Source organism: Sceloporus occidentalis, unplaced genomic scaffold, assembly GCF_023333645.1.
Source record: "Sceloporus occidentalis isolate IW3139 unplaced genomic scaffold, rSceOcc1.0.p SCAF_4, whole genome shotgun sequence".
Taxonomy (NCBI): Eukaryota; Metazoa; Chordata; class Lepidosauria; order Squamata; family Phrynosomatidae; genus Sceloporus; species Sceloporus occidentalis.
In genome coordinates, this window is record NW_028316984.1 from 52,185,474 (window position 1) to 52,297,549 (window position 112,076).

At 39.1% G+C, this 112,076-nt stretch overlaps 1 protein-coding gene across 1 annotated transcript; it reads right to left on the reverse strand.

The window, feature by feature from the left end:
• Positions 1–5,608: 5,608 nt before the first annotated feature.
• On the reverse strand, positions 5,609–73,058 carry EPC2 (enhancer of polycomb 2). The gene is made up of 14 exons (XM_089520058.1): positions 72,663–73,058; positions 39,467–39,626; positions 36,406–36,551; positions 31,075–31,281; positions 28,043–28,191; positions 27,596–27,728; positions 25,642–25,833; positions 24,604–24,693; positions 22,674–22,819; positions 22,229–22,572; positions 10,614–10,750; positions 8,900–9,056; positions 8,072–8,405; positions 5,609–6,859 (listed from the first exon to the last, which is right to left on the reverse strand). Exons 1-14 carry the CDS (start codon positions 72,813–72,815, stop codon positions 6,787–6,789), a joined length of 2,421 nt encoding a protein of 806 aa, XP_089376184.1. The 5' UTR covers positions 72,816–73,058; the 3' UTR covers positions 5,609–6,786.
• Positions 73,059–112,076: the final 39,018 nt, after the last annotated feature.

Sequence of the window (112,076 nt, forward strand, 5' to 3'; positions counted from 1 at the left end):
CATAGTTTTTTATGGCCATGTTCTAGAAGTGTTTATTCCTGATGTTTTGCCTGCATCTGTGGCTGGCATCTTCAGATGCAGGCGAAATGTCAGGAATAAACTCTTCTAGAACATGGCCACATAGCCCGAAAAACCCACAAAAAAACCTATGGATGCTAGCCAAGAAAGCCTTTGACTTCACAGCCCTGTCACAGTTGGAAGGGGCTACCAGATAGCAGCAGTACCCCACCAGTGGTTGCACTGGGCAGAGGGCAAGGGCACACTGACTGGCGGGGGGGGGGGGCGGCTCTTGGGACAAACACTGACTTGCCACCCCACCAGGTGTTCACCCCCTCTGAGGTGCCACCAGGTGTTGGGCACACCCCTTGCCCTCCTCTGGCGATGCCCCTGCAAGTAAGCTTACCATTAGGCAGGGAGGTGTAAGCAAGGGATGAGAATTCTAGGACCTTCCAGATTGTGTTGGACTGTAACTCCCAGCATTTGCTGTGCTAGCTAGATGTGCTGGGAGTTGCACACTAAGAACTTCTGGAAAGCATCCTGATTCTCACTCTGGGGAATAGTAGAGCATAGGGAACAATCAAAACATTCATAGCATAGATCGCTACAGATATCATTTCTAATACTCAACAGTGCCTTGGTTCCTGCTATGCTTTCAAGCTGCTTAAAATGGGGAGCTGATGAAGTCCGTTACTCATAGGAGGCACCTGATATTATACAATTAAATATATAAACTTTTTTTAAAAAACCCTCATTTGAAGGGCTGGTTGCCCTCCTGATTTTCTGTAGACTCTGCAGTCACTTTCATTTTAGCAAATTATAACACTTTGAGATCTCTTTAACTGCCATGGTTCCATCCATAGGAGTTGGTAGTTTGATGAGTCACTAGAGCCCCTTAACACAATTCTAAATACATCACAACACTAAAAATCCCAAGATTTTGTACAATGGAGCCATGACAATCATAATGCTGCAATTGAGAAAGAAACCTGCATTACTTTAATTGTATTTTGCAAAATATTAATGGATGTTTCCTGAAAAAGTTGACCAAGATATTTCAGCCTATCATAACTTGCAGCAGTATCACTTGTTCCAGTCTAAGCCTGTAATATTTCTGAGAAAACTAGCAGTTTACTGTCATGCATCTTATAGTCATCTATCTTTCAAATTCAGGATACTGAGGTGATGATTCTCTGGCAATTCCCATTCATGTCACTATCTCATAACAAGTGTGTTACTGTACTTGTATATTTGCCCTTGCCTTGTTTTAAACTTAATCATTGAGTGTTTCTAGTCTGGTCCATTGTAAGTAAGTGACTGCTTAGAACTTATGTGCTATAGAGACAGGGCTGGAAAACCTGCAGCTCCACGCATTTCTCTCTTCTGCTATATACAAAGACGCAATGTGGTGAATGTTTCCTGCAATAAAGTTAAGTTGAAATCTTCATATAATACTTAAATAAAGTGCCTTCCATGTAGGCAGTTTGTTACATGTGAAGTGGCCCTCATTTTGCAAATCGTAGTGGTGTTTGACCAAACTAAATTCTTCTTCCATACAGAACATGATTACCACCAAAGCAAAGCTAGGAAGTTGAAAGGCAGTTTGCAGATTGTGTGTATATATATACTGTATATATAAAATTGATTTAGGCAAGCAAGTGAGACGTGCATGCTCAAATCCAAAGGCAAACAGCCAGCCATTACAATTTGCCCTAGCTGCACTTCCCTTAGTAATTTCTAACAATTGAAGAACATGACATTATATACTGATTCTGCTAGAGGGACTGACTTCCCTTTAATAAAATTATGGGATCCTAGAACTGGTTCTTATAGGCTTTATAATGCATCTGCTGATTAATTCTGAAAATATTTGAAAGCATCCTTGATGTATTCTACCCCTTTACACCATGATCATACTCTGACTATACTGGGAGGTTTCTTCTCTTACACTAGCCCCGGAAGCCTTTGTCACTACAGTATATTCTTGGCATTAAGTGAACACAGACAGCTGCTTTATGCTAAATCAATTGGCATATCTAGCTCAGAATTTTGTATAACGGCGGCCCTCCATGTTTCAACCCAGAGCCTTTTTCAGCCCCACCACTGAGCAATGGCCCTGCCCAGGCATAAACAAGTGGCTGCCAAAGAAACCCGCTGGGTGACCTTGGGCAAGTCACACACTCTCAGCCTCAAAGCATGGCAATGGCAAACTCCCTCTGGAGAAACCTGCCAAGCAAAGCCCCATGATAGGCTTGCCTTGGGGGCGTTCGAAGTCAGAAATGACTTGAAGGCACACAACAACAACACAGATATATAAAATAAATACAAAACTTGTGTATGGTTACAACAAGCATTTCCCATCTGGACTGAAATGCAGTCCGTTTTGGACTGTAATGCTCCAGTGCCCAAAGTGGGACTTAATTCTCGGACTAGGACTTAGTTCTTTTGAGGTGTCTACCTCTAGGAAAGGTAAACAGTATTCTTTGGGACAGTAAGTCTTCCCTATACAGCAACTAAAAGATTTTCCAGATGTAAAAGTACAGAGACTTCTTGAGAAATTCAGTATTTTCTGCCTAAGGGGCTTCATGAAGGACAGAGACACCCTGGATCTCAAGAGGAGTTACTTTACTGCTGCTAATGGAGTTCAAATTTTTCACCCACAGGGCTGAAAAAGGGGAGTGCACTCTGCCTGCAATGAGGCCCCTCAAAACCAAATGAACTAAACCAGAAATGTCTGATACAAAATGTAGGCTGTCTCTCCAATGCCATCACTTTCCTTCTTCTGTATTGTTTTTAAAACATCCTTAGCCTCATGAACAAGCCAGTAGGGCTTCAAAAACCTGCATGAAGTGTTTTGTGCATTTTGGTTAGCCATCACTCTTTTTTGCTTTTCTTTCCTCTCTTGATACATCTTAGCAGTGCCCTGTCCTTAGCAGTAACTGCCAAAACAGGATGATAAAGCAATAGAAAAGTTGCTTTTCATTGCTGAAAATTTACCAGATACTTACTTAGGGGAATAGTTTTGTGAAGGGCTCAAATGACCCCTACTTGAATTATAAATGTACTGTACAGTGGAACCTCGCCATACGCGGGGGATCCGTTCCGGATCCCACCGCGTATGGCGATTTCCGCCTATGCTCGAGCCCCATTGTAAACAATGGGGCTCGTGCACGGCGGCGCGGAGGTGCGCGGGGCGCAACGGGCGTGCGCGCTCATTCAACTGAATGGGATGCACCGCCCTTTCCGCCCCGCGCGCGCGCTGCGGCTTAAGTGCATATGCTCAAGGCCGCGTATGGCGTGCCCGCCTATGGCGAGGTTCCACTGTATATACTCAACTATAATTCAACCTCATGTAGGAGGTTTTGGGGCCAAAATTATGGATTTTGATATTTGACCCATAGATAAGCCGAGGGTAAAACTTAAGGATATGTAATGAAGGATGTAAAGGTTGAAGCAAAGGAAAACAATGCCTAGGAGCTTACAAAATTCCAGCAGGCATAACTATTGGTGCATACACTAAAGGCTGGATGGATGAGAGAGAAGAAGGGGGTTAATGCTTCCAGGGCAAATTAAACTTGCCTTTCACCAGGGGATGGTTGTGTGTGTGTGTGTGTGCGCGCGCGCGTGTCTGTGTGTGTGTGAGAGAGAGAGCACTAAAGTACAGTACTTAGATTAACCCCTGGGTAAGACAACTCAGGTTTTTTGGGTCAATTTTTCAAGCTAAATTTCTAGACTTATACATGAGTGTATACCGTATATAACAAAAGAAGCACATTTCCCTAAATTCTGATGAAGTGCAGTTTATCATTATAATACTAGAGGACAAGAACCTTACATTGACCTGACTAAAAGTTATCTGTTGTGAGGAAATACATGCATATTCCTTCCCGCTGTTCTTTTAAGGCGAGTTGGACCCATGTACGCTACGATTTGATTCTCACAAGTTCAAATCTGCTTGTGAGTCCCAACTGAAGCATATCTGCAGAATTAGTGAAACTCATGCTAGTGCTGTTTTTACAAATTCCCAGATCAGTGAATGTACTCTGAGATTAGCAATTAAATTTAGCCCTCTTCTCTTGCATGGATTAGATTTAGGAGAAGGATCTTGTAGGCTCCACATGCACTTTGGTTTGTGGTCTTGTGCTTCAAGCCATTTTCAATTTATGGCAACCTGAAGGCAAACCTATCATGGGAAGTTCTTGGCAAGATTTGTTCAGGGAGGAGGTTGATTTTGCTTGCATTTGAGGTTGAGAAAATGTGACCTGCCTTAGGTCATCCAGTGGGTTTTCATGGCTGAGTGGCGATTTGAATCCTGGTCTCCAGAATCATAGTCCAGTGCTCAAACCATTCACCATGCTGAGTCTCACTTTGTTTACATGGAGCTACATAACTGATGGAAAGAAACATGATCGGCTGTTTGAATGTCATTTGAGAATACGTGAAAGGGACGACCAGCTCACCCTAAGGTCATTATTTTCTTTGTCAGACTTCCCAGTAAAAACCATCACACAATACTACATACCTCTTATAAGCTTTCAGTATACTTTAGCCAAATCCACATTTCTACAAACAAATCTTACAGATAAATTCTTAAGAATTCAGGAGTACCAAGTGCTACTGGCTTAAACATATATATGCAAACCATGTAGGAGCCAGCACATGTGATGAAAATGGTTGTCAGATGAACAGATTTTAATCCTTTTGTTCTCTTAAATTCTCTTAAAACATCCAGGAGGTAACAACATCCATTAACTCTCAAGAGGGAGAATGTCCACTGGCTCTCTCCTACTTCTTAACCTTTAGGGAATTCTGATAGCCAAGATGCAAAGAGGCTCAATACATTTCACTTTAGAAGAAGAAGAAGATTCTTTATAGAACTGAGAGAAGTATATCAATAACATGGTATACACACACAATTTATACCTTTTGAAAAAGAAGTACAACATAAAAACCTGTAGTATAACAAAATTAAATTAAGTGTAAAGAAGCCAAATCCAGATGTTATTTGCTATTTTATAGTATGTACAGATTCACTTCAAAATATAAATTCAAAGAGATAGGTAGAATAGGTGAATTTTGTTGATTTCTTTCCCACTTTGATAATCAAGTTGTAAAATGTCCATTCAGATGATTTTTGCAAAAGCAGGTAAAGCGTAAATTACAGCTATGAGGTAGGGATTACTTGTGCAATATGCAGTAATGCACATCAAGTACAAATGAAGGAAATCTCCCTTTTTAGATTTTTAAGCCCCAATGCAGACACTGACACATGCAACAATGTATGGCCTGCAGAGTTCTGCACACAATCTGCAAGGTCAGCTCTTACAGCATTGCTTGTTTGGTAGTATCTATGAGGTACTAGTCCAATGTTGGAAATCACACATGCAGCCCCACATGCTGGATTCAGAGATCCAGTCCATGCAGCTACTTTTGCGCATGCATCCCCCAATTTCGCAGGTCATGTGCCTGGCACAAGCTTCTATGTTTTCACCATTTTTGCTGGATGATGGTGAAAGTATACATGCTGCACAGAAGATATCTCAATTTGATGACCGTCCAGCTTCCAAATTGTTCTCCATGTTGTGAAATAAATACGTATGCAAAGTGCCCATGTTTTGATATGTATTTTTATTTCCCTGCAGTTTTCACTTATCAAGAACAAGTAACAGGGAAAGTTGTCTGAACTAGTGCATAAACAAACATTCTGAAACACCACTACACGTATCTAATTTACAAGAACCGTATAAAAAAAGTCACTAAAACACTACACTACGAAAGTGTCCAACGCTTACAGTCAGACTTTTTCCAACCCGTTACTTGCCTTGTAGCCACAGGAAAACTCTCCAAAATTGAAAGACAATCTGCCACAACCCTCCCCCCACCCCCATCACCTGGGATGGCTCGATATCTAGACATCCAATAATTATTGCAATGATATATAATGCAATACATACCTGGTAAAATATCATTTATGTGGTGTGTTACGGTTAAAAGCCGGTTAAATTATGCAGACTTCAGATAAAATATAATCAGTTGAAAATTTTCTTCATATCTGCACAGTTTAATATGTGCTAGATGCATAATTTTACTAGTCAGGTTTTCTGTGTAATTATTTTTTATAAACTGGTATTATAAATAGAAATATACATTCAAAATATATGGAAAAGTGGGTTACTACATTAAATTTGCATGTATCGATCCATCCCTTTCCCCTGCACAGTAATAGAAAATACTATTTTGCCTTGAACTTCATATTTGACAGTGAAATGCCACTAAAGTATTTACCAAAAAGTCCATCTAAAATTGTGAAACAAAATGAACCAAGTGAAAACTTTACATTTCCTTTAGAAAAAAATTACAAGAATTTTTCCTAGCTATGAATCTTTAACTTTTTTAGACACAAAGTTGGATTTATTTTTACAAGATACAAAATGTAAACATGGCAAAATAAATAATTAAAACAAGTGATGCAGGATCCCATTTCATGCTCATGATCCCATTAAAGAATTATTTTTAAATCCATTCAGTTGCGAATTCAAGTGCAAAAGCATGATGATGAATATCTACTATTCAAGTAACAGAAATAATATTGATGATACAAATAAACTATTTTACAAGGTAGTGATTTTCCCAATTTTACAAAATGTACATTATATATCGACTTAATATACGATATGATAGTCCATTTAGGTCCATTTTAATTCCCTGTGATCCACAGAGTGTTGTTTTGCATTCAGCTGGAATATAAATGACTACACCATCAGCACAGGTTGAGCCACTGCTGTTAGGTTATGTCACCTCCATTGCTACTGTTGTCTCTGCTATTCCGTTCAAACCCAATCTTTCTGGTTCGTGGTTCTCTCTGGAGAAAAAAAATAGAAAAGAAAAGAGTTATTAGCAGGCAAACTAATAATGCAATATTTAATTTCTGAAATAGTTGGTATTAGGTTATCAGTGTTTTTTCCAGATCTGTGATTCAAATGCATAGTAAAATTTCACAAATGCTGTAAGCTTCTGGAAAGCATGGTACACTTGTGCCCTTCTCTGTTAAAATGAAAAAGAAATGTGATATTTCAATATTCTTCAGTGTTTTATTCCTCCAAATGAGGAGGAACTCTGCTCTATTTTTTAACCTATTGTAATTATAGTTTAAATATGCTTCAAGGGTTTTTAGCTGTCTTCATTATGATTTTAATAATGTTGATATTTAATTGTTTTAACTTTTGTATATTAATGTTTAACTGGATCTTTTTAAATTTATTGTTGGCCATTTTGAATCTCGTTTTGGCAAGACAGCAGGATATAAATCAGATAACTAAATAAATAACAATCTCTTCACCAAATTATTTTCCAAATTTTCCTCTCAAATAACATTTTGAAAAAAAACGTGTCTCATTCTGTAGACAACTGCAGCTCTATTCAGTCAGTTTGTAAGCATAAACAGTAAATATGGGGAGGGGGTAGGAGAGACACACTAGCTCTCATCTGTCAATTCCATCACCCTTTCCACCTGGAGAGCAATTGGTATGAAACCAATGGAAACTCTCCACATGAGTTGAAATTTCCACATGAGGTTTTCCAGGAATAGCCTCGATGGACAGGAGGGTTTCTGCATTTCAGTTCTTCAAGTGTAAGAAAGTTAAGGAACTGAGAAGAAGGGGCAGGACTAGTACTCCCCCTTCTTGTGTGGTTACTATGCACACATAAAGAATGAATAAATGAGGTGTTTGTTTAACTTAAAATTAGGGTTAAGGGTAAATAGTTCTTCCCTGAGAACAAAGAAATGAAAAGAGAATTCAGGTTCTGACTAGAAACGGGAATCAAGAATAATTTTTTATCAAAGGAGAAAATTAGAAGTCATTATGGAAAATTGTTGGATTTCAAGTTTTCAGTAGTGGCTGAATGAGTTTCCCAGACCCTCACTGCCTTTATAGCTCACTGCATCTCCTAATTAGTAGCAAAACTAGTAATTAGGATTACTAGAATGAGTCAAGGTACACTCTTTACCTGAAAGGAAGAAGACATACAAGAGAACACATTAAAAACCCTCTTCCATTTTCAGTTATGTACACACCTTGCTATGCTGCTGATTGCGCTGCTAGGAGTCACCTTTGGCACTCTGTCCATACTGGCAGCAACTGTGGCAAGTTTTAAGGCGGTTGGCGATGGTGCTGAAGTCCTTGTATTGATATGTACATTGACTGGAGAAACAACACTGACATTGTTGAGGTGCACTGCGTTGGTGAGACAAGAATTGTTCATAGGAAGCGTCTGAGGACTGTTTGTGCACAATGCTGGGATTAAGTGGTTTGTGGTGGTGTGGCCAACTGTCCTTACAAGCTGTACAGCTGAGATCCCTGGGCTAGATGATAGAGCCATATTTGTGGAGTACAAAGTTTTTGATGTTGCTGTTCAAAACAAACAAACAAAAAACAAACACATTTGGTAAGATTTTAAAAAAAATAGGTAACACATTTCATAAAATCTAATTCAGCATTCAGTCTGATAAGACTTTATCAAGACATAGTGGCAGACATGGGTGATAACCCAACATATATAGAATGCAGCAAGCTGGGAAAGACACGTAGGCCACTGTGGAAATGACCCAGGACTAAATGTCAGGTCTCTTAAACTAAGAAGGTCTATCAAGCCATTTTACATCCATCAAAAGGCTTACAAAAATTATGGAGAATAGATAATAAAGAGGATCAAAACACTTCTCCAGATTATGGCTTAAACAAAACACCAAGCAAGAGCATGGTCTTGTCCTGCAATTTGTTTACCCAATTTACTTTTAAACAAGTAGAGCCTCATTTATTTTGATAGTTTTGTTCCCTACTAAGCATTTTTCCATGTTGTTTTTAATTCAAAATTAGGGAAAAAAGTATTTAAAAATCTGTACCTGTAGGCTGAACAACACCATTGATATTGTGGCTTGTGCTCTGTTCCTTCGTCACCTCACTTCGACTGGGAGCAGGTGCACTCACCACTGCAGATGCAGCAAAATGGGCGCTGGCCGAGTCAAGCGTTTTCGACATACAGTCAGAGGTGCTTGAGCCCTATGAAATTTACACAAGAGTTACTCCAATTAGAGACTATTAACAAGATTCTAATAAATGACCTCGGTGCCTCTGAGGATATAAACAGGAATAAAACATGAAACACAACTAGATCTTACAACGCCACTTACAACGTGCTCCGTGCGTGCTAGGGTTAGGAAGGGGCATGGTAGAGTTAGGAAGAGTTGCCCCTTCCTAACTGGCCCTGGCCCCAACACGCGCGGAGCGCGTCGTAAATGGCGGCACCCATCCACATGGGCGCTGCTATTTTGACGTCTTGGACGTGTCGCGGCGGAAGTGACGCCGCGAGGGCGCGCTTCGCCCCTCACGGCGCCACTTCCGCGTTTTGAAAAGGAGTGCCTCGCGGTCTGGCCGCTGGGGCTTCCCTCCGCAGCGAATGGCGGCGGCAGCAGACCGCCTGCTTGAGGGCGGTCTGTAACACACCTTAGTTTGTAAGTAACAACACCAAGGAACTTTCAGCAAACCCAGAGACATTTACAGCAACAACAAAGAACATGCCAAATAATTTTAACCTATAATATTAACAGCAATGCAAACGCCAATAAAATATATTGCTTCATATAATTACAAGATTCAACTAATTTTGAACTAGCACTGCCTCAAAATATGTGTCTGGAAATTCTATATAAAAATGTATTTTTATACTAATTAATCATTTATATTAATTTCACTAATTATATTTTATACTAATTAATCATTAATTGTATAATTAATTGTATAATTTTATAATTAATAACCACCCCACATTTTCAGGTATTAGGCACAAAGCCCCACCCCAAAAGTGAAAAAACAGTAAATATAAATAAAAATCACAAATGCGATATGGTTTTTTTTTTATCTGAGAGAACACTTCTTTAGGAATCTCTTAGTCCTCTAGCATGACTCTATGGTCAATTTCTGGTAGAAAGACATAACAGATTCTTAGAGAGAGCATATTAATTAAATCTGTGAATCATCCAATCTATGAAAGGGAAACCAGCAAATGTTGGGTGAGGGAGGCAACTGTAGTTTCCTTTACTGTTAGAAAGGGATTATTTCGACTGCTAGACAGCAGAATGACCACAAACATTACTTGAGTAGTCTTTAAATCTACTATAAAGTCTTGGAAAGTCACCATTAATATGATTGAAATATTCAATGTAAATTGTTTCTGGAAAGATAAATAATGTTTTGTCTAAACAGGCATAGTAAAAATGATCGCATGTAAGATGAAAACTGCATGAAATGCACAACCGTTTGATTCACACTACTACTTAATGCGTTCATGCATCATGAACCAAGAAATCTGTGACAGGGAACAGACATCAATAGCTATAATTCTTTCAGTTCCTATAATCACATTAATTGCTATTATCTATATCTATATTGGTAACTGTCCGGCTCATACATTATGTTTCTCCACGTATGCCAAACACTAGCCATGTGGGGGAAAACTGCACATTACATGAATCAACCTTTTCTAATGTCTGGTTTACAATCCACACACACACACACACACACACACACACACACCTGTTTCCCAGAAGAAAATATTACCTGTGCTTTTGGATGCGTCTGTTGGGAAGAATGCTGAGACTGCTGTTTCTGTTGGAACTGAGCAAGTTGCTGTCTTTGCATTTGCACTAACTGCTGTTGATGTGTTTGAAACTGTTCTTCTGTGATACCCCCTGTTACTGTAAAAAAGGAAGAGACTGTACTTAATTTCACCTTAAAAATCCAACACAGTGTAATTCATTACAACTGTACAAGAACCATCAAAGTAATGCAAAGTCCTATACAGACAAGTTTGGCAATATACAGAAACCTCACGAAAGGATTACCTTTGATATAAAACTGTGCCATTTACCTGAATTGTTGTTGATTAACTGTTCCAGAAGACAACAAACCAAACAGTTGATTTATAGTGCTTCTGCTTAGGTGTTACTGAGGTTAAAAGATGGATTACGGAAAACTATTTCGAACTGCACTGACAAGACATTTTACTTAGTTGTCTTCAAATTCATCTGAATGGCAGACCTTTCACACACCCAGTTAATACTTGAAACTTAAGGTGCACTTCAAGAATTTCTCAATCACCATTCAATAATTTCTGTAATACTTTAAAGATCAATGAATGTCCTGATAAATTCTTGCTCTTACTTTGGCAATCTAACACCATGCCTCTCTCTAATTTGAAAAGCTGGTACATCCTGCTACAAGTGGAAATGAAGACATTTGCTACAGCTGTTAGGCTTGCAAGTAACCAAAACAATGGCTTGTGAAAATTACAGATCCCTGTGTGAAAAAGGAGAACTGGATGCTTCATATATCATATTAAAAGGAAACTTGACAGTGATTCCAAAAGGCATTATCTTTCTGGGGAAACATGTAACCACTATATGAATTCATTTAAGATTTCCGTAAGTGATTAAAATATACTGTTATCACATGTACTGAACGTACATCTCTTACTTTGCCATGCACATGTTAAATACCGGAATGTACATACTTCTCCAGTGAAGAAACAGTTGCAGTATAGGATAGCTTGATTTAAACCATAATTCAGAGCAGCACATCTACAAGCTACAATGACTGAGAAAAACTTTGGGCTAGTATGTCCCCCTTTGCCCTCGCAATTTTCTGTAAATGATTTCTTCAATATTTAGTTTGCTTTTACATATTTTATTTTGTTATTACATTTAAACCAGAATTTAAATTTAAAATAAACTCTCAGCAGTCTCTTTTTAAAAGTTAACTTCATGCCACAGATTGTTCAAGATGGCTTGTCTAAAGGAAAGTCTCTAGATAGTGTCATTCTCCTGTCCCAGTTATGTGATATTATTATTATTATTATTATTATTATTAACCTTTATTTACACAGCGCTGTACATGCAATCTTTTTAATTGGACGGTTCCCTGCCCTCAGACTTACAATCTAGAAAGACACGACACAAAAGGAGAAGGGAGTGGTGGTGGGGAAGGGGCCTAACACAATGAAGACAGTTTAAATAGCACAGCTGAACCACAGCCTTATATTGCATGGAAACCAGCAATATACGATAACAGTCGCATGAGAAAATACTGTCAAAATGTTTGTGGTCAAGTGTACTATCATTTAGTTGCTCATACTAAATTCAATCCAACACAATCATTTCATGGCTAAATTAACAGCAAATTTAAACCTTAGGTTCATTTGTGAATGACATAATGACATATTTTTATGAACCTTATCTTTATAATTTTATATCATACAAAAAAATTTTTGTGATGACTTTTAAAGGGAACTATTTCAGAAATCACCATTTTGAAAGGAATGTCACATACCTCAAATGAATTAAGAGAAGTCCCAGTCAGTAAAGCAAAAAGAGGTTCTTAATAATAGGTATGTGCATTCATCATATGTAACAATAGTACATTTTTACAACTTACAGAAATTGTAAATTAGTACAACTTAATAAAGAACTTTGACTGGAATTCACTAATTTCATCTACTCTTCATTCTATCGTGGCCCTTCTAATGAAGTGGCTCTAATACCATGTTCAACAAGAAAACAGCCCTCAGAGATGAGGAAAAAAGAGCAACTTTAAATTTTTAAAAGTGGTTATTGGAAGTTTAAATTAGGTGACATCAAAAGGGGATGTACCGTAAACAAGATAGAAAAGTAGACCATTTCTCAATCACTTTGGCCTTATTAGGGTGTTTACCTATACTTGGAACTTAAGAAATACTTTAAATTCTTCAATGCAGGCTTCACACTGTCAACAACTAGCATGACTACTGGGTGTACACTTACAAATAAAGAAAATATTACATATCTCTAAGAGATAAAAACTAGTGCTCTAGGAATACAGGAAGCTGGTTATCTTAAGTTTTTCTAATTTAAAGTGATACTTTATAAAATTAATATTTGTCCAATATGTGGTGAAAGGACAACATTCACAGGCATGGATAACCTAAGACAAATTTTGTGAATGGCTCAAAAGGAAGAGATACGACTAATGTACATTTGATCATGTATCATGCTGTGATGGGCTTGTGAGAGAGAGACTTAATGTTTTCATATTAAGGTAACAGATTGTTTAATGACCACTGGCCCAAACAGGAGTGAAAAAGATCAGCTCCTTTTTGGGCCCAGTTTGAGAGGCCTGGAAACAGCTTCAACAAGGCTTCCGCATGTCTTGGAGCCATGCATCATCTAATGGCCATGCCCCCAAGACACACGGAAGCTGGCTTTTTAGGCCCATCTGATCAGGCCCTCAGTTAGATGAAATTATGCCACTGTTAAAGGAAGTAATTAAGATGACAAGAAATGGGCTGATACTGGCAGAGAACAAGTGTGAACGAACGATCAAGTAAGTTAGTGAAGGCATGTGTAAGTGTTATGAAAGTATGTGGAAGTATTACGAAAGTACAGTGCAACCTCGCCATACATGGGGGATCCGTTCCGGATCCCGCCGCGTATGGCGATTTCCGCCTATGCTCGAGCCCCATTGTAAACAATGGGGCTCGTGCACGGCAGCGCGAAGTGCAACGGGCGCGCACGCGGCGCAACAAGCACACGTGCCCATTCAACTGAATGGGACGCGCCGCCCCTTCCGCCCCGTGTGCCGCAGCTTGAGCGCGTATGCTTAAGGCCGCGTATGGCACGCCCGCCTATGGCGAGGTTCCACTGTATAAGGAAATTATCGATAGTATGGAATGAGTGAGTTTGAAGAACATATGGATGAAGGATGATGAAGAAATGAAGGGTAAGGAAAGGATATGTATTTGAGTAGATATGTAAAGTGGAGAGAAAGAAAGAAAGTTGAAATATGAATAGAAGGATAAGTAGAAGAGGGAATTAAATAATGTATTTGGAAATAACAAGCTTGAACATTGATGGTATGCCATATGGGTATGTAAAATGTTTTGTAGTTGTGTATTTACATTCAATAACACTTTCTTTAAAAAAAGAATACAAAATTGATTTTATGTTAGTGAACCTTTTCATAATAAATGTTAAAACTGGACTTGCAACTTCATTTCTATACACAAAGGATTTTGAATTTGAATTGTCATTCTCACTTACCAAAGACATATATATGGCTGTCCTTGGTTTCCACTGCCTATATGCATCTGAGGAAGTAGACTGAAGTCTACAAAAGCTCATGCTGCCAACTTCTTTATTTCAGTTAGTGTCAAAGGTGCTATAAGACCTCTCTACAATACTTTACATAATACAATCTTTCAGACTTCAATCCAACACACATTTACAGTACATGGGAACAAGGTCCACTGAAAAAAGGGCAGATTTATATATTTACAGTGCACCTGTGTTATATGCAGGCGTGCCTTATGCAGCTGCCAGCATATGCTGGAAGCCCCACTGGAAAAAACCCTGGTGCGCCCTGGCAGAAGTAATGCAGCACGCACCCACGGGAACAAGCCCCATTACTTCCTATGGGGCTCAAGCATACACGTTTTTTCTCTTACACGGGGGGAGGGGGGTCCGGAACGGATAACCCCGTAAGGGAAAGGCGCACTGTATTTCATATCCTGCTTTTCTCCCATATCAGGAGTGGCCCAAGTGGTCCACACAATAAACTAAAACAATACAGTGAAAACAGTATGATTTACAAAAATCATGATTCATCATGATCCATTTAAAATATTAGGGTTTTTTTACTAGGCATGCATTGCTTTATCAGAAACATGATGTCACAATTCATGAAGACTATTTCTGACAAGTTAAATGTTCGTTACAATATTAAGCTTACTAACTGAAAGGGAGGGGTATCCTACAGGCCACATACAGCCCTCCCTCCAGGCTTTTTGAGCTCCCAGGATTTTTTCCCCTCTAAAAAACTAACATTGCATTTTGCTGACAAAATTCAGCATCAAATAACTAAATGCACTGTAGCCAGTGGCTCCTGATACTGGCTATGTATTGACTATCATATTGACCATCATACCTGCAGTCACATGGGACAGTCAGTATCATATTTTAAAAAATCAATGATGCAGTCAATACAATCGGTTTTAAACACATATAAGGGTTATTACATTTACATATAAATTGGATAATAACTAGGGGCTATTTTCTGTTAATAGTGAAATCAATCTCTCTCTCTTAAAGTATCAATTAATCACATGGGGATTTTAATCATTAAAAATTAAAATCAAATATAAATGAAAGCATAGTACAGATTAAATATGTCTTATCTGGAAATCCAACATACGCAAAATCATCCATATGGGTGGCTGAGACAGTGACACCTTTGCTTTCTGATGGTTCAGTGTACAAAAACTTTGTTTTATGCACCAAATCATTAAAAAATATTGTGTATAAAATTACTTTCAGACCATGTGTATAAGGTATATACGAAACATAAATATATCTCATGTTTAGACTTTGGTCTCATCTCCAGGGCATGTTGTTATGTATATGCAAATATTACAAAATTTGACTCCCTCCCCCAAATCCAACACACTTCTGGTCCCAAGCATTTCGGATGAATGAAATGAAATATTTATTTATATCTCGCCTCTTCCATTTTGGGGATTGAGGCGACTAACAACATGGTTTATATAATGTAAGGCAATAATAACAGCAAAAAATCCCAAATCTCCAACCCTAAACCTCCCTCCCAAGAATATAAAATTTAAAATGATAAAAACAGTTAAATATATAACAGTACATCAAAATATTACACAAAGGATGAGGCAGACTCAACCTGTATACTTTTATCTTTTTAAAAAATTATAAAAAATTAAAGTATTTTTTATTACAAAAATTTGCTGCACTACCCTCACACCACACCTCTAGAGTACATAACTGTCAAGTGCTTGCTCTATATGAAAAATAGCCTATCCTGCACTACTTCTTCCATATATTAACAAGAAAAACTAGGAAGGCACTCCAGTGGCAGAATGCTGGCCATTTCACAGTATTTTTTCTGACTTTTTTTTCTATACTGTTTCACCAAGCAAAATATGACAACAGAGAAATGCCCTTCACAAACCTAGGGACATTTTGGCCTCTAACAGAACATTTTACTTGTTGCAGAATATAGGGAACAAGGTAGATCAAGATTTTTACAATTGTACAAAGTTATCAAGTTCCTTGATGACATATATTCTACATATCCACAGATTCTTTATCCATAGATTCAACCATCCGTTGCTTGACAATGTATATTTGTTGTTGTTGTGCCTTCCAGTTGTTTCTGACTTATGGCGACCCCAAGGCTACCCTAGCACAGAGGCTTCTTGGCAAGTTTCTTCAGAGGGGGTTTGCCATTGCCAGCCTCTGAGGCTGAGAGTGTGTGACTAGTCCAAGATCACCCAGTGGGTATACATGGCTGAGCCAGGATTCAAACCCTGGTCTCCAGAGTTGTAGTCCAATGCGCTCTCTCTCTACACACACACACACACTCCAAACAGAAAACATTGATTTTTCCATATTATGTAAGGGACACCATTTCACTATGCCATTGTATTTAAGAGAGTTGGGCATCCACGAATTTTGATATCCATGGAAGTCCTGGAACCAAACCCCAGTTGATACCAAGGGCCCACTGTATAGTCGGCCTTCCTAACTCACAGGAGATCCATTCCGGACCCCCCCTCCCAGTGCATGAGTTTGGAGACTCGCAGATAATCAGGCCCCATTGAAATGAATGGGGCATGCTCAATGGTGGGCCGCTCCTCTGCAGATTGTCAAGTTCGCCCATTTCAAGTCCTCAGACTTGGAGGAGCAACTGTATATGAATCTCTTCAAAACTACGATGAGAAATTATACCAGGAGTACTATTATAGTTTTTGTATCTAATTTGATGTTTCTGTCCAGAAAGTATATTTAATGATATTATGTCTATTGTATATGATAAAATTGTACAAGTTATAAATATATTATGACTATGCATTATTTACAACTGTTATGAAGAATTGCAATATCCATAGCCATACCATTTTGCAAAACAGCTGAATTTTGAGTTGCTTGGAAGCTGTGCTTCTTTCTAAAGCTAGAGCAGTGCTTCTCAGACTATCTTGATCTAGAGGACCAGCAATTATTTTTTCTCATTGTGCCAGGAATCAGAACTAAATGTGTGCCCACTGGGTATGATTATTTATTTATTTCCTGAAAACTTGCCAGGGACTTGCAATCAATAGTTTGGGGACTGGCACCAATCCAGGGACCACCATTTTGAATAGCACTATGCTAAACCTCGTCAATTTTTTAAAATAAGGACAAATAGCACTAGGGAAATTTTTCTTCTCCATGCCACATGAAGATTTGGGGGGGGGGGAATTAAGCAAAGTACAGAAGCAGTCTACTTGCTCAAATGCAATTGGCGTATATTCTGACTGTGTGAAAGGTCTGTAGATTGCTTCATCAATACGTCTTCAACATCTAAAGGATATCCAAAGAACTGGTGCAGTCTAGCAAGACTTATATCCTCACACTCTGCCTTCAAATCTCATAACCAAGAACTCACTGGATGACCTTAGTAAATTATAGGTTCTCAGCTTCAGTGCCACTCTGTAATATGAGGACAATCCTGGCTTAATTTATACTATTGTTGTGGGAAATGCTGCAAAAATGCAGGTAAAACACTTAACTTACAAAAAGCTGGACTCGGGTTCAATCATACTTAGACTCAGTGAAATCAATGGGACCTTAGATGACACTAAAATCATATTCACTTCAATCAATATTTGACTGCATCTTCATTCAAGCAAATGTAATCATCATTATTAATGTCTACAGAATGATTTATATTGCTGATGTAAAACTTGTTTTTCTAAATACAGTAAAAGCTATGCTTAAAATTATTTCTAAAGCATTGTTTGGCAGTGTTCTGCTCTCAAAGTGGTACAAATATTACATGTCTTCTAAACACTATGAAATTATTGCAGCATAAGAGCATAGTTATTTGAATGTGATCACTGACCTGGTAATGACAAATACTCAAGAGTGCTACTCTGTTTTCAGCAGCCTTGAGGGGAAGCTTTGACTGGAATATATCAGAGTCCTAAACAAATCATGAGATACCAAGGCATGTCTTTATCACTCCTCTTTAAGCAGAACTAGAGGGTCTGATCCTACTGACATAATAACATTCAAGCCACTTTTGTTTTAAAATGTCTTAAAAACAGACAGGAAGCGATTTGTAAAAGCTGAGATCTTCAAAATCAAACAGATCAAAAAGCAGTATGCATCCAAAGTCATTGAGCTAACTTTATAAACAGCCTCTCTGGTATCTCCACTACACCTACTTAAGCTTTATGATAAAAGTGGAGGAAGCCAAGGAGTCTGAATTATCAACTCCTGAAGAGACAGCCAGTGATATGACAGCTCTAGTTATTTTTTAAATGTAACATTTACTTGTTTTTTAGTATTTTAAATTGTAGAAGCCAGCGTGGCATAATGATTTGAGTGATGGACAAGGACTCTGGGAGACCAAGGTTCAAATGCCCATGTGGCTATGCAAACTCATTGGGTGATCTCGGGCAAATCACACACTCTCAGCCTCAGAGGAAGGCAATGCCAACCCCTCTGAACACATGTTGCAAAGAAAGCTCCATGACAGGTTTATCTTAGGGTTGCCATAAGTCAGAAATGACTTGAAGGCACACAGCAGCAGCATTTTACATTGTAAACCACCCTGGGGGCTATGACAGAATATCAGTATATAATAAATCCAGCACAGCTGAGAAAATTCAATGACAGTGTTCATGCTCTGAATACTAGACTTCCCTAACAATAACTACACAAAGTACTCCAGATGGAAAAATTATGCAAAAAAATATATGCAGTTGCTCAATTTGCATCATTAATAAAGATCACAAATTCCTCTCTTTTGACAACTAATTTGGATTGTTTGGGGGTAGATTTTTGAAACAAATATTGCACATGCATATTTCTGACTATAGCTTTACCCATAGCAACTTCTACTTTAAGCAAGTCAATATTTTTTACTGTCTTTGACCTTTATTGTAAATGCAATCCATCTATATGGCAACTGCAATACTATGGTAAAGTTACCCAATCCACTGCATACTAATAATTTCCCAATAATTGCCGCATTGAGTGATTTAACAGAGCAGGTTCTGAAAGGTGATTCTACAGTTTGTTTGAACTATATATCATTGTACATACATTATTCATAATGCTAATGAAAAAAACTCCATCTCAGTCATACATAAAGGAATTACATTATCATAGCATACTAAATATTTTATTAAAATCCAACAATCAAAACTGTGGTACTAGAAAGAAATGAAAACATTATTTAAAAAAGAAAAAAATACACATGTCCACAGAAGATATCTCTTCAATGTTTCCTACAGAAAAACAGGATATAAGGGGAGGATATAATGGGGAAAAGAATCCAATTAAACTATTTTCTCTTTTAGAGTTAGTGCTTTTTAATACAGGGTTTAGTTACATAAAATGTACAGTATGAAAGTTTTCTGTAAGAAATCCATCTACAATGTTGTGTACATCAATGTTTTAAATTTGCGACAGTCCCAAATAGCTGGCAAGTCCTTAAAATAATGATAGTATGAAACTGTTTATTGCTAACTGGCTCCTTGCTTTCATCTACTACAAATTCGGTAGTGAACAAATTCTTTAAAAAAAAATTTTTTTTAATCAATTTTCAGCTTTATTTTTCTGATAGCAAGACGCCAGTGCTTGGATGGCATATGATACAGAAGTCTGCAGCTCTAGAATTTGGTATATTGTCATAATTATGGTTCTAAAAAATTAAAAGTGAAATCTCATGCAAGTCTTCTTAAATGTATGTTACACTACATTTGACTTGCTCCCTAGTACAGAGCAACCTAAGGATCTGTAGGAACCCCCCTACTGCAACCCAGATCGATCTGGCCCCATATCATCAGCATAAGGGAAACTGCACGTATGCTCGAGCGCCATTAAAGTCAATGAGGCTGGTGGGTGCAGCGGCGCAACAACACACGCAGCAGGGTGCGGCACCGCTTCTTCCGGCGCGGCTTCCAGCGTAAGGCGCGCCTGTGTATGACATGGGTACACTGTATTTACATCCACCCATGGATAAGTCAATTTGTTTTTTTGGGGGGTCAATTTTTGACTAAAATTTATCATAGAATCATACAGTTGGAAGAGACCACAAGCGCCATCTAATCCAACCCCCTGCCATGCAGGAAATCACAATCAAAGCACCCCCGACAGATGGCCATCCAGCCTCTGTTTAAAAACTTCCAAGGAGGGAGACTCCACCACTCTCCGAGGGAGTTTGTTCCACTGTCAAACAGCCCTTACTGTAAGGAAGTTCTTCCTAATGTTGAGGTGGAATCTCTTTTCCTGGAGCTTGCATCCATTGTTCTGGGTCCTGTTCTCTGGAGCAGCAGAAAACAAGCTTGCTCCCTCCTCAATATGACATCCTTTCAAATATTTAAACATTAAATATTTAAACATTTAAAATATTTCTAGACTTATACATGAGTATATACTGTACAGTACGTAACTGCCATGTCTGCAGTGCTTGAGCAGAGGGAGCTACTCATCATTTGGTAGATGATTTTTTTTCCAGTGTTGAATGTCAAGGGATGTGTGCAGTTCACTGAAGTCTAGGAAATGACAAAAAGAGCCCCAGAAATAGCCTAGCCCTGCTGTACATACTACCTGTAAGTAAATATCACTTAACTCAGTTAATTCTGAACAGACATACATAGGACCACTTACTTTTGAGGGTGCAAATCAATACACACTTAATTGCAAGTAAGTTCCATTCATTAATATTAGCTTTTACTTCTGAATTCTTTTCTGTATGCTACTTTGGCAAGTTTCTATCCTAACAGGCAGTCTAAATATATTTAAATAAACAAGCACTGGTTTCTAAATTTCATAAATATGTGTGAAAAACTACAATAGCACTTACAGTTGATAAGCTAAGGCGGGATACAAACCACCATATAGTACGTATTGTATACGTACTAGGGTTTGGAAGGGGCGGTGCTTCCGCACCCCCCTAACCCTAGTAAGTATACAATACGTACAAGATGGCGACGCCCCTTCCACATGGGCGCCGCCATCTTTACGTACTGGACGCATAGCGTCCAGACGTGTCGCAGCGCTAATGACGTCACGAATGCGCCCTTGGCGCTTCGCGACGTCATCAGTGCGCCGCGGAAAGAAGCTCCAAAATGGAGCTTCTTTTTTGCTCCGCACGGGAGCCGCGCGGTTTGGCTGCTGCAGCTCCCGCGCGGAGCAAATGGCGCCGGCGGGGGAACGCCGCAAAGCGGCGGTTTGTATCCCGCCTAAGTTACCAATGATGAATTTTATGTTGTTAAAACAGATATGGGAAAATAGAGTAAGTACTACATTCAACTTCATTTCCCCCAAATCTTCTGTTTCTTTTCAGAAAGAACAGGGAAACAGTCTATCACATGTGGCTGCAAATTTTCCAGAAACTTTGTATGTTTAGTACAGCAGAGGAGTAGCAGTGTTCTAAACAAGTGCTTTGTAATCTTCCTGATGTGGGATATTGGGAGGCTCCCTCCCCCCAATGTGTCAGGGACTAGCACAATATTTGTGCCCATTGACTATAACTCTGTCTTTCTTCCCTGGAAATCTGCCACAGACTGGCAGTCAATGGCTTACAGATCAGCACCATGGCTTACTACTTTGCATAGAACTAGTATACCTAGTGACCTAAATGTTAATGATTTAGATGGAATTCTTGCTTGCCACAGAAGAGCAGCTATTACAAGTTGCAACATTCTTGCTGTTACAAAAAGAAAATGAGTGGGTCCTCCTAGTTTCTCCCAATACCTTCTCTGGCCCAACCTGGATTGCAAATGTTTAGCAGTCAGTTTAGCTGTGGTCTGTGAATTTTATTACCAATAAAGTGCTCAAAGGACATCAACTTGGGTGTGCAATGCTTTCTCCATCATCATAAAATAATTTTTATTCACTTCATTTCTGAATCTGTGTTACCAATTATTAGCGTATGATCTGCTGTTAAAAAATGTGTAACACAATAAAATAAGCATACAAAAATACATACTGCACTGTTTTGTTTTGCAATAACTCCACCACTAATACCCACCTGAACATCATTTTCACTGATAGAATCTTCAGGCAAGTCCCAAATATAACACAACAAATATGCATTTGAGTTTAACACTGCAAATCCTTGCCTACCTGATATGCCATTCTTGCTGGTGTTCAATAAAGCTACAGATGATGCAGAAACTCTTTTATTATTCACAGCCTGCCCTGGTTTCCTTGAGGTACATTCTTCACTATCACTGTCCTGTACGTTTAGTAGCCTTGGTTGGAAACACTGAAGTCGGCATGATCTGATATTGCTTAGTATTTCAGAAAGGGAAAGTCTGTTTTCACAAGGTTTACTGGAAGCATTGGTCCGTGAAAAATTAGAAGAAAAGTCTACGTTTTGGGAAGAGCTTGAACAACTGCTTAGCATATCTGGGTCAATCTGCTTCAGGACAGGATCGTGTTCTGTGGCTATGCGGTCCATCAACACCCTGTTTTTAATGAAAGAAAAGGAGAACATGGAAATATTAATATTATACGTGACCCTAACTCCCACAAAAAGAGGCCAACAAAATTATGAAAGTTATTTTACCTTCCACCCCTGCCAACTCGTCTTCTTGCAAACCCTATACATCTTCTTGGAACAGTAAGTGTTGTAAGGCAATGCCTATACCTTAGCTTATCCAATTCTGCCAGTTCTGAATTCTCATGAGAATTATTAGTTTGGTCCAAACGAGCCTGCAGAAAATAAGAAAATCTTACTGTTCTCAGTAACTGAGAGGGGAAATAAAAATAATCATTACATAGAACTATTAGGAACTACTGTATAAAATGAAGGACATGAAATTGAGATGGATCCAGATTTAAGAACATGCACCTGTATCAAGTGGATTTCCCCAAGACATTTCCTGAAAATGATACACAGAGGGTCACAGGACTTTGCTGAATAGGGTGGGCTTCAATACGGGAAGGGGGAAAACTGTCCAAAAATAGAGAAAGGCACCTCCTGTGTGTGGAGCTGTTTCATCCACAGATACCAGATTCTGGATTGCAGAATTTATCTTGGTTGCAAAAAGCATACCAATATTCTGTTGCTCGTGTTGTTGCTGTGTGCCTTCAAATCATGTCTAACCTATGGTGACCCTAAGGCAACTCTATCAGAGGGTTTTCTTGACAAGTTTCTTCAGAGTAGTTTTGCCATTGCCATCCTGCAGCTGAGAGAGTGTGACTTGTCCCTGTGGGGTTACGTGGCTAAGTTGGAATTTGGATCCTGGTTTCGAGTCACAATCCAACGCTCAAACTACTACCTATGCTGGCTCCCAATTTAGAAATCAATATCTAAAAGATGGCTGCTTATCCTCATGTCCCATTATAAGAAAATATTAACAGAGAATTAGGAAAGGACACTGGAGACCAGATATTGGGAAATGTATAGCTCTTTATCTACTACTGGACTGCAGCTCCTATACTTCTTCACCCTTGGCTATGATGCCTAAAGCTGATGGGAGCTACAACCCAGCAATATGAGGATGGCTGAAAATTCCCCATGAGGCCCAGGCACAAAGAACAATCTGCATTGTTGGAGACCTGGACTTAACAATCTTGTAGAAAAACCAGCTGATCTGGTAAATGAAAATTCAAAAACATGATGACAAGGTAAAATAAGTCAAATTTTAGCTTCATTGTATACCACTTCTTTTCCAATACAAGCACCTTTTGCAACTGTAACCCTCAAATACAAACAAACGATGTTATTTCCAGGAGATACTGGCTGTACACACTTATTGGGGAAATCATTTTCAAAATATAACAATCTTAACAAAAAATAATATAAAGTGATAGGTGGAACAGCTTTTAAAGAGAACTTATAAATACATAAAAGTATGAGAAGCAAATAAAAACTTTGCTACCTTCTTTAAATACTACAGGAAAAAACATGATCAGCTCTGCTGGGTCCAAACAATCCATGTTATAATTCAAGGAGGTTACTCCCATATGCCAAGGTGAGTAAATCTAATGTATTCTGGCAGTATTAGGAACATATTTTAGGGTTTTTGTTTGTTTGTTTGATGGTTTGAAGTTAAGCCACTTCAAATTGTTCACAGTAATTTCACTCACAACTGGCCTCATACAAACTGACTGTTCTCAGTGCCCAACAAAACAGTAGTCAGATCTTGAGACAGGAAAACAGCAGGTGCAGCCATTCATTTCTTAAGAGACCTGAACCAAACTTAGGCATACCATGAACCTACAATCTGATTAGGGCCAACTGAGCAATTATAGAACTTTACCACTTTAGTGTTTTCCCCTCTAGTATATCAAATATTGGATGTGGAACTGTGATTACCCAGTTGAGTAGCTGCAGTTGAGACAGTGCTTTACAGAAGTTAAAAAATAAAAAAGGCAGAGAAGAGAGGCGAAAATTTAAGACAGAACAGATTCAAAATTGTTCTTTTGGCCAATTATTTGTCCTCTAAATTTGAATAAACAAACACTTATGAAATAAAAATAAAAATTCTTACAGCATAATACTGGCATCCTGCTCTTCTTCTAAATGCACATGCTCCATCAGGATCATTTTCTTCTTCTGGTTCTGACACTGGTGAGGGTACCTAGCAGCCAAGTTAAGTTTGATTTTTTAAAAAAACTATTATGATAACTTATTACAGTTAATGACCCACACCCCCATAGGTTTTAGTACTACAATATATTGTCTATCTGACTGAAATACCTTCTGTTAGCCAACATCCAAGAAACAGTGAATTGCACAAACCTCATCTAAACCCTTTGACGGCTAATCAAACCAAGTCATCATTAATATATAATATCATTTTTCAGAATAAAAGATTTATTGTATATACTCATGTATAAATATAGAAATTTTAGTTTTAAAAATTTATCTAAAAAGCATGAGTTGACTTATCCATGGGTCAATATAAGTACAGTTGCCCCTCCTTTCTCACAGACTTGAGGTATGGGATCTTGAATATTCACAGAGAGGTGACCTCCATTATTTTCAGTGGGGTGCGCCTCCATGGGCATGTGCCCCATTCAAGCCTATGGGGCTTGAATATAGCCGAGTCTCCATCCAGAACGGATCCCCCGCAAAAACTGAGGGCTGACTGTACTGTACTTTAACTTTTACTTAAAAAGGATCCATCCCCTGGTGAAAGGCAAGAGCATAATCTCTACTCTCTCATCCATCCAGCCTTTCAGGTGAACACAAGCAGTTATGCCCACTGGAATTTTGTAAATCCTTTGGCATCATTTTCCTCTGCTTTGTCCTTTATATCCTTTGTTACATGTTTTTAGGTTTTACCCTTGACTTATCCACAGGTCACATCAGGATCCGTAATTTTGACTCCTAAACCTGTACTCAACTTATACATGAGGTCAACTTTATAGTCAAGTATATACAGTAATATTTAAAATTTCAGTTTTTAAAATAATAAATTTTCCCCTTCAATGCCCCCACCATACTAAGCAAGATTTTTTCCTATTACATGTAGAGAGAAAGCTGTACCAACAATTGAGAATTTGGCTTCTGAACTAAAATTTACCTGTGGAAATTCATCTTCATCTGAACTGTGGAAGTCATATTGTTTGATATCAGTTTTACTGATTGCAGGCAAAGGCTCAGTAGTGGGCTGCTGAGGACTTATTACACTTTCTGTTTTTGGCTTCTTTGGATACTTTTTCTTCTGACGGACAACATCAGTTCCTTCCTCTTTTGTAGATGAATGGTGAGCATGCTGTTTTTGAACAAATCCCCACAAAGTTTGTTAGCAATAACCTTTATTTTTCTTTAGCTAAATATCTTAGCTTTCTTCTACACAGAACAGCTCTTTCACTGTGGTTCAGCTGTTTCTAAATAGACTGTTAAATTACATTTAGATAGTATACCTCTGTACAAATGTCACTTACAAACATGTATATTTACACATACATGTTGTGTATGCTTTTTTTGTACAGTGAGCTAACTTATTAAAATACCTAAAATTGTATCTAGTACACTTTCATTAAAGTGTCTTCCAAACTTTTTATACCTCCAGTTTCATAATTTTAATCGTAACATATGCTAATGTTTAATTATTAGGGGAACTGCAGATTTTTCTAAGAAAAGACATAATTTTATCCATGAAATCCATGAAGCAATTAATATGAATTTAGGATTTGGTGATGCTAGAACACAAAACAAGCAGGACTGAAACACTATAATGGTAGGTGCCTACCATGTAATAACCACTAGATGTCATTAAAGTAAAATAAAGTAAAATACAAAGGAGAAACATTCTGGGTAAATGTATCTTTCTTAATTTGAAATATTTTAAAATATTTGGTTCTTTTTGTTTTTAACGATTTTTACTGTACATCTGAGATAATTATAGCTTCTACCATTCAGAGGCTAGATTACATGATGATTTATTTACCAATATTATGTTAATCATAAAATTTCTAGTTTACCTGGCTTATAAATGAAATCAGGTAAAATAACTGCCAAAAATTAATTTACCAATGCCTCGGAAAGCAACTAAAAGAAACACATCAAAGAGGTTTAAAAGCAAAGCAATTATTATATTCCTGGTTGGTTAGGGCTGTATCCAATGTAATATTAATACAAGAGGTAATACTGTTCTGTTATTGATTGCACAAGTACTAGAGCAATGATGGTGGACCTTTTTGGGTCCGAGTGCCCCAACTAAAAGTTTTTCTGGCACCAGGTGTTATCCGGTGCCCCGGGCAGGACTTCCAAAGTCGGACCTCTCCCCTCATGCCTTTTCTGGCCTCTGGCTGCCTCTGGAAAGGCAGCCAGAGGCCAGGAAAGCTCTGGGAAGAGGAGGAACAGGTGCATGTCTATTGCTCCTCTCCACCAGAGGCCAGGCCAAATGGTGTTGCATGCCATCTGTGGCATGCATGCCATAGGTTTGCCATCATGGCACTAGAGGAACAAGCACAAGTGGTCCCAAATGGTCTGCAAATGATACAGCAGCTTTTTCTAAATAGCTGCATAATCCAAGAAGTACACCAATCTTTGTAATTTCTTAGACCAACAACTTTTGAAGTGCGCTGATCAACAGCTATTGATGTCCAAAGGGCTAACAATAAAGACAAAAACATAACTAGCTACATAGAATTCTATGATTCTATGTGTATATATCTAACTTTATTTTTATTTTTGCTTTCTTTTATCAAAATAAAATTAATACTGCAGGCCTAAAAAGTGTCTCACACTGTCCACTCTAGAGAACAAATAACATATCTTGGCTAACTAACAGAAAAACATAGCCATTTTAGTCTGGAAAATCAGTATGCCAAAGGATCTTGTGTCATCTTTGAAACTAACTGAAAGAAAGAAGCTGTAGCATGAACTTTCCTCGACTTAAGCATATTTCCTCTGATGTCCAAGTCTAAAAACGTGCATGCTACCACCTTCTTTCTTTCACTTATTCTTGAAGGTGCTACAAGATTCCTTTGCATACTAAATTGAGAACAATCTATATTAAAGCCATTTACCTTAACTTTACATTCTTGAACTTTGTGGTGGTTTCCATTATGAAGAGTTGCTGGAGTGGTGTTCACCTCCTTCTCTGTTGTATTCAGCTTGACTTCATTAAGGATTTCACCTCCATAGTCACCCAAATGATATCTTAAAAAAAAATCAGTTGAAATTGATATAGCACTTTAAATGTGTGAAGCACTTTAAAATATTATTTTATTTATCTGTTCTGGCCACCATTATGTCTATTTTACCAATAGAGAAATGAGAATAAAAGACAATGACTTGATTAAGGCCACCCAACCAATCTACTGTTGATAAATGATAGATATGTGATGCACAGTACTATGCCAAAGGCACTACTTTTGCTAATAAAATCATCACATTCAGGTAAAACATCTTAATGTCTAGCATATACACTGGCATTCTTCAAAGAGAATAGTTAACCTAATTAAAAGTTTTACCTTTTTTCCACAACTTCCAATGTCAAATGCAGCAACTCTCGTTTTGTTTTCTCTCGTCTCTTAATCATCTCCAAAATAGTTATGGCTCTACTGAACTCTCTTCTTAGTTTCAGCATTTTCTCATAAGAGGCTTCATCATTTTTCCGATTCTGTTAGAAACAAATATTTGAGCATATGATTGATTAAATAACAGTGCTCTTATGGAGACACCATAAGTATTTAAGAAGTTCAAGCAAGTTCCGTTTTTGTAATGGAGTTTTCCTGCTCCTTCCCCCCTAAAGCAGCCCCTTGTACAGCTGAAAATCCACTGAAAAGTGAGTGGAACCTCCAGAATACAAGAAGATGTGGAAAGTGAGTCTGTAGCTGGGGGAGGAATTGTATGAGAGGAAATGTCATTCTGCTTATGCACAACACTTCTGGATCCAATATTAAGTGAACAAACTATTTTCATTAGCAGTCTGGTGAATTAAATCAGTATATAAAAATAAAGATTCAAGGCCACTGTAAGCCACCTTGAATCCCATGAGGGGAGAATGGAAGATGTACAAAATAGTTTTCAAAAAATACAGAATTTAGTTTTCAAACAGATTACATTCATTTGAATATATCAAGGTGCATACATCTTTGTAAGTTGGATGAATTTCAACTTTTCATAGTTGTCTTGTTTGTCATAGGTACTAATACACTTAAACTAAGAAAATAGCGTGGAAGGATGTAGATCTGTTATTTTTAAGGTCCCAAAGGGCCCATTGTTTCTTTTGATGCAAAAACTAACAGAGCATTTATATATGTAGAGAATACAAACGTAAATGTGTATAAATTATATATGTATTATCTTAAGGTAATCTTGGCTCCAAAAATTCTTAGCACATTAAATCCATCAAAATGTAGCAACAAACAAAATATTGAAACATTTTCAAAACTATGTACTGGATCCAATGTTACCTTCCACTAACCTCCCAAACTATTGATCTTTCCTATTCCTCTGCCACCTATTCCATCCAAAAGTACAGGGGACTGCAATGAAGAGAGGGAAGCACCCAAAATCAGGAGGCGCCTTAAAGCTCCCACTGCAGCCCACTTTGACACTGCTCACAATTTTGAAGAGGATCTGAATGGGTTTCTTAGGCAGGGCTGAGTGAAGCAAGCCAAAAGAGAAAGAACGAAGATCCATTGCACAAGTGGCAATGGGCTCTCTATGAAATGCATTATTTTTGCCTTGGCATATTTATAGCACATCTTTCAACACAAAAAGTACACTAAAATAATTTTAAAACAGAAGTAAAACTATTTGTGGCAGAATTAAAAACAGCAAAAATATAACAAGCAGAATAAAATTATGAAGAGGAAAATAAATTCAGCACGATACAATAACATCAACTCAAATGCTCGAGTGTATTTTTTACCTTGCAATTGAAACTTAAAATCATAGGTGCCAGATGGATCTGTTTGAAAGGTTATTACCGAAAAGGACAGCACCACAGACAAGACTCAGGCGCAGTACAGACCAGCAAGGAAATGCTGGCCCATTGTGCTGTGCAGAGTTTGGCAACCAGACCACATGGCACAGCTGCGCAGTAAAAAGGAGCCGCCTGGAGCGGCTCCTTTTTTGAGACGTCATAAGAGCTGCGTCACAGCCCTTATGACGCTGCATCCTTTTAGAGACATGTGGGCACTGAGATGCCCACACGTCATCAATACGTGCCTCGTGGGAGCAGTGCCACTCAAAAATGGCGCCGCCCACATGTACTAAGGCTTGGGAGCGTGCGTTTTGTGCGCGCTCTCGAGCCCTAGAATCGCCGCTGCCACGCCACAAAGCACCTGTATGTATTGGGCCTCAGTCATCACCCAACTTATATCCAAAGATAGAATTAAAGGCATCAGATGCTGATCTCAAATCTCATAAAGATTCATAATAGAGAAGGATTCCCTTCAGGCATCCCAGCGTTAATCCAGATTGGGCTTTAGTGCCGATATCAGCATCATAAATTGTACCAGAAGCAAACTGAGAGCTGGCAGGGATGTTTCCACATGAGTGGCTAATTCCAATCAATAATCAATTATTCTTTAAAGGGAGGCAAATAATAAATTACAACAATCTAATCTAGATGTTATCAGGGCATTAGTCACTATGGACAAGCAATTTATTTTCCAGTTGGCTGAAGGTGAAGTACCAATCTGAGCAGCTTTGATGTGCTTTGTGATACAGATGTTACTTGCATATCCAGTGTTAAGGCTTTATACAACAAGGTTGTATTTAACAAACTAAGAATGTGATCCTTAAAAATCCAGTCCCATTTAGAATAGGTTAGATATCACTTCCAACATTAGCAAAAGTTATTTCTCCACAAAGCCTTAGTATGTGAAGGCTCATCCAGCCCATTTATAGAATCTGGACATCTCTTCAAGACTTCTCAATGATCAAGAAGGATACCACAACAGAAAATATTTAAAGTCACTTAAAGGTTCAAGGAAAACAGAAGAGATGGATTTTCCTAACCTTCCCTATGCACAGATCATCTGATAGTAATCATACAGTTTTAGTTAAAAAACAAGGCCTGAAGCCAGACTGAAAGTGAGCACAGGTAATCAGAAGAGTGCTTAAAGCTGAACATCCACCTTCCACTTAAAATTTATTCAAGAGGTTTCAACAGGCCTATTGTTACCATAATCATCCAGGTCTAAAGAATGCCAAATATCCATTATTCAAAATAAACAAGTAGCAAAGACTGAGTTGAAGAACATGATGGACATTACATTTTAAATAGTAAAACCTAGATTACATCCCAGTTTGGACACATGCTACATTCTTGAGGATTGTAGCATTCCAAAAATTAAAGTATACAATCATACTCCTATAATCTTTTACTGGAATTTTCATTTCTAATTTTGCTGGGATTATGAGTTAGGTAAACCAATGTCCTACTGGGAGACACACACACATGGTACTAATCTAACACTTTAATTAAGACTAAGAACCAACTAGCATTTGGAAGATTACAGAATGGAAACTACAGAATTGAGACGCTTACCTTTCTTGTCTGCATTTTCTCTGTTCGCCTCCGAAAAGCCACATATGGATCATTGTTGGTGGAGCCATCTCTTTTTTCCTGTTTGATTTGGGGGATGAGAGAAGGTCCTCTGCAGTTTTTCCGTTTTCTTACCCAGTAGTCATAGACAGCCTTAATAAGATAATCATCCTCATTGAGCAGCAATTTAGCTTCCTGAAGTGTTACCAGCTGGAAAAATAAAAAGTAATAATAATGGATTTCTGTAAGAGTAACAGGAAAGATTTTGATTATTGACCTTCACAATAATTCAAGATTAGAATTTTGCAGGAAAAGTGTGAATATGGTTATTTTTAAAAGCACAGTGTGTTAGAACTTTTAAAATTATATAATTAACACTGTGAAGTGTGAAGAAAGCAATGGGGTCTGTACTAAACAAAGTGAAAGATAGCAGCTACAAAAATGGCTTCTTAAACAAAGGTATAAATCTGAATTTTATAATACTTCTCTTGGGAAAAATAATTTTTCACTATATATCTGCATCTTTTGCTTCCTCTGTATTTTAACATTAAATACAGTATTTTTCCACAAGAGATTCAACAGTGGAAAGTGGGGAGGTGGAGGGTTTTCCTGATGGCTGAAGCAAAGGCAGTGGTGGAGGCAAAGGCAAGGAAAGAAGGGTAAGTATGGTAGAGATGATCATGAGACAAGGATTGCTGGCACAGAGCCACCTAGTTCTCTGATGCTTGGCATCTGGAACTGTCTCAAAGGGAACAACCTTCCCCTCTGTTCATTGTCACTGTCTCTCTGCACAAACAGAAGAGAGAAAGTCATGTACCATATTGTTATGAGAGCTGCATGCTCTGGAGGATTCTGGCCTATGTAAATTTTCAGCCCACGTGTCTTTGGAAACTATTTTTAAAAAAGAGATGATTACACTTCCATGCACAAAATCTTTGAAGAACAATGTGGCTCTGCAGAATATAGAGCATGGCTATTCCTGATTAACATGAGGTGTCCGGTTACTACATACTTTCTAAAGTGTATGTGTAGATTTATGTATGTATGTATGTATGTATGTATGTGCATATGCTTACCCTTTTTTAATGAACATTCTCTCCCTTTCCAGCACTGCAATAAAGAGCTAGTAAATTATGGCTGCTAGGTATTTTGGTTAAAAGGACCTTACATTCCTGTTCAATTACCCATTCAGAAAAAATAAAGTTAATCCAAAGTCGAAGGCTTTCATGGCCGGCATCCATAGTTTTTTGTGGGTTTTTCGGGCTATGTGGCCACATTCTCTGAAGATGCCAGCCACAGATGCTGGCGAAATGTCAGGAAGAAACTTTTCTGGAACATGGCCACATAGCCCAAAAAAACTACAAAAAACTAAAGTAAATCTATTTGTTTTTCAACAAAGAGGAAAAACAAACTGGAAAATGTCAATTCATCATTAATACAGGTGTATTATTTCACTGAGAGCTGCAGATTTTAGGACAGATAAGTTTCTTTCCTTGCTACACAATGGCTATGGCATTAATGGTTGGACTTTGGAGAGTTTGAGCCATATAACCAAAGCTCTGCAGATAAAGGAATACTTTACTTACTTAACATGGACAACCAGAACAGCTAGAGAACAAAGTTGTAGGAAGTCATAATTTGCAGAAGTTTTTTTTCTCATAGCCAAATTGAACACATCATTTATTGGCCTGAAGTGACTAAAATGAATCATTCTTGACTCCAATACTTATAAAATGAGCTCATTACATCCAACTTTGTTATTGTTGTTAACTGCCCTTCAGTCGACCCCAACGCATGGTGACCCGGTGGATGAGACATCTCCAAGCTTCCCTATCTTCCATATCCAATTTACCTTACTGAATTTAATGGAAGGTAACTTTAGTTAAACTTTGGTGACTAACTTAAAAAACAACAACCATAGCATGATGCCTCAAAATCACATTCAAAGTATTCATAAAAGTTAATTTATCTAGTCCAGTGATTCTGAAACTCTAGCTTCCAGGTGTGTCTGACTTCAGAATCCCAGAATATTGGACATGATGATTGAGGCTTCTGGGAGCTGAAGTCCAAAACATCTGGAGTACCAGAGTTTTGGAATCACTGATCTACTCTAACATGGAATTCTGAAGCAGTGTAAATATACTCAATGATATTCTCATTCCTTCTTCCTCAATAGGTTCTAACGGTTGGACTTTGTAATCTTAAATTGAAAGCCAATGTTGTGCTAGTGGATGTGATGAAACCTTCTTTCCCTCTCCAATATATCATTTGGTGATGCCTGCCAAGTAGTTTTACAGCCCTATGGAGGAGGTTTTCAGGTTAAATTGGTAACCATAGCAGGAGGGCAGTTGCATTGATAGAAACAGTTCTATCACCAAATGTCCACTACTGTATTTTGATATGAAGTGTTTCTAGAAATACACCTAGTGGATAAAGTAAAATCTTTTCACCTATTCTGTCTACTTTTACTACCATTTTCCTCTTCCTCTTCCCAAAGCATCATGAGATTGTAGACCATGCACTCTGGAAAGTTTCACTTATGTAAGAGAAGTGAAGAAGTGAAGAAAAAAAATGAGGTGGCATAATTAATTTAGAAATAATTTTAAAATGAGGCGGCTTCTTAAATTTGGACTATCAGATTCATTAGTTTCAGATAGACAAGGCCACATCAACAATCCTTAATCTTGTATTTCTGTTTTCAGATTCTCAAAAGGTAGGACTGGATATCTAACAGACACCAGCTAAATCAGCACTTCTTTGATGTGGAGGGGCCAGTCTTTTTTTTCTTCTTACAATCTGCAATGTTTGTGCCCACTGACTACAACTGTTTCTTCTTCTCCTGAAACTTGTTGCAAACCAGCAGCTAACAGTTTACAGATCAACACTGGTCAACGGACCATTACTTTTGAGTAGTAATGAGCTAGACAACATATGCTTTCATGATCATTTTTTGGATAGTTCATTTTGTATGCTAGAGTAAATGTATAGTAAGTTTTGAAGGTTTTTAATGCTTACTGTTGTTTTATGCAATTCATTTGAGATCTGTTGTACTTCATAACAAATAACTTTTCTTTCATATGAAAACTTTAGAACATTGATTATTTAGATGAATTTCCTTTTCAGTTTATAATAATATATCATTTATACCTACAAAGTAACAATGCTACAATGCATACTTTCTACCATTATAACTTTCTGTATCTGAACTGGATTTCAAATGTTTATTCTGACTTGCATCCTAATAGGTGCCTATACATACTCTGATAAAAAAGGGCAAATGGCTTCCCATGCCTGACACCGTAACACTGTATCTGTACCTGTTGTCAACAATCAGAACAAAACTGAGTCAAAATGAACCAATAAATTCAGCACACATATATCAGTCACTCTACACTTTTCTTTTTCCTTGGTCTTCTTTTCCCTTCATCTTATTTTCTTTACATATAATAATATTAACCAGGAATACCAGCTTTTCTAATTATTTGTTGACTGTCTAAACTTTAGACTACGTGCTGTCTTACTTATGCTGGAGGGAACTTGCTGTCTTTCAGGAAAAAAGCGATCCCAGAAATTTTTAACAGTTTATAACAAGAGTTTCTATAAGTTTATATTTTGACAACCAAGTGGGAAAAATGGCAAAATGAAGAAATGTTCCCAGAGAATATTAAGTTTCTTTCAGTTATTTGATAGCTCTAAAATAAATAATTTCTACAAACTGTTAAGATACCATAAGAGTAATTAGGACTCCAAAAAACTAAGAAAATTTCTTTATTAAGTATGTTAACTAGCTATTTCCTTGTTGTGTGCCTTCAAGTAAGTTCTGACTTACAGCGACCTTAAGGCTGGGTTTTCTTGGCATGATTTGTTCGGAGGGGGCTTACCTTTTTCTTCTTCTAAGGCTGAGAGAGTATGACTTGCCCAGGATCACCCACCGGGTTTCCATGTCTGAGCAGGGAATCAATCCTTGGTCTCCAGAGTCATAATCTATCTATTCCCTATTTTATTATATAAATTTCTAGAACTATGTAAATATAGTGTAATTCCTAAAATTATAGATGAAATAGTAATCCAGCCTTGACGTTAGTTCAGTGAGGTGCAGATGGTTACATGATAGCAAAATTATAATTCTGCTGTGTTTCTTAAATTCTGGGACAAGGAACTGAGTAATTTCTAAGATCATAAAGGAAGTTAAGAAAATGTGTAATGCTTTTTTGACAAACGTACATTATTAAATTATAAATAATTCCTTGTTTTTAAAACTAGAATATGTATTCAGGATACATGGCTTTAGATCAAAGGGCAGAGAAGCCAAGCCAATATGACAAAAAGCATGCTATGGTTTTTTGTGTGGCAACATTAGCAAACATGTTAAAATAATTTATCTTCTAACTTGCTAGATTTTGCATTTGTCCAGAACTCAAGCAGTCCTGCAAATCATGTAGATACTGCCCTTAAAGTTCACAGTGGTTGATTTCACTGGAACATAGATATACCTTTTAGGTGACTCATAAACCTGTAAGAAACCTGAAAGGGGAGCAAGAGAGACAAGCAAGTCCATTTACCTAGACTTATGATTTAGCATTTGCCCAGTTGTGAAAAGTCTTGCTGCATGCACAACTGATGCACCAGGAATAGACATAAAGCAGACTCTATTGTTCCATGCTCAATCCTATTATCAGCCCTTTCAGCCTCAAACAGTTACCAGTTAATTTAGAAAGTAGCTAAACAGGAGAGAAAATTACACTCAGCAATAGAGGACAAACACACAGGGTCTTTTCTCCAGGTTTTCGTCCAACACAGCTATCTGCACTGGAGAAAAGAACCTGACAACAGAGAAAAGAGGACCTCCACAAGTGAAAAGTAGAAGACAATCATCCCAGAACAACTATTAGCAGGAGTACTCATTTCATTCAATTGAACTATTTCACTAGTATGAATCTTCACAAGCATATATCATGCTGCTTTTTCTTTTGAGGCTTTATGTCAAGGATGGCAACACTGCCCCTGTAGGTGTTTTGGTCTACAACTTCCAGCAGCCCATCAGTATAACTCTAATGGCAGTTATGAATGTCACCGCCTAAAAACCTGGAGGGGTGAAACTGCTCACTGTACTCCTGTTATATGCCCTACGTTTCTAGCTTTCAGCTTAAGTCATTGCTATTATATTCACACTGTGACTGAAAACCCAAAACAATGAAAAGTGGATCAGTAATGGTTTTAAACTATTTTAATGAATAATGAGATATAAATAAAGACATTCACATTTAAGAAATCTTATCAAAATTCAACTTTATTAGCAAAATGTAAGATGTGGGGTTTTTGAGAGCATAATACCTGATTAGAACTAGCTTTCTCAAGCCTGTCTATCATAATTTCAAACTGCAGTGGTTTGATTTCCATCTTCCGATTGAGCCTATTTAATAATGTCTCATCTTCTGAGTCCATATCATAATCAGGTTGTTCATTGTCCAGATTGAAGGCTGAAACACAAAGAAAAGAAATAATTTAAATGCAATCCTAAAATGAAATGCAATGCACTGCTGAAAGATAATTATAGAAAAAAGGGCTGCAGACGAGTCAAGCACATTACGCATACTACACACTACCCAGGAAAACAAAACAATAAACCTAGAAGGGTACATGGAACTGAACATGGAAAAGTCTAATGGCATCAAAAACTAATAGATTGACTATGAACCATGTCTTCAAATAACATAATAGCCTTGACTCTGTCCTCATCTTTTCTTTCCTAATCTTCTCTCCTAATTTTTTATTTCTTAATTGGCTAATCTAGAGGCTAATCTAGCCTTCAAAAGAGATAGAGTGAAAATAATCATAGAAGGAATGTCTACATTTTACGTCTTCCATTATCCAATTCTTATTTAGGAGAACTTTCTAAATATCCATTCTTACTTTAGGACAACTTGAATTGTTTTTTGTAAATATCATTGTTCAAATTAGACATTGAATAAAGGAACTGTAAAGAGTAAGGCCAGAGAGAATTTAAATGTATTTCACTTTTCTCTGACCTCACTGTTTACATTTCCTCTTGGTGCATCTAATGAAGTGAACTGTGTCCATTTAAACTTTTTCCATATTTTTCTTACAATAGTTATGGATGTGTTATATCAGAGATTGCATTATAAACAGGAATAAACTAGGTACTGGCCCATAACCATTCTGTATTTGAGAACAAAATAGCAGTCCAACAACAATTCTGAAATTAATAATAATAATAATAATAATAATGAAAACATTGAAGTAAAAAAAAAGAAGAAGCAGAAAACATGACATCAGAGGAAAAAATCCAAGTAATCCTTATGAAAGGATAACACATTTCAAGCATTTTTCCCTATGGACTATTTTTTATATATAGAAAACTCTTCTCTTTGGCACATAAACATTGAAAAGCGTTTTTTTCAATCCTGGAGAAATTCTCTGAGGAAAGCATGGCTTCAGCCTAAAATCCCTTCATAAGGATTATATTGCAGCATTCTGTATTTTTATGTTTTGCCGCTGTGTCACCCTCTGTCTTTAGAAATGGTCCCAATGAGAGCATTACAATTCCAAAAATGTCTCCCCATTAACAGACTATCTCTATTCCTCCTTCTAGCCTAAAAAAGTATCTAGAACAGCACACTGAACAGGACCTAACATAACATGAATATGAGACAGGCAATTTATGACATGGGAATAAAATAAACAGCAAAAACTATGAGGTTATTTAACTGAATGCACATTTAAACATACAGGATTTTCTGCAGAAATGAACCATATAAATAAAAAATGTTAAGTAGATAAGAGTCACTTTACATGGTCAGTAAAAAAAAATCTAGGTTAGTCCAGTCCTCAAGGTTTTTGGACTTCAGCTCCCAGAATTCCTGACTGCTGGCCAGGATGGCTAGGGCTTCTTGGAGGTAAAATCCAAAACACCTGGAGGACCAACATTTAGAAGTCACTGGTAGCACCCAACCATAGAAAATCAGTCTCTTGAGAAGCTTGCTGAAATGTCATATTGAAAACTGTCCTTCTCTTTGCTAATGCAATTCAAAACACACTGAAACATAATAAGGAGAGTTTATTTTAAACACTATATTTAATATTAAGATAAAACTGATCCTCAAGAGGTTTTTCTAACACCAACTCACTATTTACACAGGAGAGTGCAGACCTCTTAGAAACAGGTGGAGAAAGGGCTTGATCCATTACTTCCTTTCTGCTATTAAGAATACAGTGGGGCCTCCGCATACGCGGACTTTTTTAAAGCGGCTTTGAGCGTACGTGCTCAAGCCACTGGGCGCGCGCGGGGCAAAAGGGGCGGCGTGTCCCATTCAGTTGAATGGGCGTGCGCGCCTGTTGCGCCGCGTGCGTGCCCGTTGTGCCCCGCGCACCTCCACGCTGCCGTGCACGAGCCCCATTGTTTACAATGGGGCTCGAGCATAGGCGGAAATCGCCATACGCGGGGGATCCGGAACGGATCCCCCTGCATATGGCGAGGTTCCACTGTACCACAATTCAGTTCTGCCACTTTCCCATGGACTGTAGTTTCAGATCATTTTACAAATACACACATACACACACACACCAGTAACATACAAAAACAGTAGAACAGCAAAGCAAAGTTTGGACAAAATCCTGTTATGCACAACTCTGACATAAAAACAGTGGCACCTAATTGTTCTGTCAGTAAACACGCAGCTTTGCTTTCACTTTTGACAGAGTGGGGAGAGGCTCAATGGCTACTATGCAATAGGCAAGCTCAAAGGCTTCATGTACACTGTGCTATTGTTGCGCAACTGTGGGGACCCAACGTGAACATACTGGTGTCTATTTATGCTACATTAAAAGTGATTAAGATCTTTAAATGTCTTCAAAACGTTTTTTAAGGCCAGAGAAAATAAGAAGGATCTTCACATGGTGATGAGCAAAGATCAAACCTGTTGTCAAGTCAGGTTCATTGATGTGTATGTACTACAGCCAGTAAGTCACAACTGGAGAGATCCTACCTTTGTTCTCTACCTACTTCACCGTTGAACAGAGGACATCTAAAGACTTCTAAGAATGATTCTGGAAAGTCATCTCATACATCTTTTTGGCCCAGTCTAATATCAATACAGTACCACAAAATTCTGAATAAAAGAAAACATTTCTGCACCTTTCTCTGTATTCAGGTTTTTGTTCTTAGTACCAAGAAACTGAAGAGGCTTTACTGATAACATGAATTATAAGACAGGTATCAGACTTGTCTTCAAGACTGCATCTCTCAAAATACATTATTTTCTAAAAAACAAAACCACTGAGAAAACATCATTACTTTCCCCCCAAAAGTACTATGGTGGCAATTCAGTGGGTTTGATGGTTAATACGAAATAGAAAGCAACAATACTGAACTTACGCTGAATATGAATAAACTGTTTTGGCTGTTTAAACTCTCCTTTGTATAGACGACCATAATAGTTGACATTGCTTTCTGCTTCAGGAACTGGAATAACCATGTTCTCTTTCTTTTCTCTGAAGACTTGCTGTGCTGAGATAGCTCGTTGCAAATGATGTTCCTAAAAAGAAGGCAAGCTATACGTCACTACTGTATTATAGCAAAAATGCGCAATTTGTTCTTATAACAGAAATATCATGCTTCATCCCAAAACTAATTTAATTAGAAGAATGTTTGATTACATGACAGCAAGATATTGCAATGGTCCAAAGGGACAAAACCGCTTCTCTTTAAAACAATGAAACTAGTTTTCGTTAATCTGTAATATACTTCAAAGTAAGTTTTGATCAGCCTCCTCACTAAAGCTACAGGTTGGTGAATTCCAACCATATACTTTCACAGACAGCTTGTTCTAACCTCCTGGTTACCATGCCAAGTAAGAATATCCTCCAGGCAACAGACTGGGAAGCTTTATAGAAGCTGTTATGTTCCTTCTTTTAAACCACAAATGAATAACATAAATATGTGTGGGCACGCAGACTAGAAAATATCTTTGTGGGCTAAGCACTTCTAATGGGAAGATATTTGGCAAATCCAAAGGAAGTTATTTTATAAAATACTTTCTACAAGTGTGAAGCTGTAGAGGGCAGGCCAGAGACCTTTTCTCACTTTCCAAAACACATGAGAAATCTATCAACGACAACAGAGGCAGATGATTAAATGAAATTTTTAAAAAATTAAGAACCCCTTTATTCCCCACAAACTCTTACAGTTAACAATGAAGATCATATCTCTCCCTTCACAAAGTTGCCATCATACACAAACTTTTGTATCTCATTTGGACAGCTGTGTGTGAAACATGGAACTTTTAGTAATGGGTGGAGAGGTAGCACCTGTCAAAATATGAAGCTGTACTGAGAATATTTATAGCCTGAAAGTCCATTGACCAGTGGTCAGAGGTTTTTCTAACCCTGAGACCAATGCAGGAGTCCCTGGATTGGCCCAACAGGGTCATGCAACGACTGGATGATCAGGCCTCAACTCAATGGAACAATGGGACATTTGTGTCCCAACACCCCTGTAAGTAATAATGGCCCAATAGGGGCCACTTCAATTCTTTCATGGACTGGAAAAATGGGTTGAAGCAAATTCTCTTTAGCAATATCCCAGCACATCTGCCCACCTGCAGGTTTTAGAACCCATGGGTTCATGTGGGTGGAACAGTAAACACCATTTCCACCCCCATGCAACCGCTTGTAATTTCTATTTATTGCTGGTCCATTGAGCTTGGGCATGACCTTAGAAGGACCTATCATTTAACCTGATTGGCTTCGTAGGAGATTATATGATGTCCCTCAACTGGTCCTGTGGGTACATTTAACCATTCTATGAATTACTGCTGTTATCATGAACAAACAGGAAGAGATTTTGAGGCCAAAAAGGTCACCTTTAGCCTTTAACAAAACAATTTAAAACGTCTGGGATAGGTTGTTAAATTGCTCACCCAGAAATGCTTGAGGAACAAATGTGGAGGTAACAATTACCCTTGCTGAGACCCATATTTTGTGTCTCCTCCCCATGATTTTTTAAATAAGGCATATGGAGATCTGAGTAACATAGGTCCAAAACACACTGCAGAATTAACCCAGTTTGAGACCGCTTGAACTGCCCTGGCTCAATACTAGGGAATTCTAGGAACAGCAGCTTTGTGAGACATTTAGCCTTCTCTGTCAGAGAGCTCAGATGCCATAATAAACTACAGTTCCCAGGATTCCCTAGCACTGAGCCAGGGTAGTTCAAGCAGTCTCAAACTGGGTTATTTCTGCAGTGTTTTGGACCTAAGACTCCCACTCAGCAATATCTGAACAGTGATCATTTGCTCCAACAGGTCTAAGAATCAAGTCCCCAAAATGAGAGCTTGCTATAGCTTCTCAGAAATGTAAGCTAGTATACAGTGGGCCCTTGGTATCCACCAAAGTTTGGTTCCAAGACCCACCCACACTACACATCTGGATACCAAAATCCAAGGCTGCTCAAATTCCATTAAAAATAATGGTACAGTGAAACAGTGTCCTTTATATGAAATGGCAAAATCAAGGTTTGCTTTTTGGAATTGGTATTTTGTTCAATATTTTCAAGTTGTGGATGTTTGTATCCATGAATAAACAATCCATGGATAAAGATGACCAACTGTACCAGGTGCTGTAGGATATATTTTAGAAGAAGGAACTGGCAAAACAAGCTCTGAGTATTCTTTGCCTAACAAAACCCTATGAAATTCATGCAGTCATGCTGACAGGCGACTTGAAGGCATGTGTACACACACACACACACACACACACACACACACACACGGGCGTATTTTAGAAATCTGTTCTAGTAAATAATTGGTTGCTTGATACAATTTAATTCAGTTCTTGAAGTGAAATGTTTTTGTTTTTCAAAATTGTGACAAAATATTTAGATGTGACAAGTTGAAAAAACTGTAACAGGGAAATTAGTATGTGTAAAACAGTGAAAACTGTTCTCATTGTAGTGATCTGAAATGTAACATGGGTCCTCTGACATCTCTGGCTACTTGGATATCATGGTTGGTCTGTTTTGCTGTGGCATAATCACAGAAAACTCATATACTTTCCACAGAGCTACAAAAGCTCTTTTAAGCCCATAACTAATACAAGCTTCAGTCTGGTGGCAAAGTCACTAGTTCATAGAGTCACATAACACACCTAGTGGAATATTTGAAGGGGAGGGAATTCTGAGCATAAATCATGCCATGGACATGGCTGAGCATTTTGACAGAGACTGTGCCCCATCCAATCCTTTTCAAGATATCTAGCTAATTTTGAACTTACTGTACTTTATTGAATTTGTATTAATTATATAGACTACACATTTGGAACTTCTTTGCAGAATATAGTTATCATATTCTTACTGTAATGTTTACACATATTTACTCTACGTGTAGCATGTTATGTGTGATCAGTATAGATTGATGCACAAACCCTTTTTTCTTAAACACCAAGTGACCAGAAAATCCAAAATTATTAGGTTTTGATATGATTTACATCTTTCAATAAAATACCATTTTTACTGTTTATTGTTCCTATTAAATCTGTATATATGTAAACTATACAAAATAAAACATACAACATACTCTCAGAGATAGATAAAAATAAGAATAACTTAATGTTAAACATTAGTACTACTTATTACTTGTAATTAATTATGAACAAATGGTAATACAAAAATACAAAAACACCTTTCAGAGAAACAGGCAAAAAATGTTAAGCATTACCATTAGCATTAAAGAATAAAGACACTAGTTTTGAGACTTTTCAGGGGTCCACATAAGCATATGTTAATTGAAGGATCTGTTTCTGAATGTCATTTCTTGCACTATAAAATAAAGTGATTATAAAAAGAAGCAACTGACACAGGATGCTGGTCTAACAATGAATAACAGCCAATAAACTGTGAAAGTTAAAATGTTCAAATTCAAACAGTTGTTGTTCCAGTAAGAGGGTTGGAAAATAGTAATACCAGCCAGACCATTTTTTTTAAAAAAAAAAGGACTAATCAATTAGTGCTTTTTAAAAAGGTAATCTGGTTTAAAACAGCCAATCCTGTTTATAGACTAGAAAAATTATCTACAATGCAAGTGATCTCCCCCTTTAGAGACTTAATAAAGGAGTCTCTATTCTTGAACCCAGGGAATGAAATCAATGACTAAAGCCAGGAATCTCTAAGAGAACAAAGCACACAGTGAATCAGTTGCCAAACCAAGATTAGAAGCTGTTTCAAAAAATGTATTAAGAACAAAGTGTTGTGTCTGTTTGTGCATGCATGTGCCTTCAAGTCACCTGTCCACTTATGGCAATGCTGTAAGGCAGGAGTTCTCAACCGTTTTGACTCGTAAACCCCTTACAAGTTCATGGTGTTTAGGAGTATATATAAGAATATATTCTTATTCTTTAATTTCATTTAATTTTTATTTCTTTCATTTTCTTGGAGAGGCCACAGAGCACCTAGGAAATGAACTCAGAGCCCTAAGGGCTCCTTGGAGCACAAGTTGGGAACCCCTGCTTTAAGATATTCATAGGGTTTTCTTAGGCAAGGAATACTTGCCAACTCATTAAAAGCCCATCGTATGAGAATTAAGTTATTTCTGATGTATTTACCACAAGCATATCTCCAAGCAAATGTTCTTCAGAACAACAGAAACAAATAGAATAAGATATCTGTCCAAAAAAGGGCAGGTTGGGGAAAACACCCACTCAATTAGACAGGAACTCTACTAACAAGAGAAGAGGAACATATCACTTGGAAAGCCACAGGTACATCCACAGAAAGTGCCACAAGCAAAGGATATAATTTGCTTGCATCTGATTAAGCCCTGAAAGGCCACAATGCAGAATTGTATTGTCTCTGTGGGATCCCTTTATTTCCCCTAAGTGCCAGAGGTGCCAGGCTGTTGGTATCTTCCATCCAACTGAGATAAATTTTTGAACCCAATTGAAAAAAAAATACCTACAACAGAGGGGAAAATGAACTCTCTCCCATCTGTTCAGATAGATAAAAACCAGCAGACAACTGGAAATTAACATAGGATCCACCACTTCATGCATCACTAAGCTCACTCATGAGTCCTCTCATCCTGAGCTATCTACTGTATATACAAGATTTATAGGGCAATATACAAGATTTCCTCACTTGCTATTAACCATCAGGTGTGGTAATAGTTATCAATCACAAAAAACAGTTTGGCCCTTCACATTCATATATTTCTGAAACTGAAAAATGTGCTTCCAAATACTCTCTTTTCCCCTTTCAAATTATTCAAAGAGCACATTCACCTACATCTGAACCTGCATTACTGTGGCAGCACCAGATCAGATTACTACAAATGTAAACCAACGTGTGCAACCTGCACTATGCTACAGCTACATGTATAACTGACCCATCAATGGCACTACACACATTTGTAACTGTGCTTTCAGTAGTAGAACTGAGTTGGTGTACATCATTCTTATTTTAATAGGTACATTTCATATCTAGCTACAATGCCAGCAATTTCAGTTATAGTGGCTAATAAGCATAATTGCTTTGCAATCTACCAAGTCACAAAAATAAAATATATTAATCAGTTAAAAAGTAAAAACTTAAAGGTGACCCTAACATGAGGCAAGGTCCAACATGAGGAAAGCTGTAAGTTAAGCAGAATTCTATTTCCATGAGAGAGAAAGCGAGAGAGAGAGAGAGAGAGAGAGAGAGAGAGTATCAGAATTTTCTGTGCAATGTTGGGTGTCCTCTCTACTTTGCTGGTTTGCTGCTGTTGTTGTGTGCCTTCAAGTTGTTTCTGACTTATGGCGAACCTAAGACCCTATACTGCTTCACCAAGCAAAACTCGAAAACAGGGAAATGGCCCTCACAAATCTAAAGACATTTTGCCTCTAACAGAACATTTGTGCCTGTTATAGAATCTGGGATACAAACTAGATTTTTAAAAAGTTCCATGATTCCACACATATAATCTACAACCAGCCCTCCCTATCCACAGACTCTTTATTCACAGATTCAACCACTCATGGCTCAACAATATACATTTGTAATTGTGCTTTCAAGTCATTTTTGATTTATGGCGACCCCAAGGCGACTCTATCACAGGGTTTTCTTGGCAAATTTCTTCAGAAGGGGGAGGAGCCATTTCTTTCCCCTGAAGATGAGAGACTGTGACTTGCCCAAGGTCACCCAGCGAGTTTACATGAATGACCCAAGATTTGAACTTTGGTCTCCAGAGTCCTAGTACAGTGCTCACACCATTACACCACACAGGTGTTGATACGCCCCTACAAATAGTCCAGGGCACACAAACTGTGATTTGTGAGTTGATAAGCAAATGTACATTACACAGAAAGAAAAAAAACAGAGGTTAAGTTTCAACTTTTCCTTGGTAGCAACCTGTTGGGAGTTTTTCATACTGTATATGGTGATCGTTATAAGGAAAGCTTTAAATGACGCCAACTGAGAAAAAAGACCTAGTCAGTCATTTCATTTAATACTTTCTCCTGTTTTGATTTACACACACACACACACACAAGTGCTGGAATGAAGTTCTAAAAATGAATTCCTATTTTAAAGCAGAAAATATAGCTATCTGAAAGAATGAGTCAGAATGGTGGAATTCTCCAAAATATCTTACATTTCCCCTTAATAAACTTCCAAATGAAGGTATGTTTATCATTCACACACACACACACACTCAGCACAAGGCAATTGCACCAATTTACTCATCACACCCCAAATATATGCAATCCAATTGATTTATTTTATTATGATTTGAATATGACTATCATGAACACTTCATTCTAAAACTGCTTTCATTGAAGATGGTACTCAGGCCTCAGCTGGTCCCAGACCCACAAGAACAATGATAATGTGATAAGTAATCACTTATGTACCATATATACTAGACTGTACATCAACCTCATCTGTAAATCGAGGGCATGTTTGGGAGCCAAAATTACAGATTTTGATGTGACCCGTGGATAAATTGAAAGTAAAACTTTGGGACATGTAACAAAGTATCTGAAGGATGAAGCAAAGGGAAACAGTGCCAATGAATTTACAAAATTCCAATAGGCATAACAATTCCAGTCATCATCACTTCGCATACTCAGGGTGGGGGTCCTGTTTGTGCTTTACACTCATGTAATGATGGCCAGCATGGTGTAGTGGTTTGAGTGATGGACTATGACTCTGGAGATCAGGGTTTGAATCCTAGCTCAGCCATGAAAACCCACTGGGTGACTTTGGGCAAGTCACACTCTTTTAGCCTCAGAGGATGGCAATGGCAAACCTCCTCTGAAAAAATCCTCTTGCCACTTTGGCCACTTAAGCACTGATGCTCATGTGTGAACATCAGTAATACAGCAAATTATGAAACTGCTCCACCTGCTCACAAAAGATTTATAGACCCTCTGAAGATGTACATGATTTTTTAACTCCAGTCTCATATATTCAAATGTGTTTAGAGAATTCACAATGTCATTCCAAAGTATTCAGCAGTGATCATAACTGGAAAACAACATTTCTTAATCCATCAAACCTTTTTACTCCTCATTCACAACTAGAGATGTGAAGGCCTGCAGAAAAATTAAGGAAAAAAAAACACAATTTTTGTCCATGTTTTTTTCTGAATCATGCTAAAATAAAATATTTCATAATTGATTTTCTTCCATTTTTCAATTTTTTCTTATTTTTTTTCCTGGAATTTTTTCCCTCATTTCCCCCCATTTTTCCCCAGGAAAAAAAGGGGAAAGTGTGCCTAGTAGGGCTTAATTATTATACACCTAGCCCTCCATATCCACAGATTCTTTATCCACAGATTCAACCATCCATGGGTTGAAAATATTTTTAAAAATATAAATTCCAAAAAGAAAGCCTTGATTTTGCCGTTTTATATAAGGAACACCATTTTACTATGCACTATATTTAATGAAACGTGAAGATTCATAGATTTTGGTATCCATGGCACGTCCTGGAACCAAATCTCAGCGGATACCAAGGGCCCACTGTATGAGTTATATGATTGTGAAATCTTGCCTTCAATAGGGACCCATTCCTTTGGTAAGGTGGGATTCAGATCCCACTTCATTTTCCCAGTTCAGGCTATATGAAAGACTCTATCTCCCCACACAAGCCTGCCTGGGTTTTAACAGTCTTGGGAGAGGACCTCTTCTCAGTCACACCACTGTCAGAGGAGGACTTGGTGCAGATCCATGAAAGACTTCTAAGTGGCTGCTCTCAGGTTGTGGAACTCTCTCCTATGGAAGGCAAGGCTGGCCCACTCTTTTACTTACTGTATATACTCATGTATTAGTCTAGAAATTTTAGTCAAAAATTGACCCCAAAAACATAGGTCAACTTATCCACAAGTCAATGTAAATAGTATATTTCAACTCGTATTTAAAAGGGAACCATCCCCTGGTGAAAGGCAAGAGTGCAACCTGTCTTGGAAGCACTGACCTCCCCCTACTTTCTCTTCCATCCAGCCCTTAGTGTGAGCCAAAACAGTTATGTCTGCCATAATTTTGTAGGTTCTTTGCCACTGTTTTCCTTTGCTTCATCATTTAGATCCTTTGTTGCATGTCCCTAAGTTTTACCCTCAATTTATCCAAAAGTCATATAAAAATCCCTAATTTTGCCCTCCAAACCTGCCCTCGACTTATGCAAGAGGTCATTGAATATATACGGGTACTCTCTTTTCGCCAGCAGGCAAAGACCTTTTTATTTAGATTGGGGGGGGGGGCAATTAACTAGTCACTGCAGTAGAGTCTTTAGATGCGGAATTGCTGTATTTTTCATTGTTATGTTTGAAATACTTTTAAACTGTTTTAAAAGGATAGTTTATATAACTTTTATTTCTTTATTATAATCTTTTAAAGTTGTACTTTTAACTATTGATTTGTTTGGGTTCCATGCTGGGGGAAAAGCAGGGTATTAAATAAGCACACAAAAATAAATAAACCAGCCTCACATAGACTACAGTAGGACAGCACAATAAAACCAAGGTTTCATAGAACTATGATTTATCTTTTATACTCAACATACTGGTCCACAGTGCCCAATCATTTCTGTTAGGCTCCTCTTGTCAGCAATAACAGCTAATAAACCACAGATCTGCTGCTCATGTTACAGTCATCATGATGTGTAAATCTGGGACGCTAGTTTGTCTTTAATTGAACAAGTGAGAATCATAAGCCAACAACAAACAATATCAAGAAAAATAAGCCCCAAACCCCGGTTTTCAATAAACCATGACCAGGGAAACTTTGGCTCTCCAGATTTTCACTACAACTGGGCAGGGAGTTTCAAACAAAAACTAATGGAGGGCCAAAGGTTCTCACCTCTGCAAATAGAGAAACCACAGATAGCTTGGAGAAGGAGCTAAACAGGCACAACCAGGCATATTGCAAGAGCATGTTGCTAATAAATTATAATTATATAATTACATAAATTATAATAAATTATTATTATTCTCTGGACCCCTGGTTCACTGGTATATTCAAACATGATTTATGTTGCAAATTCTTCCATTAATCCTAGTCTACACAGGATTAATGGCAAACACAACAAACAGATTATGTAACATAATTAGCTGGGAATATATTGGCAGCAGTATGTAACTTGATGCTTAACTATGACATGACCTCACAAGTCCCCTCTCCCCTTAGCAAACTATTTTTCAAAGAAAGTATACAAATATTTCAGAGCTATAATAAAATACAACAACAAACAACAGGTACTACAAATTTGTTTCACCTCCCAGTCCGCCACTGGAACATTATACCTCTGATACAATTAGGGAGCTTCTACAGACAGAAGATACTCCCAATACATGGAAGTAAGACCCTAGATCCAAGACATTTCAAATTCTAAAATTAGTACTTTCCAGGGAATGACTTTTCCCATATGGACTCAAATGGTGGAGAGGCCCTTTTGTCCCAGAAAAATTGAAAAAAAAGGTTTACAAATATTTTCTTCTTAGAATGATGAATAAGGTGTTCCTATATTTCCTACTCACTGTTATTTCTAAAAATTATACAGCAAACAAACTTTTACCTAAGATTATATACAGTAGTCCACATCATTACAATTCACAGTCTTAGCTTCCTTTGCTTTGTTCTTCTTATGAGAATGAGTGCTCTATGTCTGCTATACACTATGGAGGACTTGAGCAGACTAAATAATGTGAAGTCGAAGGCTTTCATGGCTGGCATCCATAGTTTTTTATGCACTTTTCAGACTATGTGGCCATGTTCTAGAAGAGTTTATTCCTGATGTTTCACCAGCATCTGTGGCTGGCATCTTCAGAGACTAAATAATGTTTTTGCTTTATTAGTGCTACTACCTTCTCTTGTTGTCAGCTGTCTGCTCTCTCATGAAATGTCAAAACCAAAGAAGACTCTTATGGTTCAGGATCTCATACCACTGCTTGCAACAACAACAACAAAAATTGAAGTAAATTCAGTGTGTAATTACTTTCTAATTGAACTACACTTTTTATATATCTTACATAATTTTATGCTAAAATTGTCCACATTTTATGTTCCTAATAGAGTGACATTCAATCAGTAAGGAGTCCTAATAATTGCTATTTAAATTTTCTTTTTCTGAAAATGTCATTTTTTTCTAGAAAAAATTATTTTTCCATGGCTTTAAAACTTCCAAAAATTGTGTATCTTTACTTCTGTCACCTTTTAAAAAATCTTTCAATATCTTTTAAAGAGATATTTATGATAATTGTATTATTCTAACCTTATTTTATCCTCTACAGTATTCCAGTATTTCATATTTAACTATGTAATTGCTCTAGCCCAGCTGAGCCAACTATAGGGCGGCAGCAAGAGGAAAGAAAGGCAACCCCTTTCTTTCTCCCAAGGCTTTCCAAGGCAGCAGGGTCCAGAGGAAGAGAGGGCTCCTTTCCCCCTGAGCCCCTGCCACCTTGGGGGAGGCTTCTCCCAAGGCTTTCCAGGGCGGCAGCAACCAGAGGAAGGGAGAGCGAGTCCCCTGCCATCCTTCTGATGTTTCAGACAGCTGAGGCGAGCTCTCTGAAGCATTGGAAGGGAGGTGGAGAATCTCGCACATGCTTCTCTCTCCCTTCCTCGATGCCTCAGAGAGCTTGCCTAGGACAAGGAGGAGGGGTGAGAGCAGTGTGCGCATCCCCCCCCCCCCCGGCTTCCTTATGCCTCAGAGACCTCAGGCAAGCTCTCTGAGGCACTGGAGGAGAGAAGAGAGGCAAGTGCGTCTGCTCCTCTCTAACCCTTCCCTGTCGCTCTGAAACTGGGGGGAGGGATTATTCACAACAGTCCTTTCCCTCTAGCCCCTGTGAATACGGAGGGATGACTGCATATTTTTACATTCTTTCTATTGTCTTGTTTTTAATATATTATTATTATTGAACCATTTATCCATTTTACAATCATATCTTCTTACAGCATTACCATCACCATCACCACACTTCCACCTCCTATCATCATCACCAATCATAAATCCTAACCTACCAAACACAAATAATCTTAATATAATAAGTGTTCTATTTTATAAAACGCGTACTTCTCCTAAAACTTTTGCCACTACTTCATCCTATACTATTCCTAACTCCATCTGTAATAAAAACTCTCCTAATATTTATTTATCCTATACACACTCCTCCTCTACCTTCATTCTGTCCTTACTACTATTCTATCCATCTTCTCCCCAATTTCTCCTCCTCTCTCTTCCTGTTTTCATCTCTTCCCAATTTCCTTCCTCTTCTCTTCCTCATACATCTGTCTCTCCTATCCACTCCCTACCTCTTAACTTCTCCTAACCAGTCCTCCTCCTACCATCTTTACCTACACATAACTTCAACCACATACCCAACCATCTAAAAAAATATGTTTCATCACTTGCTCCTACTTCTTCTATATCACTCTCTTACACTGACTTCCTACCTCCTTTATAGTTCATTCTATCACATACCCTGTCCCTTTTCTTACCTCTTATATTTTCCTAATATTACTATTCTAGTCCTACTATTTTATATATTTAACTAGTTGACTTCACCACTTGTAACTTACTTCAAATGTCCTCCTTAGTCCCTCTGTATTTTATATTACTTCTAAAACCTTTTGTTTTCTTTCCATTTGAAACCTATTTCAGCCTATCATATTCCCCTTTTTCTTTACACTTACCTATTTTTCTTTTTTCCTCTTACCACCAGACGAATCAGTAACGACTATTCGCCTACCTTAAAACTCCCATACCCACTAACTCACATCTACGTTATTTAGATATACTCTTAGCTTGTTGCATTACCTATTATATTACTATATTATTGTATTACTGCATCCCCGCATTGCTCTTTCATATATTTGAAGACTAAGGACCATTCTTTATTAAAAAAATTCCACTCAGTTATTCTGTAGCATGTGGGTCAATTTGTCCATTTCTATTGCATCAAACAGTTCCGTCATCCTTTCTTTTTTGCTCGGAATGTTTTTACTTTTCCACTTTTGTGTGAACATAATTCTCACAATAGTTGTAATATAGAACAGACATTTCCCATATTTCCTTTCCATCTCATCCTCAAATATTCCTAATAAAAAAAAACTTTCCAGTTTCAACTCTAATTCAATATGTATTATTTCACAAATTGTTATTTTTACTATTTCTATTGTCTTTTAAATTTTGTTTGAGTTAATGTGTATGTTTGTCCACATGTCTGGGTTCATACATGACTCATGAATGTAAACAATTCACAAATTATTATAGTCAAGAAAACCAGATAAGAACAAGAATATAAAGAATATAAATTATCCTACAAATAACAGGCAGCATCTATCCTCTTCCACCAAGTCCTAAGGATACAGTCTCCTTTTCTAAATTAAGTATACTGAGTAAAAGGAGTGGGGGACGAAAAGTGTTCCATGATGATTTTCTCTTTGGGATTCTCAGTCAGAGAGCTTTTAGGTTTATCTAAACCACAAACCCAGAATTCAACAGGAGGCAGCCACAGCAGCAAGTAGAATAATAGCACTATAACAGTGTAGTGTGATATTGGCCTAAGACTCAATTTAGCAAGACAGAAATGCTGCTACTGTGTAATGTGTTCTCCCCAGGCAGTTCTACACAAGGCTGTATTCCCATTAAAGTTGTGCTTCTTAACTTGAGCAACAGACCTCTGAGAGTGTGAAAGCTATGGATCTTCTCATGTGGGGTGGAGGGTGGAATCCACTTAAACACAATCTTAAAATTAATGCCTAATGGGCTGTTGACTATTATAAAGGCTTTTGTTATGAAAAAGTAATGGGGGGGGGGGGATCAAAAGAAAAGTATCTTTCCCTCTCCTTTTTTATATCCCTGGTTCACTGATTCCCAAGAGGCCCATGGACCACAGGTAAAGAATCCCTGGATTAAAGAAATGGGTTTGTAGTCTGGGGGTGTACATTCATAAAGTACTGTGATTAGAGGCAAGAGTGATCTTTGTGACTTGAAATGGCATTCTGTCAGTATTGGCTGTGAATCTATGAAGTCCTCCTTTGCCTGAATGCAGACAGGTTTCCTAAAATTACCCAAGTTTTAGTAATCTGCCATTTAGGCTACTGCAACTTGTTTTATATTGGGCTGCCTTTCAAATGATTCAAAAACTATCCAGCATACAGCAAGGTTTTAAAGGAAGGAAGGAAGGAAGGAAGGAAGGAAGGAAGGAAGGAAATCTTCTGAGTCCTCATTGCAAACATTCCAGCTAAAACAACACAGTCTCATAAAAATGAATTAATAGCTCTATCATGCTCACAGACTTTGGGTGGGTTTATACATAAATTCAGTGTTTTCTGGATTTCACGATACTGCGTTATAGCTGCAACAGGGAAATCCTAAGGAGAGACCCAGTGGACTGGGATCTTGCTTTTTAAAGTTTCTACTTCCAACAATGGTTAAAAAAAAATTCTCTAAAAATGGGACTACATGTTTTGACACCACCTAAAGTTTTCCTGATTGAAAAGCACAAAGATTTCTTGAGAAATCTTCGCCATAAGGCTATGGCTTAAAGGACTCATGTGTTCTGCCTTAAAAATTCCTCTCAGATATATAGGATGTTAACCTATGGCCAGTCCACCTGCAAATCCTCTTCAAGAGGGACTTGCTTATATTCTGATGTGAAAATCCTTTCTCAACTCTCATTTCATCTAGACTGAGGCCATGACCTGTGGTGCCACCAATACTGTCTCTGGCTCTTTATCTTGCTAACAGACTCTCCAACCTACATCCCAACAGGGGTAGGCTTTTCTTAAAGGATCTTACTTGCTGCTTTGAGTCAACCCAAACTTATGTGTCATGATTTCTTTTAAACAATGCATAATCCCTGGATTATTATATCCCTATTTTCCCACACCGTTACCAACCTTCATAGATTTGAGAGCACAAATGTTTCATCCTTTGATAATTTTCCACCTTCATAACAGCACAGGTTCTGACACAACTAGTGAAGAACAACTCAATATGATTTCTTGTATAATATTTTTGGCAACTACTATATATCTATGCAAGATCACTCACTACGAGAAACTATCATTCAATTCTAACTCCCTTAACTTCATATTATAAACCTCCTTTCTTTCCCTCATTTCTCTTTCTTCCATTTCAAGCTTACTGTATGCACTCATGTATAAATCTAGAAATTTTAGTCAAAAAACTGACCCCAAAAACAAAATAAAACCTGTATCTTTGGATATACATTAAGATTATATTAAACAATCAATGTACTTCTACTAAAATTATAATGATATAGAATCTCTCTCACTAGTGATTTAAACTTTTTTAAAATTGTGCAAACTTTATCCCACAGAAAGGCAATTTAAATCATGACTGATTTAATTTGATTTCATCAACCTGCTTATAATATGGGCACACACTTTGGTACTCATAAGACAACTGTCACAACTGAGATCCTCTATTTGGCACTCTCATCCAGATGTGTCTCAATCATCCAGTGCTTCCCATCCAATAATGTGACAGCACTTCAGATTACCTGTCCAACCTTAACCATTCCTCAGAATCCTCTATCAGATTGTTGCAAGAGAAATAAGGTGACTGCAGAATACATAAGCATAGATGTTCCCATGTTTCTTTATGTGCATGACCAGGTAGTTCACTGTATAGAACAAGCTTCAGACATGAACCAACCAAGACAAGACATTATTTTAAGACTTCTTTAAACACAAAATGGCAGGCTGGCTCTCCTTTACAGTTCCATCAGACACACTTGCATCATTTCCTAACCTTTCCCTGAACTCAGTTCTCCAACCATACTCCTCTCAGCTAGAAACTGTTCCTCCCTTCTCCGCCCCCTCCATTTCAGAGACACACACACCCCCATTCACAACATCCCACTAGATTATATGGTTGGAGTGAGAAGAGAGCACATTCTAGTCATGTCCATCTCAGGTGGCATTTACATACTATTGATACCTTGCTTCAAATCTTCTAAAGATCACTTTCAATGGCTTTACAAAGCTAGTAAGGAGTGCAGCAGTCTTGGGGCCAAGGCACAATTGCTCAGTGTTATTTTCTGGAATCAATCCCACAGACAGAAGACAAAGCACTGTAAAATGTCCCCAACTCAAAAGATGCTCCAGTTGACAACTTTGTCAAAAGTCACTGAGAGATCAAAAAGAGATAAGAGGGTCATACCCCCTGTCCCTCTAACAATGAAAATAATCTATCAGTACAATGAAGGCTAATTCTGTTCACAAAATGGGCTGTTAACTCAAATTGGAATTGATTACATTTATCCAAGAAAGCAAGCAGAATCTTGCCCAAGAACAGGATAGTGTAAAAGATACTTAGCATTAATCTCGTCAGGGAAGTGAGAAATACACTATCATATCATGTATGCACCACTGTCTGATACCTGATTGATATGCATGTAAACTCACACTAGAAAGAGAAAGGAATGAATCAGCCTCCACTAGTTATGTTGTGAACCATTAATTAAACACACCACCACAATACGCAAAAATTGTATTAGTCACAGACAGAGTGAACCTAATTATTCTTGTGACCTAAGGGAAAGGAATAAAAGTTGCAATCTTAATGACTTCTGGGAGCAACAGAAATACCTGTAAAAAATCTGAGACATACATCCATTATAAACTATTATCCTAAATTATGGACACTGACATTTCACAAAGAATCATCTAGGCAGTTTTTAAAGAAGAGAATCCTTGTGTTTAGGTCCACAGTCAATTGGTTCATCCACCTATTCTAGATTTACTCAAGATGACAGCAAGATAATAATGTGTCTTATAAAAAGTGTTTTTTGGTCAAGGCAATCTTATGTCAACAGCACAGTGAAACTGTGCTTATTTATAATACATATAGAAAGATTTGGCCTATGCTAAAAAAAAGTTCCAATATAAAATTTGGTCATCCGTTTCATCCTATATTCCATATATAATGCAATTAACTCTTGCTGTCCATGAATATGGTTGTCCAACTCCATATTACTCAATATGGGAACACTTAGTTTAATGAACCTCATAAAATTATTAGATTAGGAAGACATAGCCTCCTCTGTAGTGGCCAGCTTTTGGAGCCAGGCAAGAGGGTCATGGCCCAATTGTTCATGTCCACATTGCAACATTCCGGTATCATTATAAATTTACTAGGATAACTACACAGGTCTAGTTTATCTAGCATACTAATGCAAGATGGCTGAGCACTCTTGCTTGCACCGGGAACAGCTAAAGAAACTGTCTATCTTCAGTCTGTAGTCTGTAGTTTCTTTATTATGATTTACAAACCTGGCAGGGGAGATAGTTCTCTGGCTTGCCTCTTCCACAATCCAGATTATTATTCTAGAATGCATTCTATGGATAATTTTCTGGATGACAGAAAGGAAACAAGCCAGAGAACTCCCAGCTAGATCTGTAATTATGACAAATAACAGCTACCACTGTCAACAGGAGCAATTAGCCAGCATGCACCAACATGCTTATTCATCCATTACTAATGGAAATCTCCCTGGACATTTGAAGTCTGAACAGGGCCAGAATTTCACTGGTTTGGCTCTGAGCAGAATACAGCCCTGCACTGCCACAAATGCAAAGAGCTTATAGAAGATGGAGCCTGATTTGCAGCAATTTCCCCTTAGTTGCAGACATTCCATTCAGAAGGTCAAAATTTTTAGGGCATTATTAATGGGAGGGGCTGGGGGTCTGCAGGGGGCAGGAAAGCCCTCTTCTATCAACTACCTCCCAGGAATACCATTTAAAAGCCAAGCCAAATAAAACACCTACCACCTAATGCATCAACTAATTAGCTTGATGAGTAAACATTAGCATTCACTGAGGAAGCAGCCCACAGTATTAAAGTAAAACAAGGCACAGGAAAATAGGAGACAAGAAACAGGAGGGCAGTAGCCTGGGCAGATCAAAGCAAGTCAGTTCTGACATCTGCAGTGAATCAGTAGCAGAACAATCAAGGATATGTGAATACTGTATACAGTCCATCAAGCCAACTCTAGCAATTAATGTACAAGCAACTAGAATCATAGCATCACACAGCTGAAGAGACCCCAGGAGTCACTAAGTCTAACCCTCTGCTCAAGGCAGGAACTTCAGGTAGATCATCCCCAGCAGACAGCTGCCCAGCCTCTTTTTGAAGATGTCCAGAGAAAGAGACCTGACCACCTCTCTAGGAAACTGGTTCCACTGTCAAATTGCTCTTACCCTCATCAAGTTATTTCTAATGTTCAACTGAAATGTACCCATGCATAACATAAAAGTAGGATATAAAAGGTCATTCAAGAAGCAAACAATGCTAACACTCTCATGACTCTTAAGTCTCCTGTGCTGCCCAAGTGGTGGACCATTGCCAGTCCACAAGCAACCAGCTGTTAGTCCATGAAGAGTTTCCTGGAAAGAATGAAACAATCATAGCCAATGGGCTCAACTATGGTAGCTCTTGCTGGATATTAGAAAAGAACTGCTGATTGTTTACATCAAATAGCCTGAGAAGCAATTATTTACACAACCATTTATTCTTTTTGTCATTCTGTTGTGCCTTTTATGGCTTATATTTTTAACTACTTAAAAATATAATTATTTTTTAACTTTTGTATTTTTTCAATTTTTAACTTTTATTATAATTATTATTATATTTGTAATTACTGAGTCGCAAACTGGGAAACAGGTGGGATATAAATAACTATAACAACACCACACTGGCATCTTCATTTCTAACACAACCTAACAAACTCTTTCATAATGTTAAAAATTATGACTCTGTTATAACATTGTACGGTTGTACTGAGAGTTCTCTCAGAGGGAAAGTAGTACAGGTATGCCTCAGTTAATTAAGATGTAGTTGGAAATGACTTGAGGGAACACAACAACAATTCCTCAGCATTCCTTTTTGAACAGAACCTTTGGTATCAAAGGAAAAAATAACATGGAAAGAGTAGGGATAGGGTCTGACTCCATAAAAAAGGACAGCACCTTGAACATGTTTTAGCAAACTTTCAAATCAGAACTAAAGTAGTTCTATTCAGGCCTTTCCTAACTAGAACTACTCAGCCAAAAGTGAATCCCCTCCCATCATGTACTGTTCACCATGTAATGTCTATCACTCAACCCGTTTTGATTATTTTATTATCAATTGTTCATTTTAATAGACTAATTTTAATTGTAATGTGTTTGATTCTTTTTAAAGGGGGAGATGGGGATATTATATGCACAATGGAGTGTATATTGGATCGATTTTTTGACGTAAGCCACTTTGATTGTTTGGCAACAGAAAAGTGGGATATAAATAAAGATTATTATTATTATTATTATTATTAGCACATGTGAAACAATCAGATTAGGTACACCTTGCATGAATAAACAAAAACATTTGGAATCTTCTAGAGAATCTTCATTTCAAAGTAGCTGATATTTAACCTGCCTGTTGTAAACAAGCACACATGGCTACAGTTGACACAGCTAGAGCAGAATCCTGCTCTTTCATCACTCAGGTTTTATTCCATTATTACAGACATGCTTCTGTAACCCAGCACCAAAATTTGTATTTCTCCAGCACTCCTTCACTATCCTCTCAATGATGCTGCTGATATATATGCTAGACAGAGGACAAAGAATAAAGGGGAAGCTAGGCAGGCAGAAGACCACTTTTAGAGGCTCTGTTAACTGAAGTATGCCACTACAAATTATAAATATTTTCATAAATAAAATACAGAGTACAGACTGCCATCATTAGGTAACAATTTAGTGATGCATGATGCAATAGGAAGGGTTGCAGCTTTATTTTCCTATGAATGGGTAAGGTAACACACAGGAGTCTATGAACTCCACCCTTGAATACAGAATCTGTTGGGAATGTCAACCCCATGCCTTATTGAACCACCTTCCAATTCATGAGAAATGCAGAAGAGATAATATTGAAATCACAAATGTACAAACATCATGCATGCATGCTTACATAACTCATAGAATCATAGAGTTGGAAGAGACCACAAGGATCATCCAGTTGAACCTCCTGCCATGCGGGAAGCTCACTAGTTTAAAGGCTGTTGAACTGTCAAAGTACACTTTCCCAAATTAAGAGTTGTTGTGTTTGCACCTTCAGGTTATTTCATTTTTGCCTATGGCAACTCTACAAGAAACCTTTAATGGGGCTTCCTTGGCAAGATTTATCCAGAGGGATTTGCCATTGCCCTCCTCTAAGGCTGAGACTTGCCCAAGGGTTGTCCTGTGGATTTCCATGGCTGGGAACTGATTCAAACTCTGGTCTCCTGGAATCCCAATCCAATGCTCAAACTACTACATCATCTCATTCTCTTCAAATTAAACAAGGCTAATTAAAAAGAAAGTTACAAGGTAACATTTCTCAGTCTATCATAACAAAAACAAAGAAACTTGTGGCACTACGAAGACCAATGAGTTTTATTTGGCTCACATGGGCACAGTACAGATCTCCCAAAAAGGGAGGCCTGCTGGCGCCTGTTTTTCTTCTGCAGGGAAGCCGCAGCTGCCAAACCACACGGCTCCCCTGCACAGGAAAAAGAACCTGTGAAAAGCGGGCTCTTTTACCCTGAGGCAGCAGCGTAATGAGTGCGCCAGTGGCGCATTTGGTACATAAGTGCATGCGGTGCTTACGTAACAATGGCGGCACCAATGTATACAGGGCACCGCCATTGTTACGCCCTTGTCATGTGAGAGGGTTACAAGGCGTGTGGACGCTCCGCCCCCAGGGAAGCCTCGCACATGATGAGGGCGTCGCAAAAGGCCCATCTGTACCAGGCCATGGATTACAGCATACTATTGATGCCAGACATTTGCTTTACATTGCTCTTTCTTTTTTGCAGTTTGCAGACAGTCACCAAAACCAATGATTTCAAAGAAATTCTATTAATCTGGACCAGGCTGGGAGGACCTTAGCAAAGTATCGAAAAAGCTCTTCCCTTCCAAGCTGGGAGAAAGGCAGGTAAGGCATAAGGTTGGAATATAGGCTTTGACAGCACCAGTATATATACAATGTTGTTTGATATGTTTTAGAATGTTCACATTGTTTTTAATGTTTTAAATTTATCAAACTGATTTTATCATAAGCCACTCAAAGATTTTATGCTACAGGGTGGGATGTCAGTATAAAAATTAACATTGGAAATTATTAGTTTACTGTTCAAGTCTTAGCAAAGACACTGAATATCATGCAATGTCCCATATGTACTTGGTTGGCCACTGCGGAAACAGAAAGTTGGACAAGATAGGCCTCTGGCTTGATCCAGCTGGGCTTTGTTTACATTCCCAGCATTTGATTCTTTAGCTACCTAGTTTACAATTGTCCTTTCAGCTCTCACCACATTTTTCCCATACTGGATAAACTGAAACAATCTGGAAACTATTTTCAGATAACAACATTATTTTTAATATACCCAACTTCACAGCTGATGAATAACTAGCACAATCACCATACTGATTCTTGTGGCAGAGAAATACCTCTTTCTTCCAATGCAAAATACCTGCTGATTTATTCAACTGTCATTAGAATAAGCAGCAGCTTCTGATTCATTACTTGGCAGCCTTTTATCATAGCTCTGTAAAAACATCTACTGAAGTCTAAGCATCTTTTACTAGATAAATTTTGTTTCTGATAGATTATTCAAATTTTTCTGGACATGCCACAATTTAACATAACCTACATTTTCCTTAGGATGAATCAAGATCTTTCTTAGCAGAACTCATAATGATTCTACAAAATTAGGACAGGTCAATTGGACCTTAACACCGTTAAACTCTGGGGGATCAACAGAGGGATATCAGGGGGTTTAGTTTTTAATTGTTGTTTTTATGCTTGATATTGTGTTTTTAATATGTTATACTGTTTAATACTGTTTTAAGGGGGGGAGGGATAAAGTGTTTTTAATCGTTGTATTTTATATTTTACTGTTGTCAACCGCCCGGATTGGTTTCCCATAGGGCAGTATACAAATAAATTATTATTATTATTATTATTATTATTATTATTATTATTAACATTTTGTAGTTGTGTGCTTTCAGGACATTTCTGATTTATAGCCCTAAGGCAAACCGCAGAGTTGGAAGAGACCTCAAGGGCCATCAAAAGCCAACCCCCTGCCATGCAGGAAGACACAATCAAACCTATAGGGTTTTCCTAAAAGACTTGTTCAGAGGGGATTTGCCTTTGTCCTCCCCTGGGTATGACTTGCCCAAGTGAGTTTCCACAGCTGAGTATTCAAACCCTGGCCTCCAGAGTCCATAGGCCAACATTCAAACCACTACACTACACTGGTTCTCACACTGGCATCTTACACATGCAAAATTCCCCTACTGAAGTGATTGGAAATTCTGCCCAGGGCAGAATGTCTACGTTCCGTTCAAGTTTGTGGATGTGGTGGTGCACATGCAGTGCCATTGTGCCTGGATGCACACTGTCTCTGGATGTGTATGAGTATCTGGTGGTATAGTGGTGCAACATTGCCATTCAACAGAAGAGTTGCCTAACACAATGCATAACTTCACATGTGGAGATTTATAGTATGCAATTCCGATGTAGGTGTTCAGCTGATGTTTGTGGCTATTTAAACATAGAAAAAAGGTAAGAGTTAGAATACTTAACAGGTGCATAAAGATATGCATGGTATGGACACAAAGTCATGACTAGAATGTGAGATAAGCCAATGAAGCTGTTCTCAGCCATATAAAGAGTACTACTTTCTCACACACCACATAGCACAAATGCAGAATTCATTACCTCAAGATGTCATGATGGCCACCTACATGGACAGTTGTAAGGTGTTATTAGACTAATTCATGGTGGGTAAGGCTACCACTAGCTTCCCATTGTTATGATTATATACTATCTTCATTATCAGAAGCAGTATGCCTTGGTATACAAGTTGCTGAGGAACATGACAGAAGGGTGCTCCCGTACTCATGCCCTGCTTTCAGGTTCCTAATAATCCAATAGTTTGCTACTGTATGAACAGAATGCTGGACTAGATAGGCAGTTGTTTCTGAACCAGCACAGATAATATTTTCTCTTTATATACATGATGAACTCGAACTCCTAGTACGACAAAGCAAATATGATATAATAGACATCACTGAAACCTGGTGGGATGAGGCTCATAATTGGAATGTAGAAATAGAGGGATATAAGCTTTTTAAGAGAAATAGGCCAAACAGGAAAGGAGGAGGAATAGCACAACATGTCAGAGATATTTACACCAGTGAAGAGATCCAGGACATCAATACTGGCAGCCAGGTGGAGAGCATCTGGATAAAAATTAAAGGGCAGGGAAACAACAAGGATGTTATGGTGGGAGTCTACTACAGACCCCCAAGTCAGATGGAGGAATTGGATGATGCCTTTCTAGAACAGAGGACCACACATCAGAAAGGAGAGATGTAGTAGTGATGGGTGACTTCAACTATCCTGATATTTGCTGGAATTCAAACTCAGCCAAATCCTCAAGGTTTAGCAAATTCCTCACTTGCCTCAAAGATAATTTCACTGTCCAAAAGGTGGAAGAGGCAACAAGGGGGTCAGCTATTTTAGATCTGATCCTAACCAACAAGGATGACTTGGTTAATGGGGTGCAAGTGGTGGGATCCTTAGGTGGAAGTGACCATGTTCTCCTGGAGTTTGTTATACAGTGGAAAGGAGAAGCCAGGCATAGTCAGACATGCTTTCCTGATTTTAGAAGAGCGGATTTTAGTAAACATAGGCGCGTTCCGGACGGGTCCTACTGGGTACCATCGTTAAGCATGAGGGGCGGCGCTTCCTGACACACCTTGCCCCTCACACATAACGAGGGCGTCAAAATGGCGGCACCCTATACAGATGGGCGCCGCCATTTTGACGTGATGGACAATGGCGCCTTGCAACGTCACAAAGGCGCCGCAAGAAGAACCCGCTTTTTGGGGGTTCTTATGGCTGCACTGGGGAACTGCGCAGTTTGTCTGCTGCGGTTCCCTTGTGCAGCAAACACGGGCATCAGCAGACCGCCCTTTTGGGCAGTCTGTAAAGCGCCTTAGAGAAATACTGGGGGTGATCCCATTGTCAGGAATACTAAAAGATAAGGGAGTTCAAGACGGATGGGACTTTCTCAAAAAGGAGATACTGAAGGCACAATTTCAAACAGTTCCAGTGAGGAAGAAAAATGGGAGATGTCTCAAGAAACCAGGATGGACGACTAAGGAACTTTCAACTGAGGTAAGTTTTAAACGGAACATGGGCCAAAGCTAACCAAATTCAATTCAACACGAAGAAATGTAAGGTACTGCACTTAGGATGGAAAAATGAAATACACAGATATAGGATGGGGGACACCTGGCTGAACGAGACTACATGTGAAAGAGATCTAGGAGTCCAAGTAGACCACAAGTTTAACATGAGTCAACAGTGTGATGCGGCAACTAAAAAGGCCAATACGATTTTAGGCTGCATCAATAGAAGTATAGTGTCTAGATCAAGAGAAGTAAAAGTGCCACTCTATTCTGCTTTCATCAAGCTCCACCTGGAATATTGTGTCCAGTACTGGGAACTACAATTCAAAAAGGACATTGAGAAACTGGAGCGTGTCCAAAGGAGGGCGACTAAAATGGTGAAGGGCCTGGAAACCAAGCCCTATGAGGAACGCCTTAGGGAGCTGGGGATGTTTAGCCTGGAGAAGAGAAGGTTAAGAGGTAATATGATAGCCCTGTTTAAATATTTGAAGGGATGTCATATTGAGGAGGGAACAAGCTTGTTTTCTGCTGATCCAGAGAACAGGGCCCGGAGCAATGGATGCAAGCTACAGGAAAAGAGATTCCACCTCGACATTAGGAGGAACTTCCTGACAGTAAGGGCTGTTCGACAGTGGAACAAACTCCCTCGAAGTGTAGTGGAGTCTCCTTCCTTAGAGGTCTTCAAACAGAGGCTGGATGGCCATCTGTCAGGGATGCTTTGATTGTGATTTCCTGCAGGGCAGGGGGTTGGACTGGATGGCCCTTGTGGTCTCTTCTAACTCTATGATTCTATTATATTTTTTTCTGCTACTGTATATTGAGGCTTTCTGTCAGAGAAATAAGGTTGGATATAAATTTATTTATTCTTCCTACTGCTGCAACCCGCACTCTGGAAATCTGTGTTGAGTAACTTTCAGAACAGTGTGGAAAGAGGGGAATAGTGCAAATCTCTGTGCCTATCTTATACATAACTCTTCTGTCAGACCAAACTGTATTATATCAGTGAAACTATTATACCTAATTTTTAAAAAAAGAGCAATTCATCATCACTGAAGTTTGATTTTATACATTTAGAAGTGCTAAATCTCAGTAGTGCTATCCATTTTAAAAGGGCCACATTAAGGTAAGATTTTTGTCTGTTCTAAAATTCCCATGTCTTGACCCACTCCTCAAAATTAGTGAAGGTCTCTCTACCAGTCCACAAGTGACAACAATATTCCAATTATTTCTCAATTGCTTTAAGAAAAGTAAGGTAGATGTCATCCAGTCTCATAACTAGTTCGTTTTAAATATTTCCATCTATAAACATGTGAAGACTTGTTTCTTCTTTTGCTTGTGGACACAAACATGAGAAACCTGCCATTTCCAAAAGAAGAGCTGGAAAAAGGGGGAAACTGAAACTTATTTAAGACTTGTTTTCTTAAATAAAACTTTGCCTTATCAGCCTCATTTCCTGAGCTGTAACTACCAGTAGTATCAGCTTTTTCTGATTCTTTATTTTTATCATTTTCAGGTGCATCTAAAAATTGAACACCTGCCAACTCAAAACAAACTTTCCTACTCTCTCTTGATTGTTTGTCTTTTTCCAAAGACCAACATATATCACATGTTGCAGAAGACAGAAATCTGGAACAGGTGAGAAGTGAAAACAATTAGAGACTGTATTGTGCAAAGGCCCTGCCACCCCCACACTGAAGAAGGACAGACTTTGCAGAATCCCAGACTACATTTCTGGGCCAAACACCTAAGGTTGTTTCTGCATTCTGCAACACTTAGAGGTTCCTATGGGGGTCCAGAAGTAATTTCAAAGAGTAAAGGCTACAGAACACTGTAACATTATTAAAGTATTTCAAAATCTAAGCTTTTCCCATGTCCTTGCGTTTATTTTAAAAAGTTCTGTAAGAAAAGTTTGAAGGTTACATTTTTTTTAACCTACTTCCTCTGTCTCCCCCTATTATTTATAGCTCTACTCAGAAAGCAGTGGTTGATATATAGGTATCTCAAAAAGACTTCATTTGGCTTTTGCAATTCTTCCTGTCATCTTACAATATTCTTTTTTCCATGTCAGTGATCCAGTCAGTGGTTCTTTTCCCTTGGTGACTGGTTTTTATTTCAGTGTATTCAAAGAGTTTTACTCATTTTTATATATTTGATTATAAAAATCACCTTGCAACCCCACAAGGCCAAGCGCCGAATTCACTATAAAATAGTTAAAACTTTAATGTTAAATATCCAAGAGTTTACTGGCAGCATATAACAAGGAAGGCCTGTGGTTTTGCATCCCTATTTATACCAAACATATATGCTGTCAACCTAAGTCTTATACTGTACCTTTATTTGCCTTTTTTGGATCTTCCAGAAGCTCATATTCCCTCCTTCCCTCTGCAACAGTCAAAGGCTCCCCACCACCAAAAAACAAAAACCTTCATGCAGAGCTGCTGCGGCTCGCTCATAGCCATTCTCTGCCTAGTAAAGAATGTGTGTCTATATCACTATAACCAGATGCAAAATTATTACATCATCCATTGAGACTTATAGTGGATCCTGGTGGACCTCAAAAGATGGTGCGAACGTTTTGGACCTCCTTACAGGAACACAGCCAGACACTTCTCCAATCTGTACAGGTCTCTATCAGGCACAGAATGGCCATGTGAACTGTAGCAGCTCTACTGCAACTACAGTGGTACTGGTGAATGACCAGCAGTAGCATGCATAACTACTTTGCTATGGTGAGCCATTCAGCATTCCAGCCATAGCCAGCTATATGGCTTGGTTGAGCACTGTGAAATATAATAAATAAAACTTTAATTTATATCCCGCTTTTTGTTACCACAATCAAAGTGGTATACAACCTTTAAAAATACAATATATACAATCCCCCCTTAAAAAGGATTAAACAATTCTATCCATTAAAATTACAGGCGATAAAATCTAAAAACATTAATACAATAATAAAATAATGGTGGGCAGAGATTTCACTTATATATATGGGGGGGGGGAGCGTTACATGGCAAGGCTGCTTAATTATCCATATTACTCAACATTCTGTTTCAGTAATTTGTTCCTTAAACCTTTACTAGTTAACTTTACCATTAACTGTATTACAAATAAAGAATCATTTCCCCTCTTTACTTTGAGAACATTCTCGTTCTGACATTAAATTGACCCATTTTAAACTCTCGGGGAGTTCTGCATTTTCATGTAAATTAAATGTGATATGACTGTGGGTCAGTGTATCAAAATGGTTTAACCTGTCCTTCACAACATGCATTCCCATCACAACATCAAGCTTATAATTTTGAACTCAATTTGCATGATTAGTAAATTAAAAGTCATTTCTCTCTTTAATGTGAAAGTTCTAACTGGTCAGAGCTATAACCACTTGCAATTTCAGGGTAGAAGACCCCATTCAATTCACAGGGATTTACTTAATTGAAAACATGCATATACAGTGGAACCTTCCCATCCACAGGGCTCAGTTCTAGAGGACACAATGGATGGGAAAACCCACAGACAGTCATGCCCTGTATTATTCTATAAGCAATGATTTGTGCACATCTGTGTCAGCACCTTTATTGAATAATATGGGATGTGGTGATCTGCAGGAGGTCAAATCCACAGATTGCTAGCCTGCCGATGCATCAGGCCCACAGTACAAAGTACCCTGAGTGGAAAGTGTTGAGTGGAAAGGATGGATATAAAGTTATAGTCAGTCCTCCATAGCCACGTATTCTTCATCCACAGATTCAACCATCCACAGCTTGAAAATATTCCAAAAAGATATAAATTCCAAAAATCAAACACTGATTTTGCTGTTTTATATAAGGAATACCATTTGCCTACACCACTGTATTTAATGGGACGTGAGAATCCAAGGATTTTGGTATCCACATTGGGTCCTGGAACCAAACCCCAGCGGATACCACTGTAATAATAATGGAAGTATCTATTTGTTATATTTAAAAACCATGCCTTCTGTAATTCTACAGCAAGTCAAGCATTGCTTTTCCCCCTCTGCTTAAACTGAAGATAAAAATGTCTGACCTAATCTACTGAACTGATTAAATTCAGTCACCTGAAACTGCATTCCCACTATGCTGATTAAAACACAGAACTCTCTCCATGTGGAATACAAAGTTTGTGGGAAAAGTAACACTGGCCTAGGAAGGCCACACTGAAAAGTTTCATTTCCCAGGAAGAATTATTCAAAAGTGGCAGCTTTTGGGTGGGTGGGTGGCCACATCCATAGGATCCTTGAGTACAAAGCGATGTGGTTATGCCAGGTTAAACACTATTTCATCCAATTCCATTTTGTGGAATGTTTTAGAGTAGATGGATTGAGTAATTTAGTAAAAATTTGAAATTTTATTTGCAAGTGTGCTAAGTTCCCCTCTTTGCTGTGATTTCAGACAGCTAGCTCCAGTTTAAGGCAGGCAAGACAAGAGAATATAGGTTCATGTTGCAACTTTGACATAAGACAAATAAATAAATTATGCTATTTTTATACCCTTTTTATTAAGGTTTATTATTTTTTGGAAAGACAGAGGAATCTATTGCTGTTTGTTTCTCTTTTTTCAACAATCCTTGGGAGGATCCCAGTTCCAAGATGAAGCCATCTCAACAGCTGGTACAGTCTGATCCACTCTCCATTTTAAGACTAATCCAAGACAGAGCCCATTGAACATCAACCACTTGTTTCCTTCTCCCCACCTCAATCCTTCCTGTATCATGTCTGATGAAGGCCTCTGAAAAACTCAACATGCAAAATTGCATTACCTCTGCTTAAGCCTACTAAAGGCATTATGTAACACAAAGGTTAGCATTTTTGTTTTTGCCATCATACCCACATTGTTTTTCCACTTTATTCAGTATCTCACAGCTAACAGGAGTACTGGATTTCAGATTACTAGGTGCAGAGTTTTTCTTTAAAAAAACAAACAAACCAAGATTATTCCTAATCTTTTTAGAAGTTTTGTCACAAAACTGCTTCACAACTTAAAGAAATAATCTTCTGTTACAGTTACAAAAACACACAACCATCGATGTTAGTTATTAACAGAAGTAGGAGCTAGAGTGGAACTGAAACGTTTTCTAGGGGCGATATCTGAAAAGAAATTGAATAGGGGTTGTCGTGGACTTGGGATTTGCATCCCTCATTTATGCATAAGTGGCAAATGGAGGGCGATAAAATGGGGTGCGGGTCACCATTCAAGCCAATGGGGCTTGAATATTGGTGGTTTTCATTTTCGCAGGGGGGTCTGGAACAGATCCCCCACGAAAACGGAGGGGTGACTGTACTTGTTTTACATTAACAACCACTCAACCGACAGAGGCACTTACAGTATGTCCCATCTGTTCTGATGTTTTTCTTTGACACTGAGAATGCAGTCAACTCAATTTTGTTTAAATTACAGTGAAAACAAGATTATAATTCAAAATTAAGTGCTTAACCCACCCCCCATTTTAGACTCACTACAGAGGAAGAGACAGTAGCAAAGGCCAAATCAGTTTCACCCAAGTGGAAGAAAACTGCCGTCTACCACAATTGTGATCTAGTATTAGATTTTCTAGGTGGTCAAGTGCTGTAGACCACATTTCAGAGGAAGCAACTGGCTGAAGAAAAACACAGGCAATGTATTCTCAGAGGTATTCTGAGTATTCCTTACCTAAGAAAATCCAATTCATGGGATCCCCATGAGTCTACAGGCAACTTGAAGGCACATAGCCAGAATTGTGTAGTGGTTACAGTGTAGGACTATGACTCCGGAGAGCAGAGTCTGAATCCCCATTTGGCCATGGAAACCCACTTGGTGACTTTGGACAAGTCACACCCTCTCAACCTCAGAGGATACCAATGGCAAACCCTCTCTGAAAAAACTTGCCAAGAAAACCCCAAGATAGGGTCACCTTAAGTTGGAAATAATTTGAAGGCACAGATCAACAACCATACACACATGGGCAGGAGGAGGGGCTATTCACAGCTTTGAAAACCTGTCACCACCAACAGCTGGAATACCTGACCTGTCTACCAGCACTTTGTACACCCAATCCTTTCTGTTGCTTGGAAGCAGTTAACTCACTGAAACCAACCCTAATGTACAAGTGCACCCAGTGGAAGACGACCCTTGCCTCCTGGCAACTATGAAGGGATGGGGAGATTATCATGTACAGGCCGCCCTCCTTATTGGCAGGCTTGCCTTCTGCAGCTCTAAGCTTACATGGAAGGCAAGCCCCAGCAGAAATAATGGGGTGTGTACTTACGCTGGGGCCATTATTTTCTAAGGGAATTGAGCATATGCTCTTTTCCCCATACGCAGGGTGGGCAGGTCCAGAACAGATCTCCCGCGTATGGAGAGGGCAGACTGTATTCAGCAGGATAATGAATATGAATAGAATGTCATGTTTGGAGGAACTGCCAATGACAGTAATCACCACAATTTATTTCCGTTTTAATTATTCTTAGCAAAACCGATTGTGAAATTTCATCTAATAAATACAAAACCTATAAAATACTGAAAAGAAAATCCTACTGAAATCAATCCAACATGCCTTCCACACAATTAAAAGTTTACTCAACATGCAGTTCTCAATACACTTAATCAGGAAGTAATTTTGTTCCATCAAGTGGGTCTTTCGATGGGGACAGCACAACAGACTAGAATCCTACTTACTTGGAAGCATGTTTCAATTAAACTACAGTCGCCCCACCATTTTCAGACTTGAGATCTGTGTCCCTCGCTTAAGTGTAAGCAGCAAATTGAGGGGGATAAAAGGGGTGTACACCCACAGGCACACCCCACCATTCAAGCCAATGGGGCTTGAATACTGGCGGTTTTCACTTTTGTGGTGTGGAGGCTGGAATGGATCCCCTGCAAAAATGGAGGGGCAACTGTACATTCAACATGATTTATTTTAAAATAATATATTTAATAGCAGGGCTGGAGAGTAGTGGTGATTTTGGGGTTACTCCTTGCCCTATTCCAGAGTAAGATATTTTTTCTTAATATTACTCCTACTCCTGTAAAAACCTCTTACTCCTTACTCCTACTCCCCAGCCCTGGGGAAAAGCCCCCGGTTGCTTTGTAAGGCTGGTGTATGTCTGTGTGTGTCTTTGCCTCCCAGTCACTTCCCCAGTGCAATATAATAAAAAAAATGTTTTGTTGGTGTTTGCTTGTACAATAGAATAACATATTGTGTTACTCCTTTTTCCTACTCCTACCAAAACAACTGACTCCTTTACTCCTAGTCCCCAGCCCTGTTTAATAGTAAGATGTGAATTTAAATGATCAATGTATTAGGTCATCACAGTTTCAAAACAATTAATAACAAATTACATCCAGCAGCATTTTGAGGCTATTTTTTTTGTTAAGAGGGTTTTTGCAAAATTGCTCATTTATATGTACTATATCCAAACTTTCAAAATAATGGGATTTTTAGGAGTAATAATGCATTTGCATTTTTTTTATTATCCCACCTTCCACAAATTGGTATTTGTTAGTTTAAGCTATAAAAATATGTTCTCTTTTAGCTAAACTGAAATGCAAGACCTGTGCAAACCCACCTACACCACAGTTTATTTTTACAACACATACATTTATTAATTCATCACCTAACAAGCTAGAAGAGCAGTACTAAATACAAAGTATTAGACATTATAATACAAGGAGGAAAGCAGTGAATTCTTGAATTACAAATCAAAGTCTACAAAGATGCCTGTGTGTTTTAACAGTCAAAAGAGAAAGCCAATCACAAAGATGAGCGGTCCTTTTTTGACAGTCACAACCTCTGGGAATCCAATCAAAACACAGTGGGTTGGCAGTGAGGCGGAGATAGCTTTTCATTGAAGAAATTCTTGAGGACACATTTACTACCAATTCTGCATGCAAACACAGCTACAAAGCATGCCAGTGTCAACATCTGAAATATGCATGCTTCACCAACGGGAGGAGAACACGTCTACCCAAGCAGCATCCATGTTACAGACAGCAGGGATTTTCACTGGAGACCTATCCTAACTCAATTAGCTACAACACCTAGAAACTAATAGCAACGATGTAAATGCACACTGAGAAACTCAATATAAAATTCGAAACATGAGAGTGACATTCCAAACATGACAATAGAGGACTAATGGAATACCAGCTCTTCACACCTTCTTCACACATTATTACCATGCGCTCAACCACCGAGAGGAAATGCCTTTATGCAAGCCTCAATTCAGTTCTAACTGCATCAGTGGCCTTTTACAATTACTTCTCAGGCTGCAGTTCTATGCATATATACATTTGGTGTTAAGCCCAGTAAAATTTTAGGGAACTATTTGCAAGACATACAAACAGGACAGCTAACAGCCTTGTTTCAGCAACAGAAAGAAACAGCAATATAATCTAACATTGTTAGCTCATATGTATAACTAAAAAGCAATGAAAGGGGCCATTTTTATTTGCAATGTGCACAGATAAGCAAAGCTACTGACAGCTTAACTGCCTCTTCTCTATAACCGAGACTAGAAAAGGTAGCCTCTCCATCAGCGCCTGTGTGCGTGTGTATGCATGTGTATATGCACACAAGATGTGTGCATATATATGCACGTGTGCAAGTATTGTGTGTATAAATGAGTACCCAGATTGTGGGGGGCAAACAGCTTACAGTTATAAACCACTTAGACACTGTTAGTTCAGTATGAAGTGGTATATAAATGAAGCTGCTTGTTTGTATGTATAAATGTGTGCATATGTGTGTGTGTATATGTACATGTGTGTGTATATATATGTTGTGTATATGTGCATGTATACATATGCACGCGTATGTATGTGTATGCATGTATATATGTATGTACACATATATGTGCATGTGATTATATATATTTATGTGTGTATATGTGCGTATACATTTGTATGTATTGTGTGTATGTATGTGTATATATGTATGTGTGTGTGTATGCATGTTCAGGTGTGTGTGTGCATGTATAATTATATGTATGTATATGTTGTATACATTTGTGTGCATGCGCATACACGTGTGCATATATATGTGTGTGCATGTATGTGTGTGTATATATATGCATGTATGTATATGCATATATATATTTGTGTGTATGTATATGGGAGTGTGAATATATATGTGTATTGTATACATGTGTGTGTATGCATGCATATGTGTATACATTTGTGTGCATGACTATATATGTGTGTATTTATGTGAGAATATATATATATGTAGATATGCATGCGTGTACATACATGTGTATATATGTGTGTGTGTGAATACATACACACACACACACATATATATATGTATGCCTAAATGTGTGTACGCATGTGTACAGGCATTTGTGTATGTAAACACACAGCTGCCCAGATACTGGCTGCCTAGCGAACCCAGCGCCGTCCCGCTAGAAGCCCACGGAGACAAGGCTCCCTCCCTGCTCCCTGGCTTGCAAGCAGGGTCTATGCGCTCAGAGCGAAGGAAGCAGAGGCAGCCAGGAAGCGGCGGCGGCGGCGGCGGCGGCGTCTGCTGCGCCTTGCTCCTCTTGCGTCCCGCGCGCACTCTCTTGCCATTCAGGGCGCCCTCCTGCGCGGCGCTCCTCTTACGGCAGCGTAAGGGCCCCCTCCCTCTTCGCCTGGCCTAATCAAAACAGTCGGCAAGGAAGATGGCGGAGCCAGGCCGCGCTTACGGCGCCGGAGCGGGTCTTACGCTGCGCTGTTTGCGTAGGACCCCATCGGGCGCGGCGGGCGGAGTGCGTAGCGGCGCTTGGTGAATCCCGAGAGGGCGGGGGAAATGGCCGATAAACAATGGCGTCCCGCCGCCTCCCCCCCCGCGAGGGCCCGGGCCTGCCTCCTCCCGCTCCTGCTCACCGATTCCTCCTCCTTCTCCATGCCGGTCGGCATCTGGGGCACGGCGCGGTTGATGGAGACGCAGTCGTTGAGGTCGGGCATGTCCTTCCCGCGGTAGATGGGGAGAGGCTTGGCGGCGTCCAGCGCCCGCGCGCGGAAGGAGAGCTTGCTCATGGCGGCGGCGGCGGCGAGAGGACGGAGGGGACGGGGGACCTCGCTGCGGCGCCTCCGCCGCCTCCTCAGCCGCCTCCGCCGCTCCCGGCCTCGGCCCCGCACACCATGGAGGGCCCGCGCCCCGCCGAACAGCCCTAGACCCGCTCCCGGCTCTCCCGCTCCGCTCCCTGCGCCATGGCAAACATGGCGGACATTAAACCAAAGCGGCGGCCAGCGGAGGGAGTTTTTTCCTTTCGCGGCAGGCCTCGCGAGAGGGAGCGCGAGCTCAGCTCAGCCACAGCCACGGCGCCAGGAGGAGGGAGGGAGGGAGGGAGGGTGCGCGCGCAGCCCAGGCCGGTGAGCGAGAGCGAGCGAGAGAGGAGGCGCCGAGAGGGATGGAACGCTCGTCTCCCTTCAAACCCCAACCGTCGCCTTGGTCGCTGCCTCTGCTGTCAGTCACTTCTCTCTCCCCTCAGCAGGGGAAGGGAGCAAAGGAGTACATAAATAAGTAAACAATAAACAAACAGAGAGTACACTCTGGCCCCGCTTTAGCTTTACCCCACTCTGCGAAGCCAAGCGTCTCACAAAACTACGCAGCACCACACTGCTACAAGAGAGGCTGCTGCTATTCCACACTCAGGGGATGATGATGATGATGATCCCGCTTCGACACCGCTTTAACTGCCCCCAGGTTCCATGCTACGGATTTTGGGTCGAGCTGCAGAAATAATAATCCAGTCTGAGACCGCTTTCAGTGCCCCTGACTCAATGCTAGCGAATCCTGGACATTGTAGTTTTGTGAGACATTTGGCCTTCTCTGACAGAGAGCTCTGGTGCCACAATAAACTACAATTCCCAGGATTCCCGAGCAATGAGCCAGGGTAGTTAAAGCGGTCTCAAACCGGATTATTTCTGCTGTGTGTTTTAGACCATTGCGTTGTAGATTGGATATTTGAATTAAGTTCCCACAGCATCACTTAGGCAGCAACTGTAGAAACAATGCCATTTGACACCACCTTTAGCCATCCAGCAGAATCCTGGGATTTGTAGTTTTGGGGAGGCACCAGCACTTTTCATCAGAGAAGACTACAAGAGCTTGTCAAACTACAAACCCCAGGATTCCATTGGATGGAGCTACAGTACTTTAAGTGGTGTCAAACTGCATTATTTCTACAGTGTAGATGCGCCCATAGTCTCTTCTGTGCAATATATCTGTATATTCCTCATTTTCTTGGGAATCCTGGGAAGTGTAGTTTTGTGAGACATTGAGCCTTCTCTGTCAGAGATAACTTGGGTGCCACAATAAACTACAATTCTCAAGATGCCCTAGTACTGAGCCAGGGCGGTTAAAGCGATCTCACACAGGGTTATTTCTGCAGTGTGTTTTGGGCCATTAAGGCTGAACTGCTAAACGATTTGTGCATTGTCACATTTCAGTGTCACACTTATCAATAGACAACAATTCTTAAAAATAATTGATGAAGCCCACATCGTAAAAGAGAAACTGATTATGACTAATAGGAAATGTTTTGTGTGAAATGGAAATGGAGTATTATACCATTGCAAAGGACTCCCCTCACACTATAAGATCTGCCTGGCAAGTGAGCGCTCACAAACAGGGAATCTTGTATTGCCAGCACCTCAGGAAAAGGCTACCTGCAGAGAATTGTAAGCCAAACAAGCATTTAATTCAAGAGGATGAAATAGGGAATCACATTAAGTTGCCTTTGTTCTACACATTTATTCCAAGCATTTATACACAGTGCTTTCCTCCCAAAGAGGGTTTTAAGGTGGCATACAAAAACAACAACCCAGAACCCTAGATATTTAGGGCAATAAAACAACTTAAATCCAAATGTCAACGTTAAACCAGTGGGACAGTAAATCCATGGCAGGTTTTCCAGTCCACTTTTTAAAAGCTGTCCGTGGTGCTGAATACTGCCTCCACAACAGATTTGGTAGTTCCAACTTCAGACTACAGTCCAAGAGAAGCCACCAAGTCACCCTGCATGGGAAGGTATTCCAAAAGGTACTCTGCGTTAGGACAGAAAAGGCCCTGTCTTCTGTAGCTGATACCAATGTTTGCCATTCTTGTTTCAAGTCATTTCCGACTTACGGTGACCCTAAGACAAACCTATCATGGCAGTTTCTTGGCAAGATTTGTTCAGGGATGGTTTGCCTTTGCTTCCTTCTGAGGCTGAGAGAGTGTGACTTGCTCAATGTTGCCCAGTGGATTTCCATAGTTGAGTGAGGATTTGAACCCTTGTCTCCAGAGTCTAATGTTCAAACCAATACATGTTGGTTCTTCTTTTTCTCTTATGAAAGGGCTTCCTCTCATGCTATTGACCTTCATGGGAGAGGAGACACTCCGTCCAACATATACTCAGGTGAGCACCACATTCATACATATATCTTACACAAGACAAATGTACCTCTGCGAGACACTGCAATATACATAACTGTGGCCTGTTTGACAATAATAGCTGAAAGCTAAGACGACACACACATTCTTGCAGAAAATTCACAGAGAGGAGTATACTACTGCTATAGAGATGTGCATCTGCACAGGCAGAAGAGACCTTTTGCCTCGTATTCTGTGAGTGATGAAACTCAAGCCACATATTTTCCTTCATTGTAAACAAACATGAACAGAAGAAATTTTCCATTTACTGTTGTCTGCGCAGAACTGATAACCGTCCAGTTTCTTAATCATGGTATTTTTTCTCTCTTTCTTTAGTTTCACAGGGGATGCAAGATGGTTATTAACTCCATGTATTGCCACTTGGAAACAGAAACTAGCATGACAGTTTATATTCTAGGTATTCTTTCTGTCAATGGGCTAGCTTTGTGCTCAGTCTTCCTCTTATACTGGCATTCCAGTTGCCTTTACAAAGCTATTAATGGTGCTGAATTATAGAATAAAAGAACTATGATTCTATCTATCATTTCTGACAGACTCTAACTAAGGTGAAGATATGTCTGATAGCAGGACTGTTTGATACAGAATAATCATATTGGGCAATCTAAAAGTTATAGATTGGCTACCAGCACACATGCCCAAATCACTTTACTGGAGAATACCAGTCTAGAAAAGTAGTTTTGAACCTTTTGTCCTGCTAGATATTTTAGACATCATCTCCCATAATACCTTACCCCTGGTCCTGCTGACCGGGGGTTTCTGGGAATTGAAGTCCAAAACTTCTGGAGTGCCTCCTGTGATCAAAAAATCACCTAGGAAGAGAAGTTGGAAAAGTCCAGCAGCAAAAGGTCCAGTCAGTTTCATTGCACTGCCACAGAAGTATCCTATCTGTCTTGGACAAAATGCACAAAAGAAATTCACAAAAGATTTCCCCCTTCTCTATCTCTGCTACACACTAGAATTTGTCAGTAAAATAACCATGCATTAAAAATACTACAATAGGTTATTACGCAATATTTTTGTCCCAAAAAATCCTATGACATAGTTTGTGCTTGGTCCAATATTTACTGAAATTATCGGACTCTGTTATACGCAATTATAATACTTCATTCTCTCCCTAAATTATGTTTACTAAACTTCTTGCATACTTACCATTTGTATGTACATATGAGAATTAAGATTTAATATACCCAACCTATACCTTTGTCATAATTAACAATTTATTATGTAAGTAAGAATCATAGTGGAGTGCTTATGTGGAGTAAAACAACAACAACAACAACAAGCCTACCCCACACTGTCAATAACTGTATAGTGCCAACGTATGTGAACACACAAACACATATAATGTGCACAAAATCCTGCAGTCAATGTATAACATTGGCTTGACGTGTGTGCAATTACAACCATCCAGTGGAATAAAGCTGTGTTGTTGTTGTTGTGTGTCTTCAAGTTGTTTCTGACTTATGGTGACTTTACAGCAAACCTATCATAGGGTTTTCTTGGCAAGATTTGTCCAGAGAAGGTTTGCTGTTGCTTTCTTCTGAGGCTGAGAGCATGTGACTTGCCCAGGGTCACCCAGTGGGTTTCCATGGCTGAGCTGGGAATCGAACTCATAGTCCAACACTCAAACCACTATACCACTCTGGCTCTCTGTTAACACTTAGGTTAGGCAAATGAATGAGACTACAAAAAGCAAGTACAACCTAGTAGATAAGATGCTGGATATGGGTCCAAATAACTCCATTCAACTGTGGAGACACTAGGCGATTTATTGTTTTTCTTCCAAATCTTTAATCAGTATAATGGAAATAACAGCAATCACCAGCACAGGGTACTCCCTTCATTTGGGACTCTAGAGCCTTTGATTTGTTCTCAATGAAAATTCTTGTAAAACAAGTGTTGGAACATTTGTCACTATTAACACCAGTCTCGCCTTTTAAGAATGATGTTATTTTCCTCAGCCATAGGCAATGATGTTTTTAAAAAGAAAGAGCAAGGTAAAGTTCACAATATACATTTCATTCTTATCATGAATAGATCTTAAATCAAAACACAGACTGTAGTTCATAGTTAACATCAAAGAAAAACATATGGAGGTTGAGGATTGATTTGGACAGAGAAACAAGACAAAGATGAGTTGCTGGAGCAGTATTTTTCATTGAAGCTGAACAGTATGGTCTGTTTAGCTTCATCACAGTTGTATGAAGGTTGCTGTAAAATAAGTGAGACTACATGAGAACGATAGCTGGGCACCAAATGAGTGTGATGAGCATGTTGCAGAAAGATTCAAGAAAAACAGATTATGGGTGTTCTAGTGAGAACTCAGAAAGTTAGTTTCAAAGTAATTATGGTTAAAACTAATTGTTATAGTCTTTTAATTAAGAGTAACTCTTTTCCTTTTCTTTCCCTTGAAAATTACTAGAATAGTTTTTTGTTTCTTTAACAACACCTTATATACCCACAAACTGGGTTGTTATGTGTTTTGAAGTCTATGAAAGGGGCTATTGTAGGGTTTTCTTAGCAAGACTTATTGAGTATAGCACAATACAGAAATTTGGCATTGTCTTTCTCTGAGGCTGAGAGAGTGTGATTTCCCAAGGTCACTGAATGGGCTTCCATGGCCAAGAACAGATTCAGACCCTGGTCTCCCAGACTGCTAGTCCAATATTCAACACTTAAATACTCTCTGAAAAGTCAATACTATTAGTAACTTTTAAAATCAGAACGTTACAAGCTGATGTCCTATGGGACAAAATGCACCTAATTAGTCTATGACAGCATTAAAAATAAATGCACACAACAGATCAATTTTTAAAAAGTAGGATCAATATGGACATGCCATACCAGAACAACTAAACCTGCATTATTTGCAATCCTGTGTGATTTGCAGAAAAATAAGTTATCAGACAGGAACGATACACCAACAAAGCAGCACAAAGCAACCCTTTTGTGTCTCTACTGCACCTAGAACAAACAGTAAAAAGCAGCAACATATAGAAATTTAGCATATGTGTAAGTATTTAGAAGTTTAAAAAAAGACTGAATTACTTACAAGTAAGCAAGGACAAGGACATCAAATTATGAGAGTATCTAAAATCGACCCCCTTGCATATAAAGCAAGCAGAGAGTGGTGGTGATGGTCTGCCCAGCAAAAACCAAATCACTCTTTTTTAAGAAAACCTTCCTGTTCCAGCTACACATTGACAGGAAGAAAGTAACTGCAATAGGAACTTGTGAAGGTACAGTTACACTGCAGCAAGAGTGAAGGTACTCCTTAAATTATGGTTATAAAGGATCTTAGTCACACTTTCATTACACCTTCATTACACTCTGTAAATAGGTACTTCCAAACGTTTTCTGACAGATGGAAGGATAACAGAATTGCTAATTAGCAGCAATGAAAAAGAAGACATCTTCAGGCTAGCCCCTGATGGAGCTGGGCCAGCCTATTCACTGCCTTCCAGGCCGAAGGATGACACTTATGGAGGGAGGAAATCAAAATGTCAAAATCGACTTGATTGCAGTTATTAACAAGCATATGTGGAAAGGTGGAAACTAAAGGCAAACACATCAAGGTGCCTCTGCAATATCACAGCAAAAAAGTAGCTTAACAGTTATAATTTTGCATGAAAATTTTTAGCAAGTGCATGAAAGATCGGCTTTAGACAGCTGTTGGGCAGTCTAGCAGAGAAGACTCTTTCATTACCTCACGTGGATCAAGTTCCTGTGAAATCAGAAGGATGGTTTTCAGGCCATAATAAGAAAGATTTGGGACCAAGCAATAACTATTTTCAACTATCTATGGCCTGTTACGGATTGCCAAAATAAAGCTGCTTTGGGTCTCTTTGGAGGTATGCCGTTTAAATGATGCATGGGTCCTAAGAGTCCAGAGGTCGCGCCAAAGCCACACTCCATTCCTAAGCACTGGAGTGCAGCTTTGGTGCAGCTTCTGGATTCTTAGGATGCATGCATCATTTAAACAGCATACCTCCAAAGAGACCCGAAGCAGCTTTATTTTGGCAGTCTGTAACAGGCCTGAGATTAGATTTCATTTGATTTGGCATGACTTTCCATTTACTGGAGCAGAGGTAGGGAGCCTGTAACACTTCAGATGCTGAGCTATTCCCATCATCTCTCAAAACTGGCTAGTCTGGCCAGTACTGATAGCAATTGGATCCAAAACCAGGCTGAAGGTCTTGCAGTGAGGGCCAGATTGGTGGGGATCCCACCCTTAATTTTAGACCCTTAATCCTGCAGTTCTCTTGGTAATACTACCTGATTTTTTAAAAGATTTATAGGCAGTATTTAGCTGTACCTTTCCCAGGAGAACAGAAAAGACTCCAAACAGAACAATGCCAGCAGCAAATGTCTCTCAATTTCAACATTTTATACATGTGTGTATATGCGTACACACACACATACACACACATCAAACAAATCCCAACAACACTGAAAAAATAGCTATAGCATGGGTTTCAAGAAGCTTTAAAACAGATCTGCCTCCATAGCTCAAACTGAAGCCCTATGTTGATTGAAATGTACCATCAGTTAAAATTTGTTGTCTTTTAGATTTGTGTTTACCAGTACACATCTCAGAGTAAGGTGATGACCATCCACTTCATTGGTACGTCTTTAATACATGACAAGACTCCAATTATTCAAACATGAGACTTTCCTAACTGAGAGATTACTTAGCTTCATTGTCAATGCCTTGTGGGCATGTAAAGGACTCTCTTGGAAAAACAGCAGCCCTGGACAAATCATGATGATAATGTAGTCAAGGTTTTGTGCCAAAACATTCGTAACTCATAAGTCCACATAATGTCATAAAATCTACTGCCACAAGACCGCCAAATACACGCTCACACACAAACACACTGCTGAAAACAACCTAAATTAGCAACTAAAACCAGAACAAACAAATCCACCCTGAAGTGTTGTTCACAACAAATTAAATTAGAACAACAAAACAATGAGGAAAATGCCATTCATGGCTTTGGAAGATAATGAACAATGTCTCCTGTTACATCCAGAAACATCCAAGGGTCAAACTTCAAGACCTGATCTTTCGACATGATATGAAGGAGGACAACAGCTGTATTCTGTAGGGCATCTGAAACCTTGGGGTATTTTTCAAGGAGACCTTTCAGTATATTGCAATATATGAAGGACACAGAGACTTCCCCTGCAAGTCTCTTAGCCATATAATATTCCCATCTTTTATCTGGGTGACATATCACTATCATACTTGGTTTTTGCACAAGCATTTTTAAAAGCATGCTAAATATTCAGTTCAAATTCTGTAACTTTTAGAAGACTTTTCACCAGCATGATTATTATGGATGTCTACACATGAAATGTTTAACACACTGGCTATCGCTATTAAAGGGTTTATTTCTAAACTTTGCTCCTCATCTTTCCCACTAATATACTTTGGCTGGCACCCCACTGGTTAGTTCTGACTAGATAGATCTACTCAGTCTGGTGGTGAACATTTAGGACTTTATCACACATGGGACAATTGGGGGGAAAGCAGGAGTTTAAACGGACATTATCCCATGAAAATTGCACAATCACAGTGAAGATTTTCACACACATCATGATTAAAGAGGACTTATCCCAGCAATAACCAGGTAATAACCAGCAACAAATCATTCACGGGATTTCTCTATGACTATGGAGATCAGAGTGTAATTCCTTCCTCAGCCATGGAAACTCACTTTGGGTGAATCACATACTGTCAGCTTCAGAAAACCCCATGTTAGAGTCACCATAAGTCGAAAACAACTTGAAAGCACACAATAACAATAAACCATAAAATTCAAGCCAATATGCCCTTTATGAACAGGGCATTTAGTATATAATGGGAGAGATCAGGGCTACTAAATTAAAAAATAATTTATTTTGAATAGTGACATCAGGACCAGAAGACCTTGGGCTTAAGCCATCACCCTACTTCATATCTGAAACCTTTGAGTATTTTCAAGGAGAGCAACTAGTTGCTCAGTGTTATTGGTATCAAAAGTCTACTTAGCTCTAACCAAGGACCAGAGCTGGGAAAAATTAGTTTTGGGCACTACAGTTCCAGCTGGAACATTCTAGAAGCTATAGTTACTTTATTCTGGAATAACATTTCCAGAATATTCCAGCTATGCTTTGTAGTCCCCAAAGTCTGTTCCAAGCTTTGCCAAGAATAGGTATTTAGTTGATTCCAGAAATGGATGAGGTAAAGTGGCAGTGGCAGCAGGCAAGTATAGCAAAAGAAACAGAATCATGAGCTACTCAGGTAGACTGTTGCTCTAGCTGAAGTTGTTTTCAGGTTCTTTGGGCACTCATGCTCCTATTCTACTGATTCATCTGGCACCTCAGTAAATTGTAGGGGATTTCAGCACATGCTCTAGGATTATTGTTCAGCCCACACATGATTCTAGACAGTTATGTTGGGCCTTACTATTGCCTCTTTTGAACTGAAAATCCTCTCAAGAACATGAATAGTGACATTCTTGGGAGGCCTTATTCTCCTACCAGTAGACATGAGACCAGACATCAGGGTACCAGATCTCAGGGCTTGGCTGTTCATCTTTGGTCTCAGGGTGAGGGGAGGAAATCCCAGGGCAAGAGTGATGACCTGATTCCTTTATTTTTAAATTTTTGATTTAATTGCTTTCTCTTTCTTGTCCAGTTTCTCTCTCCATCCCTGCTACTCCTTTCTAAAGATCTTTCCCTGATCCATTCTCCTTTGCTCCCCAATTTTTGCTTATTCATCTTCTCCCTCATTTTTCAGTTCCTTCTTTCTCATTCCCTAATTTGCCACCACCTTCTAGCTAAACATCTCCTCCTCCTGCCTCTTGCATTGTCTTTCTCTCTTCTCCGACTCACAGCTCCTGGGTAAATATCTTCTTCTTCCCTTCCATTACCCCCATCCCTTCCCTACATCTCATAGTTGCACTTATCTTCCTCCTCATTCCTAATCCCCTCCCACTCTCTTTCTGCTTCTCCCCTTCCCCAATTCTGGCTACATTAGTCTTCTCCTTCTTTGTTTTCATTCTGTTTCCTCTTCCTCCTACTACCCTTACTTTCCCTCATTACATTCATCATTTTTTTCCTTCCCTCTCTCACTGCCTCTCAAAATCATTCTCCTTTACCACACAAAAAAAAGCAACAACACACCTTGGAACCAGCTCAGATATGTTACATTCTCTGGACATTAAAGGTGGAAATCTAGCTAAACTCAGCAAGTCTTGATTGTGAATAAGTATGAACAGATAAAACTGTCACATTGGATTATCAAAATAGTTCCTGTTATCTCTCTCTTTCTTCAAAACATCTGTTGATTATTACTAGTATTATTATCATTATTATTTTGGAGATGAGAGAAAATTCCAGAAGCTGATTGTGGAAGGAAGGAAGGAAGGAAGGAAGGAAGGAAGGAAGGAAGGAAGGAAGGAAAATGTAGCCAGTGAGAGGAACATATTAAATGAGCTCATGAAAGCAGAGTTTCTTTAGCATGGAAAAGTTTCTTTGGTTGGTTTATAATTTCCTTGTGTTAAAATCATTTCTTGCTAAAGTGTTTAAAAAGATCTGAAAAATATTTCTCTTCAAAGCAGAAGATGGAAAGCTTTCTTTGGTTGGACTACAACTCCCTTGAATTGTTAAAACAGTGCTTGGAAAGGTGTTAAAAGCAGAATTGGGGGAAGATTCCCTTTTTCTGTACAAAGTGGGGAAACTTTATTTGACTGGGTTAGAATTCCCTAGTGGCCCTAAAAACAGTTCTCAAAAAGGTATTGGAAATGGGACTAAAAAGAAAATTTAACTGCCAACCAAACAAATATTTTTTCACTGGTTAGATTTTGTTTTCATTTTTTACTTGAATGGCATGCTCTGAGCAACCATGATGGATACTTACTATTTAATTTTTAATGACATCACCAGTGCCATCTCTGAAAGCTCAGAATCAGGATGGTCTTGACCTGGAAACCTTACCAGAATTATTATATTTTAACATTCAATTAAGTCCTCATGTCAGTATCATAGTTGGATGTGGAGGCATCACTAGAGGTGTGTGAGGAATGTGGACTGCACCCGGTGTACACCCAGTGTATACCCAGTGGGACAGGTGCAGCTACTGGGCAAGCAAAAAAAAAAAAAAAAAGGGGGGGGGAAATCATCCCTTTCTTGCTTGCACAGCAACTACACCAGACACTGAACGGGCCCTCCAGAGGCTGAAGCACCGCCCCCCCAGGAACATCTGCTGTCGGGGGTGCGATGCCTTTGGTTCAGAGTCTGGTGCAGCCACACCAGATTCTGAAAGGGCCCCCAGAGGCTGCAGTGCCACCCCACAAGCAGTGGCCACTGCTGGGGGGCCCTGGTGCCTTCAGAATCCAGTGCAAGCCAGGCCAGACCCTGAATGGGCACTCCAGAGGCCAGTGTGCTGCCCCATTCAGCAGCAGTCTCAGCAGGTGGGCGTCTGGTCTGGAAGGGGGAAAGGCCCCTTCTTGCACCAGATGATACCAACTGCAGCAATGCCACTGGTTGAAGGGGACCTCCAAATGTAATCTATCTGAACCTTCTGCCAATGCTGGAAATCTGCTGCTACAGCAACCTGATAGCCCATCCAGCCTCTGTGTGAAAATCCCTAGTAAAAGAGAGTCCAGCACCTCCCAAGGCAGTGTGTTTCACTGATGAGCACCTGATATCATCAGGAAGCTCTTCCTAGTGGTTAGTCTCTAAATTCTCTCTTTCATGGTTTGACTCCATTGGTTGGGATCCTGGCTTTTAGGACAACAGAAAGCATATTTGTTCCATCATCAATGTGACATCCTCCAAAAATTGAAGATGGCCATTATTTCACTTGATCTCCAGGTCTCTTGCCATTTTATTTTCTGGAAATATTTTAGGTTGTCAATACCCCTCTTAAATTGCCGTGTCCAGAACTAGATACAGTATCTCAGGTGAGGTCTGACAAACAGAATTGACTAGTACTATTGTTTCTCATGAACTGGACCCTACATTTCTGTCTACAATATTCCATTCTTGGGCAAGGTACTGGAACATATGCTGGCATCTCAGCTCCAGGGATCCTGGGATGAGCCAGATTATCTAAATATATTTCAGCATGGTTTATAATTTGGCTATGGGATGACTTTCATCACCTTGGTAGACAGCTTCACACAGAATGTGTGTTTCTGTAATTTCTGCATTCAGTCCTCTCATCGGGAGGCATGGAGACGCACTATCTATGATGCTGCAACCTTTTTCGAAAACTCACGCCAAACAAGTCTTAAAGAGAAACGGCAACGCAGAGAGAACCACAACTTGGAAACATCACCCAAAGAGACATTCTGCTGTACCTTCTGCAACTGGACTTGTTTATCTCAGATCGGCCGTTTTAGTCATCAGCGTGCTTGTAGAAAGCACAGGATGAGTCCTTCCTGAATCTTCGTTCGCAAAGAAGAGCCAGAGAGAGAGAGAGAGAGAGAGAGAGAGAGCATTCAGTCCTATCAGCCATGTTATCCTTCTGAACCATTTGATCGGGACTTGAAGGTATTATTTTGTGCTGCTTCCTTTCCTTCTTGGAGGGGAGAACTTTATAATGATGAGTGTTCAGTGCCTTGGCCATAGGCCTGTGGAGTCTTTCAGATTTCCATTTTGTCCTCCATAATGCTTAACATATAAATGAAACCACTCAAAGGGATTGTCTGGAGTTTTGATCCCATAGCCCAGTATGCTGATGACACAAAGCTCTAGTTGTTCTTCTAAATCCAGGAACACTGCTTTAGTTTTACCAGTGTCTGATTTCAGTAATGGAATCAGTAATAGATGAGGGAAAATAGAAGTTTACTCCCTACAAGTAAAAAGTGTTTGTTGTCCGTCAGAATGCAGATCAAGGAACAGGAGTTCTGAACTGGGTAACTCCTGAATTCAGCCTGGACTCTGGAAGCTCAGATTTCATCAGTGGCCAGTGCATTTGTAGTTAAGACCAATGCACTAAGGATTTTACCACATGAGGCTAAAAAGCAGTATTTTAATAGAATCAGAGAACTGGAATAGATCACAGGGGCCATTGAGTCCAACCTGCTGCCATTCAAGACCTCACAATTAAAGCACCCCTGGCAGATTGCCATCCAGGCTCTGTTTAAAGACCTCCAAAGAAGGAGACTCCACCACTCTCCAAGGAAGGAGTATGTTCCACTGTCAAACAGCTCTTACTGTCAGGGAGCATCTCCTAATGTTTAGGTCAGGGTGTCCCAACCTGGGGTACCTGCACCCACAGGGGATGTGAAATGAAGTTTTGGAGGTACAACAAAGAATGGCTTGTGTCCCTATGTGACAAGTCACAAGTCATTGCTCAATTTTTTCTGAATAAATTAGAAGTTAATTGCTCACTTTAGGTTTGCATTTTATGCACTGAGTTAAAAGCTTATCTTTTAAAAGTTCAGTTTGTTCACCCGCATTATTGCATGTGGTTCAATTTATGGTTCAAAAGTTAGAAATTAGACTGCTGTTTTTCAAATGTGATATTACTTTTGTAAGGGGTGCGAACAATAATCAAACATTTCCTAGGGGTGTGGGGCATAAAAAAGATTGTGAATCACTGGTTTGTAGCTTGAAAAGAGATTCTACCTATGAGTCTAGTACTTATCAGATGATGTGTCTGTCCCACTGCTATCCTAGTACTCTAGTGCACCTTTTCCTTGGTGGCAATGGGCTCTCAGTCTCACTATTATAGCATAGCTACACAGGAGAAAAAACCATCTTCAGTTCACTTCCAGGATTACAACAGTCATGTGTCAGAGCAAGACTGGATTCTCCTCCTCGCTTCCCCTACCCGTCACTATTCCAAAGCAGGCTAACTCCATGCCTGTCAGGTTTTTATTTTTATCTTTGCTGTGTTTGCTTACTGAGAACAAAATGATTTTTTAAAATTGTTTTTGCCATAATTATGCAAACACAGCAACATTTAAAAATAAATAAATCAACAGGCACAGTTAGCCTGCTTCGGAATAGCCAGTGGGATGGAGAGAGTGGGAGGGGCGGAGAATCAGGTCCACTCATGACAGTTCGTGGCTGTAATGTCAAAACTGAAGTGGAGGCCTATCACATCCAGGGAGAGTTTTCCGAGCAGTACAGTTGTGCAAAAGGAGAGAGGTGTGATAAGAAACATTTTAAAAGCATTACGTTCCTGTTTCCTTTCATAATGCAAGTTACCATGGGACACAAGGCTGGTGTGAGTCCCACATGAGACTGCACCATTCACTGTCACCTCTTGATGTTTCTTCTTGCTTTCCTATCCAGTGCTCTTATTAGTTTTTTTAAAAAACCCTCCCAAAAGTGGTTTCTTTGTGGATATCTTGCTTGTGATGTGGGTTGTAAAACCAGATGTGGGTGTGTCCAGCCCTCCACCTCATTTTGCCTCCAGGTGTTTGTCCAGATGTTTTGCAATCATCACATTGCCTCTTTACTCCTTAATGCCTCCTTACCTTTTAAATAAATAGTTTGAAAATCTCTCTAAAGCTTTAGGGTGTTTGCTAGGAACCTTAAAAAGAAAAACCTCTCGCTTGTTAGTGCTATTGCTATAAATGACTATGGTGGTGCTTTTCCTTGGTGAGATCACTCTTTTGCACATACCCAACCACTATTTTTTCTTCCAATGGCTGCTACTCCTCTTTTTCTCTCTGTGTGTATTTTGAGGGGTAATATTGTGATGCCAACAAAGCAGCTTGAAGCAACCTTGAAATAGTTCTAAAGTTTGAAAGAGATCTCTCTATACCCCAGTACCTTGCCATATATTTTGCTGGACACATATTAGTTAAGTGGGATGGGGATGAAGTGCAGTCAGGCTGCAATTAACACCCACAGACCATGTCATAAAGCACTGCTCCAGAAAGAAATGAATTGCATCAATAGGGGCACACATGTATTTAGGTTTCAACATATACTAGAGTGGGGGGCAAAGTGCTATATTCATCTAAGGAGTTAAAAATTGGAATGGCTGTTAATTGCCATCAAGTCAACTTTGACTCATGGTGACCCTATGAATGAGATACCTCAAAGACATCCTATTAAATAGAGCCTTGCTCAGATCCTGAAAATCCAAGACTCTAGCTTTCTTGGTTGAATCTATTTATTTATTTAATTTATTTATTCCATTTACATTTATACAATATAAACCATGAAAAAGAAATAAATATTGTATAAACAAATACTATATTAGTAAAATATACAATAAAGAAATAAATATTTTAACTTATATGTTTTTTCATTATTTAATGTTTTAAACTTGTTATATTAATGTGACATTTTAATTGTGTTTTTACTTTTATACAAAAGTACAAAAATATGTACTTTTTTAAAGCATCTTTTTTGTGCCACCTTGGATTCTATTTAGGAGAAAGGCAGTATAATAAATAAATAAATGCACCTAGCCACCTGTAATGGAGTCTTCCTCTTTTCCTACTGACTTCCAATTTACCAAGCATTATCATTTTTTCTAACAAGTCATGTCATTTCATGATTTGTCCAAAGTATGATATCCTTAGTTTGGTCATTTTGGTTTCTAGGGAGCGTCCAAGCTTGATTTGCTCTAGGGCCATTTTGGCAATGCATGGCATCCATTTCACAACTCTCATCCAGCACCTTGTGTCAAATGAGTTTTCCGGTCAAGCCTTCTTTACTGTCCAACTTTCACAACCACAGAAACTAAAAATGCTATGGCACCCTCTTATCCTCATAGGAAGGGGAAGGCAATGGAAAACTTCTCTGAACAAATCCCACCAAGAAACCCCCATGTTTACCTTAGGGTCACCAAAAGTTGGAAATGCTTGAAGGCACACCACCACCACCACCACAACAACAACAACAACCAGAAAAAAAGAAATATCCTTTGGATCTCAAAACCAGAAGCAGTAAGTACAGCAATGAGACTGATCATGTGCCAATATATCTGGTCAGTCTGGATGAGAACTTATTTACCCCTTGCTTGGACAACTTTAACATGTACTTTGTGAAATGGCCTTTAAAAAATTAGGGGGATAGAAACTATGGTTAGATTAGACAAGAAGACACTGAACGGCTAGATCTAGAGTGAAACATGGCTATCGGCTCCTAAACCTCTAAGTAGCACAAGCAATTGTAAGACATGATAGGAGCTGCAGTCCAGCCACACTTGGAGGGCCATACATTGCCCATCCATGTTCCACAGTCTAATAAAGCAGTTGTACCTTTAAGAGATCCTTTAAATGATTTCTTTGTCAATTCTGCTCAAAGCTTTACCATCTGGTCTTCCTAAATAGTAAATAATGGCTTACAAGGGAGAGGGTTAGGAGTCTGTGCATGAGAGAGCAGGGTATTGAGAGAGTACTGAATTTTGTAAATTCATTTGTACCTGTGAGCCAGAGGTTTGGCTTCAGGCTGATTGAAATTTAATTATGTCTCCATTCAGTTCCTGTGCAGCTTGAGATGTACAAGAGAAGGAGAAAAATTGTGAAGGGAGAGCATGTTAGACCCTCTGATAATATTAATGGATTAATTAGCCAAAACTGCCAGTTGAGCTACAGATCAAAACTTAACATTTAATTGGAGTGAATGTGGTGAAAAGTTTTCAGGCTGAAGTCATTGCTGTCAAATACTCATTTGCAATTCATCATTTTCAAGGGAAGAAGGAAGAGAGAGGTCTGATCATGGGAAGTCTGAAGTGAAAAATATGCTATGCCCATGGCTGGCCCAAGCCATTTTGCTGCCTGGGGCACAGGACAAGATGCCACACGTCCTCCCATCCAATGTACAAACTAAATTAGACTGGCATCAGGAAATATGAGACAGCATTTCTCCCTTCTCCTGAAGAACAGAACAACTTGGGCAATCATTTATCAGACAAGGGAAACTGGAAGTATAATCCAACGGCAATTCAAACGCAATCATGGGGTTTAACGTTATTGTGTGATAGACTACCACACACAATTTCAGGCAATGGCAAGCTGTTTTCGGGCAATGGGAAGTCAGTTCGAACGCAATTTGAATTCACGTAAATTCGCTGAACTAGCAAATTCATGTGAATGCGTTCTGGCCCCACTTTCTTTTCATTCGAAATTAAGAGAAATTCCTCCCATATGATAAACTCCCAAGACATCTCATTATATACCCATGTGCAAATACAGGTATTGCAATATCCAAATAAACCCCCCAAAAACCACTTCTGCTCCCAAGCATTTCAGATAAGGGAGATTCAACCTGTAACAATAAAATTTAAAGAACTGAGGACTTCACACACACACACACACACACACTCATTTTTAAAAAGGCTCTAAAGCAGGCTGTTGTTCTGTTCACATCTTGCTGCTTCCACTGACCTGTAGTGAGGTCACCTATACTATTTAGTTATGTTGTTGTTGTATGCCTTCAAGTCATTTCAAACTTTAAGTGTACAAGTAATTAAAACAGTTCCAGTCATCCCACTAAAACAGTAAATACATCCCCCATTATGACAGAATCGTAAGGAACCATAGTCATAGTTTTTTGTGTGTGTGTTTGTGGGTGAAAGCCTTCGACTTCACATTGAAAACAGTCATACTTTGTTGTTCTGTGCCTTCAGGTCATTTCCAATTTAGGGCAACTCCAAGGCATTCTTGCTCTGGATTTTCTTGACACAATTTGTTCAGAGGAGATTTATTATTGCTTCCCTCTGCAATGTGTGACTTGCCCCAGTATCACCCAGTTTCCATGGCTGAACAAGGAACTCAGGCCACCACACTGGCTTTTTAGTTATTACAAAAAAGCAAATTGAATACAAGTAGCTTGTTATTTGGAACAAATTACTTCCATGCTCGGAGTGGAGTCTAACAAATGTCATCAACTGCTTATTTCTACTCCGTTAAAAGGGTCGCTTTCCAAATATGAAAGACATTTTGAAACTTTGTATTTTCTGGGAAAGTGTACAGGATTTGTACTAAATTCAAGGTATGGAAGTGGCGTTCTTGCTGGGAGGTGGCATTGAAGTAGCCAGGAGGCGCATCCTTCCACTCAGGAGAAAGGGCTGTGCATTCTGAGAGAAAGAGAGATGAATGGATCAGGAGTCCTGTTTAAAGGCTATGAAGTCCTCCTTTCTCCTTTTCAATGAAAACTCCCCAGTGAAATGAAAGGCTCCTCTGTCCTATTAGTGTCAATGGGGTTTTGTCAGATATGAAAAGCTTAATCAAAGTAGCTACTAAGCATGCTGAGTAGCTCCTGGTTAGAGAGTTAAATATCTCAGCTGTTCCAGAACTACTTTGGTTTGAAGTTCCTATAAGATTTTTAGAAGGCTAGCCATCTGAATCTCAATTCTCATTCTGCCTCCCCTTAACTTCCTTTTAAAAACAACTGTACTATTTGAAATGGTCTGCGAGGTGCCAGAAATCTCCCCAGTTGCAAAAGATGGCCCCGAACATGGTGATATTTTGAGATTAATACTTAAACATACAATTGACTCCAGGGATAGCCAGTTCTAATGTTCCAGTGGAGAAATAATATGTAATTATGAAGCATTATAAGTAATGCAAAAGGACATTAGTTGAGCTGGTGCTTTAAAAAAAAGAAGCAAGTACAACAAGAAAGCTGAACTCTCCCCTGCCATAGCCAAGCTGTTAATGCCACTTTTATTTGGAACTTTTTTTAAAAAAAAGTATAAAAACCACACAGCTTCTGCAAACACTTACTATAAAATCCACTCTTTGCTGTAATTATGCTGTTATAAATAAAGCTAGATTAACTGTAGCAAAATTATACCAATATTTTTGCCTCTAGATTATTGTGCCTAAAGTTGCGGAGAGTAAGAAGCCACTTTAAAGCATAGTGATCCCTTGAGTAGCATTTCTAAGTCAGGGAGTACTCTGCTATGAGCTACTGGTGAGATTCAGAAACCATCTTCCATCTTTTTCTTTTGAAGTAGAATGGCATGAGAGGAAAATAGAACGTTATCTAGAACAGCGGTTCCCAAACTTTGGTCTTCCAGGTGTTCTAGAGTTCAACTCCTAGAAACCCCAACCAGCTTGGGCAACTGTCAATAGTTCTGGGAGCTGAAGTCCAGAACATCTGGAGGACCAAAGTGTGGGAATCACTGATCCAGAGGATTGTTTTTGCCTTGAATGTGCAAATCCATACTGATCAGAGTTGGTCCCATTGCATCACATACAATCCTGTTTCTTCCTCTTGTTTCTAGGCAACTGTATGCAGAGTCACCAGTGGGTTTATTTCCATTTCCATTCACATGCCACTATATTCCATCTACTGAGTGTGCAGTTTTATCTGAAAGTGAAGTAAAAGTGATGATAGCCAATGTGGGACAGTAGTTTGAGCATTGAACTCCGACTCTCAAAACCAGGGTTTCAATCCCCATTTGGCCATGGAAATCCACTTGGTGACCTCAGGCAAGTCGCACTCTCTCAGACTCAGAGAAAGGCAAAGGCAAACCCTCTCTGAACAAAACTTGCCAGGAAAAACCTGTAATAGAGTCACCATATATCGGAAACAACCTGAAACCACACAACAACAATCCTCTGTGTATATTTCATCTCCATTCCCAAACCACTATATTCCAACTAATGGGTGTACACGGTTTTATCTGAAAGTGATACTTTGAGAAATTTGGGTACAGAGAGCTTGCTCCACACCATAAGAAGTGGAATATCTGCATATTTGATTTGTTTAAGGAATAGACAGACAAACAGACAGACAAGTATAGACCAATATGCACAGAGCTTGGGAAAGTTTCTTTTAGGGACTCTACCTCCCATTTTAAAAGTCTAATAGAGGTGTTGAATACAGTGCAGCACTAGGTAGAACAGTGGTTCTCAAGCATTGGCTTTCCAGATGTTTTTGATTTCAACACCCAGAAGCCCCAGCCATACTCTGGTCCAATGCTCAGAGCCCAATGCTCTGTGATTATGGGAACTTTAGTTCAAAACATTTAGAAAACCCAGGATTGTCAGGTCAGCAGCCTCCCAGGCTCTGAGATATCAGGCCCCAAACCAGAGACCTAGAGATGTCCCCACTGATGTCATGACACACACACACCACTCACTTTATGTTCATAACAAAGTAATTTAAATAGCTATCTGGTTGGAAATTACATTTTACAAGCTCTGCATTGAACAGAAAACATACATACACATGCTTTTCCCAGCTCTGTTTTTAACACCTTTGCAAGTAGTCCTTTTAAGAGTCCATGAATGTTGTAGCCCAGCAAAGAAACGTTTTCCAAACTCTGCACTGAACAACAGAGTACAGTAGCTGTTCCAAAGCATTCTTTAGCAACAAGAGGTTGAAAACATGTAGATATACGTGCTTTTCAAGGGAGTGCACTCGCTCTGAGATTCCTCCCCATGGCCTCCCAGGAACTGGAAAAGAGAGGCCACATGTAAATCCTAGGAAGACCAGAGGCTGAGAACCACTGAAGGGAGGGAAGCTGTCTTCTGGAGCAGCAGCAACAATTCTTCATGGTTTGAGAAGACACACTGCATAACTCATTTGAGAATAATTCCTTATCTATTTTCTTTTATTAATTTTTTTCTTGCAGAATATGCAAGAACTCCTTTCCATCCATTAAACAGATATTACTTTACTAGAAAGTGGATCCATGTTCTTTGTACTCTTTCCCAGCATTGGTCCTGTTGCCTTGATTTGCTGGGGTGGCCACTTATCTTGCTTAGCAAAGGACAGCCCTCTCTTGGAAAGGCAGTAACAGGATAAGCCTCTCTTTGAATGCCTGCCCAGATCACAAGAAGAGAGAGATATTGGGTCTTCAGCACTTAGCACCTGGACCAGCTGCCTCAGAAGGCACAGATTCAGGGTCTTCTCCATCACAGCTAGTTTTATTGTCTTTATGTGGAAATTATACTGATTATTCCTAAATTTGTATTTACATCTATTTCCATAAATTAGCACATGCCAGTTTTATACAGCTTGTTTCCCTCTTTTTGATGCTGTATTGCCTCTCATTGCTAATGTCGTGATGACCAGCTTAGACTCTGCCTCCAGACATTCATTTCCTCACCTGTAGTGAAAAAACTAATAGGGGGAAAGTAACTTCTTGAAATTCTGAGAAAATACCCCTCTCCCAAATAAAGTTTTGTTCTTGATTATTCTACATATTGAAAAACTTTAGCAACTTGTTACTCATGGGCCAGCAATTATTGAAATACATTTCCCTGTTGTCTAAAAACACAAGTGTATCTTGCTTTGTCAGCAAGAATAATGCTTTGTTTTCTCAAGGGAAGAAAATGCATTGTAAATAACAGATGCATATGACCCACAATTCTACACAGGGCTCAGGTTTTGATCTCTTGTGTACTTATCAGTCATCTAAAGTCACAAGTCTGCCACTGTTTGACACACCTTTTTACAGAACGTTTAGGGGCCAAGAAGACCCATCTGCTAAATGTGTGCTCAAAACAAGGGAAGCTGCACAGCAAAATATGTCTGAACCTGGATTTGCTGTCTCTATGTTCCTATTTTACAAGTCTAAAGTCTAATTTCAGATGAATAATCACTACAAATATTGCATATAGCCAAAAAACACTTCAATGAGCAGGACAGGGAAGGCTTATGAAAAATCACACAACTACTGTACATATGTCACAGCTAGTCAAATTCAACACACTGATTAAAAATAATCCACATCTAGACATCAGTGAACCTCATGAATTTTCTTGCCCTCTTCTTCTGAGGTGTCATCCACTGTGGTCCATCCTGCAGCCCTCTAGTGATGCCCCTGCCACCAAGTACTGTGGAGAACAGATCAAAGATATGGGGGAATCCCACCAATGGATGGGAAAAAAACAATAAACAAGCAACTGGAGTGATCCATGGCCTTAAATCTCTCTATTATAATGCACAACACTTAGGAAATAATAAATAAATAAAAGATGAACTCTTAACACAGGAAGGCAAATATGAATTAATAGACATCACTGAAAGCTGGCGAGATCTCATGATTGGAATGCAGTAAGAGAAGAATATAAACTATACCAAAGAAACCATTCAGGAAATGAGGGGGAGTGTCATTATATATTGAGAATGTGCATACCTTTGGGAACTTGAGAAACTCAGACCTCATACATCCTGGTCTATTATCGTGGCCACTAAATATCAGATAATTTCCTGCTTCAGTTTCCTCATATGATGTCATGGATGTGCTACCACAAAATTACATGCTAACAATGACATTTATGACTTTCTTTTTTCCAGAATGGCATGCATATTAGGCAGTATCATTTTATCTTCATCACTCCATGCAATAATTTATTAGTTTAAGAAATGGATTCTATTCTATTCCCCCTTCCCTTTGCTAAGCAGTTTGATAGGTGACCTCAGTATATTACCCCAATACCCCACAGGCTGATTTCTATTTCTTTATTATATTTTATCTATTATAAACTTCCCCTGCTCTGGCATAACTGCAAACCAATGCACTCCCAATCTTCAGTTGAGAGGTAACATTATAAGAGGATGTGGTTAACAGCAGGAAAAAACATCACCAACAAAGCTTATGGCTGGAAACCAAAATGTTCTTGAAGGAGAGCTCCTCCCTGATGAGGGACTGTTCCTGAATGACAGCAATAATGCAATTTTAAAATTAAAAAAGTGAGCAGATTACACACTGCGATAATGTACAAAGTGGTTGATTATTCCAGGTCTGCATACAATCTTTGGTCAAACCAGTTGTCCATAACATCCTGCTAACTGGTGCAGAGAATTTTACTTTACTTCTGTTTCTCTGGACTTTAGGTCAGATACTGATTTAAGGGAAATGATATTAAACAAGGAGGCAGGACTACTCTTTGCTTAGAATAGGTTGGGATTTCTTCTGGTAAAATGAGTGCTGGTCTCATCTTTCTTTTCTTTTTTTGCTGGAGTTCTCCCAAAATCTCTTCCTTTCCAAGAAGCGCTCACAAAATGTGATTGTTTAAAATGTCAGTTTACTCCTTTCAGCATAAAACTTGGTTTAAGTCCACACCTTCCATTCTAGTTCTTTAGCAGGAGGGGGCCTGCTCACTACCACCACCACCCCAAAATAAAATTACTGTACTTTGTGTTAGCTTTGGTCCTATCCCGGATTTTTAAAACATTCTCAACCAGATGAGCGTACAATCTTCCTACTGCCTTCTGACAAACCATATCCTCTGTTATTCTCCCAATATGGATAAGCTCTTTGTAAAACATTCTACCCTCTTTGAACTGCCTCCCATGGACAGTGACCACTTCTCACAATTTTAAAGTTATTGGGAGCTTCTGCCTTGGAGAGGTTATAATATAACACAATCTGTTCATACAGATAATCTGTGTTGTTTTTTTACCCCCCCCCCCAAAAAAAAAAAAAACCACTAAGATCTGATCTACCCCATCTAATATCTTGGCCACTAAATTTCAGATAATTTTCTGCTTCAATTTCCTCGTATGTCATGGATGTTCTACCACAAACTTACATGCTAATAATGACATTTGCAACTCTTTTTTCCAGAATGGCATGCATATTAGGCAGTATTGTTTTATCTTCATCACTCCATGAAGCAGCGTCAGCTGAGAGCATGTGCAACTGATTCAGGGTCATCACATGGCAAGATTCAGGCCTAAAGGTAGAAACTGTGTAGAAGTCTCCCCATTTAATGGGCAAAAATTTGTCTGCTGTGCACACCAAATGCACAAAACATACTCACTTGGTACTCAGATGAGTTTGTTAAGAAATAAACAAATAAAATGAAGAGTTTGCAATCATGTCCATATCTATTTGGGACCAACTTAAATTAAATTCACTAGGGCTGACTAAGGATTCTTCCACATTGCAGAATGAATGCAGTTGGACACCACTTCAACTGCCATGATTCCATCCTATGTAATCCTGGAATTTATAGTTTGGTGGGGACTTTATTATCCAATTCCTGCTTTCTGTTTGGAGTACACCTATGCAAGAAATGTCATGAGCTAACACATGGCATCCTGCCATATTTGATTTCCCCAAATGAAACTGAGGGGGCAGAAAACAAATTACATTCTGAAACTATGCTGGGCTAACATGACACAAAAATAAAAACCCAATGGATGTATTCCGTCAACACCATACCTTCCAACATTTCACAGATGAAAACTGGGACATGTGTGGCCAAGCATCCTCTGCATGTAGTCAAGCTGGTAAATGTTATTAATAAGGAAGAACATACAAGCAGGAAAGGCTGCAGCAGTCTGCTTTTGCCTGAGCCTACTGGGAAGGGGCAAGATTCTGCTTGCTTTTCTTCTTTCCTCTGTACTGAGTTAATTGAGTGCAAACTATGAACTCATTTTGAAACAACTAAAGTAAGATGAGGCCAAAGGAGGAAAGTGGAGGAAAGAGAAAAAGGAATATTTTAAAAGCAGTAGGAAAATGAAACAACAGAGGATTAACTGTGACTGTAACTGCCAAATTGGGACTGTTGGAGGATATACAAAAGACCTGGAAGACAGTGATCCTTTTTTATGTAGCGAAACCAGGAGGGATATGATTAAGGCAATACATCAGTGAGGTTTGTCACAATTGGATAATGAAGGGAAACAAAAGCATGCCCTCCAACATTTCACAGATGAAAATTGGGACAGGTGTGGCCAAGCCACATCAGAGTGTGATCAAAGTGACAAAAATAGACAAAATGTAAAATGGCAACTTCATATGTTGCTGACACTTTTAGATGCCCTTCAGATTTGAAGCCTAATGGTTGGATCTAGTTTTAATTCCATTTTTTTCCTACAATGGTGTGTTAAACTGGATTATTTCTGCAGTGTAGATATAACCATGGAGATCCACACAATTCCCATTGCTGCTTTAGGCTCTTATTCAACAATTTGATCACACCCAGAATGTTTCCAACCTGACCACCCTCTTCATTTTGGTCAGCAAAAAACCTGTTTAACACAGACTTATGATTTTCCTTGGTTAGGGGTGTGTGTGTGTGTGTGTGCGTGCGTGCATGAGTTCATTACCTCAGAATGGTTATGATCTCAGGCCAAACAGGGTTAATAACTTATAGGGTCACCTGGTTAATAGGAAATCCTTCTCTTCTTAGTTAATTTCTTGACATTAAAGATTTATAACTTGAGCGGCATAATGGAATAGCAGAAGTGATCATGTACCAGACATTCTCCACTGGTCAGGCAATTTATAATATTTCCCATCCAGAAAGTTTGAAAGATTCTAAAAGTCAAAGGCCCTGTCACAGACTTGCATCTGAAGTACCTCATTAAGATTATTTATAGAAGGAGCCTGCAGAGCCCTTCATAAAATTCTGTATAGCTCACAAAAGTGGAAAATATAACTAGGCAATCTGCCAGCTGAGGTGCTTATCACACTAGTCAGTTGTTTTGGGTCATTCTGTTTCAAACTGGAACCCAGAAAGGTAGTGGAATGGCAACTGGGTTCCTTTGTGCCACTGCTACTTTTGTGTTTCAGTGATATTAGGTCCCGTGTTTGCTTTCTTGCACATTAAATATGCCAGTATGATTTACACCACCCTGTTTGTTCTGTGTCTTGCTCCGTGGTTGCGCCATGAAGCTGAAATTACACAATTGCATAATTTAGTTACTATTATGGAACCAGCCTTACTCCCTCCACAGATCAAGAAGACGAACACACATGGCATCACCTCCAAAAGTATTTTCTGTATAGTTTTTTCTCTGAACTAACACTTGCTTTTGTATATTACTCTTTAAACTGGTGTATACTTTCCCTTTAAACTTTTAAACTTTTTCTGAACCCTGTGGTTTCTCTGGACATTAATCCTTAGCGGAATGATACTTGAATTGCACTACAGCACTTGTTGTTGTGTCCCTTCAAGTCGTTTCTGACTTACAGCAACCCTAGGGCAACCATGTCACAGGGGTTTCATGACAAGATTTGTTCAGAGAAGGGTAGTTGTTGCTTTCCTCTGAGGCTGAGAGAATGTGACTTGCTCAAGGCACCAAGTGGGTCTCCATGGCCGAGCGAGGATTTGCTCCAGGCAAAGATGGGATTAATGCAGTGTGATTGTGACTGAACAATGTCCTGGTCAAAGCTCTTTACAGTGTAATAACTATCACACAAAACAGTTCTAAGAAGAACTATTGAATACATAATCATTCAACTCTATCAAAGTGTGTGCATGCACATGTGTGTGGATGGACCCAAAGGAAGAAATGTTCCTAGTAAGAAAATCCTAAGAGAAATTAAATCCTCTAAATCTTGCATCCCAAAACAGGAAAAATGCATAAGTTGATTTCCCATGTCCTCGAGAAATATGTATACACAGAAATGGCGACAGTATTGTTAAAGTATTTTTATAGTGTTTTAATGTAATGAGCTGTTTTTATGATGTTTATACTGTATGTTTTGTATTCTGTTTTGTATTCCTTTTGCTTTGCTGTAACCCGCTTTGATCTACCCTGGAAAAGCGGGCTATAAATAAATAAATTATATTATTATTATTATTATTATTATAAAGTCTTGTGGCTCACTAAAAAACCAAATAACTTTCATCTGAAGCCAATATATGTGATTAAATAAATAAATAAATAAATAAATAAATAAAATGTGAGCCTTAGCACACACCCATAAAACATCTCTTTTGAACACAACATTTCCAATATTTTAACATAGTCACAGCATCTACTAAATTTCTGTGGGAGAGTTGCCATCTGTACAATAACTTAAACTGCAGTCACCTACAGATTAATAAGAGCCAAGCACTGGTTTAATTCCTCTATGAATTGTCCTTTATACTCCTGGTCTGAAATATTGCAGCATGTATCCCCAAACCACAAAACAACTGTTTTTGGTCTTCTTTTAACATACAAACCAGTTTAGCTCACTTGAGAGAGAAGTCCTCTAGTGAAGATTTGCTCACACAGTCATTCCCTTGGTGTCCGTTGCCACAAAATATACCTCACTTCCATTATGGGACATACAGAACCTTCCCAGCATTAGAGGAATAATCTGTTCCCTGGAAACAAATTTTGTTTCCTATTTAAAACCTCTAACTCCACAGGAACAGATTTCCTGTTTCCCCAGATGAATATGGGGTGCTCATATTTAACATTGAGTGTGGAACAGGACTGGAAGTCATGATGACCTGATAAGTGGTTTTGAAGATCACAATGACCTGAGGAAATTAAACGACACCAGTGTCAGAGTCACATGACCTAGGATATGTCAGACTTGGATAAGAACAAAAGACAAGCACCATGGGTTATGATAATCATGACACATTTCTCCTACTCACTTATTTTGCACTTCCTGTGGGAAAGAAAATGAAGACAACAAAGGGTGACATTTGTCAAACCAGAGACCAAACCCCATTTTCCCTCTTTGAAGTTCCTAAATTTCTTCTGCCTGTCTGATCATCAAAGGTTTGTTTCTGATCACATTGATGTATTGACACCTTTGTGCTAAAAATCACTATGTTTTCCAAATCCTTTCCCGGGAAAAATATCAAAGCTTTCCCCATACATTTTTGGGTACCTACATAATGCTGTGAGGGCAGGTTTTTCAGTATAAAACCAAATCAAACCTCAGCCATAGTGTTCACTTTTTCTAGGTGTTTCCTCAGCTGCTGGCTGATTCCCCAGGGTTTTTCCACATTCACTTTTTCCCAAGTGCAGCCTTGGCTGCTACCATCGTCTTCAGGGTCTGCTCTTTCTTGGCGTTCCCTTGACTGTTGTCTGGGTTTTTCTTACATGTTTGCTTTTTATCGATTTTCCCTTGGCTGCCACTTAAACATTAACTGTCCTCTGTCCAAATCTGAACTCCCCTTTCCATAGCCTTGTGTGAATCTTCGGTTGTTTTCTTGTATGAGTGTGTGTGCATGTGTGTGCACACAGCTTTTGCACATTTCTAAATAATATTATTTCTAAATAATAACTGGTATAAACAGGTGTAAAAAGATCCTTGTGGGTTATCCACCTCTTGCATGCCTCCTTTTTAGCTGGTTGGTTCCCCAACATTCAAAGAAGACGCTGGCTTTGCTGGGAAGGACCCCAAGATAACAAGAGTGCTATGACCAGTTAACTGTTGTTGCCATGGAAGTTAAAATGGTATCAAAATGTTATAATTGTGTGGTGTGGTTATAGCATGAGACGAGCACTGAAGTATCTGGATTTCACCCGGCATTTTCTTTTTAAAGTCTCTGTAGAGTGGTTGATATCAAGACCTAGCCCAGTTAATATTATGGATTAATTTTATATTCTATAATCAATACTTATAGAATTATTGGCTCTTAATAATATTACTTGATCAAACAGTAGTGCCTTCTCTTTACTACAAATATTTGACTTTAGTATACATTCAAAATTTTGATCTTGCATTTCTAACATTGGTTTCCAAATAAAATTCCAACTTGATTTTAGTGTCCTTAATCTGCATTTTGCCAAAGGATATTAAGGGCCCACTGTATATATGGGGCTGAAACCCTTCCTCTTCCCTGAGAAGGCCTCAAACATCTCCCAGTCACACAGAATATCTGTAAAAAGGAAAGACAGAAAGCAAAGAGAGACTGTAACACACTTTTCCCATTTAATGTGCTGTTAAATAAATGGTATATACAAGGCCAATGCTGATAGTTTCTGTGACAGGAGGTGTGTCCCCTGCCCCAGATATTGCGTGAGGCAGAGCAAGTAGAGACATGCCTCCTTGTTCCTTGAGCTGGCTGTTCACCACTCATACTATTCAGCCTTGATCTGGGTACATGCAGAATGCAGACTAGCGGTTTATTTACTTTTGAGAGGAGGTCCAGAAAAACGAAACCAACACGATCAAAGAGTTAGAACAATTTAGTTGGGCGGGGAAGAAAGAAGGGACAAAGGTGTATAAAATTAAGCATGAGGGAGAAAACAGATAGAGAAAAGTTTCTCTTGTGAAATGACAAGATCTGGCATCACAGAAAGAAGTTAAACGGTAAGAGATTCAAGATACATACAAACTAACTCTTTGCACAGTGCATAGTGAAGACTTTGGAAGATGCAGAGATGCCTGCCACCTTGGCTGACTTTAAAGTAGGTTTGCCCAGATTAATGGAGAATGAAGCTTTCACAATGGCTGCTAATCAACACAGTGATGCCTTACCTTCAATGCCAGAAGCAGTATGCCTCTCAAGACCCTTTGCGATACTGTAACTATAGCAAAGCATTTGACAGCATAGACCCCCCACCCCCCCCAGAGCTATGGATGGCTCTTAAGGGCATGGGAATGCCACCGCATCTTGGTAGTTCAGAAATCTGTACGTTGGGCAAGAGGCTACTGTTAGAACAGAATTTGGAGAAACAGAGTAGTTCCCAATTGGTAAAGGGGTCAGGCAAGGCTGCATCTTATTACTGTACTTGTTCAATTTGTATGCAGAAAACATTATAAGAAGAGCAGGCTTAGACTCAGAAAAAGGAGGAGTAAAGTTAGAAAGAAGTATCAACAATCTAAGTAAGAAATATTAACAATCTAACATCAACAACAAATATCAACAATCCAGAGGAAGAAATGGGCATGAAATTACAGGAACTAAGATTCAAGATGAGGAGAAGAAATCAGCAGAACAAGAACAAAAAGAGAAGAAGGTATATTCTATCTAATCACAATCAAAAATTGGTAAATTTGGTAATTTATATACTGAGTTCCTACACCAATCAATCAATCAATAGTTTATTCAGTCATTGAGCAATATAAAATATAATAAAAGTATAAATACTGAAATAATAGTATGATCAAAACAGTACAATTATTGGAACAAAAGTCAGACGGGCAAAAGGGCAAAATCATATCAAACTTCACCAACTATCAATTGCTATCTGCCAGTTGGGAACGTACAACAGAACACATGGTATAACAAAATTTTGCTGCCTTAAGTACATTACTTGGGTTCCGATTATCCAGCAAATAACAAATAAAAAGTATCAGAATGTCCAGAGTATTTAGTTATAAGAGGGGTAATCAGTTGATGACGAATGTCCTTATAGAATTGACAGTACAGATGAACACGAGCAGAGTTCCTACACTATTTGTACTGGATTTCACAGTTTCTATTTGGAGGATCAAAGGGCGCATTCCCACTCGCTTATACACCGGTTTACAAATCGAATCTGAGGTGTATCATTCTCACTCAATCCCGAATTAACTCTAGAACAATTCTAGAGTAACCCGCTATCGTTCCCACTGCGTTTCAAATCTGATTCGAATCCAAACATTTAAACCGGATCAGAAGCCTATAAACTGGCGCAAAAAATAGTAGGTTTTACCCCGGGTTATCCCTTGATCCGAGATACGAATACCGGCATTTAAATGTGAACATTTCGGCATCTGATTTGGGTTCCACAGGATGGGAGGAGTGGAGCGCGATGGGCTGGTTTGGGGGAGTCACCCTTTCTTTGTTCCCATCCGTCCTCGCCGCCATCTTTCTCTCTTAGACTCTTAAGAGCTTAGGACTCTTAAGAGCTTAAGCGCCTCCTCATTGGCTCTTTTAAAAAGACGCGAAATTTATAACGTATTAAAAACGGTCAGGTAGTGGGAACGCAGGTAAAGGTTATTTCGGTGCATGTTACTCTGAATTATTGTGACGTCATGATGACGTCTCTTTGATTGACAGCCGAAACAAGTGAATGTGAACGAAAAAGTAACAAAACTGATTTAAATAAACACCGATTCATCCATGAATGGGAACAAAACCAGGTCAATTACAGCGAATCAAAATAAAATGTTATGTAAATGGGAACGATACAAATAAAGCGATTTGAAAAGTGGAATAACACTCGCTTTATTTTGAGTCGCTTTAAAACAAACCGCTGTATTTAAAATCGTTTTAAATCGCAACTGGAAATGCCCCCAAAGGCAAACAAAAGACCTGGAGGACACATACCTTTCTTTATGCTGAGGAATCAGGAAGGAAGTGATTGGAGCAATCCCTCAGTCTGGTTTAGAACATTTGGATAATGGCCCCTATTATTTGCATTATTACGAGAGAAAAACCATCATTGAGAGGTACCATTGCTTCTTCCTGGTAAAGTTGCATTAAGTACATGTACAGAGAGCTTTGTAAGGGTCTAAAATATAGGAAAGATTTGCATTTCGGTAATGTCTATTTTTCTCCATTGAGAACTTCTTTCCTTAGCAAGTAGTTCTTGCCCAATTGGCCAGTTATTTGTTCTATTGGCAGATGTGATGCAAAGTTAATGAGAGAGTCAAACAACACAGCAAATAAAATATGGTGATTTCACAATGGAAAAAATTTAGATGGATTTTAAAAAGCTTGGATATTGTTGCTTGATTTTATGGAGCAGGAATGAGGCAATATTGTAACTATGGTATTTGGTATTTGATATCATGATATCTGATATGATGCAAACATGTAGAAGTGTAACCTGGGTTGTTCTGAAAGTTAAGTTGAGAAAAGATTTTTCATTCATACTAGAGGGAGCGGGTTAAGTAATATAGTCATATTTTGGCACATTGGAAGCCACTGTTTTCCTTGTCTGTTTTGTAGATTGTGGTAGTTTTGTATGTTACCCTTGTATGTATTTTAGGTAAAAGAAAAAGATGTCGAGTGGTTTTAAAAATTATTTTAAAATATTATTTTGTTTGTTAAATGTTAATAAATAAATTAAAATTAAAAGGAAATAAAATACGGCGATTGTCACACAACACTATTATACTGTTATAGTGGTGGATTAATTGTCCTTTTACCTCAGCCTTATCACATGGCATCATGGCTCTCCTGGGCTTATGCTGCAGAGTCAGGTTTTTATTTCATGCTAGAAATAATTCTGTAAGTCACTCTTCTCCTGTGATGGTTGAGTAACCAGTATGAATGTGAATATCTTGTTCCCCTTCATTGCAAGAATGGTTGAATACAGCAGGGAAACCTCTGACTACTTCTGGTGTTTGGGCAGGGAAGACAAAAGAATGTTGTGTTTCCTGGTCTGATTTCTATGCTTTATACTCTCGAAACTGCTTTTAGGTTTTTTGTAATTTTTAAAAATATAAATGGTTGGCTGTTCCAGTGCCATAGTGGTGCATTTCTCACCTGTTCACCTTTAAAAGTCACTATTCAGACACTTTTACATCACAAAGATCTCTCCTCTGCTTACCATCACAGTTTTGCTTTTTTAAATACTATTTTAATTATTGCTCTTAATTTTTAAAAAGATAGTAGTGTAATAGAGAGCCAGCATGATGTAACGTTTTGAGCATTGGACTACAAATCTGGAGACTAGGGTTCAATTCCCTGTTTGGCCACGGAAACCCACTGGGTGACTTGGAGTGACTCATACACTCTCAGCCCCAGAAAACCCTAGGATGGGTTCACCTTAGGGTTGTCATAAGTCAGAAATGACCTGAAGGCACACAACAACAACAAAGTGTGATAGTGATGTGATATCATACTGTACTTGTATTATCACAGCTTAATTAAAATAAAGGGAAAGAAAACCAATGATAATGGGTGAACAGTGAAGAGCAAATGGCATTGCCAGTACTGAGAATTGTATAGTGTAGAAAAGAAAATAGCAGACATTATGCTATTAAACTGCAGATGTGATGAAGGTGCAATATGCAGCATCACCATTCAGTTGCCATGAGTACAGGAGAAGAAGTTTTCAAATAGTATCACCCCAAACAACTGACTACTGTGGTAAGCATCTAAATGAACATTGAAACTCAACCCCTGTAGTCAATTTGGGGGTCAAACAGACTGGCAGCTTGGAGTGGCCTCTGGTCTCTCCAGGGCTGGTCGGTCACTCTGTTTGGTACAGAACCATGGTGACCAAATGCCATGGTCCTGAGGCTGGCTGCCCCCACAGTCTGCAATGGACCACTGCAAGGAGCAGGTTTTTTGTACTCCTTTTGCAGCTGGGTTTGGGCTGCCTTAGGCAGTTGCGATGCCCCCAGATTGGCCTGAAGGCAGTGCTTTTGATCCATCTGCTTTGGACCTTGCAGTACATCCCTTACAAGACAGGAGATAGATCAAAACAAACCTGAGCAGCCAATCCATGTTGCTTGTGGTGAAACGAAAGAGGTTTGCTCTAGGCCTACAAAGTTCTTTACATATGCTGCCAACCAGTTAAATCTTGGTTGGTACAATCAGTTTTACTTGGTTATTACATTAAAAAAATTTTGCATAAGAGTAAAGAAGCAATGATGGTCTCCCTATTCAGCTCTCTGAACAACCAGAGAACTGGATCCAGGGTTTACAACCACTTTTGGGGTTCATGGTGAAGATACAGTGGGGAGAATGGATCATCTTCCCAGTTTCACTGCATCCTGCTGATCTGCCAGCAGAAGGCATTGCTGTGTGCCTTCAAGTCATTTCCAACTTATGGCAATCTTATATCTTTGAAATGTACATGCTTGAGTTTCTGAAGTAATAGCATACGTTAATTTTCTAGTCAGGGCATCTAAAAAAGTGGACTGTAATCCATGGCCTGTCTAAATAGACACTCCAGATCCTCTCTGATCTTGGAAGCTGGACCATCACTCAGAAATCCTTTTGCTGTGGATTCTTGTACTAGGTGGCTCTTACATGATTCTATGAAAATGAATCAGGGAAACAGTGCCATTTCTTTTGACTTTGTGGAATGCTTCATCAGAATAGACCTGACAAAAAAGCAGGCTTTTTTTTTTCTTTTAGTAGTAGTAATTAATAGTGGGGGAAAGGCATAGCTCAGTGGTGGAACACATATTTTTGCATACAGAAAATGCTGGCTTCACTCCCTGGCATCTCCAGGTACAGCTGGATAAGATCTCCTGGCATGGCTGGATCCAAAATCTGAGAGAGTCACTATGAGTTGGTGCAGACAATGTTGAGCTGGACAGAGCACTTTATACTTGCTATAGTTTCCTATGAGATAAATCTGATGGAGCCTGAGCTAACTCTCATTCATCCAAGAATCCTCTCTTGCCTTTTATAGGCTGCATATCCTCTAAATCTGCTCTGGAGGGTGGGAGGCTGCAAGGAAAGGGTTTAACTGCTTTGCTGGTGTGTGCTGTTCCAGCCATGGATGGATGCAGTTAAGTTTCATTCTATGTATCACACACAGCTGTTCTAACACTTTGCCATCACTCTGGTCTCCTGGCATCAGCATGAAGATGATGTGTCACTCTGCTTAACAGAATATGTCAAGGCAGAAGCGGCACCTTATATGCTAACTGAAGTGGCACCTCCTGAATTTCTGCCTGTGGTGAAGCATATGAGTCCTTGGTTTCTTCTTCTTACAATTAACTCTATAATCTCCATTTCCCTTATGGAGACTGGGAAGAGGCCAAACAGCAGCACTAAGGCCTCACAGATTTGGAGGAAGCAAAATGAAAGAGGAGGCCACTCTCGAGCATAAACAGAACTAAGAAAGTTACTGTTTAAGCTTGCTACAATTATAATTCTTTTTAAAACACAATTTCTCAATTTCTCTAAAGAAACAACATTGTTGCTTTGTAGTTTTTAAAAACATCTGACTGATTATTAGCACTTGGTCCATGACGTTCTCTTTTGTTCCATCTACGTTGCTGTTGCTTTAACAGCCATGAGAGCAGGAGGCACATGAACCAGCAACTGAATCCGGCATCACACCTCTTCAGCCATTTAGAGATGTCGCTCCTCCATTATATATACCTGTATTTGTGTATTAGTTACCCATGGAGAAGTTAAGACAGAGTTTTGAGAAGCTGCGTGTGTATGGCTTGTTCAAGGTCACCCAGTGGGTTTCTATGGCTGAGTGGGGATTCGAACCCTGGTCTCCAGAGTCATAGTGCAATGCTCAAACTGATTCCTTTGTTGTTAGCAATTATGTAACAGTTATAGTGAAAAAGAACTAATTACAAGCAATGTTATTGATAATTAAGTCATCCAAGCTCAGAGCCGTAGTCACAATTCTGCTGCTAAAGATTCAAGGTCTATGAATCAAATCAAATGTATCTCAGAGATATAAGTTAAAGCACTTGTGTGCTTTTTCAAGGCCTTTCTCCTCCCAGATGGGATGATGGGATCAGCTTTTACCAGCCTTGACAGAAGTCCTTCTCAGCAGTCTGTAGAGTTGAAGACAAAAAGGCAGTTACCATTGGCAAACTGTTGTGGAGAGCTGGGTAAGAAATATATAGTATTGTTATTGTTGCTGCTGCGTGCTCCCCCTCCTCTCCAGTGGGAAACAAATAAAATAGATTTCAACAAAATAACAAAAGGTGGATTATAATCACCCAAAGGTATGAAGTTAACTGCCCTTGAGTCAAGCTCAACTCATGGCAACTCTGTGGATGAGACATTTCCAAGACCCTCTTGTCCTCCACTGCTCTGCTCAGGTCCTGCAGGCTCAGGCCATCTCTGAGCCCAACCATCTGGAAAGTGGTCTCTCTTTCTGCTGCCTCCTATCTTTCCTAGCATTGTTGACTTTTTAAAAATGATTTGTGCCTTCTTATGATGAGGCCAAAATACAACAGGCTCAGTTTAGTCATCCTGGCTTCCAGGGAGAATTCGTGCTTGATCTGTTCCAAGAACCCATGTGTTTGTTTTCTTGGCTATCCACAGTATTCTCATCACTCTTCTCCAACACCACTTCTCAGATGAGTTTATGAAAGGTGAACTGTATTTCCTGCATTTTATTTTCCTCCAATCTTACCGCAAACATTTTTTGAATGTTTTATATATTTTGGATTGTTGTGTCCTAGTGCTGCTTATGTGCTTTGTGTTATGGAGACATGCTTTTAAATGTTAAGTATGTTTTTGTTGGGATGTACCTAGAACGCTTGGCAGAAGAGGCAGGATACAAATTGTTTTAAAATAAATAACAGTAAAACATCTCTCTCTCTCTCTCTGTATATTAATTCCATGCATTTGATGAAGTACAGTTCACAAATGTTTACCCTATAATAAATTTATTAGTCTTTAAGCTGTTGGAAAAGACCCTTTGTTGCATTTGCTGTAACAGATAAGCACAGCTACGCCTTCTTTGGAAAAAAAAGGTTTTCCCTCTCTCATCAGCTGATGGGCAGAAAGGCTGTACATGCAGAAAGAAAAGTGGCAGACTGTTGGAAAGTACTCAAAATTGGTACGGTTGACAAGTGTTGCATTGCCAGAAGTGTATGCATAGTTGCCATGGTGACTTTGCTTGTGGAAATCCGAGTAGCACTATTTTCCTTACGCTTTCAACCACAAGCATCAATAGGTGCAAATTCTACCAGGCCAAACCCACCGGCTGTTGCAGCAATTCACTTGCTTTATGACAGAACTCTGCTTTTGGGGCTCTGGACTGCGGCAAGTTCATCAAGTTCTAATACTTGGACTTGTTTTTTCCTAATTTTCTAATGAATTGAGTTGCACTCTTCACAAGCTGCATGCTGTAAGAACACAAACATAATCGTAGATGGTAATGAATCCAAGGGACATCAAGGACAGATGAAAGACTGAAGCTTTTCCTCTGCAATGACTGCAAAGATTAACTACCCTAACCCTTCTTAAATAGCAAACAGTTTAGATATACAGCCCTGGTGGTCTTACATGTGAGGTCCAATCCCAGTGCTAAATTAAGCCTGCCTCTGTATTTTTTAAATGGCAAGTTTAATTTCCAAGTGAAACATAGCTTGAAGTGTTACTGAACTTAAAACTGAAGCTGCAGCAGATTGTTCCATGAAACTACCCAAGTTTTGAGACCTTCTCTGGAGGTGTTCTTTGTTCCACCAACCTGACAGGTACATTTGGTGGGGACACGGGAGAGGGCCTTCTTGGTGGCCACTCCCAGGCTCTGGAATTCCCTTCCCAGAGAGGCAAGGCTGGCAGCCTCCTCTCTACCTTTCTACAAGTAGATTATTCTGGCAGGCCTTTATGAATGGATTCGTAACAGGGCTTTTAATTTGTTGTTTTAATTTGTTTTAACTGGTGTTGTGTTTTTGATAGTTTAATTGCTTTTTAACTTATATATGTCATTATTTTAAAATTATGTTTGTTCTAGCTCTTGTAAACTGTCTTGACCTTAAACGGGGGGTAAAATGGGAGAAAAATAACAATAATTCCATGCACTGCCAAAACCAGCATCCTTATAAAACAGTGCAAACCAGCAGCAACGTGCACCAGGTCAACTAAAGCAGCTGACAAAACCTTGATAGAGAAAATTATGTAATGAGGCCAACAGTTCTTTTGTCCTCCTTAGAGCTGAAAAACAAGCCCTTGAGAGGTGCTTTATATGGGTGGAAACAGCAAACAGCCATCTACACGGTGCCACACCCTTCCCCTCTTCTTATAAACTTGCCTTCTCATCCCCAGCACCCTTTTGTTACTAAATCTGTCCTTTGCTATTTAGTGAAGCTAACTTCCTGTGATCTCTGCTTATTGCAGTCACACTGCAAGCTCCAATAGTATTTATTGTATAAAATTTGGTATTTCATAACTTACAGCAACTTGACGACCAAAACCATCTATGCAAAATAAACAATAGAAAATCTTTTAACCTAAAATCCAAACCTCAAGTATATTTGCAGGAGAGCAAAACTGCCAGACACATTTGGAAACAGCCAGTGGTGAGGAATGCTGAGAGTTGGAATCAAACAACACCTGCAGGTCCATATATTTTTCCCAGCCATACTTTAGATGTTATTGGACCACAACACCCAGAATGCCTTACCTTTGCCCATGCCGGCTAAGTCTAATTAGAAAGAGTCCATACGTTGCTCACTACTGGTCTAGAATAGAAATTCCAATAAAATATTTGAAAAATAAAGTTGCAGTATCTCAGTAATCCTGTTTGGTTGGATTCACAGGTTGAATTCCCCTAAATGGTTTAATCTACTTTATTCTTATAAGGAAAACATTTTCTGTGCCGGTTGTCTGATTCAGGCCAAGATCCATGGATTTAAATAGGTGAGCTAAGTTTATGCTTACATGTTTCCCACTGAAACCAGCGGACCTTCAAAAATGATTACTTCTGCTTGCTAACTGGAAAGAGGATAAATCCCATCTCCAGAATTCAGGTTCAGTTGTTGGTAACAAAAATATCTGAATGCAAATTGATCTTGTAACACTTTTGAGACTAAGGGTTTGCCTACACTACCAAAAACATTTTGCACCCCCTTTGATTCTGCTGCTTTAGGAAAACAGTGTTAATGGGCAAGGAATCTATCTTGCACTCTCATTGGATGGCTCTACCTTTCAATCTCCTTTCCCCTCCCTCCTTCTCTTTGTCACTTAAGGGAGGAAACTTTAAATGTCTTTCTCTTCATCTTGATCCACCACTGTCAAAAAGTCCCATCCCTGAGGCTCCGCTCAAACAAAGGGCTATGTTGTTGTTGTTTTTTAGGAAAGTAGCCCTTGTAGCTGGGAATGTTTACTCAGGAGAAAGTCTAGTCAACTTGGTGGGATGCTCAGGAGTCACAGAACCACAGTTGGAAGAAACCACAAGGGCCATCCAGTCTAACTCCCTATCATGGCAAGATCACTGTTGGTGTACTGTCTTCATTAAACACTGGAGAGGAGCAGCTGATTGAGAGTTAAACCCACTGCATCCTACTCCTCAAGACTGGGGTCATGGAAGTACCCCGCAGATAGCCTCATTTGCCACCTTCCCTATCTTCATGTGTCTACTTCCTTAGTGCCCCCTCTCCCTCTGCCTCATCAGCTCATGGAAACAGGCATGACCCCCATCTTCATAAGTGATGAAACAGAAGGACACCAATACATAAAGTATTTGGGAGTTCGGTGGAAACTGTCAGATGAGGGCCGATTAGAGGGCAGAGGACATTTTGGCTTTGCAAAGTCAAATTCTAGGCCTCTCTAGTCTTGATGCTGGTCTAGGAACCGGAGTCCTCCTCCCTCCCTTTCTTCTCTGTCCCTCATCAAATTTCTGACAGTAATGGAGCAAATAGAGAGAAATGTAAAGCTCCCTCCTTTGAATTTGGGCACAGAAATGTGTGCCAATCAATACAGTTTGAGTCTTGTTTATTTTGAGTAGTTGTGGCACTAACAGGATGAATCCAGGGAAGAATGCTGCAAAGTGGGTACAATTTTTTGCAATCCCTCAGAGAAAGAAGTTGGTACCATAATCTTTGGAACCCTTAAGTCTACCTCATCAGGTGCAAAAACGTCTAAATTAGAGGTAATGTACTCACAACTATAACATGGTGCATACTGTACCGGTTACTGCTTGAGTCTCACACCCAGTCATTAATACCTTCAGATTTAACAACCAATGTCATTCTGCAGGAACTCCATAAGGAGTTATCTGCAAATAATACACTAGTGTGCCTTAAATCAGCTAGCTTTAGAATTGCTTTCTGTTCTTGTTTTTATTTAAACCTTTGTAAGATTTACTGAAAAAATGTGAAACATGTTCTATCAATTTATTAATAAAATAAGCCCTGGTAACATTAAACTATTAAGACTAGCAATACTATAATAGCAACCTAACTCAACATCCAATCCATATGCCCCTAGCACAGTATTTTTGGCACTTGCCAAATTTTGGGCTGATTCGGCTGTGACAGAAAGCAGTGCTGGGAATTAAGCAAGCTGGATACCAGAGAGTTCAGCTTTGGAGGCCTAGAGGATGTCTGCTAAGGGATTCAGATCAAGCCAGCTCAGCTGAATTGGTCTCAGGCTAGGTTAGTAGACACGTAATATTACTGGACAGCTGAATGGCCTTACTATTTTGGTCAATACATACTGAATCCCTTCTCAACAGTAATAAGAAAATGGTAAGAAAATTGGCCCCTTTCAACAGTAATGACAGCTTTCTAGACAAACAATTAAGAGTGCTATAACTTACCTGTAGTTCTTCTGATATCATCCAACAATGTCAAGAAGTATCACAAAGAGCTTATGCAGTATGGAAATAAAGATATTTGTCTTTTGTATTTCTGATTCACTCTGGTTCTAGAATTT

What these genes read in the sequence shown, in the direction of transcription:
- EPC2 (XM_089520058.1), bottom strand. Translation starts at nt 72,815, where the DNA reads ATGAGCAAGCTCTCCTTCCGCGCGCGGGCGCTGGACGCCGCCAAGCCT. An exon ending in ATGAAGATGAATTTCCACAG is followed by an intron (nt 24,694 to 25,641) that starts GTAAATTTTAGT and finishes CTTGGCTGCTAG; the next exon opens with GTACCCTCACCAGTGTCAGA. An exon ending in AGACGCATCCAAAAGCACAG is followed by an intron (nt 9,057 to 10,613) that starts GTAATATTTTCT and finishes TAAATTTCATAG; the next exon opens with GGCTCAAGCACCTCTGACTG.